Here is a 110266-nt window from a genome sequence, read left to right as displayed (position 1 = left end):
TGATAGGGAACTCCTCTCAACCTGCCATCCAACACTGCAGAAGGAAAGACGTTTAGTCTGGCTTTGGTGAAAAGCCTTCGATAGTTTGGTACTGTCAGGTTTTTGATGTAAGATGTTAACTTAAAGACATACCCATATTGTACTCCTACTGCCAGTGGACTACAGACTGCGTGTGATCGAGATTGCAAGTCACTGTGTGCATCATACCATAATCTTTGCTTTAATATCTTTTGGGCACCTTCATAACTCAGGTAACACAGTTGGGGGGGGGTGACAGACCATTAGAGATGGCTTTTTTAGCCATGGTTTTCTGCCATTTGCTGACAAATTCCTGACAAATTGGTCAGCTGTTGGTACTCCCACAATAAAAAAAACTGGCGGATCTACTCACTGGATTGACCAAAGTTGTTGAGCTTTTTTTTAGGAAAATCATATTTGTTGAGCTTTTTGTTTTTAGGGGGAAATCAAAGTTGTTGAGCTTTTTTGGTCTAGAGAGCCAAGCATTTCTGTTCTGCTAGTGTATGGGCTGAATTTGTGACATCACCACCTTGCAACCCTCAGATTCTGAGAGTTCATGAGAAGGGTGTGTGTGTGTGTGTGTGTGTGTGTAGCAAGCAACATCTGTGGCTGGATAAAGGATGAACATTATAGGACCAATCAATCATAGAGCCCAGCTCTCAGTTTCTCCACCATGATCTGCACTGGCCCCAAATTGGAAGGGGGGGGGGTTAAAATGAGCAAGCCTTGTGAGAAGGAAGGTGCTGTTTTGTCACTGCCTCCCCACAAATCCACCATGTTTTTCAGGCTGATTAGCTCCAATCCACATCAGCCTTTGCAGATAAACAAAGCGTGTCTGGTTCTCACCCCTGAGGCCTGCCTGTCAGCACAAAGGAGAGAGTAACATTGCTGCATATTCAGACAGCAGTTTCACACTGTGAGCCTCTAGCAATTGAGGAGTGGCTAGAGGCTCATTTGCAAGAGCTGTTACCCAAAATGACTTCCCAGAAAGGAATGAACCCACTATTCCCCCCTCCTTCTTCCCCAAATCTAGGAATTGAATTGTAAACCTCAGGGGTAGGCAACCTAAGGCCCAGGGGCAGGATGCAGCCCAATCACCTTCTCAATCCGGCCCGCGGACGGTCTGGGAATCAGTGTGTTTTTACATGAGTAGAATGTGTGCTTTTATTTAAAATGCACCTCTGGGTTATTTGTGGGGCATAGGAATTCGTTCATTTCCCTGATCTACCACAAGCAAAGAGATCCAATGGGGGTTGTGTTGTAGCTTCCTCATAAAAAGGAAGAAGATTCAACGGATGCTTTCGGTTGATTGGATTCACCAACATCTTCATAGGTAATACAGATAGATGTTGGAGGTGTGATTTATTTTTCTTTGTGGTCCAAAATAGTTGTCCACATTTATTTTGTATCAGAGAAATCTTTGGTATTTGCAGATGGCCATGCACTTTTAAATTATATGCTTGTGGGACAGGGAGCAACAGCAGGACGATCAAAGTGGTTTTTGCAAGCTCTTATGGTTTCCAAGAGACTTCTGATTCAAACCTGGAAGGACAAACACCCACCATCCATTTTGCAATGGTTCCAGGACCTCACTGCCCTTTGCTGCTGCTGAACGTACAATATTTTGTTTCAGTTTTGTTCAGATATCTATCAAGACATTTGGATGGCAAATGTTACTTATGTGTTGACTTACATGTTTAGGATGAGATGGATGATTAGATGGTCATTGCATTTCTAATGCGAGCAAATGTTTCCTTTCCCCATTTTTAAAAATATTTTTATTAGTTTTTATATATATTTTCCAAACAAAACATAACATCTCCTCTCCTCTTATACAACATTTTGGCTATAAGCCTAGGACTTATAGCCAAATCATCAATCACATCTAATGATTTTCAACCTTCATCACTTAGCCTTGCATTTCAATATTTTCACTATTACTTTAATAGTCATAACTTAAAGTCCCTTATCATAAATTTTACTGCAATATTTCATATAGTTCTCCTTACAAAACCATTTGTAATCCTATGAGCGTAGTCAATTTGAATACAATTGTTTTTTCAAATAGTTTGTATATTTACTCCAATCTTTCAAGAATTTCTGGTCCTGCCGGTTTTGAATTCTCCCTGTCATCTTATCCAGTTCTGCATAGTCCATTAATTTCGTCTGCCACTCTTTTTTCCTTTTCCCATTTTTTTGCTTCTCCCCTTTCTGTTTTTGTTAAACTAGATAGATAGATGATAGATAGATAGATGATAGATAGCTGGATGCCACCCACCTGAGCAGCACAGCCTTAGTAAGAGCCTGCGTCACACATGTGACCTCCCCATACATTCCTCCTATGCATCTAGGGTCCCCTTTCCCTTCAGTGTAGAGGTGTTAGTGGACACCTGCCACTCTAGCTGGCTTCAAGCAGCTATGCTGGGGTGCACAACATGAGACCACCAGTCTTATGGGAAGCAGGGATTGGCAGACTTCCGCTGCTATCCTTATTCTGCCCATAGCCTTATGTTTGTGGCCCACATCCATGGACCATGCAGGGAAACAGATGTTGGCTAAACGTTAGGAGAGCAAGATCCCAGTGGTGAGAGCTGTTTGACAGTGGAACAGACTGGCTCAGGGGGTGGGTGGGATCTCCATCTCCAGAGGCATTTAAACAGATGCTGCAGAAACATCTGGCAGTGATGCATCCTGTGCTGCTGATACATCCAGAGGTTAGAGCAGATGACCACCATAGCATCTGTGTTTCAATTCTTATGAAAGCACACCTGCTCAAACTACTGCCTACCTTCAAACAGTTATTGGAAGGTCAAAACAGACTCAATAGGTATACAGTGGTACCTCGGGTTAAGTACTTAATTCGTTCCGGAGGTCTGTTCTTAACCTGAAACTGTTCTTAACCTGAGGTACCACTTTAGCTAATGGGGCCTCCCGCTGCCACCGCGCAATTTCTGTTCTCATCCTGAAGCAAAGTTCTTAACCCTAGGTACTATTTCTGGGTTAGCGGAGTCTGTAACCTGAAACGTATGTAACCTAAAGTGTATGTTAACCCGAGGTAGGTAAAGGTAAAGGGACCCCTGACCATTAGGTCCAGTCGTGGCCAACTCTGGGGTTGCGGCGCTCATCTTGCTTTATTGGCCGAGGGAGCCGGCGTACAGCTTCCAGGTCATGTGGCCAGCATGACTAAGCCGCTTCTGGCGAAACCAGAGCAGCGCACGGAAACACCGTTTACGTTCCTGCTGGAGCGGTACCTATTTATCTACTTGCACTTTGATGTGCTTTCGAACTGCTAGGTTGGCAGGAGCAGGGATCGAGCAACGGGAGCTCACCCCGTCGCGGGGATTCGAACCGCCGACCTGATCGGCAAGTCCTAGGCTCTGTGGTTTAACCCACAACGCCACCCACGTCCCTGTAACCCGAGGTACCACTGTACAGATGTATGCTGGTGGGGTCTTAACACACAATGAGATACCCTGCTTTTTGGCTTATAGAGCCAACATGCATATAGGTGTCATGTAAGGCTCTGTTTCCACCTTGTGATAAATGTGTTGCTCTTCCATTTTGAGATAATGGGCTGTATCCAACTCTATTGTGCTCAGAGTAGACCAACTGAAATTAACAGATCTACTTAATTAATTAACCTAAGTTAATCATGTCCATTAACTTCCATGGGTCTACTTTGAGTAAGACTAGTATTGGAGACAACCCTGAGCATATTAAGCAGTATTTAGTTATTTAGTCAGTTATAGACTAAATAAATAAGTCAAATAAATATGAGAAACAATGATAGTGATTGCCAGTGCTTTTTTTCTGAGGGGTACGCATACCCCTAAACATTTTGTGAATCTTTGTACTTTTGTCCATTTACTGTATTTATTTTCCCCAATTTGAACTATAAAATGGTGATTTTCTTGAGTCAAAATGAGAGTACCCCTAAACATTTTTAAAGAAAAAAAGCACTGGTGATGGCTTTGAAAAAGAAGAAGTTGCAGACGTACCACACAGCAGGCATTGTTTTCAGAATGAACTGGAAGCAGCATCAGAAAACAATGGCATGGAAGAAATATACATTTGTTATTCCAGTGCAATTCGAATCCTGCTGGTCCCTCACCAGGGAAATTCAGAAAAATAAAGGAATATTCAAAATACTTAGAAGGGACTAGCACATCTAAGCATTAAATCTGCATTTCTCTGAGGGAGGAAAATAAGGGTTGTTAGATCAGCTCATTAGAGAGATATCCAACTCAGCCCACCTTCTGCTTCTTTTATTTCTGCATTCTCATGTATTGACATTCTGAATCCAGAGGAAGCCATTTTTAAAAATTAGCAGTACACTTAGGATTTGGCTATGATGACTTGATGTGGTATGATCCTCATCCACTTCATCAATAATGAGCCTAAATCTTACACACCCAGACAAGGCAGATTATTTTGAGGATTAAGGGGCAAAGGCCTGACTAGCTTTGATGCAAATGTTCCCAAACTGCGCTGGACCTTTAGCATGTAGGAACATGTTTGAAGTGCTGATGATCTGATGAGAGACATTTGCATGTGAATGCACGCAAGTGCCATTACTCTCACTCTGAAGCAGGGATGTGCTAAGCAAAGGCTACTAACCCAGCTACACACCTGCTTTCAGATGCATTTTTTGGAGCTTTGTGCCCCCTGCCAGGGAAATACATGCCTGCCAAGCTGGACTCCATTGAGCACCAGTTAGCATCTTCCTTTCCCTAGAGGCCTTTTTAGCACTGTTGATTTTTTTCATAAATTGCTGTCACACCTCTTTGAATGCCTTTTGGGCGTGTGAAATGTGGGTCATCAAAATTCTCTGGTGAACAGGAATGCATTGGTAGCATAACATTGCACTGATATGAGGCTGTGTGGTGAATTCAGAAGAAAGCTGATTGACCCAGATTTTCCTTTTTTGGATAACTGAGAAGTAAATGTTCTTCAGATGAGCCTGAGCTTTGCATGATTTCCTAAAATTGTATAGGTTTTTTTCTTTGCCTTAATTATTTAATCAAGGATTTGAGGCTTTCTTTCTTTCTTTCTTTCTTTCTTTCTTTCTTTCTTTCTTTCTTTCTTTTGCTTTTGACTTTAATGTTCCTTATCCCATTAATTGGAGACAGAAGTGCCTGGCGTGCTCTGGTCCATGGGGTCACGAAGAGTCGGACACGACTAAACGACTAAACTAAACTAAAACTATCCCATTAATTATTATATCACCTATGCTTGCTTTCTTGCTTAATCATTTTGAAATTAGCCCTTTATAGGGCTAAGTATTTGTGTTCTTTTTCTATCCTTTGCTTTGCAATAATACTAATACTATCCCCCCCATGTCTGTGTCTCACTACAGGCATTAATTGACACTGCATGAGTTATGAGGATTATGCTACCACCAATTACTCTTATTATCTATGTTCACTGAATTTATTATACATATAAGCTTTGATTGAATACTATCGGTCTCTACTTTTTACATTTATGACAACTTGACCCTGATGATCACAGCTTTTTACTTTTCTATATCCATGTATAAAGGATGCTTCCTCGTGTGGCTAAGATTCAAACACAATAAATTTGTTCGTCTTTAAAGTGAAAAAAGAGTTGTTACTAATATTTCATTCTGTGTAGATCCTAATATTGTTTCTTTCCATTTCTCTCCTATGTGAAAGCCCTTCAAATTTCATGGTCTTCCTGAAGACCAAAATTTTAAGAAGGAATGGGGGAAATATATAATTTACCTTAAAAACCATTGCAAACAATTAAAATTATTAGTAGGACTGGAATAACACTTGTAGCTTAATGTTGAATTTTGGGTATAATGGAGATTTAAAAGATTTGAATCTCTATTAGACAGGATGCAGGAGGAAAAGGTTAATATAAGAACCCACAAAGGGGAGGACGGAAGTCCAGGGGATTCTTCGGAATTCTCTTTCTATGTTGATGGTTTGATAATTGTTTGCAATTTTTTAAAATCTGAAAAACTAAATAAAATTTTAAAAAGAGAAAGCCCTTCAAACTTCAGGTCATATTCTAATCAAATACGGAAACATATTGTGTATGATGTGGCCACAATGTAAATGCACATGCAGACTTTCTCAGTTCAAGAGTGAGTTCTCCTTTAGCGATTTTACTTGAATTTTCCCACAAGCTTACCTATAATATACAGTGGTATCTTGGTTTGCAAAGAGTCTGGTTTGCATACGTTTTGGATTACAAACATGGCAAACCCGGAAGTGCGTGTCCCAGTTTGCGAACTTTTTTTTGGATTACAACCCTTTTTGGGGGGATTACGAACAAATTTTTTTTGGAGGCCCCATTGGCGAAAGCACGCCTTGGGTAACAACCTGTTTTGGTTTACGAACGGACCTTCGGAATGGATTACAGTGGTACCTCTGGATGTGAACAGGATCCGTTTCGAAGCCCCGTTCGCATCCTGAAGCAAACTCAACCCGCGTCTGCGTGTGCGCAGGTCACGATTCGCCACTTCCGCTCATGTGCGTAATGTCATTTTGAGCGTCTGCACATGCGCAAGTGGCAAAACCCGGAAGTAATGTGCTCCGTTACTTCCGGTTCACCGCGGAGCGCAACCCAAAAACGCTCAACCTGAAGCTACTTCAACCCGAGGTATGACTGTATAGTTGTAAACCAAGGTACCACTGTACTAAGGACTGTAAACAATTAAAGTTCCTTCAGACTCGTGAGGTTTTTTTATTTTTGGTTGTTCTTTTTTTCCAGGTACATTCCACAACATGTCATTGAAAGATTAAGAGTGCTTTAGTGATGGATTTATATACAGTACTGGACAATCCATCCATCATTCTGTTCTACATGGTTGGTTGTTCTGCGATGCTCTCTCAATCAGATTGTTGCCATCTTATTGGGGAAGGGGGTGTCACTCTTGCACTATAGTGCAACCAGAGGGGCAATTGCTGCTCCCCAAACATTTGTGATAAATTACTGGATTGCATCAGGAGGCTCTGGGACCACGGTCCACTTGGAAATGAAGCACTGTGTCCACTCCTAAGGTTTTGCAGGTGCTAACAGTAATGGAAGTGTGATCACCGTATAACTGCACTGATATCATAATGAGCACAAATAATCCATGAAAAAGATTTCTGGAGGGGACCAGAGTTTTGATTAATGATTCCTTTCCATATAGACTTGTTCTTCCTTTTTCATTGCCTGCATTCTCAACTTCATTTAATCCCCCCCCCCCCTAGATTCAAAATACTATTTGTGAGAGATGTCATAGCCCTGTTTGTAGCAAGGTGTGTAGTTATGGGTGAGGTTGAAGGAGTGTGTAACCTACCTGTCAAGGCTGCCTCAGGTCTCAGCTCACAAAAGACCAACGCCAATCTCTTCTTATATTCAAAAGTGTTTATTGCAGTTCATTGTTTGCTTCATATCCGAGGCGCGCAGCCTCACGTCTGTACGCTTAGACCGTTGAAGTCCCTTCTGAATCCGTCCCTCCCCTGCACCAGTTTAAGAGCCTTGCGCTGCTCCACCTCTTTCTCTCTTTCCTTTTCCTCAGGGTCTTCCTGCCCGCTGGGGTTTCGCCCCTCCTGGATTCCCCTGACGCGCTATCCCCCGACTGCTCCTCCCCCCTCCTGCGGGCTTTAGGACCTGGCCCTTCCTCCGGGCTCCCTGTACTTCCGCGCGCCTCTACATTTGAACTTGGCGCGCGCGCCCAACCTCTAACTTTCCTTTTGACAGTTACACTACTCCCTTCACTACTCCCCTCCCCTTCCGGGAGGGTGCCTTGCTCCGACCTCCCTCCCTTCTCTGCTGCCGGAGCTGCTTCCCCTGATACACTGGAAACTCCACCCCCTTCGCTGCACTCTGGTGGGGAGGCTGGTCCTGACGCCCAGCTGCCACTTTGGGATCCCCCGCTGGCCCCCTGTTCCTGACACGTCCCCCCTGGGGCTCCCCTGGCCTTGACCACTGGCACCCCCTTCTGGGAATCCTCTGATTCGCTGGAAAGACTCATGGAATCTCTTGAGTCATTGTCATCCTCTTCCTCGCTGTCCTGGGATTCATCCCCATCGCTCTCCATCTCCTCCCTACCCTGTGCCTCTGTCCCTGAACCCCTGACATCCATCCCCCCCTCGAAGCCCCCCTTCCCCCCTCCCGCTGCTCGGGCGCAGGTTCCGGGAGCTCCGTTGTAGCGGGGGTAGATGCTGGATACAGTTCGTCAACGTCGATCTCCTCTGCTTTCAGTTCAGTGTATGAGTGCTCGAAACCGGGGTCCTCCCCCAACACATCCAAACCCTTCCCTCCCCCTGTTACTTCAGGCGATGCTGCTTGCCAAGGCCCCCTTCGCCACCCCACTTCTGGTTGATCGTCCCACCAATAAGAGCGGTCCGTGTCCACCCCCGAGCACGATCCCCTTGGAGGGCTCGATTCCGGCGTGGTCTCCTCTGCGGAGGAGAACCCCCGGAAGGTGCTGCCTGAAAGTGTGGGCGTAAAAAGCCAGTCGTCAAAATACTCCGCTGGCATGGGCCTGTGTGGGAAGAGTGCATGGAACTCGTCTTTAAGAAGAGGTTCCTCCAGAGCATAATCTGGCACCCAACTGTTGGCGCTGGCCGGGGTACCTTCCCTGGCGAGGAGGTATTCCACTCCCTCCTCCCCCCATCTCGAGTCCAGAATTTCCGTGACCTCGTTGAGTGTCGGGGTCCTCGGTGACTTTCCCCCCCCGGTGACTTTCTATGTGGGTCTGGTGCCGTCCCTGGCTCCTGAAATCTGTGTGGGGCCTTGTAGGGTGTAAGCACCGACCTATGAAAGACCGGGTGCATTCTGGAACCTTCTGGGAGGGTCAACCGAAAAGCTACGGGATTGATCCTGCCCTCAACTTGGTATGGCCCTAGCTGTTTGTGTCCTAGCTTCTTCTTAGCTAACGACTTGGCCGGCACCGCCTGGGCTGCTAACCATACCCAGTCCCCCACCTGGATGTCTTCTCCTGCCCTCCTGTGCCTGTCTGCCTGCACTTTGTAGGCGTGTTTAGCTAGTTCCAAGTGCCGTCGTAGCTCCTCGTGGACCTCCTGCAATTCTGCTGCTAAATGCTCAGCTCCCTGCGACTCCCCCTGCGTCGTTGTCTCCAACGCCGGGAAGGTTCTGGGATGTCGCCCATTGTTGGCGAAGAACGGTGTCACCCCCGTTGACGCGTGCTTCGTGTTGTTGTAGGCAAACTCGGCCATCGGTAAGTAGTCCACCCAAGTTGCAGGCTTTTGATTGGCGTAACATCGCAGGTACTGCTGCATGATGGCGTTGACCCTCTCCGCTTGGCCGTTGGTTTGCGGGTGTCTCGCCGACGCTAAGTTGATCTTGACATTCAGGATGCCCAGGAGCTTCTGCCAGAAACTGGAAATGAATTGGCGACCCCGGTCGGACAGGATGGACCGCGGTAAGCCGTGCACCCGGAACACGTGGTCTATGAACAGCTTGGCGGTCTGTTCCGCTGTTGCCACCTTCGCGCAAGGAATGAAGTGCGCCATCTTGGTGAACAGATCTACAACCACAAGCACCGCCGTCTTGCCCCGCGAACTGGGCAGATCAGTAACAAAGTCCAGCGCCACCCTTTCCCACGGCTGTAGTGGCGTCTCCAGCGGTTCCAGCAATCCCGCTGGCTTCTTGTGCACTGGCTTGGACCTCTGACAAGTGTCACACCTGGCGACGTAATCCGCGACCTCTCCCCGCATCTGGGGCCACCAAAAGTCTCTGGCTACTAAGTCCGCCGTCTTTTCTTTGCCGAAGTGACCAGCGCTGGGTGCGTCGTGTAACTGCTGTAGAACCTTCGCGCGGAGATCGTCTCCCGGCACGTAGAGAGCACCTTTGCGGGTCAGCAGGCCGTCGCGTATCTGGAATTCGCCGTCCTTTGCTGTCCCTCTTCGCACCTCCTCCATCTTGGATTGTGTGAACGGATCCGTCTGTAGCGCGCGTCGTACCGCGTCCAGGTCCACGGCGGTGGAAGCGCACGCCCACGCTTGCGGTGCGAAAATGTGCCTGGCTGCAACTGGTGCCGCTTCCTCGAGATACTGCGGTTTCCTGGAGAGCGCATCCGCTATGACGTTGTTGTCTCCCGGGATATACTCTATCCTGAAATCGAAATCCGCAAAGAACTCCGCCCATCTTATGTGCCTCTGGCTCTGGAGCTTCGCCGTGCGCCAGTACTCTAGGTTCTTGTGGTCCGTGCGGACCTGCACGGTGTGCTTGGCTCCGACGAGGAAGTGCCGCCACGCCTTGAAAGCCGCGTGGATGGCCAACAACTCCCTGTCCCAGATGGTGTAGTTCTGTTCCGACTTGCTGAGCTTCCGGGAATAGAAAGCGCAGGGCCTCCAGTTCCCTTGCGGATCTTCCTGCAAGAGGACGGCCCCCACTGCTCTGTCAGATGCGTCAGTCTCAACCCGCAGGGGCCTGCCGGGATTCACGTGTAGCAGCTGTTCTTCGGACGCGAAGAGGCTCTTAAGTCTCCTGAAGGACTGCTCCGCCTGGTCCGTCCAGGTGAACTTTTTCTTCTTGGAACTGAGGGTGTCCGTGATAGCTGCCGTCTCTTTCGCGAAACCCCTGATGAACTTGCGGTAAAAGTTGGCGAAGCCGACGAACCTCTGGACCTCCTTCCGATTGCGCGGGCTATTTCAGTCCAACACCGCGCAGACTTTGGCGCTGTCCATGGCTAGTCCCTTGTCGGACAGCCGGTAGCCCAGGAAATCCACCTCCGTCACGTCGAACTGACACTTCTCCAGTTTGGCGTAGAGTCTGTGCTCCCGTAGCCTCTGCAGGACCTCCTTTACGTCTCTCTCGTGAGTCTCCCGCGATTCTGAGAAGATCAGAATGTCGTCGAGGAAGCATACGCACTTCTTGTAGAGGAGTCCTGCTAGCACGTGGTGCATGAATGCTTGGAAACAGTGGGAGCCATTTTGGAGACCAAACGGCATAACTCTGTATTCATAGGTGCCCAGCGGCGTGAACATGGCCGTCTTCCACTCGTCACCTTCCCTCATGCGTATTAGATTGTATGCTCCGCGTAGATCCAACTTGGTGAAGATCCTCCCCTTCCTCACCGTCGCGAGCAGGTCGTCAATCTTGGGCATGGGGAAGGCCTTGGGCTTTGTCATTGAGTTTATGGCCCTATAGTCCACAATGAGCCGTTTTTGGGGCGTGTCCTTCTTCTTCACGAAAAACACAGGACTGCCCCCCACTGCCTTGGATTCTCGGATGAATCCCCGCTTCAAATTGTGATCTATGAACTCCCTGAGTTCCTGCATCTCATCTTCAGACATGGAATACAGCTTCGCAGTCGGCAGCGTCGCCCCTGGTAGGAGGTCAATTGCACAGTCGTAGGGCCTGTGGGGTGGTAATTGGTCAGCTTCCTTTTCGCAGAAGACCTCCAAAAACCCCTTGTACTTGTGGGGCACCGCCTGCACCATGCCGAGATGCAACTGCTGCCCCTCCTCCTGGCCCTCCTCCTCCTGGCCGGTCTGGATGCAATGTTGTGCGCAGTAGGACGAGCCAAAGGTGAGCTGCCGCTGGTACCACGCTAATGATGGGCTGTGTCTATCCAGCCAACTCATGCCTAACACTATAGGCGTGTCTGACAGGCGGGTGACGTTGAAACTGATGACCTCGCGATGATTCCCGATCTGCAGCACCATGGGTGGCGACTGCTGTACCACTTGCCCGCCCAGCAACTTCCTGCCATCTACGGTGACGACGTTCAGAGGCAGCGTGGCTGGTAGAAGCGCTCTGCGATGCTGCTTGATGAACTGCTTCCCCACGAAGTCTGCGTTGCTCCCTGAGTCAATTGTAATGGGGACTTCCAGGGTGAGTCCATTAGGTAGCTGGAGAGTAGCAGTGAGCTGTACCACTGGCTTGGGTGGTAAGGGATCTGTAGGCTGCAAAAGCGCTGGGGACTGCTTTACTGACTCGCCTGGCTGTGCCCCAGCATTCCTGCTTCCAACCAGGCATTTTCGTTTCCCTGAAACTGCTCTCCCTGTAGCGCTGCGTCTGTTACTGTTGCTAAGGCTGCAGTGTGCTTCTGGAGCCTCTGGGGACACTCTTTAGCCATGTGTTGTGCACTGTCACAGATGTAACACTTCCTGGTCCCTCTAGGAGGCTTCGCCTTGACTGCTCCGGACGCTGAGGCTCCGGCAGCTGTCTGAGCCTTTGCACCACCCAGCTCCATTGGTTCCTCCCCCCCCCCTCAGCATAGGCGAGGGATTTGTACGTCCCAGTTCCCTGGGAAGAAAAGGAGGCGCTCTAGCTGGTGTGCGGACGTGACGCCCCTCCTCACTGTGCCAAGGGCGTTCTTCGTGGCGCACCCCTATCGTGAGTGCCCTCTGCACGACGTCTGCTAGGGTTTGAGGTCTGTCCCCCCTGGCCAGCTCATCTTTTACTGAGCCATGAAGCCCCTCCCAGAACAAGTCTCTCACTGCCAGGGAGTCCTTTTCCCAGCCCAGCACATTCAGCAATGCAAAAAAGCGAGAATGGTACTGACGCACTGTAGCCTTGCCCTGCCGCAATCCATGCATCTCCTGGCGCGCCACATCAACGTCAACGGTAGATTGGAAGCAAGCGTCCATGGCCTTGATAAATTCGGCAGAGTCCCTGCGGGCAAGACCATCTTCGCGCCACAAATTGCGTAACCAGGTTCTAGCTTCCCCATGCAAATGGGACACAATAAAGCCTACTTTCTCCTCCTCATCTTTGAAGTCTTTTCGAAGCAAATGCAGCGCGTATACGACGTCTGCTCTGAAATTGGGATAATGCTTCAGGTTCCCATCGAAGTGGGCTACTAAATTGCCCCCCCTCCGTCCGAGTCCGATTCCCTCTGATCTGGACCCCGGGAACCCCTCTTTGCACGCATGATCCCACCTGGCTTGCAGATCCTGGCATCGCGCTTCTGCTTCGGCAACTGTCTTCTGAGAGACCACTACTGCAGTGGAGAGCTCGGCGACTGCGTTTTGCAGGGACGCTATCTGCTCCTCAGTAGTCATGTCTGCCAAACTTCGTGAGCTTTGCAAAAAAAAAATTTTCGGTTTCTGTAGAGAGGGGACTTACTGTCAAGGCTGCCTCAGGTCTCAGCTCACAAAAGACCAACGCCAATCTCTTCTTATATTCAAAAGTGTTTATTGCAGTTCATTGTTTGCTTCATATCCGAGGCGCGCAGCCTCACGTCTGTACGCTTAGACCGTTGAAGTCCCCTCTGAATCAGTCCCTCCCCTGCACCAGTTTAAGAGCCTTGCGCTGCTCCACCTCTTTCTCTCTTTCCTTTTCCTCAGGGTCTTCCTGCCCGCTGGGGTTTCGCCCCTCCTGGATTCCCCTGACGCGCTATCCCCCGACTGCTCTTCCCCCCTCCTGCGGGCTTTAGGACCTGGCCCTTCCTCCGGGCTCCCTGTACTTCCGCGCGCCTCTACATTTGAACTTGGCGCGCGCGCCCAACCTCTAACTTTCCTTTTGACAGTTACACTACTCCCTTCACTACTCCCCTCCCCTTCCGGGAGGGTGCCTTGCTCCGACCTCCCTCCCTTCTCTGCTGCCGGAGCTGCTTCCCCTGATACACTGGAAACTCCACCCCCTTCGCTGCACTCTGGTGGGGAGGCTGGTCCTGACGCCCAGCTGCCACTTTGGGATCCCCTGCTGGCCCCCTGTTCCTGACACGTCCCCCCTGGGGCTCCCCTGGCCTTGACCACTGGCGCCCCCTTCTGGGAATCCTCTGATTCGCTGGAAAGACTCATGGAATCTCTTGAGTCATTGTCATCCTCTTCCTCGCTGTCCTGGGATTCATCCCCATCGCTCTCCATCTCCTCCCTACCCTGTGCCTCTGTCCCTGAACCCCTGACACTACCCTTACTTCCCGCTAGTCTAAGGAGACTAGCGGCACAAATCCCAATACAGTTATTATATCTAATTATTGGATATAATAATTTCATTGGCTTTTATGTTGCTAGTCACCCTAGTCACCTTTGGTTAATTAAAATGCTCATGCCCAACAGCACAACCCAAACTGTGTCTACTCAGAAGTAGGTTTCATTGAATTCATTGGGGCTTACTCCCAGGTAATTAGAGTAAGGATTGCAGCAGCCTAAAGTTGCAACTGCAGCTCCTTCCAAAGGCCTAGATGTATCAAAATGTCTTCAACTTCTGCTGGAATTGGTTAATTTTCACTGCACTGTTGCACAATGCTAAACTATAGCCTTGCTCATCTCAACATCATTGAGTCGACAGCATTTGGATTTAAGCCCTGTTAAGTCCCGTTGAATCGGAATAATCCAGTTAAGCTAGTTTGTGGTTCGGATTGATAGTAAATCCCCAGTTTATTGACCACTCCATGCTTAAGTCCCAGTGAAATGAATGGAAGGCGCCTATAAGGCATGATTGGGTGGAAAATGCTTCACGGGGGACAAAGGAGTCCCGTCCTAATGCAACACAAGCATTGTTGGTTTGGGGTAAAGCCATTAGCTTGGTGGTAGAGCATCTGCTTTGTACACAGAAGGTCCCATGTTCAATCCCCAGCAGTCCTTGGTAGGGGTAGGGAACACCCCCTGCCTGAAACCCTGGACAGCTGGAGCCAGCCAGTGTTTTTTAAAAAAATAATATTTTATTGATTTTCCAAAAATAACAGAAATAAAAACAAACAAACAAACAGAATAACACAATACAAATACAAAACAAAACAACTTCCCTCTAATCCCTTCCCTGGTTCCATTATTTGTGGTCCTACTGCATGTCCATTGTTAAGTTTGTAACATATTTAAATCACCTATTATCCATTCATTGTAAAATTACAAGTACTTTTAAAACCCTGCTAGTGTATTAACCTGTTGTTATTATTATTATTATTATTATTATTATTATTATTATTATTAATTTATTTATATCCCGCCCTCCCCAGCCAAAGCCTGGCTCAGAGCAGCTAACAACAGTAAAAAATAGCATAATAAAAAATAAAAAATAATTTATTTATATCCCGCCCTCCCCAGCCAAAGCCGGGGAGTAAAAAAAAACAACAGTAAAAATAGTACAGTTTACATAAAATCACAATCAGTTAATTGAAATACATTCTAAAATCAATTCAGAATCAAATTAATGGCAACCATTGGGCTAGAGTTCCAAGAAGATTACAGAAGGAGACAATGCTTCTGTATATATGCAACAAACATCTTCCATTCTTCCTTAAATTCTTTATCATCTCTGCCTCGTCATTGTCAGTTTTGCCATTTCAGCATATTCCATTAATTTAACTTGCCAATCTTCTTTAGGAGCCAGCCAGTGTTGACAATCATGAGCTATAAAAGCCACTGGTTTGCCTTGATCATGTCTTCCTATAATACCTTGACTGGAACCAAACATTCATCAAGAAGACAGCAAGCTTCCCAGCTGATAAAACCTCTTCATCCCGCTGGAAACCAACAAGCAGAAAACCACTTGTGAGAATGAAATGGGGGACAGAGAAGAACCACATACATCTCCCTTGGAGGACAGGGAGGATAGAAGTGGAGCAAATAAAACAAACCTGAGCACATGCTCAGCGCATGAATTGGTATTCCAAAGCTTGCACACTAATCCTTCCAGATGGAAAGTGGTTGAATGAGCTGCTTATAAATGATGCTTAATATAAAGGTAAAGGGACCCCTGACCATTAGGTCCAGTCGTGGCCGACTCTGGGGTTGTGGCACTCATCTCGCTTTATTGGCCGAGGGAGCCGGCGTACAGCTTCTGAGTCATGTGGCCAGCATGACTAAGTCGCTTCTGGCGAACCAGAGCAGCGCACGGAAACACTGTTTTACCTTCCTGCCAGAGTGGTACCTATTTATCTACTTGCACTTTGATGTGCTTTCGAACTGCTAGGTTGGCAGGAGCAGGGACCGAGCAACGGGAGCTCACCCCGCCACGGGGATTTGAACCGCCGACCTTCTGATCAGCAAGCCCAAGAGGCTCAGTGGTTTAACCCACAGCGCCACCCGCGTCCCTCCGATTCTTAATATACTGCTATGCAATTCTGCAGACTAAATGTTTGCTTTGGATGCAGAGGAGAGGAAACCGTCACAGGGGGTGAGTGTGGGGGCAGTTTCCACCGATTCTGTTCAGTTATTATGGCATTTTGAGATAATTGTATTTTGAAAATGACTTTTGTCCATAATTTTTTATGTTTAAGAGAATTTTTGTTTTCCTGTTAATTAAATCCTGCTTTAAATGTGGGTTTCTCATCTGACCATTATCTGGAATCTTTTATTTTGATACAGTGGTACCTCAGGCTACATACGCTTCAGGTTACATACGCTTCAGGTTACAGACTCCCCTAACCCAGAAATAATGCTTCAGGTTAAAAACTTTGCTTCAGGATGAGAACAGAAATCGGGCTCCGGCGGCGCAGCAGCAGCAGCAGGAGGCCCCATTAGCTAAAGTGGTGCTTCAGGTTAAGAACAGTTTCAGGTTAAGTACGGACCTCCGGAATGAATTAAGTACTTAACCTGAGTTACCACTGTATTATGTAATGCTTTATTGGATGCTTTAATTCAGGTCATAAACTGCTTTGAGGTATTTTTCTTCTTCTAAAAAATATAAAGCAGAGTCAAAATTCTATCTATCTATCATCTATCTATCTATCTATCTATCTATCTATCTATCTATCTAGCTATTCCTGTTTCTCACCAATCTTGTTGATTGCAGCAGCTTCATTTAGAAGGGGAGGCAGGCTTTGTTTTTGTTGCCATTGTTAAAACATAGGGAGCTGGAAACCTTTGCAAATCATCCTAGAGTTCTCCCAGTAGATCCCTGATCTGCCTTCTGACCTCCCCTGATTTAGCATACCAACTGGAGCCCTGCATATCTTAGTGTCTCCCTTCCTCATCATCTTAACCCCTTATATTCCTGCCAGGTCACTTTGGGGGAGTCTCTTTGGGTGATCCCCCATGGCTCAGGTGCCCAGGTTGTAACTACTAGAAACTGTGTGTTCAGTGTTGTGGGCCCAAGCCTGTGGAACTTCCTCCCACTTGAACCTAGGCAGGCACACTCCTTGATGAACTTCCTATTGCAGCTTGCATTTTAAGTTAGCATTTGATGCGGTTTTGTGACTAATTTTTATTGCTCTTATTCTCTCTCTCTTTCTCTCTGTGTGTGTTTGTAGTTTTATATACATTGCTTAGAAATGTTAATGGTGCTAAGGTAGTTCTAACAGTGAAGTGAATGGAGCCCTGCCCCACCAAACGCAGTCTGCCCTCAGCCAATGCCCATCTGCCTGTCTTACCAGTCCAAGGAGCGGAGGGTTGCCTTCCTTCTCCTTTGCCTCAGTGTTGCCCTTGTAGACTTCAGCAGGGAGGGGCTCAAAAATAGAAATAGTTGGTTCCACTTGCAGTAGTTCCACTTCTCATTAGCTCTGGCTCCCCCTGCTGTTGGCCTCCCTCCTTTCCGTCCTACCAGAAGCAATGGGCACCAGTCACCACTGATATAACACATTATTTATACTAAGTCAGCGGTCAGCAAACTTTTTCAGCAGCGGGCCAGTCCATTGTCCCTCAGACCATGTGGGGGGCTGGACTATATTTTGGGGGGGGGGGAAATGAACAAATTCCTATGTCCCACAAATAACCCAGAGATGCATTTTAAATAAAAGGACACATTCTACTCATGTAAAAACATGCTGATTCCCGGACCGTCCGTGGGCCGGATTTAGAAGGCGATTGGGCTGAATCCGGCCCCCGAGCCTTAGTTTGCCTACCCATGTACTAAGTGGTCCTCCCATCCCCAAACCCATCTGTAGGGACCACTAACTTGGAACCTTTCCTAAACTGAAAGAAAGAGGAAAGGGGTAAGAGAACACATGCAAAAAGAAAAAAAGGGGGGGGGGATAAATGGAGAAAAGACATAAAGGAAGATTTCAGAGACAGAGGGAAAGAAATGGCAAGATGTTTAAGCTACCAGCCTGTAGTAAATGACTTGGGCATTATAAAATTGCATTTGATGGCTCTTTCAAACAAGAATATTTGAAGTGCAGTGTTGGAGATTTTATGGAAGTTCTTGCAACTTGCAAGCCATTATGTTGCATTCATCTGCCTCAAGAGGTAATTGACTTCCAGGGCTGAAGTCAAACCACTGTGTTAGCGTGGGCAGTGTGTATGGAGGTCCTGGGCTGCCCAGATGACAAGACCCCCTTCTCAGCCTCAGTAATGTGGTCCAGAGGAAAGGAAATACATTTGGCACCAGTCTGACCATTTATAATCATTCATTCTGGCTTAGCTGGCTAAACCAGGTGAGCATAGCCCAGGGTTGCCATATTCTGAAGAGCGAAAAAGAGCACATGTGTAGGTGGGCAGAGGGGGGAGGGAGAAAAATAGTTGTAATAGTGTGCGTGAAGTAAAAGATAAAAGGTGTATTGAAATATTTAATAATGGTAATAAATAATGAAAATGAAAGTAAAAAATAAAAATGGGTGATAATTAAAAGATGTCAGTGAAAGTATAAGAGATGTCAGAAAAGTAGCGTAGAAAGAGAAGGGGAGATATAATTAAAAGAAGGGGATTCCCCCCCCTTTCCCTGGAGAAAAGGGGGGGAAACCCCAGTTTCTTTAATTTTAAGTGATGGTTGTATAGCAGAAATCTAATACACTGGATTGATGCCTGTCTTTATTGAGATTGATGCTAATATTTTATTGTTGCAGCTGCACTGGAGTCTTGGACAAAGGGCAGAATATACGTTAAATAAATAAATAAATATTTTAAATTTAAATTTATTTATACCCCACCCATCTGGCTGGGTTTCCCCAGCCACTCTGGGCGGTTTCCAACAAAATATTAAAATACAGTGGTCTGTTAAACATCAAAAGCTTCCCTAAACTAACAGAACCATCCAGGATTTTGCTGCTAACTTCTTCACACTCATTTACAAATAGCATCTTACTCTATTGTCTTGACAGCTATTCAAGTGTTAACATGTTGGAAGGTTTCAATCTGCCCTTTAGGCAACTGAAATTCAGGACATTTTCACAAGAGAATGCACAAAGGCAGATAGCTCACCTAAAACACACAGACATACACTGCTCTTTTTCTAAAAAAATGTTTAGGGGTACATTTTCCTGCTCATATTGAAATACTGCCCCTCAGTGAGGCCAAACTTAGATTCACAAAATGTTTAGGGGTATGCGTACCCTTGCATCCCCCCAGAAAAAAAGCACTGTACATATATATCTGAAAGTTTTGTCAACTGTTGCTTTTTATGCCATTAGCAGATTAGCCTTTCTAAACTCCTTGAAAACTCTTTATTAGACTCTCTCCATTTTTGCTTTTAACAAAGAAAAAAACAGATCACTAAAATTCCATCTCTCATCAGTTACAGGAAACACAATCTATGGTAGCAGAATCATTTTAAAAAATGGCTTATAGAATTGTGCCATTTATAGTGCAGTGTGTGTGTGTGTGTGTGTGTGTGTGAAACTTCTACATTTTCCAAGGAAAGATTGATATATTCTAATTCAGGGATGGGGAACCACATTGGGCAAAAGCAGTGTTTGAAACTCCCATTGTTCTAGGAGCATTTTGGGACAGGGAATTTCATTAGCATGAGCAGTTTCTGAGCACTGCGGCGAAGATTTCAGATTAAAACTGCAGTGGAAGGAAAGGAGGACCTTTTTCTGTCTCCCCACTTCCAGCTACTCTCTGAAGACTGAAGAAGAGACCCTCTTAAGAATATTTGGGGGGGGGGGTGGGCAGAGGAAGGACTAGACCATGTGAAAAATGAACATAATATTTTAGTTGAGTTCATTCATTTTCTGCTTTGTTTTCCTGTTCTATAAAGAAAAGTGCGCCCAGACATTCTGTTGTTGCGCCCATAACCTGGGTTTAAGGTGCCATTTACTGTAGCTCTTAGCTTTCATATCTCAGTTTCTAACACTGGGGAAAATATTCCTGCATTGCATAGACGACCCTGATGATCCCTTCCAACTTAACAATTCTATGATCTACTATCTATGATCCTGTTACCCTGCAGATGCTGACAGATTACACCTCTCACAATTCCCAAGCACTGGCCTGGGCTGATGGGAACTGTAGTCCACAGCATCTGGAGGGCAGCAATTTAGAAAAGGCTCTTATGTGTTCTTTGACAGTGTATGATTAGCCCAGGCGCCCATTGGATTGGATAGTTTGTGCAACATTACTAATAATGGGAAACCATTTCCTCCAAAGCTCAGAGCAATTGTAAAGTTTTATTTCTTTATTTTTAAAGTACAGTGAATAATGTGTACAGATTTCCATGAATGTGTATGCAGCCCTTTAAAAAGTAAGAAAGATAGCAGGCTACCCACTTTCCCACAGCAATACTTTCTCATTTCAATAGTTTTTGAAAATCCACCTCTCTTTGAAGCGAGTGATCCTGCCCTCTCCAACATATTCAGGATTTTTTTTAAAAGAAGTGTTTCTACCAGAGTGAAATTGACCAGAACCTGCTGATAATGTCTAATTAATTCCAGCATGCCATTAATTTGTATGGTACTAGGAAAAGCTGCTACAGATAAGACAACAGGAAAACCGATTTAACAAGCATGGCTCTCTCTTTTTCCACTCTATTTGTAGAAGTTTATCAAGATACCAGTGCTGGACTGGTGCTTGTGCTGCAAAAAAGCTTAAGGCAGAAAGTTGTTCTGTCAATTTACAAAAACAACTTAATTGTGCACCGCATCCGTTGATCTCATTTCTTGTGAACAGTGATGAGATAACAATTGTAGAGCACGTTGCATAGACAAGTGATGTGATTGGAAGAGTGACCCACCACTGTATTAATCCCCTAGATCCGGCATAATTTTATATCTGTCCTTGCATCCAATGCCTTGCTTGGCAGCACAGACATTCACGAACAAAGGCACTGGAACTCAAGGGCCAGAATTGCACAGAGCTTTCCACCTCTCCATGCCAATGCTCCTCACTGGCCACCTTCCCACCACCAACACAGAGAGGCTCTGCCAAGTGTTTTCAGTCCTTATGTAACAGGAAATCTCCTCTTCCTCCCAGAAAAGTAATAATAATTAATAGACCTTCCATCTTGGAAAGCTTTGCAAAGCGTGGGCTATTCTACAAGCCCCACTTGTTTTGGAAGCATCACCGATTTCACATCTTCACTGGAAAAGTGTGTCTATCTATATGCATAGATATATTTCAGGGGGCAGGTTTTCAGATATCCATGTCAAACTGGGCTTCCTCACCTGCAAAAGAAAAAGAAATTGCTGATGAATTCCAAGTTTTGCATATATTAACTTGATGTTACCTACTGCTTAAGTGTCCAAAGATTTAAGGCACCTAGTTCTGGACACAATGTGTTCCTTGAGACAGCTGGAAAAAGGAATGACTTCAAAGGTTGGCAGCCTTTAATCCATTTAATATTTTCAGCGTGACTATGAACAAACAAATGGCATTGCCACCTTTGATAAGGATGGTCAGGTGGTAGAAAAGGTTTTCAATGTTCTTTGCCTGCAACTGAGAACAATGTGTTCTCTCAAAAGCTGATATTCATTTGGCTTGAGCAATATTGTGCTATGGGAAAGCAACCTTGCAAGGTACCCTTAACCTTTGCATTTCCAGGTAGCTTTACCAGTTCTCATCTCGATGTGCTGGACTACAGATTCCCTTCATCCCTGACTGTTGGTCCTGCTTGCCTGGGATAATGAGAGTTGTAGTGCAACAATTCCTGGAATGTACCGCATTTGCTACCCCTGCTCTCACACATTTTAACACCTCTATCTCATTTTAATGCACAATTTGAGACCCATTTGGCTCACTCAACACAGTCCACTGGCCACATATTTGGGGCCTCCAATGGAGCTCTGATAACTCTGCACTTGCCCTTGGATTCCAGGTGCTCACCCAGGCCTGGGTCTCCCTCATTCTCTTATTTTGCAATCCTAGGCAGGCAACAACACACAGGGTTTATGGCGCTCCTGATGGACCACCATAACCGGCTGCTGGGTAAGATCAGTGCAACCTGTGATTAAAACAATGGCACTTTAGGACACAGAAACAGATCACTCACCTAAGCCTGGTTGCTTCTCCTCCTCAGCGTGGATGAGATTGGTCTCGGTCCCAAGGATTTCGACAGCTGGGCTTGTAACACCTGGAATGTCTGGAAGGTCACAAGGTGGTGTTTTGGCAACTGGAGAATTCCGACACTCCATTAAAAATTTGCGGTCGTATATAATGCGTGTACCTAGGAAAGAGAGACACGCACAAATCACTGCTTTCATCCCGGGGAGGAGGTAAGGAAGGACTTTTTGGTCTGGAAACAAATTCCAGAGGGGTAGGCATGTTAAAGTGTGTTCATCATCCAAGTGCTATAGGCTATACTACACTCTTGCATTTCACGGCATCAGGTTTGCACACTCTCAAGCACCTATTTTGGCCCACCATGTTCAAAACCATTGCTTATACCAAGTATGGGCATTAATAATAATAGTAAAAAAAAAATTATTTATATCCCGCCCTCCCCAGCCGAAGCCAGGCTCAGAGCAGCTAACAACAATAAAAGTAACACAACATTCTAAAATCAATTCATTTTAAAATCAATTCAAAATCAATTACAGGGAACTGTGCTTAATTTAAAACTGGAAGGAGAGGAGGAGAGGGGTGGGGAACCTTTTTCAGAAGGATGGCCACTTTCCCTTCTGGGGGCCTCTGATTCAGAGGTAAAAGTGGGCAGAACAACAAATGTAAAATATACCTTTGTACTTCTACACAAACTCTATTCAAGCTGGCATGGGGCATTATCAGAGTTCTGTCTTCACCCTTTGACAGCTTAGTGGCATTTAACAGAGGGGTCAGTTGCCAATGTGAAGTCATGAGTTGAGTTAAAAAATGAATAAATATATCCAATAAGTTGGCTGATTCATATGGTGCAAATGAGATATTTCCCCCATCTCTGACACAAATGCAATTAAATGTTTATCTTCTGCCATGTGGTAGAGATGGCAGTTGCTTCCAGAGAGAATTAAAAGGAGGCATATCTATAAACAGCAGCCAAATCTCAAAACGTGTACTTAGGATTGGATGGAAGAAAGATGACCCCAAATACAGTTTTAAAGAACAAAACACACTCTCCAAAAGCCACCATCAGTCAATGAAATCTTTTTTCTGGATTGACTGTCAATACCTAACAACAGTTGGTGCAACAATTGTAAGTGTGAGCCTTGAAGAGCCCAATTCAAGTCTCACTTTGGTCCTAGCTACACTCCAAATAAGTGAATAAAGGCGAAGACGACAGGCAGGAGTTGAAGCAATTGGAGCAGGGGAAACTCAGCGTCTTTTCTTCCTTCTCGCTTCTCCATTCAAAAATCACACCCCCCCCACACTGAAGCAGCTTTCCCCTTTACTAAAATAATAAAAAAGATCATCAGGGTTTTATTAAACAAATTTGCATTCAACGTGCCAGAAATGCTCTCAGCCAGAAACCTACTCAGTGGACTTTAGGCAAACTGCTACCTGCTCCTCTTGTGAACTGCAGGCTGTGAGAGCCAAGAATTTTAGACTATTAAGGGGGTGCAACCCTCCAAAAATTGAGGCCTGAGTGTGCTCAGTAGCTATGGAACGCTGACAGTCAGCTGGAGAAGAAAAACAGAGAAGTGGGATAGAGACTGGCTACCCTGAACATCCCATTTGGGGATAAGGATAAGGAAGTAAGGGAAGCCCTGCTGGATCGGACAAAGGCCCATCTAGTTCGACATCCTGTTCTCAGTGGTCAAACAGATGACCCTGGGAAGCAGGACATACAATAGGTGATAGGATATAATGCAATGCTTTGTTGCAAGTTTCACTTGCCAGGAAAATACTGCCGTACTTTGCAGCGCTGTTGCAAGGATTATTGATGTAATGAACATGAAGTGCTCCGAACATTATAAAGCACCATGTGTCTGCTTTAGCCTGCTCAAAGCACAGTGTGTGGGCTAGGTCCTGGGAGAGCTGGGTTCAAAAGCCAATTCAGCCATGAAGATCAGTGGATCTCAGCCTAACCAACCTCAAAGGGCTGTTGTGAGCATGAAATGGGAGGGTGAACCTTGTAGTCCATTTGGAAGAAAGGAGGCCTATAAATGTCACTTCTGCAATTCACTGAGCCGAGTGAAACAGACCTCTTCAAACAAAACAGAGGCTCTATGTGTACGTGTGGTGAGGAAAGGCTTTTCCAAACTCAGCACGGAGGAACTGGTGCTAAATAATCTTCCAACTCAGTAGCAGTATGTCGAAATCTGGCTACTATCCGCAGATCACGGGCAGAGTCACCAGTTGAGACTACGCCCCACATTAAACAGCCGTTAATCAAGGTCCTGGAGCCAAGCCTTGTCAGTTATTACAGCTGCCAACCGATGGAACACTTGCAGAACAACACCAGTTTTCCTAGAAGTGTTGTCAGTGTACCAGTTACCGCAGGGACATTTCATAACGGGTTCACTGGAGGACTCCATCCCTGAGTTTACAGTCAAGTCACATATCTAAAGATCTAGTCTGCTAAAGCAAATACGGGACAGGGAGCACAACAGGCTTGTGCCATATACAAATGGGATTGGCAGAAACCCAGAGGTTGTGTTTTGCCATGTCTGAATGTTTTCATTTTTGAAGTGGTCAATAGCACCCCCTCCCACTTAGCCCATTAAGTTTTCAGCTGTTTTCTAGGGCCAAATTTCACTGGGCATACCTGGTGGGATTTTTGACCTTTCCCCTTTGAACAACTGCTGCCACATTGGAACTGTGCTTGAAACCCACCCCCCGCCCCAGTGCCAAGTGATTGGGATGTAAGCTCATACATATAGCTCAAGTCAGCCTCATCTTTGCCTAAGCTGTAAAAACTGCTTTGCTGGTGGTTTGCATGTGCTTTTACTAAATAATAAATACTCTGCCAGATAGCGTGTCTCAGGGTTACCAGGCAAGGGTCCATCAAATTTACCTGCTAACCCAGCCTTTCTCAAACTTGGGTCCCCATATGTTGTTGGACTACAACTCCCATCACCAATGACCACTGGTCCTGGTCGCTAGGGATGATGGGAGTTGTAGTCCAACATCTGGGGAAACAAGTTTGAAAGAGGCAGTCTAACAAATTATTTTGGCTGGAGATGCCAGAAATCGAACCAGGGATTTTCTTTATGTAAGGCAAATGCTCGGCAGATCAGCCTTCATTTAACAGAGAATTCTCATTTGTGGTGACTGTTTTTCTGCAAAGTGTACACCGCCCTGAAGGTATATAATGATAAGAGGGAACCCTTTTACATGAATATACAGTTGCATGAGCTTGTATGCATATGCTGGTGTGTGCATTGCAGGGAAGGGCTAATATGCTTTTCTCATTGAACAATTTAATTCTGAAACCATGTAATGGAGGTAGTATTTTTTAGTACTTGGAAGTAAGCCCCATTTAACTCAACAGGACTTACTTCTGTGTAATCAAGTACAGGGTTGCCCTTCTAAATCTCCCCCTGCCCCCAATTACTCCCTGGTCATAAAATAACTTAAGAAGAGTTTGGATTTGATATCCCACTTTATCACTACCCGAAGGAGCCTCAAAGCGGCTAACATTCTCCTTTCCCTTCCTCCCCCACAACAAACACTCTGTGAGATGAGTGGGGCGGAGAGACTTCAAAGAAGTGTGACTGGCCCAAGGTCACCCAGCAGCTGCATGTGGAGGAGCAGGGAAGTGAACCCGGTTCATCAGATTACGAGTCTACCGCTCTTAACCACTACACCACACTGGCTCAAGAGCTTAAGAGCTGAATAGCCCAGCATCCTGTTTTCACAGTGGCCAACCAAAAGCAGGAGCCCAGTGTAGCAGCACACTCTCCTCACCTGCCATTCCTAGCAACTGGGATGCAGAGATGGACTGCTTCCAACAACAGAGACAGAACCTAGCCATTGTGGCAGGTAGCAACTGATAGCTTTTATCCTCTGTGAATTTGTCTAATCCACTTTTAGAGGCATCCCACTTTGTGGCCATCACTGTCTCCTGTGGAACTCAACAGTTTAGCTCTGTGATGTGTGAAGAAGGTGCCCTTTCAATCATAAGTGGTAGCAAACTGGATGATCTCAGACTTTTAAACAATGGCATATTATCAAAACACACATACACACACACACATATTGCACCATCAGTTAAAAATAGGGCTGCAAAATCTAGATACTTAAGCAGCAAGCCAATATTTTGACTTTAAAAAACAAAAAGCAACTACATTTAAAATAAACATATTTATAAAAACTGCAGAAAAGCAAACACCATTCTGAGGAATTCGCTCTTGTATGTGAAATACAAGAAGCCTGGTGCATTATATGCACACCTAAAACAAAACTTTTACTTCTTTAAAACTGCTTTCATTTTATGTGCAAATTTATATAGTTTTAATTGCTCAGATAAACCCCACACATATAATTTACTAGGATTTTTTTACAAAACAGTGTCCAAAAGCCATTCAAACAATCTGCTTTGTGACTCTTGTATGTTCCTATGGCATAATGATGCTTGTGTGCCATGATTTAAAGTCAGAAACTCTCACTCTACAACAGGTGTGGGGAACTTGTGGTCCTCTGAATGTTACTGGACTCCAACTCCCATGAGACCCAGCCATCCTCCCTGACCACTGGCCATGGTGGCTGGGTCTCGTGAGAGCTAGAATCCAAGAACGTCTGGAAAATCACAGGCTCCACATCACTGATTGGCAAGAACGGTGCACCATGGGCTTTCCCAACCTGGTGCCCCCCAGATGTCCCAGACAACAACTCACAAAGTGCTGGAGGGCTCAAGACTGGAAAAGCTGATCTACGAGATCTTGACCTGACCCAATGGCCTTCTTCAACACAGCAAGCACTGGGGGCCTATTTCCATTAGCACTGTGTGGTGGCAGTGGGGAAACTGTCCATTTCAATGCCCCTTGGTTACTTCAAGCCAAGAACAGGCAGTTATGCACACCCATCACCATGCCCAGTTTTTAGCCTTTCACTCTGTATGCTGTTTTTCAAGCGTTTGTGACCGATTGCCAAAAGCTGAACCTGCCCTTTCCCAGAGACCGCCATGTGCTGAGATTCTGCTCTAAGGAGGCACGTCATTCAGTTACCACTTGTGCAGGAACACCTTCGATGCTGGCAAGCCTCTCAACAGCAACCCGAGACAGTTAAAAACAAGCCACGAATAGGACCGTCGGCCACTTACTTGTTGCTCAGCAGCAATAAGGTTTATTTTGGACTTTTGATGGGCCAAGGCCTGTTGATGTGCAACACATCTGCAGGGTTCGGGGGTCACAGAGGTAACTAAAGCCATGGAATCTAAAAGCTGTGTTGGCAGGAAATTGCCACAGCATTAGTTTACACCAGGCATGTCCAAAGTCCGTTTCGGGGGCCTAATCCAGCCCGCTGGTCGGTTTAATCTGGCCCCTGTGGCGGTTAATTTCCTGGGGTAAAATCCTAAAAAAACCTCAACAGCTTCAACCCTAAAAAAGGATCAACAACTTTGGTTGGCCCTTCAAAACTGGCCCTCTTTGAAAAAAGTTTGGACACTTTACACAAACCAGAATTAAATGTGCTCCCTTCCCTGACATATCAAGGGAGCCACGTACTTAGGTCAGCTTCTTGTTCTCACTTCCCCATACTGAGCTCTGCCGCAATCGACAAACAACAGTTTTGATCAGGTCAGCTGTTCTGTTTGTCCCTCTCAGTTCCCTCTCTCTCTCTCTCTCTCTCTCTCTCTCTCTCTCTCTCTCTCTCTCTCCCACTCTCTATAAGCCTCGGTTAGAAAGTCAAAGGTCAGAGCTGTTGACACCAGCGTGACTAAACCCCTTTCTCTGTCCAGGTTACAATTTAGAGGAGTGAGAGAAGTGTTGGTCAAGGTGACATTTCTGGACTTGGCTGTAGACTTGCAAGCAACTCAGTAGATGCACTATGGCCAGCCACACTCCACTTCCCAATTTATAGTTGCAGTTCGCCTACACAACAATGGGGTGTGTGTGGAAGAGGGGGCTGTTGCTAGACTCCCATCGTCCCTGACCAGTGACCATGTTAGTTGGGGTTGATCAGGGTTGGAGTGTAACATCTTCCCCACCCTCACAGCAGATGAGAGCTTTCTAAACTTTTCACGTTGGCATGCATCATTTTGCAACATGGTAATTCAGTTCTATTAGCAAACAGGAGGTTAAACTAACCCCTTTCCAGCCCTGGGAGGAGCACGGGGAGTATTCACGTGACACACAGTTTGGAAAGCTCTGCAGTACACCATCACCTCTCCTCTCCTTCCCAGCAAAGCTTTCAGGTAAATTCTGCCTTTTCCACGCTTACTCCCCAACAGCACAGCTAACAAAGGAAACAAGCAGCATTCACATAAGCACACACTTAAAGATTTAACGGTTTCTGGCCATATTCTAGGAAGGATCCAGGTGTTGGTTTGCTGGGTTTAGATGTAATGGCAGACTACCATTTGCCACCAAGTCAAAAGCAAAGCATGCATAGATAATAGAGAGAAAAGTGTGTAATCTATCACAGGGTTTCCCCACCCAATGCCAAGCCATGCCTTGGCATAAGATTTTGAGAACTTCAATTTTAGAACCAGAGCTTGCATGTAGGTTTGATTTTATGCCTAGTTCCTATTCCTTGAGAATAACAACTGCAAACCTTCCTCCAAGAAGCAACTGCAGGCAATTCATTCATTGTATTGTATTATTTTTATTTTACAAGGTTGTTATTGTACTTCACAAGATCTTAACCTACTACACTATTTGTAAGAATGGATTCCGAATATCAATTCAATTTGTCCATGGCAAGTCTGCATTTATATGCACGTCGTTCATACGTTGCGAGTTTGTAAAAGTCTTCAATCCAATCGTAGAAGGGAGATGCATTTTTATTTTTCCAATTCATCAGTATCAGGCTTTTTGCTGTGGTAAGGGCACGTAATGTACTGTATTATTTTAATTTAATACCAGCTCTTTACCCTCAGATCCCAGGACGAGTTACAACAATTTAAAATACAACAATAAACACAGTTTAAAAAACTTATAATTGCAAAAGCTACTAGGGCCAAGCAAGAGACTACTAGGGTAACTCTCATCTACTTTCACAGTACATATTATTCAGCAAAACTCATTTTACCCTGTAGTCAACGCCTCAGATCAGTAGCCAGCTGCCAAACTTCACACAAGATGGCAAAGCTCAGTTTGTACGCAAAACTAAGCGTGAATGAGCAAGTGTTGTGGCTAAACAGAGCAAAACTCGCAGCCGCTCCTCCTCTGGTCCTGCTGCTGCTGTGCTGCCCGGAGCAAAACGATGGCTTGGCTTAGCACTATGTGCAAACTCAGGCTCATGGTGCGTTTTCCACAAATAAACCATGTGCAGTTAGCGAGGAACAATTCTTGGCTGCAGCTCACGGTTGGTTTGGAGAAAGGCAAACTACAAGTCCCGGTTCACATGCAATGTTAAGTCAAACCATGGCTTAGCGCTGCTGTTTGTGGCAAACTAGGATGTGGAATGCTTTTGAAGTACAGTGGTACTGCCGGTTATGAACTTAATTTGTTCCGGAGGTCCGTTCTTAACCTGAGGCGTGCTTTCGCTAATGGGGCCTTGCGCTCCTGGCACGCGACTTCTGCTCACATCCTGGGGCAAAGTTTGCTACCAGGAGCACCTACTTCCGGATTAGCGGAGCTCGTTACCCGAAGCATTCGTAAGGAGGATGGTACATAACCTGGTGTTCCACTGTAGCCAGAAGAGCAGTTTTGACTTTGCTGGATGTGCCACAAACATTTACAGTTGTACCTTGGATCCCAAACACCCTGGAACTCGGATGTTTTGGCTTCCAAACGTACCAAACCCGGAAGTGATTGTTCTGGTTTGTGAACGTTCTTTTGGAACTCAAATGTCAGACCGGGCTTCTGCGACTTCAGTTTTTGAACATTTTGGAAGCTGAACGGACTTTTGGAATGGATCCTGTTCGACTTCCAAGGTACAACTGCATTTCCTTTAGCCTCCAGGCTTCTAAATAACCATAAACCTGGTCACCTGAAGGGAATAAGAGTCACGTCCAGGCAACCAAGATGGATAGCCTTTGTATACAGCAATTTCCAAAGTGCTTTCCATGATGGAATCCACATTGCACGAAGCAACTGAGTTTCTCACAGATAGAAGACAGCATTGTCGCCGTCTGCTGAAATACAGCTGAGCTGCTAATGATGCAAGCCTACGAACAATTGCTACAGAGTGAGTACCATTGAACTTACTGTGCTAGACGAATATGGGAAGGATTACACTACAAGAAAATGTCAGATTTGTGCAGAAAGGCTGCAGAGTTATTAACTTTAAAGACTAGTTAAATTCAAGTCAAATACTTAAATCAAAAATGAAACAATTGTGCATTTAGTTTCAAATAATAATAATCCGCATAGCACTGATTAAATCAAGAACATACTTCATGACCTCAGCACAACCACTGGGCATCTTATCTAACCTGACACTATAAAAGATAGACAAAAATAATTTGGTACTAACATGAAGTATCTGTCACTTAACAGTAGCTATTCTATCAGGCTGAGGGACAGAAAGGAAGCAGAACTATCCCATATGGTCTTCGGAGACACCAGATGCCTTTGGCTCTCCCTCAACTCTTAACTTGCAGCAGGTGTATCAGCAGGTACCTGAATCGTTTATATGCCAACTAATTGTTCTAAGAATGCTGCAACTTTAAAAACTAGTGCCTGAATTTACTTTCTTCTCCCCCCCATTCCTTCTGCCTTTTTGTTGTGCTTTTTAGACTGCAAACACAAGGGCAGAGACTGTCCTGTTTTTTTATTGACCCATAAGCCACTCTGTGAGGATTTTCTGCAGAAAAACGGGGTAAAAAGGCTTTAAATAAAGTAAAATTATAGTGGTGCAGTAAAATATTCTAGGTTCTAGGACTTCTGACTCTGAGAACCCAAGGCTCTCATTTCAGGTTTCTACTAATTATCAGACAGCAATAACTTGTTAAGTATGTTTAATTCCTAGCTTACAAACTCCAGAAGAATAGCCATGCATTTTGTAGCACCTCAAGCAGGCACCCCCAAACTCGGCCCTCCAGATGTTTTGGGACTACAACTCCCATCATCCCTAGCTAACAGGACCAGTCGTCAGAGATCATGGGAATTGTAGTTCCAAAACAATTGGAGGGCCGAGTTCGGGGATGCCTGACCTAAAGAGTAACAGATGCATAAGGTCATTATGGCATAAGATTATGTCCAATACAGCCCACTTAGTCAGTTGCATGAAGCATCACCCTGCTCTGAATTTGAATATTTGAATTTTGCATAGAAATGTCACGAACTGTACCCGTATCTCATATTTTTTGACCCCGTGCTTACTATTTCCCCCCTCTATGCCTAAGAGGTGTAGACAAATACACAGCCTGCCAATCAAGGGGTAATAGTTCATGCCTCTGACAAAGTGGTCTCTACTATGACACAACAATGTGGTTTCTGGTCCACAACAACCTTTCAGTCTAGAGCAACAAGACTGTTTAAACACATTTCCAACAAGTTAAACACTGTAAGCGATGCTAACACCCAGGAAGTTTATGCACAGTCTGGAGCCTTCCATGAACCGTCACAGAAGCTTTTACATTGCTCACTAAGCAAACCACTTCTGTTCTTTGCAAGATACCTGCTCCATTATATTTGTGCGTTGCTACATGCTACAAAACAGTTAATGCTATGAAGCAGTCTGGGTGGCTGCCAAGGAATCATGCTTCACACAAAAACAAACAAAGCCAGGCATGCCTCTTCCACGCCCCATGTCCCTGGTGCGCGGATTCAGCTTGCTGATTCTTGCAAGGCCACGGCACCTGTGCATATCTCACACCAATCCTTGACCTGTGTGCTTAGCAGGTGTGGGACAACCGCAACGGAGGTAGCAGGGAGAAAGACGGCTGATGAGCAAAACTTGGGTGTACCATACTGTATTTTCTCAGGCATTGCTTCCTGCCAAGTTTTGCATAAAAGCGCTAAAGCAGGGATAGGGAACATGTGGCTGTCCATGTTGGCCTACAACTCCCATAATTCCTGTCCATTGGCCTCTCTGGCTGGGACTGATGGGAGCTGGGGTCCAACAACATCTTGAGAGCCACAAGTTCTCTATGAGCTATAGCAGGGTTTCCCAAATTTGGGTCTTCAGCTGTTTTTGGACTCCAGTGCCCGTCATCCCTAGCTAGCAGGAGCAATGGTCAGGGATGATGGGAACTGTAGTCCAAAAAACGGCTGGGGACCCAAGTTTGGGAAACACTGAGCTACAGGGTTGCAGGAAGCTTCACCAGTTGATCACAGTTTCAGGTACACAAGGCTATTCTAGCTACCGGTACTTTACCCTCTGGTCCTCAACTACTCATATCAACAGTATGACTTTCAGACAGAAAAGGACATGCCCAAAGAATTAAATTTTGCCTTTGCATGTCTGCCACACAGTTTAACTCGCTTCAAACAATCTATTAAAAAAGCAACAATTGCTTTTAGTTGACAACAGCGTACAGATTTTAAAGCCTGGCAACATTTCTGCATGAGGAACCAGAGAAGTTTGCACACAGATGGATATTAGTCAAATAAAAGAAATTACTAGCATTCCTCAGCACGGCTCATTCTCTTGGACTGATATAACAATAAAGCTACTGAACAGTTTTTATTCAAAAACAACCCATTAGAATTACTACATCGGTGCTTATAACAGAATGTTCTCCACGCTGGAAGGATCTCTGTATTTTTTACTTCCAGTAATTTATGAATAGTTATGGCTGTGGACATCTGCTCAGCAATGCTAATAAATTGGAAGGGGCAATGGACTGAAGGCTGCTCATTATCTTTTATTCTTATCATTCTGGGGAGGTTTCGGCAGCCTTTGATTAAACCATTGTACACAGATAAACTCTGGAAAAAAGTTATACACATGACAGCTTAGAGGACTATGGCTGTCCTTTATGCAGGCAAACATAATTTGCTGTTCACAATTTTGTATGCTGTTTTATAAACTGGAATTTAAGTCCTCTGCACTGTGCTAGGCGACTTAAGGCTGGCATTCTAACCACGTCTACTCAGAAGTAAGTCCCATTGAATTCCACAGGTATTCCATGGTATTAGGATTGCAGCCTAATCAAACAAATACATTTGAGCCTCCAGGACTGCTCTCCGCTAATGCCAATATAATCATTTAGTATCAACTGTCTCATGCCTAACAGAAAGCAACAGCTTTTTTTCTGACAGACCCGTAGACATAATTCCACAAATCACGCCCTGCTCAGCCATCACCCAGTTCCAGAAAGTCACATTCTTTTCAAGAGATTTACTACTGTCTGACATAACAGTAAACACAGAGAAGACAGAAACAGTCTTTAACTGAACCATAGTGCTGGTTCAGACAAAAGAGTGCTGCCTCAGCTGTTGCAACCTTATTATTTAGAGATGTAGCTCTTCTACTTTCAGTGCATAGTCTTCAGCAAGCCCCCAATATGAAACACAATGCCAAATTAGGTGCCCTGTGTTCAGGCATTTTCACCGGTGCCTTAAGTCACTCCAAGTTAAATTCCTCACCTAAGTGCATTTCCTAGCATCTAAGAAATTCACTACTTTGTTCTCAACATCAGGGGTGGCAAAAAGCCTAATAATCTGCATGGAGTGCTGCAGGACCCCTGTAAATTGAGAGTCGCCTGAACTATGCACTTGATCCCTAGCCCAAATTCTTCCAAAGAACAAATATGTTCCACTCTCGTATTCTCCGGCAATCCCTCCCCACTCCCCAACCTCGGGGTACCCATTCTCTGCCCCTGAACACAAAGCCTCTTTGAAGGCATGCACCAACCAGGCTTAATCTGCACCGTTTGCAATCAGTTGTTTTGGTTTCAGCCATTTGTGCAGTTTCCTGCACTGAAGCCAAGGACAGAAAGCTTTTAAACCAAAGACTTGTTTCACAGCATAAAGACAAAACATTTCTCCACACAATGAAGATCATTTCTGATGTTTTAGGCTTGCTCTCTTGAGTTAGGTAATTAGTTCCACGACCTCAAATTAACAGAATTATACACTATCTTCCCCTGCCCACCTTCCAAACTCAATATTTATTCCTAATTGGTTATTATAATTCTAAAACAGGCAGTATCATGACTCAAGCCTGACCATAACTACTGTCCCCTACCCCAAAATCCCCATAACCAAGGATCCTCCATTTACTGTTGGCACAAATTGGCAGTTCATAGTTTCAGGGAATGCTTGATTTCCAACAGGAAAATGCCACGTGTGTGTGTGTGGGGTAATCTTAGCAAAAGGACACCAGCATATTCAATCATTTCTCCCCACGTAAGGAATAGTTTGGCCTTTAGTGCTGCGGTTAAGGCAGCACTCTGAATTTCACGGCTTTTACATCCTCTGGCTCCCTATACTGACTGGCCAATCTGTTAACGGAGAATCACACTTCATGCATGTGTGACCAAGGAAATCTTGTCTCCCTCTTTCTCCGCCCGCCCCCGACTTGAATATTACTTATGTGTTATTAAGAAGAGGGGAATGACCCAGGTCTGGCTGAAGTTCACCTTCATATTATCCACACCTATTCTCCAGTTCTTTCAAAGGAACAGACCCTGCCCCTCGGAGGATGCCCTGGGGATCCCAGCGCTTATTGCAAAAAGGATGTGGAGTGGCAGGGGAGTCTCTGCCCCCAATCCTTTCCTACCACCCCACTTCCCTCGAGAGCTCACACTGGTAAGGATGCTCAGAGGCGCTCTTGCTCCCCTCTGATCAAGCCGCCTGCTTACCCGCCCGCAGCTGTCACTCTGCACATGCCCAGAGGCACTACTAGAGCTTGGTCTGAAGGGGGACCGCCACACCGAGCCCTCCCTGGGAACGGAACTCTGCACATGCCCAGAGGCACTACTAGAGCTTGGTCTGAAGGGGGACCGCCACACCGAGCCCTCCCTGGGAACGGAACTCTGCACATGCCCAGAGGCACTACTAGAGCTTGGTCTGAAGGGGGACCGCCACACCGAGCCCTCCCTGGGAACGGAACTCTGCACATGCCCAGAGGCACTCCAGAACTGCTTCCCACTGGAAGTGAGGGGGTGGGCGGAGGGGAGTCCCAAGAGCCAACGCCCGCCGGGGGGGGGGCTGCTCAGGGGCGCTCTGCACATGCTCAGGGGCGCTCCCTCCCTCCCTCCCCTCGGCCGCTCACCGCCCGGCGTGGTCCCGAAGAGGGTTCCTCCGGGCGTGGTGCTGTAGTCGCCGGGAGGCAGCGCGGCTCCGTCGGGCAGGACCAGCCGCTTGGCGGGGATATCCCTGCCCAGCGTCGGCCCCTGGGGCGGGTGAGGGCGGCAGCAGCTGGCGGCGGACATGGCGGAGGCGCTGGCGGAGCAGAAGACGCGCGACCAGGCGCTCGCTCTCCCTCTCGGTCCCAGCGCCCCACGGCCACGCCCACTCGGCTTACGGCGCCGCGCAGAGCACGGCGGGAAGCGTAGTCCTCAGGGGCGGAGGGACGCAGGGAGCTGCCGCCGGCCCCCGCCCCTTTGCCCTACGTCACGACGGAAAGCGTAGTCCTCAGGGAGGGAAAGCAACAGGGAGCGGCCTCTGGTCCCGCCCCTTTGTTTACGGCGCCGCGCAAAGCACGGCGGGAAGCGTAGTCCTCCAGGGAGAGCAGTGCGCAGGGAGAGGCTTTGACCACCTAGCACGGGGTCGTTTGCACCAGAATGGTCTCAAACTGGCATAGACTCAGGACTCGCCTTTGGCTTCCAGCGTGCAACTTTTTAAAAATTATTATTATTATTATTCAATTTTTTAAATTAATTTTCCAAAAAATTTAAAACAAACAAACACACATACATCCTGTTTATAATTAAACCAATCTTGGTAACATTGTTAAGTGACTTCCTCAAATCCCCCCGGTTGAATTTCATTATATATCATTTTAACAGTTTTCCAAAATTGATCTTCTCAAAGAAAAATTATCTTGATCGCTTAACATCTTTCATTCCTTCTAATCTGGCTTTAAACATCTTAATTCCTATCCTTACATATTTAAATCCTAAGCCTATCTCGTATTTGCAAGCTTTTCCAATTAGGTTATTTTAACATATTTAGCTAAATAGTCTTTAAATTTGATCCATTCTTCCTGGTACTCCTCCTCCTTCTAGTCGTGGACTCTTCCAGTCAGGTCGGCTGGCTCCGAAAAGTCCATCCTCTTCATCTGCCAATCTTCCACTGTTGGTACTTCTTGTGTTTTCCAATTCTTCGCTAACAAAATTCTTGCTGCAGTTGTGGCATACAAAAATAATTTAACATCTTATTATTATTATTATTAATTGAATTTCTATACCGCCTCTCATCCAAAGGTGCTAATGCAGAAAGAACAATGCGGGAGGCAGCAGTTACGAGTTTCCAGTCTTCAGCTGCTGCGATTCTCCAGCGGCTTGACTTCACCTGCGGAGGCGGACTGCATTGTCTCTGGACAACAACGTCCGAAGACCACAGCATGGTTTACAGTATAAAAACAAGATACATTTAAAAAAATAAAATTTACATTTTGTTGGAGTGATTTAAGTTAAAAGAAATAAAGTGATACAGAAAAAAGAAGGAAAGATGAGGGGGAGAGAAAAAACCAAATATACATTTAAAAGAATGGAAATTGTCTATTGAATATTTACCAACAAACTGTAAACAGATAAGAAAGAACATTGGCAGGATTATTGTAATAACCTGCAGTTTCATAAGAGTATACATTTAAAGTAGATGAATAAATGATTAAGTTAATTTGGAATATGCAGAAAATATAAAAATTAAATTCAAGGAACTGCAGAAAGAGGGGGAAGGAAGTCGGGTTTCAAAATCATTTTAACGATTGTAAAATTATTGAAATGTATGAACTTAAAAATCATAAATAAAAATTATAAAAAATAAAAAGATACATATACAAGATACAGATGATAGATATTTATAAATATAGATATAAGCAAAAATGCAATATATGATATTCCCATACATTCTTATATAAATTAGTATAGTGTTCTTATCCTAATACTTATGTAAATGTTAATAGCCTACATTTTGCATAAAATCCTTCCATATATTATCATATTTATCCAGACAAAGTCTGCGCCTGTGAGCAGTCCCTTTGTAGGTAGCGAGAGATGTCATATTGTCAAAGACAAAATACATAATTAAAATAGCAAACAATAGCGCACCCCCCCACACCCTTACATGCTCACTTTTGATTTGTCCCCATGATGCACATTGTTAATTCTAAAATGCCAATTTGCAGAGAGCAATAGACACAGACTTACCTTAGCGTTATGGCGGACCTTCAACTTATGTGTGATTTACTTACACGGAGACATTGCTCATGACGGAAAACCCCACCTACCTGCAGGGTATAGATTGCACATCTGCTTAGCCTGAAGAAGATCCTGGGTTCAGTCCCTGGGTAGGGCTGTCTGTGCCCCCCATCTGAAACCCTAGAGAGCTGCTCCAAGTCGGTGTAGAAAATGTTTGTTGTTGTTTAGTCGTTTAGTCGTGTCCGACTCTTCGTGACCCCATGGACCAGAGCACGCCAGGCACTCCTGTCTTCCACTGCCTCCCGCAGTTTGATCAGACTCATGCTGGTAGCTTCGAGAACACTGTCCAACCATCTCGTCCTCTGCCGTCCCCTTCTCCTTGTGCCTTCCATCTTTCCCAACATCAGGGTCTTTTCCAGGGAGTCTTCTCTTCTCATGAGGTGGCCAAAGTATTGGAGCCTCAGCTTCAAGCTCTGCCTTCCAGTGAGCACTCAGGACTGATTTCCTTCAGAACGGATAGGTTTGATCTTCTTGCAGTCCATGGGACTCTCAAGAGTCTCCTCCAGCACCAGAATTCAAAAGCATCAATATTGAGCTGGAATAGCGGTCTGACTTGGGATAAGCTTCCTTTATTCCTATTGTGCTAGGATGTCAAGACACATAAAAAATGGGACAGGACTCTTACACTTTTAATAGTTGTATTAGGGTCCTAGTTTACAAAGGGCAGCCTTAAAAGAGTCATCTTCTTGAAGGGCTTTCCAGTCCAAGTTCAACTTAATGAACTCTAAGAAGGAAGAACAAGGAGAGCTCATCAACAATGGACAGCAGACACACAGGTCATCTGGTTATAGGTCATCCCCAATATGATGTTGTTGGCATTGGTCTGCCTCAAGAGACAATGGAGTGCACCTCTAGGGGTTTTATTTAAATTACAGCAATTATTTGTAAATGTGCACCTACACAGGCAGGTTAGTGCATGCAAATTTTATGGTTTTTTGTGCTCTGAAATCAGGCTTTATACTCATATATAATTTTTTATTAACTTTTCTGTTTCACAATTTAAAATACTTATTTTACATCCTTTCGATATCAGTGACTTTCCTCCTCTTTCCATGGTTCATTTTACATATCGTAAATCCCTGCATATTTTACAAAAGCTATACCATTCAGTATTCCATTATTGCATCCATCAAAACTGTTTATACTGTTGAATTTATCTTAATGCTGCCCGCGTTTTCAGCTGTACACAATTATTTCCCATATATTCAATAAACGTTTTCCAGTCTTCTTTAAACATACGTTCTTCATGTTCTCTTATTCTAAATGTTAAGTCTGCAAGTTGTGCATATTCTGTCAACTTACTGTTGCCATTCTTCTTTGGTTGGGACCTCTCTCGTTTTCCACTTTTGGGCTAACAAAACACGGGCCGCAGTAGTAACATACATAAATGACCTTTTTTGACACATGGGAATTTCAGTCTGAATTATCCCCAACAGAAAAGACTCTGGTTGTTGTTTTTTGGAAAGTACTTTTAGAATTTCCCCCCCAATTCATTATAGATTATTTCTCAATAATGCATTTTAATGTTTTATTGTTGTATTTGAATCTTCTTTTAAAGTTGTATTTCAATCAACTTGTTTTTATTATTGGTTGTTAGTCGCCCTGAGCCCGGTCTTGGCTGGGGAGGGTGGGGCATAAATAAAATTTATTATTATTAATAATCTTTTACCTTTTACAAGTCCACCACTTATGAAAAAACATTTCCTCTGCCTCTTTGAATCTCCAGGACTTATCTGATTCGGACTTACACATCTTAGGAAGCCTACTCAGAGTTAAATACTATTTGTGAATCATTTTCAGGTAGTTCTCCTTCAAAGAATAACAAAAATTTTATGCACATCTGAGTCCTCTACTGCTCTCAATTTCTTGGTAATGCATTCCTCCATGTCCCTCATAATTTCCCCTTTCTTTCAAGTTTTTAGACATTTCCATTCTCCTGCCCCTCCCCTGCACCAAAGCCCCCCCCCCCCCCAATTCATCTCATTCGCTTATTGCTGCTTCTTTGTTCCAGGTCTTTGGTCTGTTCCATCCCCTGGTGGCCCAGCTCACTTTCCCTGTGTTCTCCTAAGAAAAGTTTGGGTGGCCTTTGGAACTACTTGCGAACCCCATGCAGTGTCAGATTTTGCAGCTTCCCCTTCTTTTCACCATTCTTTTGCTCCACCTCTTCCCCTCCCCTCCATCTCCCATTCTTTGCTCTCTGTGTGACCTTGCCATTGTGTCAAAATTCACCTGTCGTGGTGACGATCCAGGGTGTGTGGAAGAATCAAATCCTTACTTATGGCCATTCCCCAAGTCTCTCTCACACAAGAAGAGCCAAGAATGGAGGAAACATAGTGTAGGATTGGCTCACTAGTGCAGAGGTGGGGAACCTGGGGCCTTCCAGATACTTTTGGACTTCATCTCCCATCAGCCCCAGCTGGCACAGCCAGTGGTCAGGATGGATGGGAGTTACAGTCCCAAAACATCTGGAGAGTCACATGTTCCCCAATCCTGCACTAGCTTTCACATTCAAACATTAAGAATGTAGAAGCTGTTAGTCGCCACTGTTAGCTTTAGCTTTTACGAATTTGTCAAATCCTCTTTTGAAGCCATCCAAGTTGGTGCCTGTCGCTGCTTCTTACGGGAGGAGCAAATGCCACCATTTAACTATGTGTTATGTCAAGAAGTATGGGGTGTTTGGGTACCTCTCATGTACCTAGAAAGAGAAGACTCCCAAGACCCAAACCAGTTAAGAGGGGTGTGGTGATCCCCTGGGTCTGTTATACTATTTGGAAATACCTCAGGAGTGTAATTGGGTAACTGACAGAAAGTACCACCTTGTTTAAGAACCAAAGTATAGTGGTACCTCGGGTTTAGAACTTAATTTGTTCTGGAGGTCTGTTCTTAACCTGAAACTGTTCTTAACCTGAGGTACCACTTTAGCTAATGGGGCCTCTTGCTGCTGCCACGCCGCTGCTGCGCAATTTCTGTTTTCATCCCGAAGCAAAGTTCTTAACCCAAGGTACTATTTCTGGGTTAGCAGAGTCTGTAACCTGAAGCGTCTGTAACCTGAAGTGCCTGTAACCCGAGGTACCACTGTATTAAGTTGTAAACATCTAACTAACTTAAGGACCTGAAGTAAAATAACTCCAAATAAGCTGAGCATTTTCCATTTAGTGTGGAAACCTGTAACAACTATTTGAAGTGTAATAACTGAATTTAAGCAACTGAAGTTTGAAAGAAGCTATGCAGTTACTACCTTGTTTAGAAGCCTGTAACATCCATTAGTTTTAGTATAATTATTAATAAGTTAACCGTTTCCCGAAAGAACATTACTTCCTGATAACATCCTTTGTTTTATTTACTTTGTTCTGTAAAATAATTTTTTCTTATTTGTTCTGCTTTTGCCTGAGTTTCCAAGTATCTAAGAATTGCCTCACACAAAACCCAAAAGATAACCTGTGGTGGTTAGAAATGTATTTATATGGAGGCGGGGAGTTTGTTGCAGCATCCAAAGGCCTGGAGAGGAGGGCAGTGAATCTCAGCTGGGTTGGTTCCATGAAGAGTCCTTCCAAGTCTCTGGGACCTTCAGCCAGTGCTCAAACTGGCTAACTGCTGGTGCTGGGACTAGTCTTTTGTTTCCCTTTTTAGTACCCTTGGCTCTTAACATCAAGAAAACCAGTGTGCTGTAGTGGCTGGACTGTTGGAAAAGGACCTGGAACACCCTAGTTCAAATTCTCCACTTAGTCTGGAAGCTTACTTCCAGACTAGGCCAGTCACAGTCTCTCAGCTTAACCTCCCTGGCAGGGTTGTTGTGGAGAGGAGAACCATGCTCACCTTGAACTCCTTGGAGGAAAGCTGTGATATGCATGCAATGATAAGTAAAAACAGACAATTGAGGTGCAGAAAATGGGAGTAACAAAGTTTTGTTTACTGGCTGAGGAATGTTTCCTGGCTTAATTTCTAATTTCTGTGTGCCAGGCTATAGTTAAAGGCAGATGAACAGGGATGGTTAAAAAAAGAAAAGAAAAGAAAGTTGGCAACACTGGTAAGAAATGTATGTTCTTAGCTTGGGTGGTATAAAAGAAGATCTTCATTATGGCAGTTGGCAAGCTTAATGCTGCGGCGTCCAAACACATTTAGGAGTGAACGAGTCCCACTGAACACAATGGGACTTACTGTAGCTCCAAGGAAACGTTCACCAGATCGCACTGTAAGTATGCAAAGTAATATGCATGTGGTTGTATCTGCTTCATGAGCATGACACAAACTCTCTTTCCACTGAGATACACATGTGCATGCTCCATTGTTGTGCAAAGGGTATTCAGGGTACCAGCGCAAACTTACAGTTTGGCTGACTCGATGTTTCTGTGAATGACGTTCTCTCTGCTGTTCCTAATAGCTGGGCAACGTTAACCTAAAAAAGAAAGAAAGAGATTTATTGCCTAGGGGATGAATTGAAGTGGGTGGTCAGCAAGACCACCTAAAGGCTCTGAATCCAGTGTGGTCCATGCCTAGCCATCTGTAGGTGTGCCCCACTGTGCCTTTGGCACATCAGTTGGCTGATGAAAGCAAGGCCACATGTTTGCATTCATATCTGAAAGGTAATTGTTATATCTCTGTGACTCCGCTAGCCCCATGCTCTGCTCTGCCTCTTTCTGCCAACTTGGGTGTAAACTTCCACTGGGTAAAATGTCACTAATAGAGAAGGGAAGAGGAAACTGCCTAAGCAGTGTGTCAACTCAAAAGGATCTGTCACTGTCATTCGCTGTTGGGAAATGTCCTGACATTTTCAGTGGCGATGGTTCTTGCGTACTTATTTTATTTTTATTCTTGCAGAAGGTCTGTTTATTATTGGAACAGGAAATATAGTCAAAATAGTTCTTTAGAAGCATTATGATGCTGACGACTGTGAAATAACATCAGCACGAATTGCATATTTTGCTTCATTATCACATATATGGCTGCAGCTATCTATTCAACATGCACATTGGTATATTTCTGCTTTTCTGATTGGTTATCCACTGGGACATGCAGATGTAGCATTAAAGTGTGAAAACTCTCACTCTCTCTCTCTCATTTCTAAATTTATTTTGATATTCAATTTTACAAGGGGAAGCTTTAGATTATGCTAGTACATCAGCAGAAATATGTATCAAAAACAGTACAGTCTTCAACCACACACTGATTAAAAGCTCGGGTATTTAACAACGTACGTTGCACTGCATAGATGGAGGGTGCAATTTGTGTGGATTGCCAGACAAGAAAGTAAAAAAAGGACAGTCTATTTCCATAAAATTGTTGGCGTCTTGAGTTCCATTTAAAGCTTTCATATATTTTGTAGGTTTCGCCCTTAATGCTGCTGTCCATTTTGCCTTTTGTCTCCATGGAGAAAGTTGCATGTTTGACGAGCTTTTCCAGTTTTGTGCCACCAGTTTCTACTAATGGGCTGCCATGCATAGAAATGTAATTAATTCCTTAAAATGCAGCTCCTTTTGTTCCCCATGGAAGACAGTCGGCAAAGCTGTGCTGTGCTGAACTGAACTGAACTGAACTGAACTGTGAACTGTCTGTTTTGTAAAGAGACTTATTTCATTGAATATATTTCTGCTCAGAATGCTTGAACTATATCACCACATATGAAATACTCTCCTGATCTCTGTGCCTCCTCGCCAAGAGAGAGGTGAAGAAAATGGATTAATAAGATTACAGTTTTGTGGTGTGAAGTGCCAGTGCTGAAACAACTTGAAAATATTTTCCTGGCTTTTTGTGGAGGCGAATCACATGTTTTTTTGCAAGTTGCACCAGTTGGCCTTGATGGGCACTTGTAGCAGCAGATTTCCTGCACCAGCCTTTCCTCGATGGAATCACACCCATAGCAAGTAAAACGGCAAAGAATTTCACCCAATTATTAGCTTATAGAAGCAGAAATGAGTGCCTATCCAGTTGCACTGGATCATTACAAGTGGTGCTGTGGTCTAAACAACTGAGCCTCTTGGACTCGCTGATCAGAAGATCGGCGGTTCGAATCCTCACGACGGAGTGAGCTCCCGTTGCTCTGTCCCAGCTCATGGCAACCTAGCAGTTTGAAGGCATGCCAGTGCAAGTAGATAAATAGGTACTGCTGTGGTGGGGTGGTAAACAGCATTTCTGTGCGCTCTGGCACTCGTCACGGTCCTCTGTGCACCAGTAGTGGTTTAGTCATGCTGGCCACATGACCTGGAAAACTTTCTGTGGACAAACACCAGCTCCTTTGGCCAGAAAGCGAGATGAGCACTGCAACTCCATAGTCACCTTTGACTGGACTTAACCATCTAGGGGTCCTTTACCTTTTACCTTTACAGCAATTGATCATTTATATTCCTGCAAAGCCTGTGTAAAAAAAAAAAAAAGAAGTGGAAGAAAAAAGACTGGTAACATTTTCTTCTAAGCTGATCTTCATTTTTCAGAATCCAAAGGTGTTTACATAGCATGCTGGTGCCCTCTGCTGACCTTCCATGTGAATGCTACTTGGACAGTCTTGTGCATTCAAGCTCATGGCCCTATAATAGTGAATAATCAAGAAATTGTGTTATAAGTGAGGACCCTCCCCCGCTTTTGGTGTCTCTTGAAAACAGGTTGTAGGGGCTGAGCTGGACTTATTCCTTCAGGCTTCAGTCCACAAGACAGACTCACCTGGGAGCAAGTCCCATTGAACTCAGTGGGACTTAATTCTGAGTACACATGCATAAGATTGCACTGCACACCCCAGATTGTCCTGACTATGAATACTAACTGTGAATATTCCCATTATTTATGTCTTGATTTATACTAGCTGGTCCTCCTGGTAGTCCTCCTGCTCTTCCTGACTAGCCTTCACCTTGGCTAGAATCCAGATCTCTGTGCAAAAAGGTGTCACATGATAGTCTGTTAACAACAGTGTTATTTGTGCATGCTTTTCATGGGATTTATGGAGACAGAATCATTCCAGAGCAGTCAGAACTTAAAGACTGCCAGGTACATCTAAAATAATTTGGACTGAGCAATTGGGCAAAATACTACCTACATGCTTCCTTGCCTTATAGCTTATTCCTTAAGCCTATAGGAATATAGGAAGCTGCCCAACACTGAGTCTGATGCATGGGATTGAACCTAGACCTACTCCATGAAAAACTGGAGTTCCTCCAATGGGCTAAAGCCCACACTTCAGCTGTAGCGCTGTGGTCTGGCAGTGCCCAACTGGCAACAAGTTCCATAATTGTGGAGGGGATATAGAGAATGTCACCCTTTTAGGACATGCCAGATTAGCTTCCTGAGATGATGGCCTCATTCTACCTCACAGCAGGGATGGCCCTATGGCCTTGGTTAGTACATGCTGTGATCACAGTGCATTGTTCCTGAGTGAAATCAAGAATCATCCCTTGGTGGAAGTTCTGGCACTGGTTCAATGGGACTTGAGGGAGTAGGCTGCATCCAGGTGTCATGATAAACCATGGTTTGATGTTACAAGAATGAGCCACAGCAAACTCTCATGCTCACAAGATTTCAAGAAGTCCTGAAGGTATCACTTCAGCTTGCCATTTCTCCTGAACTTGATCTTAACCATGAAACAAATGCTGGTATTTTTATTTATTTTTTAAAAAACACAATTTACAAATGTTTTTCATTTAATTTACAGTATATGCCACTTTTCCAGGCGAAGTCAGTCCAAAGCTGTTTGAACTACAGGTGTGTGTGTGTGTGTGTGTGTGTGTGTGTGTGTGTGTAATCTTGGTATTACCAAAGCAAAGAATAAAATAGATTCACAATGTTGAAAACAAACTCAGAACTCCAATAATGGTAAATAAAGAATGGGGACAAAAGGTTTTTATCTCCTTGCAGCCACACTGAACAAAAAAAAGGGGGAAAGGGAGCCTGCAGTCCCAAAGGTCTCTGTGGCTCATTTCTATGCTGTTCAGATGTCTATTTCTGTGGCACCTGGACCCAGCCTTTGCCTTTCTCTGCATAGGGTTAAGCATTAAAGGTTAAGACCACCCAGAACTTGCCAGGGGTGCTTCTGTGGGTACCATTATACAGAGAGGAAGGTCTGGCAATTGCATGTGCACAAAATTTTAACTTGGCTCAGGGTACTAAGTGATGGTGTGGTGTGTCAAATGCCTCGCTTATCCACATTCTAAAATGTCACATTCTGTCTTGGGATAAACTTTGATTAAATCTTTTAATAGGAAAAGTGCAAATGGAACCACCAAGGACATTATGAAACCCTGATGCTTTATTAAGATTCTGATCAATGTTGCCTGAGGATAAGCTGCTGGGGAAGATTTTAGATCATTGCTGCACCAGAGCATCATGCTCCAGCCAATGCTATTTTGCAGCAGTAAGAATACCTGGCCAGGTAGAAAATGCCAGGAATGAATTATCAGAAGCAAAGACTGGCGAATGGTCCTCATTTCCAACTGAGATTGTACGGCAGCCTATTTTCTATGGTTCTGCGTGTCAGGGGGCCTTGGAGAGCACCGTCTTGCACTATCTAAATCTGGCTCTGTAAATTAGTTATAATAATATGCTTGGGGAAGCTGAGATTGAATAATATAGACGTATTATTAAGCCTCACCAGAAGACGAAATGTCATTTTGCAGCCTGCCCACTAGGTGAAGGGAGGAATGAATAGAATGGTTCTATTGTGCAGACACCCCAGATATTCTGCTGAATACTGAAACGGTAGCAAAAATCCGAGTTAAGGACAAAAGGCATAATAAATTTACATAAATCTGTTATTATGGATGTAATACTGGAGTATTTGTATTGACAAAAAAATATTATTTTGCAGTAATTATTCTGAATACAAGCGCTCCAATAATCTGTCCTTAATAGGCCAAATCCTAGGCAGCAGCATGCTTCAACACATTTTGACCCAAATGTCTTCATCAGTGGCCTAAGATAACATCAGAGAAGCAAAGCATGACAAATGTGTTTTTTGGAAAAAAATCATTAACAGTTCGGCACATCTGGAATAAAAAACAGCCATACATAGTAACCACCAGAAGTAGCTGCTACACACCAATAATTTTCTATTCACTGTATTGAGGATAATTATTTGGTAAGTTTTAGGATGATTAATGTTGATGTTTGGGTTTTATTGTTTTATTTAAAAACCCAGTTTATTTATATTTTGTTCTATTAAAAAATACCATTAACAATAGCAGCAAAGAGCAATGATGTACCGGTACCTATTTTTGCATACATTGTAAATTAGCTGTACACTACCCTTGATAATCTTAATACTTTTTGTTACACAACAAGTAAATTTAACTAGTATAACATTCTTTACTTATCCCAAAGATCCATGAGTAGCTAGAATTATATTTTGTCCAAGGAACAAATCTGTACCTTTGACTACAAAAGTCATCCACAGTGTTTACTTGTCTTGTTGCTTTTATGTGTGTAGTCAGTTTTTCCAGTAAATCAATTTGCCAAATCACATTTGTTCATTCCTATAGTGAACCTTCCTCATCTGACTTCCAATTTCATGCTGTCACTTCCCTAGTTGCTGCCAAAAGAAATAACAGCAACTCTTTGTCAGGGAGGTCTCTGTTTTGTCCATCAAAGATAGTTAAAAGTTCCATTGAAGTATTATTGCAATGCACTGACTTCTCATTTTGCTATATTCTAATCCCCTCCCCTCAGAATTTTTTAAATAGCCTTACAACTTCACCATGCATGGATGAAATAACCTTTCACTTTACATTATTTTCTCCAAGATAGTTGCTTCCAAATGCATTGGTGTTATGTTGAAACATGCTGCACAGGATTTGGACTATTCATAATAATAATAATAATAATAATAATAATAATTATTATTATTATTTGTACCCCGCCCATCTGGCCGGGTTTCTTCAGCCACTCTGGGTGGCTTTCAACAAAGATTAAAAATACGTTAAAATGTCACACATTAAAAACTTCCCTGAACAGGGCTGCCCTCAGATGTCTTCTAAATGTCAGGTAGTTGTTTATCTCTTTGACATCTGATGGGAGGGCGTTCCACAGGGCGGGTGCCACTACCGAGAAGGCCCTCTGCCTGGTTCCCTGGAGCTTTGCTTCTCGCAGTGAGGGAACCGCCAGAAGGCCTTCGGCGCTGGACCTCAGCGTCCAGGCAGAACGATAGGGGTGGAGATGCTCCTTCAGGTATACTCAGGGTGTATCACTGAGCATTTGTAAATATTATAATTTTGTTGTTGTTTAGTCGTTTAGTCGTGTCTGACTCTTCGTGACCCCATGGGCCAGAGCATGCCAGGCACTCCTGTCTTCCACTGCCTCCCGCAGTTTGGTCAAACTCATGCTGGTAGCTTCGAGAACACTGTCCAACCATCTCGTCCTCTGTCGTCCCCTTCTCCTTGTGCCCTCCATCTTTCCCAACATCAGGATCTTTTCCAGGGAGTCTTCTCTTCTCATGAGGTGGCCAAAGTATTGGAGCCTCAGCTTCACGATCTGTCCTTCCAGTGAGCGCTCAGGGCTGATTTCCAGTACAGAATTGTATTTATTAATGCCTATCCAAACTTTTCACCCAAAGGAGCCGAGGAAAGCAGTTGCATTTTTAAAATACCTTTTCCGTAACCTGCTTTAATGCTCATTTTGGTTGCTAGGATTTCTTTTTTCGTTAAGGACCATTTGTGGCTCAGTCATTTGAATATTGAAACTGCTATGTGAATTACCATCTCTCACATTTTTTTGTGAATTAATTCACTGGAGCTGTGCTGAAACCCCTCCCCATTGCTCATTTTCCCCCTGGGTTCTAAGAAAGGAGAGAAAAATGTTCACACCCATCATGTGCGGGCGACCCTAGCTTTGAAAGGAAATGCAACCCTGTTGCTGAGACAACCAAAGTGATGCTCTCACCTTGGCTGTGCTGTACGGTGGCAATTAAACTGCCATAGCACACAATGGAAAACAGAGACTCTCAGCCCTGCTGCTTTGACAATGGGGATGAATTCCTCTCATTACCCCTTTATTCAGCAGCAACCAAGATGCAGAGACAGAGGCACCAGTTAAGGAGATGGATCAAGTCCAGGGCTCTAGGCTGACTACTGGCTGTCAGACAGGAGCCCTCAGAATAATCCTCTGGACTATGAGGGCCAGAGCTCAGATTCTCACAGGTGCCAAGACTGGAGCTCTGAGCATGAGCCGGGGGAACCAAATGCCTCCCACCACACTTCACTAGCCCAGCAGCACAGAGAGCGCACTAGGAGGGAGGCAGTGGAGTGGAAGAGGAGTGTCTGTCCACTGGTCAGGGGCTTGGCCCTTTAAAGCTCTGCATTTCTACATGAGGTGGTGGAGCTTGTAGTCTTGAGACGGAGGGTTAAGCTGCAGGCTGCTCCCAACCCTTTTTGGAGTAACTTGCTCATATGGAGTTATCCATGGTCCTGCAACTTTTGACCAGCCTCACCTCCTTCTCTGTGGGATCCAGTGTTGGACTGGAACAGTGACAGTTTCCCCTCTTGATTCAGAATGAGAGTAGTATAACTTGTCTTTAGTTTCCCCAAAAGCATTATTCAAAGTGGATTTTCATATAATAATAGAACCAGAAGGGATCTCAATGGCCGTGTAATCCAACCCTGCACCAATGCAGGGAATTCATAAGTGCAGCATCTCATATAGGTGAACTCGGTTTCAGAATGTTTAATGAAGGAGAATCCACCACTTTCCAAGGAAGTCTTTCCCCCTGTCAAGCAGCTCATAACATCAGGAAGCTCTTAAAATTGTTAGTCTCTTGTAATTTGAATCCATTGATTTGGATCTTATCCTCTGGAGCAGCAAAAAACCAAAATTGCCCATCTGATATGTGACAACCCTTCAAATATTTCCAGATAGCTACCATGTTGCATCATAATGGTATCTTCTTGAGGTCAAACGTACTCAGTTCTTCCAATGATTCCTCACAGAACTTGGTTCTCAGGTATCTCATCACCTTTGCCACTCTGTTGTAGACTTATTTCCAGTTTGTCAAGTACTTTCTTAAACAGTGGTTCCCAGGACAAACCTCACTGGTCTCACTGGTCTTGCCTTACATCCACCTTGAGTTATTTTGTCTGGCTGGATGATGTCCTTGAACTCTGGTACTGATTCTTGCTAATCTGAATGGAGGATAGCGAGAGCTGTGTGTAGGAAATAACCAGTTGCCTAGAAGGTAAAATGTATATTCATCCTTCCACCCACTTTTGCCTCTGAACCTTCCCACCTGTACCAGAGCTGCATATGGTCCTTGGATTGTAGCCCAGTAAGGAAGAAGAGACCACCCACACGGTATACAGAAATAAATATCGACATCCATCTAATGTGTTTTCCCTCCTGCATAACAAAGAAAATGAAGCTTAGAGTGAACTGCAGGATGGACAGGAGGGGAGGTGGAAAAGCAGGGTGATTTAATTTCTAAAGCCGTAAACTGTCTTACTCCTAAGAAACATGCCCCTTTGTGTGTGAAGTGTTTAGCGTGGGTGAATCTAACCATCCTGTGAGGACAGCCAAGAATAAACTCCGACAGCCTCTGTGTACCTTCCTAGCTGGAGGCCTGAATTGATTAGCATTCTGGCTTGGAAAACAAACCAGGCTTACAGAGAACTTGACTGGGCTTTGCTGACAATTGCAAGTTGCTGTTTCGGAGCTGCTTTGTTTATGCACGGTGAACACCTGGTGTCTATTTGGTATCAGAACTTCAGTTTGCAGCATTGCTTGTCTTGAGAAGCAGGGATATCTCTGTCTTATAGAGTTAATTCATTATAGAATTTAGTCTTTTCCAGAATTTCTGAAAGTAAACATGTGAAGAAAGATCATGCCAGCTGTCTTTGTCCCTTAAATGATTGGTTTAGTATGCACAGAAGCTATGCCTGTTGTCTCTGTCTTGCTGTGCAACTGTGGGACTCTGCTTTTGGAAGGAATCTCAGCTGCATACAGCCTGCTTATCTGTAGATTCTCTGCACAGAAAGTTAATTAATGGTGGAGATTGCAGAGACTGCAGGCATAATCTCTTTCTGTCTATTCACTACTGTATATGCATTTTTAGAAGGACTGGAAAAGTAGCCCAAATTATATCTTCCAGGTGTTGCTGGACTACAACTCCCATTAGTCAGATAATAGTTTTGAAGAGAGTTGAAAGTTGCATTTGTCTACTCCTGATGAAGCAGTACCTGCAGGTAAATTAGGAGGGTGTAGATCTAGTGAATAGTCTGGGGCAGAGGGCAGGCAGGAGTGAGTCAGGCTCAAGATTCCATAGAATAAGAGTAGTTAGCCTTTCAGGACCCTGGATAGAGCCCAAGAAGCTTGTAAAACATTTAACATTTGTGCTAAGCACTTTCTGCCTCTTTTGCTATTCGACTATGCTTCCACACTGTCAGTATTTTGTGGGAGGGATTCAAGCACATACTGGAACTTTAGATTTTCACAATGAGAGAATAAGAAATACGTATTTTAAAAGGCGAAATTGACCCTTGGCGGTTTGGAAAGTGATGAGGAATTACCTTGAAAAGTGTGGGGTGGGGACAAATGATTAATGGGAAAATGAGTTAAGCACTGTACTGGCAAATCAGGGTGAATGTTCATTGTCATATAACCTCTCCATAATAAAATCAGGATGAAGGCTCAATAAGGACCAGTCATAATTTAACCAAAGTGTAACATCACCTTGCCAACAAAGGTCCATATAGTAAAAGCTATGGTTTCCCCAGTAGTGATGTATGGGAGTGAGAACTGGACCATAAAGAAGGTTCATCGCCGAAGAATTGATGCTTTTGAATTATGGTGCTGGAGGAGACTCTTGAGAGTCCCATGGACTGCAAGAAGATCAAACCTATCCATTCTTAAGGAAATCAACCCTGAGTGCTCACTGGAAGGACAGATCCTGAAGCTGAGGCTCCAATACTTTGGCCACCTCATGAGAAGAGAAGACTCCCTGGAAAAGATCCTGATGTTGGGAAAGATGGAGGGCACAAGGAGAAGGGGACGACAGAGGACGAGTTGGTTGGATAGTGTTCTCGAAGCTACCAGCATGAGTTTGACCAAACTGCGGGAGGCAGTGGAAGACAGGAGTGCCTGGAGTGCTCTGGTCCAGGGGGTCATGAAGAGTCGGACACGACTAAACGACTAAACAACAACAACCTTGGTGCAAGAAAAACAGGAGGAATACTCAATAAACACCTGAAGGAACCCGTAAATGGTTTTACCCCTCCCTCCTCATTTTTCCTTTACAACCAACCTGGTTTAATGTCCTTTATTTATTGGTGCTTTATGTTAATATTACATTTATTTTTGTATCTTAAAGGGCTGGGTGTATATGACAAAGAACAAACTACCATATTTGTTCCTGCAGCCCTGCTTCTTCACAGGGATTGAGTCTCGCTAAAATCAGTACAACTTGGTTGGGACAAACTTAGGGTATGCTTAGGGATGCTAGGCTGCAATGCCAAAATATGAGCATGTGAGCCTTTTTATTGACATTAATGGAATGTGGAACACACTTTCTGTCTGGATTCAGTTTTGCAGGGTAGAATGGCAGCAAGCAGTTTCAGGGAGGCCAGGGGTGGCAACTTGAATAATTTTTTTTGTGGTGGTGGTGGTGGGGGGTGAAGAATCAATCACAAGACATGGTGTGCACACACTCCATCTGAATGGCAGTGCCCTTTAATGGGGGGGGGCTCAAATATTTTATGGGGGGGGGAGGACAAGGGACCTTGGCCCCTAGGAGTTGGCTCCTGTGAGGGAGGCTAAATGGATTTACTGTTTTAACAGAGCAAAATTTTGGTTTCAGCTGTGAAACAAAACCATAAATGGCACACTTTGCACATGCTGCAGATCAGTTCTCAAATCACGGCAATGTCAAAACTGAAGTGGGTGTCCCATCTGCTGATGCTAACAGTGCACCGACCGCAGTCTCATTTCAGTGCCAAGCTAAGACCTGTCTCTTTATGGAGGCATTTGATTCATGCTAACTATCATCTGTATAGGGGTTGCCTAGCAGTTTGGTGATACGTTGCTTGATGTATTGTGATTTTATGCTGTTTTTGTATATTAGGGGTGGGGGCACTTTTTAAGTATGAGGGCTGGATTCTATTAGAGGAGAGCCTTCCAAATTAAAAAAAAGAAGGGAAGGGTTAAGGCTTGCAATATGTTTAAAGAAAGTGGGGGAAGAAGAAAAGTGAGGAATTGGCTGTACCAAATAATGTCAACAACAGCAATGCAACAAATACTATTTTTTGTGAATGGAAAGCAAGGTACAGTGCAGTAGTATCAATGTTTCCCTTTTGCACATATGTGTTATGAAGCTTTTTAGTGACATCACTGTTCTTGCCTTTTATTATAAAGGGACTGTATATTCTCTTGTATTCAGTCGGAGCTGAGGTGGATTAGATAGGCATGGGAGCTGGGAGCACAGCACCTCCTTCCGTCTCCAGACTGTTCTTCTCTTGACTAAAACAGACTAGGCATGATTAGATCCCTGCTGCTGCTGTGTGTTTAAACCTATCTGTTGTTCCAGTGATGGAAGCATAGAATGTTAGAAGCAAAGTTGATTCCTCTCTCTGCCAGCCACAAAGGAAGATCCCTAGATCACTGCAGGATGCAGGTAAGGGGGGAAATGTTGTGGAAATATATTCTAAATTTTACATTTCATGTCAGGAAAATTGGGTCTGTCTTGCAGATGAGTAGTTATTGAAAGTGATGCAAAATTAACAGTTGTCTCTCCAGAAGCAAAGAAGAAGGAAAGGGGACAACAAACCTTGTAATATTTATATACAGGGAGTGTATGGTATATTCCTTGGCTTCATTAACTGTTTTTGCCTACTCTCATACCTTTGGGATATAACAGTCAGTCTTTAGTTTCTATACTTCCCTTCTTCCCCCAGCCTTGGGTAAATCCCATTCCATGGACCATGAAACACATTTTCAGATGAATGTAGGGCTGCTTTAGACCAATTCGTGGGTTGGATAGAGAACACACTCTAATGGCTATTTTCTTTTTTAAAAGAGAGCTCACTCATATTGTTTATTTGTTTATGGCTGAATCCTGGGCTCTGTTACAGCATCAGCACCATCCCTGTTATTGTCGTACTCTAGCCATGTGAATGGTGCTTTACAGAATATAAGAGGATAGGTGGTGATCAAGGAGCTTACAGTCTAAAATGGAACATGGAGGGATCAATGGAGGAAATGAAGGAGTAGCTGGGGTAAAGAGCGGAATGGATCTGCCAAGTAAGCCCCATTTTTAATATCAGATGTATGGGACTATGCTGGAATTACTCAGTAAGAAGGAAAATTAACTCTGCACACTTATTCATAGTGCTTTGCAATCATCGTCTTAACAATCCTTACAACACCCCTATAAGACAAATCAGCATTAGAATCCTTATATTGCAGATGGGCAGAGACTTTCAGACTGTCGCTCTTTCAGGGTGAAATTCAATCACATACCAGCAAATTCAATTAAAGTTGGCTTGGTGCTCTTGTGCAACAAACCACACCCCCGCATGGGAAAATAAACTAGAAAATGTGGAATAACACTTGCCTTATGCAAAATCATATAACTTCAACACAAACAAATCATCTTGAATGCTCAGCAAATATCTGACGGTTGCCTGCCCTCCTTGCAAACTTTGTGCAAACAATTAAGCATAAATCACCCGTCAACACATCATATGGATGTAGCCTTAGTGGCTGATCTATTGCAGCAGTGGCCTATTCTAGGAAATCTGGTACTTGCAGGAGGGCAAATAAATGAGCAGAAAGGAAATTTCTACCCATACTGATGATCACTCAAGAACGCCCATGGAGTGAGGCAGAAGCCTCAGTCAGAACTGCAAGCATGCAGTCTCTGACTGCCTAGCCACTGTGTCAACATCAGCAGCCTGCACCTGGATCCTCTAGCCAGTCAACAACACTGAGCTTCCATGGTACTTACTGGCGAGAATGTCCTCTGCCTGCATCTCTGCATCCTGGGCAGTTGCTGTTAGTTAGTTCATGGCTAGGGGATAGGGGAGATTTCAGTCAAGGGCTCCCCACCCTACCTGACAACTTACCTTTATCCACTACATCAGAGATGAGGCACCTGTGACCCTCCAAATGTTGCTGGGACTCCAACTCCCATTGGCCCCAGCCTGCATTGCCAGTGGTAAGGGACGATGGGAGATCCAAAAGCACATGGAGGACTACTGATCCCTCACCCCTGCACTGCTGCTTTATGCCTGCTCTCAGACTTTTATACCACTTAGTGGTTTGGCAAAAGGAACTTTGCACCCACCCACTGGAACCATTTAAAAAAATTAATATCCCTGATGCTTCAAGCTGGAGAGCTGGCAGCAAATACAAATCCAGGGCCTGGGTCCCCAATAGCTCAGTTTCTGCCTTGTATGACATCTGATTGCTTTTAGCACTTGTTTCCTTTCCCCACTTGAATTAGTGCCTTGGCTGCTTTGGTTTGGTGCTTTATCTGCTATTTTGTTGTTGTTTACAGGGCTTCCAATCCTGCTGTTGCTTTGTTTCACGTTTTTAAAATATTTATCTTTGTTAGCCACCCTGAGGCTTCAGTGATTAGTCGCAATATAAATCTTGACACAAATAAAAATAAATCAATGGAATAAAATGTGCTCCAAATGATGAGTCACTGTTAAGACTCTTGCAGCTGCCTTTTGGGACCAGGCAGGGTTTCTGGAGACTCTTCAAAGGGATGCAGGCTGCAATGCGGGGACCTCATCCGGACACAGCCAAGGCATGTGTGAATGGGGCCAGGTTGGAACTCTGCCATAAAGGGTGAGGATAAGGTACCAACCTCAAGTCAGGAAGCCCACCTCAAGCCATCTGCAAACTTACTTTACCAAAGGTGCCTCCAGACCGTTGCTATTGTTCAGGAAGGATTACAGGACATACCTGAAATTTTCAGGACATACCTGAACCAGAGCATGCCTTGGAAACTCTCACTTTCTTCTCAAGCTTTTCCTTTTTTATGTCCATGGAGTTTTCCTGGCAAAATACTGGAGTGGTTTGCCAGTTCCTTCTCCAGGTGGATCACATTTAGTCTAATAATAATAATAATAATTTTTATTTATACCCCGCCCTCCCCGGCCAGAGCCGTGCTCAGGGCGGCTAACAACAGTAAAAATTACAGTAAAAACATAATGGGGGGGAAAACCCAATTTAAAACACAGGTTAAAATGCAATTTAAAATGCAGCCTCATTTTAAAAGTAGCCCATAGATCAAAACCATAAGGGGAGGGAAACATAAGGGTCAGACTAAGTCCAAACCAAAGGCCAGGCAGAACAGCTCTGTCTTGCAGGCCCTGTGGAAAGATGTCAAGTCCCGTAGGGCCCTAGTCTCTTGTGACAGAGCGTTCCACCACATCGGGGCCAGTGCTGAAAAGGCCCTGGTTCTAGTTGAGACCAATCTAACCACCTTATGACTTTGGACCTCTAAACTCTCTGCTATGACCTGTCCGTCTTGGGTGGCCCTGCACTGCATAGCTCATAGTTTCTTGGAGTTATTCAAGCCCCTTCGCCACAACAAGGCAGTGATTCATGAAGGGACCAGAAATTTAGGTTTGCACAATTGAAGTGGAATGAAGGGCTCTGTTGTCCTAGTGCAGGGGGAGTGAGCATGAGGTCAACAGGCAATGCTGACCTGCCAGTGGTTCCATTTAGGCCCATGAGCCCGTTTTCTTGAAACAACACCCAGCTATTAATCAGCAGACATTACCCAAACCAGACAGAAAGCAGGATTGACACCCCTGGATGCCAATCCTGCCTTGTTTAGGTGCACAAGGTTCCCAGCTGGATTTTGGGTGCTTGGGAATCACTGCACAAGGGATTTTGGCAGGTGGGTGGGATAAGCTGTATCTGAGGTTGTCTTTTTCTGCACCTTCTCCAGTTTGACAATATTCATGTCTATTTGCTGTAACCAGAACCGTGTACCACATTCCATGTGGTGTTGCACTATGGAGTCAGAAAAAAACCCAATTTCATTCCCACTGGAAACATACAAGGATAATAAAACAAACATATCGTATCATGAGGAGCAGGCTGCACGCTCTCACCCCAAAATTCCAGGCATACACTTAGAGTTCCCTGGAATGGAGAGATCAATGATCTGGAGCATCATTCAGAGGTGTGCTAAAGGATCATTGACAATGTTGCAGAAGATCGTGTAGAATAGTTGTATGGGTTTCTGGCTGTCACTCAGTCATGGGTACATGCACCTGAAATGTTGCCATCAGTTTCCTCAGTGCGATTGTGAGGGGCCTGGGGTCTGCCTTTTAGAGTCTGTGATGGAACTGCCTGCATTTACAAAATGTCTAGGTTTGCTGCAACATCTTACTTGCTTACAAGAAATACAGAGATCACACAGAAAAGCACTGACTTTGCTTAAAGAGCAGTCAATGCATTTCAAAAATCTAAGGCAAAACATGGAATTGATTGGGGTTTATTATTATGGGTTGCATCCAACACCAGTCATATTCGGAGTAGACTCACTGAGATGAAATAGAGATGACTAAATTATATCCACCAATTTCAATAGGTTTACTCTGAGTCAATCTTAACTGACTACAACTATGATATTTCTATCTCTAAAGCCTTCCTTCTATTTCATTCTATCCTATCGCACAAAATATTGGAGTAATTAAATGCTTGTTTGGTTGGTTTTAAAGATCCATACTCTGCTATTCAATCAAACTGATGCCTTGATGGTTTATAATAGAGTCAAGAGTACAGTACAAAGCAATTAAGAGACAATTCAAATCAGCTCAACAAGACATCTGCTTAATAAACAGCATGGCTATATTCCATTTAAACAGCCTGAGCAAAACAACATTATGTTAAATAAGCAAATCTATCCATGCTTAATCATTTTCTGATCTCAGAACATGCGCTTCCTTGACATGGAATTCAGGTTTTTAGGTTCAAAATCTGGAGTAGGGGCAGCAGCTGGCATGCAGACAGCCCTATCTGAATAGAATATCTGGTCTTTTCACCTTGCCCTCTAGGTCGCAGAAGTACAGGCTTCTTGGTAAATGCTTATATTGCCAGAAGAGCAAGGCTTTTGATTCTTCTATATGCTCCTGCTTCATCTCAGCCACCTGTGTTCAGACTTGAGGAAAAGGAAAGTGCACTTGGTTGCTGGAGAAAAGCTTTTGTGCACTTTCAAAAATTAGTTTCCCTTGAAATACTAAGAAAGTGACCAACCGCTGAGAAAGAGCACTCCTTTGACAAAGATGTGTTTTTCTAGACCTGGAAAAATGTGATGGGGAGATCTTTCTTTCTTTCTTTCTTTCTTTCTTTCTTTTGACATTTGCTTATTAAACAGGAGAATAATTACAAGGCTGAATGGCACCCACCCCCAGACAATTGTAGACCGGTTGCTTTCATTAGGTACTTAAGCTAATTAGACAAATAGAGCAGCAATGGAATGCCAGTTGTGGTGGGCATTAAGTCTTCACTCCTGGGTGCATTTCCTCTTGTTCTTGTTCTTCTCATTAAAATCTTGCCTGGTGATTAAAAAGCTGTTTACCTCATTTCAATGCATTCCAAATTAAGCTGTCCATATCGTGGCAGGTTTTCTGCAAGTGCCTCAGAGTATGCAGCCTCTGTCTTCAGGAACCATTTAAACATCACAGCAGTAGGAGGTCTCAACCCCCCCTCCCATTTGCACTGCTTCATGGGTCAGTGTCCGGGGTGGGGTCAGCACTTTGGACAGCTGCCAGGGCTCAACTTGCTGAAGCAGGGCCATTTGCTCACATTTGCTCTGGGGGCTGGCTCTCGCTATATGGCCTAATCCTCAGAGTGGCTGGGTGCCATGTTGATTTCCTTTTTTAAAAATTTTTTTTAAAATTATTTTTCCAAAAACACTAAAAGAAAAAAGAAAAAGAAAAGAAAAAGAAAAACAATACAATACAACACATCAAATTAACAAAACAAGACTAAGACAATAAGATAAATCATCCAATTTCATTATCCCTTCTTTCATTCACTTATTTCCACGACCTCCTCACACCTCCCTTTTTGTATTCCACTTGTTAATTATTTCAGCAATTCCTTTCCATCCTCCTCTGTTTTCTATCCTATAATTATCTTAACTCATTCTAACCTTATTTTTTTCCTTTAATATTCTATTAACCTATCTGTACTTTAATTCCTTATAATATTTCTACTAAAGCCATATAACTTCATTTCAACATTTTTCTAACATTCATTAATTTTACAATATTTCTGTAAATAATCTTTAAACTTTTTCCAGTCTTCTTCCACCAACTCCTCTCCCTGGTCTCGGATTCTGCCAGTCATTTCCGCCAGTTCCATATAGTCCATCAACTTCATCTGCCATTCTTCCCGGGTGGGCAAATATTGTGTCTTCCAATACTTCGCGATGAGTATTCTTGCTGCTGTTGTTGCGTACATAAGATTTCCAAGAATGACCCCCATGTAGCATCACTTTGGAGGAATTATGGGAAATTAAAATGGCAGCTCCCAGCCACTCAGTGCTGCTTGGAGTGCTACTGTGCCCATTGCTACTACCCGGTAAGCTTGTGAGGACCCACCAACAGAGTAAGGGGTTCACCAGAGGATGCTTTGCCCACTGCACTGTTAAACCTAGAGCCAGTCCTGGGTGGTGTAAATCTGAAAACCTATTACCAAAAACATTAGGCCTATTTACATTTTTGTTTGCTTTTAATTATTCATTAAAATGTTTAAATATTGACTTCCATCAATAAGTGGGCTGGTTACAATAAGCAATTAAATGAACGCCATAGTTTAATATGTAACAATAAAAAACAGAGGTGCACAGTAGATCCGGAGGGATTCAGGGGGAATTAGGGGCTTGTCAGAGGTGATGCAGGATTGGTATGGAGCAGTATGAGTTGAATGCTTTAATCCAGAAAGCGAATCCCTTTTAGGTCTTCCCAGCCAAACATCAACTTCAAAGGTGCCTAGTGCAAAAGTCCCTGGGCCTATTTGACTGCAATCTGGCAGGTTTCTTACCCAGGGGCACCTCTCTCATGTCTGCAATTTTCAGATGCATCGCTGACAGAATAACAAGGTGGATTTGGGCACAATGTTGCTGTGTTTGTCTGTTTGTTTTTAGCTGCAACAAGGCCATTCTTCTTCAAGACGGCACACAGGCTGCGGAGAAGATGGCGCTTCCCTGCAGCAATCGCAGTAGAAGACCTGCAACTGATCTGCATGCCTGCAAGCACCCTGCAAGCCCTGCTTTGCAGTTACCCCCCCTGAGAAAAAGAAGGAGCCTCATCAGGTGTTGGATGGGATAGGCAAAACAGGAAGTGACATAATGGGTTCCCTGCGTATATGGGGATGTCTCTGGTGCAGCCTTTTCAACGTCAGTTGTGAAAAGCCTAAGGCAACTGATGTTCTGCTCTGCAGAGTGGCAGGGCTCAGCCAAACAAAGGGAGGTTTAGGCTGGAAACAAGGTAAAATGGGACAATGTACAGTTTCGCCCCAGGGCAGGACATTGCCTATGCTCTGGGAAACACAGTTGTTTCAGCAATGAAAAAGCTGAAGCAGAGCCTTTTCATAATAGTAGCAACAGCAGGTGCATCCTAATTTTGTACCTGCAAGGCTCCCCTTATTCAAACTATCCACGTTAACTTGTGATTTCTCTTTTGTGTTTCCCAGGTGAGAGCCAAATTCTTGCCACACTATGGAGACCCCTGAAGGCAGCACTAACCAAACAACCTACTCCTTGGGAAATGCCAAAAGGAACATGACTTATTCCCCATACTACTCGCACTCACCACCTGTTGCCGCCATCTACATTGTCGCTTACGTGTTCATCTTTGCCTTGTGCATGGCTGGGAACAGCCTGGTTTGTTTCATTGTACTGAAAAATAGCCGGATGAGGACAGTCACCAACCTGTTCATCCTCAACCTGGCCATCAGTGATCTGCTGGTGGGCATCTTCTGTATTCCTACCACACTAGTTGACAATTTGATCACAGGTAAGCCAAAAGGTGGGGGGGGGGGCATAGGATGGCTAAGCGCAGCCTCTTGGTTTCTGGGGGGAAATTCACCTTCATGGCCCCTTGCAATCTTCCCAGAAGCACCTGGTTTGCTGTGGGTTACATGGACCTTTGGCTTCTTATGTTCTTATGGGGAAAGAGGGAAATGTTCCCAGATCATGTGTTGGACCCAGGCTAAGTTGGTTGCACTTACCTCCCACTGAATTCAAGGGGGCAAGGTTAGTCAGGCTTTAAATTCAGCCCCATTTATTCCAAATGAAACTAATTTCAATGGGTAACTTGTATCCAATATTAGTCATACTCAGAGAAGACCCACTGAAATTAATACACATGACATAGGTTTAATGGGTCTACTCTACATAGAGCTTAGTTGGCTACAACCCAATTGGCCTTGATCCAACCCCATAACACAATGAAGGGTGGTTTAGAAATGTAATTATTATTAATGATGGTGATGATGATGATGATGGTGTAAGAGGTGATTCATACAACCCTCACTTTCATGCTGAATGTTGACTTGACATCATGATAAAACAGAAAGCAACTTGGAAGGGTGGGACTTTGAGTAGAGAATAATAGTAATTATTATTATTTATTATTATTTATTAAATTTGCATATTGCCCTATACCCACAGGTCTCAAGGCGGTTACAACATAAATCACAATATAAAAACACAAAAGAACATAATCCTCTTTGAAAGCCACCAAAGTTAGTGGCCATTGTGTGAGTGAATTTCCATAGTTTTTGGCTATGCACAGTGTGAAGAAGTCCTTATTTTTGTCTGCCATGAATGCTTCAACATTCAGCTGCATGGAGTCCACCAGGGTTATGAAAGGAAAAAACCTTTTCTCTGTCCTCTTCTTGATGCCATGCATAATTTTTTACACCTCTACCGTGTTGTCTCTTGCCTGCCCTTTTTTCTAAATGGTCAGCAGGGAAAAGATTAAGCATCATTCTCTCCTGTTGCTGTGCAAATCATAACCTCCTCCTCACTTTTTGAAAAGCAGCTGAGCCAAGCTGGAGATGTATTGGTGACAAGATTTTCACAGTGGAGAGAGACCACCTGCATGTTAAATAGATAGCATCAGCTGCTAAAACTAGCCTCTCTCTAATGTCTGCTGAACTCTGTCTCATGGCCCCCAACTGCTTGCTTCCTCCTAGGATGGCCTTTCAGCAACAGCATCTGCAAGATGAGCGGGCTGGTGCAGGGCATGTCTGTTTCGTCATCTGTCTTCACCCTGGTGGCAATCGCTGTGGAAAGGTAAGAAGAAGGTGAGGTCCTAAAGCAGGAATGGGGAGCAGGTAGTCCTCCAGATGTTGGTCTCCAGCTCCCAACAGCCCCAGCCAGCATGGCTAGTAGAAAGGGATGATGGGAGTCGGAGTCTAGCAACATCTGGAGGGCCACCGGTTCCCCACCCTTGCCAGAAAGGGAGAGCACACAGGTTTGCTGTGAGATCAAGCTCAGTTCCCATACATGCTTTGGGGCCGAGGAAGGAGGAAACTGATGCCCATCACCCTTCTTTCAAACAAATGAGCAAAGTTCCATAGATCAGGTGCTTAATGTGTTAATAGGTGTCCGTTCTCAGTTCAGTGGATAGGACTGGGTCAGTTCACCCATATGACCTGTCCATGGGGACTGTCATTTGTCCCATGCAATCACCCCAGCAGCAGTGACCAGACAATCTGTGAGCCGTGGCGAGGGAGGCTTAGGGGGTGGAGACACTGAAGACCTTGATAAAAGGGTATTTGTTTGGCCCCTTCCTGGTCAGAGTCCTATCCTGAGGCCAAATGATGCTAAGTGGAAACAATAAGAGATGGAGCACTTTATTAAAGGAAATACAGGTGTTTGGGATTGTGACAGCAGTCCTCCTGTGTTTTAAATAGTTGCATGACTGACAGCAAAGTAGCAGGTCTTCCCCACTTGCTCCATCCTCATGTTAGGCACAGTGTCAAGGAGCTTATAAAGCTGCAGGACTGAGAAGGAAAGTGCCAGTGACATGCTACGACGTGAGATGGGAACTTGTGGGATGGGAGCTTGTGGTGGCACCCCATCTACGGAATACAACGTATTCACTCATCTGTGCTGAAGGTCAATGCATTCATTTGCCCAGTCATCTGATCAACACTCCATGGTACCTCATTTCATTAACATGGTACCCTCTAGCAGTTGTGAAGTTTCATTAGCCCCCAGCCGGCACAGATCTGGAGGGCATCAGATTGGTGAAGACTGGATTAGAGGATTCATCCACCATTTTAGAATGTTGTATCATTTTACTGTTGTTAGCCACTCTGAGCCCGGCTTCGGCTGGGGAGGGTGGGATATAAATAAAATTTTACTATTATTATATCCTTTGCATGTAGGTTAATACTGTTGAGCATGAGCAGTTGGGGGATAGAGATAATGTTTGAGGTAGCGAATGAGTGTTGTGGCTGCATAGAATGGATGGTGAATGAGACATGTGGGTTGAAATTTTACATTATGCTGCCTTGTAATGCTCTCCGATTTCATTGATATTAATAGTGTGTTTATGTATGAATATTTGTTTTGCAAATTTATTTTTATTTACCTAGTGTAAATCTTCATTTATATTTATTTACCTAATGTAAACCACTTTGATATCTCAGACAGAAAGCTGTCTATAAATGCAAATAATAAACAAATAATTTAAATAATGGTGGTTGAGGCCAGCTTAGCCTCTTTATCTCCTTGCCCCTCAATGGCCCATTTGGGCCAGATAGAAAGCGTATCTTTTTGTTCCTCCCTTCTTGCATAGTAGTCATTCCCCTACTTGTATTCTTCCTCCCCTTTTCCTCTGCAGGTTCCGCTGCATTGTCTACCCATTTAAATCCAAGCTCAGCCTCTTCCAGGCACTCAATACCATTGCCATCATCTGGGTACTGGCTATTACCATCATGTGTCCCTCTGCTATCAAGCTCACAGTGGCTCAGCAGGAGGACAGCTACATAGTATACAATGGCAATCAGAGCATGACCTACCCCTTGTATTCATGCTACGAGGCTTGGCCCAATAGTGAAATGCGCAAAGTCTACACCACTGTGCTTTTTGCCCACATCTATGTTGTCCCGCTGACCCTCATTACATTCATGTATGGCCGAATTGGGCTCAAGCTGTACAGGTCCTCAGGCCCAGTGAGTCAGCACCAGGTAGTTCACGAAGGTCAGTGCAACATGGCGGTTTCTAGAAGGAAGGTGAAAGTCATCAAAATGCTTGTGCTGGTGGCTCTGCTCTTCATGCTCTCCTGGTTACCTCTGTGGACACTGATGCTGCTCACAGACTACGCCAAGTTGGATGAGCAACACATAAATCTCCTTGCAAGTTACGTTTTCCCCTTTGCGCACTGGCTGGCCTTCTCCAACAGTAGTGTCAACCCCATCATCTACGGCTACTTCAATGAGAACTTCAAGAAGGGCTTCCAGGCAGCCTTCAAACTCCCAACCTGCTCTGATGAAATGGTCCATCAAGGGGTCTATGCTGAGCAGACAACCGTCAGCACCAGTGGCTTTGGTACCCGGAATAAAATCTTCACTGATGGGGAGTCCTCCGATTCAATGTGCTTGAAGAACCTGCCCCCTCAAGCTCCCTGTGGCCCACAGGCTGGACATGGCCAGGGACAAGGACCAGGAATACTGCTGCAGGATGTCAACGACATCACACCCCTGAGCAAAGTTTGCAAAGCTTGGGATGCCTGAGGAGGGTTGAATCAGCAGAGATTTTTCTGGGATCATTCCGTTCCTGCATCTGCATTTGCCTCACATGAATGGATGGGGATATTTTGGTGGCCACTCATTCATATGTTCTGTGAACTGAGCATGCTGTGGGAGTTCTTTCTACAATTATTAGAAAAAAACATATGGAGGGAGTTTGTCTTCCCTTGCTTGCCCCCAAATCCTGTATTGGAAGCCCAAACAAATGTGGATTTAAAAAGAGAACAGAATTTTTCATTTATTATTTCCCCTGTTCAGACTGTTGTTTTATTTTTCTTTCTACGTACATACCTTTAAAGCATATTCAAAGCACATTCTTTCTCTCAAAGAATTCCAGGCATTGTAGTTTTTAAGGGTTGCTGGGAATTGTCAATTCTGTGAGGTGTAAAAAACAGTGCCCAGAATTCTTTGAGGGAAAGAAAGTGCTTTAAAGGTACAATATGTACACAGCTTTCTAGCTTCAAGTCTGGCATTCTTTTCCACTCTTCCTGGGTGCATATTGGGTGAAAAAGGAGGATTTGGATACGGAACATCCAAGCTCTTCTCATCTGCCCTGATATGCCCTGATATGTCATTTTTTAACCCCCCTATGGACATGTAAGCACTGCTGGTGGTACATCTGCACTGGTGGACTTTTTTGCCAGTGTGTGATGGGGGCTTCATTCGGAGTTCAAGTGCCACCCTAGTGGTGTGACAGCATGTCTTAAAGATCCCATAACCCATCAGAGGCTGGCTGATGAGCTGCAGGGAGTCAGTGTGGTGTAGTGGTTAAGAGCGGTAGTCTCGTAATCTGGTGAACCGGGTTCGCTTCCCTGTTCCTCCACATGCAGCTGCTGGTTGACCTTGGGCTAGTCACATTTCTCTGAAGTCTCTCAGCCCCACTCACCTCACATTTGTTGTGGGGGAGGAAGGGAAAGGAGAATGTTAGCCGCTTTGAGACTCCTTTGGGTAGTGATAAAGCAGTATATCAAATCCAAACTCTTCTTCAAACTCTTCAGGATAGTAGTCCAAGTGGTTTTGTAAATATTTTTCTGCCCAGTTTTGGACATTCAGAACCCAAGTGTATAACACCAGAGATGTTGCTAGATATTGAAAGGATTTTGAACAGGGGTCAACAGAGCGCAAATTTGCAGGAAAAAAACCAAGTGATCATTTATATGCACAGGTGTAAACCCCTGAGCAACTTTCAGAGAAAAACCAAGAACTTTTAATGGAGAGTATTCAAAAGGATGAAAGCGGCTATTGTTGTGCGAAGAAGCTAAGAGGTTCATGTTGTGGTAACCTTAGTGCCAGTGCTTAGCAATGTCAAGAACAACCTGTGCTTTCATGTTTCCAAGGAAGAATCTCAGTTACTTGTACAGTCTACAACACAGGGAAGTTAAGAGTACTAGGAACTGGAGGCTATGGCTGTATGGAAGGGGCTGGGACCCATGTATCACTGAAAACTGGTTGTCCAGCACCCCGTTCCCAGCTGGCATCGTGGGCTCTGTCTCAGCCTTGACATATGGTCTTTGGAGATAACTCCCTGGTGTTGTCCTTGTAGGCTCATACTGGTGCAATGGGGATACTTGGATAGGTTTTGCATGCAATCTTGCCAGCCCCAAATATGGTACCCACCAAATTATGTTTGTACAAACACACACACACACTTGTGCAAAAGGAGTTGTGAGAATGCAAGCCACCACGTTTTAACTCACACACTAAACTCCTGTCAAAACTACGCAGACTTCATTTTATCCTCCCAGATGGAAAGTCAGGGGGAACTTTCTCAAGACAGATCATAGAATCATAGAATGGTAGAGTTGGATGAGACCCCGAGGGTCATCCAGTCCAACCCCCTGCAATGCAGAAATCACAACTAGATTATACATGGCAGATGGCCATCCAACCTCTGCTTAAAAACCTGCAATGAACATAGTCCACTGTTTTTGTTGTAATGCACATGCTCTGCCAATATTTTTATCTGATGCCATTTTGGGAAATATATTGTTAGCTATTGTAGTGCATCATTTAATACTTTTTCAGTATTCATTTGTACTGTGACTATGGCACAAAGGTGGGATATAAACAACTCATTCGTATAAATAAAAAAGTCATTCCTAGCAAGATGGGCTGATAATTACATGGAAATTGGACATTCTCATCTCATAGAATGGGGGATGGCTCACACTTTGTCAACTGAAGGGTGTATATGTGTCTGTCTACAAGTCATGACATAACTGTAGCTGGTAACTCATTAAAATAAGAGTACAAAATCTCATTGCATATCCTGCGTGTTTTGTCTGTGTTTGGCTAGAATAAGTAACACCTCTCCACCCCCCTATTCCTTGTCTACAGATCCCTTTTAGACTTTCATTGCACTTTGATGAGTTTCACTTGACCTCAGAAGATGATGTTTTTTATGGGCAAAGAGAAAGAAGATGGGATTTAGGGCTATGAAAACTATGGCTGCATACATAAAGGTTAAGGGACCCCTGACCGTTAGGTCCAGTCGTGGACGACTCTGGGTTTGCGGCGCGCATCTCGCTTTACTGGCCACACAGTTAATGCACACTTAAAGCAGACAGTGCACAAGAATCCTGGGAACTGTAGTGTGTTAAGGGTGCTGGGAATTGTAGCTCTGTGAGGGGTAAACTACAGTTCCTAGGATTCTCTCTCTCTCTCCCCCCCCCCAATTTGGCAAATGGAGCTTTAAATGTATGGTGTATATGCATCTACAGAAGCAAACATTTAGCTGTGCCAGTTCAACAGCAACAACAGTTCTGTATGCTCCTTGCCTTCTCTCTCTCTCCCCCCCCCAGTCCCAATGAGCAACAGTCGCCATTGATGGAGTGGAAACCAGAAAGGAGGGAGAGAGAATTGTGAGAGGGATTCAGAGATGCCTGTGAAGTGTGTGTGTGTGTGTGTGTGTGTGTGAGAGAGAGAGAGAGAGAGAGAGAGGGTGTGTGTGTGTGTGTGACAGTGAGAGAGAGCGTTCTGGGATATACATGTTAGAATTCCTGCTCTGTGATTGCAGTCATGGGATTTTTGTCTATCATATGACGGTATATGTTTTGACTCCACAGAGTGGGAAGTGACTGAGACAGGATGTTTGTGTTACTGTGTTCCGTGAAGTGGGACTATTGTCCTTTGTTCTTTTTCTCTTTGCTGTTTGATGCTAGAGAGAGAGGGAGCCATGTTGCAGTGCTCCGTGTGTGTTTATATGTAAATAAAGTAGATTAGCCAAAATGCTGAGTTGCTGAGGTCTGTTACGCAACTGCGCAAACTCTGCAGATCCCTAAGTGTGCTGGTGTCGGTTGGCATCGGTCGCTGTGATGTTCAGGCAGAAGAAAGCTTTTGAAGCTCCCGAACGAAAGACCAGGAGGGAGAGAACATGCCAGTCGGGCATGTGTCTCTGCCAGGGTCCTACTTGAGTGTAGGCTGAACTCCCGACAATACAGAGAAAATGTGGTTAACAGTTAAAAAGAAAACGGCGAGTTTAAATTGTAGCAGGCGTGCTTTTCCGCAGCTAAAATGTGATTTGGCCTCTTGTTTTAAATACGAATGTCAGAGTGGTCCTCAGAGTGATTTGAGAGTTGCATGCCCTTGCAATGCCTTAATCAGCTTGCATTAGTTACTCAAGTGAAAGGAAATTGGCTCCAGCCAGTTCCTAATCATGCCAGTGGTGCTTCAGACACACTGCAAATCAGTTCCTCCTCTGGGCTCCACTCCTTCCTTCTGCTGCCCACAGCTCTTTAGGGATGTGCCTGATTACCTTTTGTGCTGAGTCTTCTTGAAATTCACACCCTTGATCAACGAACTCTGAACAAGGAGAGGGAGGGAGATGGGTGTTGGGATCAGAGCCGTGGACATGTAAGAGACAGGAAGAATGAGGAAAACACTCAAACTCGCTTTTTGGCCATGCAATTGATCCATGTTAAATTCGGCTCAAGGGAAATATGCACTAATGTGTACTATTGGGGGGAGGGAGAGAGAAGTGACCTTAGGCTCAGGGTTCAAATGTGGCAATTCAGGCCTCTCTTTCTGCTATCAGTCAGCGTAGGCAATACTTAGCTAGACCAATAATCTGACTCAGTGCAAGGGAGCTTCCTAAGTTCCTGAATTCTTTTTCATACAACACATAACGAATTGGTAGAATTTGCTGCCTCCAGTGGTGGAGATGCCAACTGGCTGGGATGGCTTGAAAAGAGGTCTTGACTATCAGCTTTGGTTGATGGGCAAAAATGGCATTGAGACGGAAGGGTTGATCTCCTACCCCTCCAGAACCAATCAGGAATGTGCTTTCTCCCTATGGCTGCTGTATGAAGGAGATTTGTTCACACTTTGCTGTGGCTGTCATGTCTAGTTCAGCCTTGAGCAAAGGGTGAGAGAGTGAGCCATACTACTTTCAGGACCTTAGTCATACTGCAGTCAGCAGGATTAAATTGTGTGGGCCTGTGCACACACCATGCATTTAAAGCAGACCCACCCAAGAACCCTGGGAACTGTCTTACCAGAGTGGTACACACACTCTGGTTATCTCCTGCTTGGACTACTGCAATATGCTCTATTGAAGGTGACTTGGAAACTACAATTAATCCAGAATGTGGCTGCTAGACTGGGGACTGGGAGTGGCTGCCGGGACCATATAACACCAGTCATAAAAGATCTGCATTGGCTCCCAGTATGTTTCCAAGCACCATTCAAAGTGTTGGTGCAGACCTTCATAGCCCTAAACAGTTTCGGCCCTGTATACCTGAAGGAGCATCTCCACCCTCATCACTCAGCCCAGACACTGAGGTCCAGCTCCGAGGGCCTCCTGGCAGTCCCCTCATTGCGAAAAGTGAAGATACAGGGAACCAGGCAGAGAGCCTACTAGGTTTTGGTGTCCGCCCTGTGGAACGCCCTCCTATCAGATGACAAAGAGAAAAACAATTATAGGATTTTTTGTAGACATCTGCTTTGGGAAACTTTTAATGTTTGATGTTTCATTGTGTTCATTTATATTTTGTTGGAAGCTGCCCAGAGTGGCTGAGGCAACCCAGTCAAAAGGGTGGGTTACAAGAAAGAAATTATTAGTGTTATTATGATTATTACTATTATTAATACAGCTTACCCATCACAGAGCTGCAATTTCAAGCCCCCTTAACAGATTACCCTTCCCAAGATTCTTGGGTGGGGGGCATTATGCTTTCCAGCATAACTCTGCCATTTTCCATGGATGATCAGTTGGTGGGTATCATATGACTTTCTTCCACCTTCCTGTCTCCATCATCCACAGATTTTTAAAAGGCTTGCTGGCTTGCGCTGTGCTATTGTCAAAAAGTCTATGTCAAAAATGCATGCAATTATGGACCTCATTTGCTGCTTGAAAATTGGCAGTAGGAGACATCGGAAGCCCCAGGCAGTGGGCAATGAGCACAAAAGCTTTGTGGAGCAGAGAGCCAGGAACTGGTTGCATTTAGGATGCTCCTGGAGGGCCACCTTAACCTCAGCATGAGTTGCATAAGAAGAGTCTGTGCCTTTGCTGAAAACCTCCTTTATTTCTTCCTGTTGACAAATTGGCAAGTGAGGATACAGGATTATGCTAGTGCCTAAGGAAAGGGAAGCATTAGCACCAGAAGCAAAGCAGGGGCATAGCGCTGTTTACCAGTGGCCGGGGCGGGAGAGTGTTCTTCCCCTCTGCTCCCTGCTTCTGCCAGGTGGTCGCTCGCGTGCTGGGCAGGGCATGATGGGCATGCGGTGGGGATCTTTGTGGGGGGGTGCCTGGTTCACGCCCTCTCCGACTGTGCAGCTGGCACCCCCCAGGCTACACCACTGAAGCAAAGCACAAGGCAGGTGGTCAGTGGAAGGTGCACTTGTGGCAAGGATGATTGGTTCTACTCTGATTGAGGTTCCGGTTTCTTTCTGAAAGTACACAGGTGTTCTAGTTCACTTTAAATGTTGTTTTTGGCATCGGTCTGTCTCGGGAGACAGGAGATGCAGGAGAGGTGCATTTTGTTGCAGCTGGGGCAGATGAAGGCATCCTGTTTTGCTGCTGCAAATGCACCATGGTGTTTAATTGTACAAACCCAGTGCTTTTTTCCCCTTGGGGGACACAGGGGGACACATACCCCTAAACATTTTGTGATTCTAAGTTTGGCCTCATTGAGTAGGAAAATGAGAGTACCCCTAAACATTTTAAAAGAAAAAAAGCACTGTACTGTACAAACCTAAAATTCCAGGCATGTACACAAATCCCTCCCACAGTATGGAAGCGCTCTAAGTGGACACCCTAATAATATTGCCCATGATGGAATGTGACCTTTGAGCACATAAGGTTCCCTATCCCTGGCCTAGTGATTGTCAGTTATCCTAGTGCCTTGGCACTCATTGGCCAGAACACTGGAAGGCGGAAGCAAGTTTTCTTCCAGTTAAGCCAATGGGTAGAAAGCTTCTAACCATTTTATCCTCATAACATTCCTGTGAGGTAGATTAGGCCCTGAGATCGTAACTGGCCTCAGGTCATACCATTAGCTTCATGGATGAGTGGGGACTTGAACCTGGCTCCTCCTCATAGCCTTAATCATAGCCTCTAACCACTACACCAAACTGCCTCTCCTTTTACAGTGCAAGCTGTAGGCCCCCCCCCCATGCCTACAACTTTGGGTCAATTTTACATTTGCCAGTCTTATACTGATGAGTCACCAGACAAGCAATATTCAGCAGCTGATACTTTCAGATGTAGTGCAAGTTTTGAATATGGATCGGAGCTGGAAATAGCTCTTGCACAGTTAGAAGTTATATGAACAATTGCTCATTCACAAATGCTGCTACCATTTTGGGAAATACATTATTGGGTGTTCTATAGATAGGAGAGCAGACCAGTAATGTGTTTAAACTTCCCTTGGAAGCCAGAAAATTGTGTCAGTTAAAACCAGGCAAAAGTGGGTCAGGTCTCACACCAGCCTCTTCACTTCAGGCTTTTTCCTGTACAAATGAGGTTGGGGCAGGTTCAGAGGTGATGTCTTGCTGGATCCCCTGCAGAACATTTTATGAACTAGCAAAAGTGAGGCAGCGGATTCAGCCTCCAAGGAATTGATTTCCCGCTGCTGCTGCTAAACAGTGCCCGATTTATGTATAAGCTAAACAAGCTATAGCTTAGGGCCCCACTCTCTTGGAGGCCCCCTAAAAATTTAAAGGAAAAGAAAACTGGATGTACAATTCCAAAATATAAGATAAAAAACAAATAAAATAAAACCTACATGCAGCAACAGTGTTTTAATGTACTTCTTCTTAATTGTATTTCAGTTCAACAATTACTTTGATAAAATACATATTTTGTTATGTGCAAATGGCTTTAGATACCTATTAGGTCCATAAATTACCATATAGTATACAGTGGTACCTCAGGTTAAGAACTTAATTCATTCTGGAGGTCTGTTCTTAACCTGAAACTGTTCTTAACCTGAAGCACCACTTTAGCTAATGGGACCTCCTGCTGCTGCTGCGCCACCGCTGCACGATTTCTTTTCTCATCCTGAAGCAAAGTTCTTAACCCAAGGTACTATTTCTGGGTTAGTGGAGTCTGTAACCTGAAGCGTCTGTAACCCGAGGTACCACTGTATATTCAACACAATATCTATCATCTATCTATCTATATCTATATCTATATCTATATCTATATCTATCTATCTATCTATCTATCTATCTATCTATCTATCATCTATCTATCATCTATCTATCTATCATCTATCTACAGTATCTTTGGGTAGAAGATATAGAAGCATGATTAGTCACACCAACAGGGTAAAGATGACAACAGGGCAACTGACTTTCGGGTTGGTGGGTGTGCGTCAGTAAACAAGGGGAATTAAGTCTAAGAGAGCTGAGTGGGGGGTGTTCATGTAATCTCACTGTATACAAGTTGTACAAGTGAGAATAAAGTATTTCAATTTCAAAAACAGAGACAATTTGTTGTTGACAAAGGACAGCTGGACATATAAAGGGCCCCATTACCTTCAGTAGCTTAGGGCCTCATCAAACCTAAACCCAGCCCTGCTGCTAAGACACACTCCTTGGAGGCTGGCTCTGCTGCCACCTCAACAGCCCCAGCCATGAAGCCTTTCCAGTGTAGGAGGTGCTGCTGGTCACCTGCCACCCCTAGGGAGGAAATGCCAGGGGTTGCCCTCTGGAATGTCCTGTGCTCTGCACCTGGCATGATTCAGAGTGCCAACCCAATGGCCTTTGATCTCCTTTTCAACCTTCAGGTAAGATTGATTTGATTGCCCCTTTAATAATAATAATAATAATAATAATAATAATAATAATAATAAATTTTATTTATATCCCGCCCTCCCCAGCCGAAGCTGGGCTCAGGGTGGCTAACAACAATAAAACAGTACAAAAGTACAGCACAAACAACACTCTAAAATCATTCATTATAAAATTAATTAATTCAAGCCACTGGCAACCATTGGGCCAGAGCCCCGCAAAGATTGCCGAGGGAGGGAGTCAGGCTGTGCCCTGGCCAAAGGCCTGGTGGAACAGCTCTGTCTTGCAGGCCCTGCAGAAAGATGTCAAGTCCCGCAGGGCCCTAGTCTCTTGCGACAGAGTGTTCCACCAGATCGGAGCCACGGCCGAAAAAGCCCTGGCTCTAGTTGAGGCCAGCCTAACTTCTCTGTGGCCTGGGACCTTCAAGATGTTTTTATTTGAAGACCGTAAGTTCCTCTGTGGGGCATACCAGGAGAGGCGGTCCCGTAGGTACGAGGGTCCTAGGCCGTATAGGGCTTTAAAGGTTAAAACCAGCACCTTAAACCTGATCCTGTACTCCACCGGGAGCCAGTGCAGCTGGTATAGCACCGGGTGAATGTGATCTCGCAGCGAAGACCCCGTAAGGAGTCTTGCTGCAGCATTCTGCAACCGCTGGAGTTTCTGGGTCAGTCTCAAGGGCAGCCCCACGTAGAGCGAGTTACAATAATCCAGTCTGGAGGTGACCGTCGCGTGGATCACAGTGGCTAGGTCAGGGCGAGAGAGGTAAGGAGCCAACTGCTTAGCTTGGCACAGATGGAAAAATGCCGCCTTTGTTATAGCTGCAATCTGCGCCTCCATGGAAAGGGAGGTGTCGAAGATTACACCCAAACTCTTAACGGACAGTGCTGGCGCTAATTGCGCCCCCGCAAGAGATGGGAGTTGCCCCCCCCCAATCCCATATCGTCCCGTCCCAGCCACAGGACCTCTGTCTTCGAAGGATTTAGCTTCAACCGGCTCCCACGTAACCATCCAGCCACAGCTTCCAAACATCTGGTCAGTGTGTCTGGGGCCGAGTCAGGATGGCCATCCATCAACAGATAGAGTTGGGTGTCATCAGCATACTGATGGCAACCCAGCCCAAAACTCCGGACAAGCTGGGCGAGGGGGCGCATAAAGATGCTGAAAAGCATCGGGGAGAGTATCGCACCCTGAGGTACTCCACACACCAAGGAGCGGGGCGATGACAATTCCCCCCCCCCCCCAAGCGCCACCCTCTGTCCCCTTTGTCCCTGATTCCCCCTTCTTCCCTAGCTGGTGAGGGAAGGCACCATTTTGTGGTTTGCCTCAGGTTCCAAATGTATCAAGTCAGCCCTGTCTAGCAAGATGCATGTTTAGTGCTGTGCAAAAAGAAAACTTCCCTTCAATTCCCTAATTCTTTTTCTTTCCCTGTGATAAAGGCAACCAGTGTTCTGTCTATGTTTTTCTTTCCACTAACTATTTCACCAACACTGCAGCTTCCCTGGGTGTTTGTAACTTCCTGGCAGGAGTTATCTCATGCTGTCTACCCCTGGGTTTTAACTGGGGAGGGTGACTATGGAGATTGGTGCACATAAGAGTTTAATTTTCAAGGGAAGTCCTTCCTTTTACCTATAAAAATAATTCTACACAATTCCTTTCAAAATAAAAAAAGTCTCCTCACAAACAACAGCTGTCAATAGGCAGTAGGCAGGCCCTGTCCGCCCTTCCTTTTGCATTTACAGGAATGCCTAGCCAAGAATTCAGGAGATTTGAGGGTGTGTGGGCACCTGGGAAGGCTGCAGAGTGCATACCAGCAGAGAGATGATTTGCAGGATGAAAGAAAGAAAGTCTGTAACCTGAAGCGTCTGTAACCCGAGGTACCACTGTATTCACAAACATCTCTTGGCCACCTAAAAAATCAGGTGAATGCAACAAAAATCCTGCATGAAAAAATCTCTTGCCTGGCCATTTAAGAATGCAGTTTCTTTTCTTGTTACTTGATGGAAAATGCTCGCGGGGGGGGGGGGGGAGGGCAGGGAAACACAAATATTTTTTCTCACACCAGTAATGCATGTTATGGAAAGGGGCAGGTATTGTGGGGTCCTTGGGAAGTCCCATTTAGTGTCAGGACTGGGCAGCAATCTTAAATGAGTCAAGAGTGGGAACCCGTTAAGTCACAAGACAAGTCAGTAGTTGGTACTGAAGAACAAGTCAGAACCAAAGAGCAATGAAAGGTACAGAGCTCATGTCACTATTTTAGATGAATTCAATTACACACCAGCAAATTTAGGTTTGTGCCATGAATGTGGATGAAAGTGCTTTTGCACTTTTGAACAACATACGCACTTAAAGATAAATAAAGGCTGCCAACATCTGTGGTTCCTGCGAGTCAGCCAAATGTCCAGAAAAACCTGGATGTATGGCAACCCATTGGGGAAGTGTGTATTTTCCTGTAAATAAAAAAATTCTTGGCTCAACAACTTTGGCCAAAAAATAAAAATAAAAAGCAACCCTAGATATAGAAACATAAAAACAGCCTTTTTTGGTAAGGAAAGTGAGAGGGAAATGCAGTAGAAAGTGCAGGATAAAGATTTTTTGACAGAAAGTCATATAAACCTCTGTGCAAAGAAATAAGGATGATATTGCTGCTGCCTCTCTTCATGGCATCTTCTGGGTCAGTGGCCTTTTATTGGCAGCAAATATTATTTATAGGTAATCTATAGGTAATCTTTACTAAAATGAAAGAATGGTGGACAAAAAGAAAGAGAAAAACAATGAAGGTAATTTTTTTTGCAGAAATACAAATGAATGTGTTTGAGATATTTTGCTAATATTCTCCACCCTGAAAATTATAATTGCACTGCAAACTGATAAGGGATCATAATCCCCATTAGGTGTCATAGACCCTTATTAAGTGACACAGCAATTAAAATTTATAATTGCCACAGTATATCTATAGGCCTTTAGTCACATCATTTTAATTATTTTAAGAGATGGAGGCTGTTGATTACACCGAGGTTACAAAAAACTTGTGTCTTTAATTACCTGAGCACTGCCTCTGGCTCTGGAAACTGATGTCCAAAGGAAAACATTAATTTTTGTTTCAGATTTGGAGGAGAGAGGAGAGATCACTTCTTGGATGATTCACACCAAACACTACAAAAGAGAAGAAGGGGAAAGAATTGGAAAGGTCCATCAATAGCTATTAGCCACTACAGCTAAAAACAGAACTTCTATAGATAGAATAAAGGTCTCTTTCGGAGTGTGGGAGGCTGGATGCTGCTACCAACCTGCTGTGCACTGGGTCCCTTGCCTGGAGCATTAGTTATGAATGAATGACAGAAACAGAGAACTGGGATAATGGGTGTCCTTCTGGGGGCTCACTCAGCATGGCAAGTCGTGTTTTTCAAGCTAATGTTACATCCTGTTTTTGTGGCGCAGCACCTGTGCAGAAACACTCCTGTGCTCAGATTCTCACGTCTCCTCAGTTATTTGTAAAGCACTGATTACGTGGCTGGATAGCACAGGAAGAAAAGAAGATGGTACATTTCAGGTCACCTAGCTCAGGGGCCTAGCCAATGCATGTAGCATCACAGAAGAGAATTGTATCATGAGGAGCTAGGATGGCTCTGTCATCAGTTCTCTTTTGAAGGCCTAAAACGCCCAGACCTCGCACTGCTTGCTATTAATATCCCATACTTGAAGGAGTTAATGTGAATCTGTATATTCAAGCATTTATTCAATAGAAAATAGCAGTATGTCCCATGGTTGGTAAAGTATGAGAAACAATACACTAACTGGGAAGATCAAAGTCTGAAACCAGCTGGCCAGTTATCTTTCATAGATAAGGCATCAGTTTGGCTCACGCTGTTGCCTTCGGTTCAAAGCCATGAGAATACTTACAGGAGACAGCCCTTTCCCCCAGAAATGCATAGGGAATGTTACAGTGATGGATAGTCCATGTGGATGCGACAAATGTGCCAGGCAGCCTTGTCAGCATAGTGCAATGCTATATAAGAGGGAATCAGGGAGCTAGAGGGGAAAACACACCTCCAGCCAGCTAGAGGCAAGACCCAGAGCTGAGGGACCATGTCCTTTGCTGTCCAAGAGTCTGAACAATTAAAGCAATATGAGCAGCAGGGCCTTGCTTGACATCCTGTTGCTTGGCTTGTAAGCTAAGCTGGGACAGTGTGCTGTTTTGTGCATTTATAGAAGCCAGGTCTAGTAATTGCGGTTTCCTAACGGCTAGCTTTGCCCCAGCCACACTGGGCAGCTTCCAACATATCTAAAAACAAACAAAAATAAAATAGACAATAAAAACTTCACAAACAGGGCTGCCTTCAGATGTCCTCTAAAGGTTTTTAAGTTATCTCCTTTTCTTGGGGCTTGCATAACTCCATACCCTCCAACATTTCTCCAATGAAAATAGGGATGTCCTAAGGAAAAGTGGGACATTCCAGGATCAAATCAGAAACTGGGATGGCTTCTGTAAATCTGGGATTGTCCCTGGAAAATAGGGGCACTTGGAGGTTTGAGATACAACTTTCATTGACCCTGCATTGCACCCTCCTGGAGAGTTTTTGCCTGGTTGAGCCTGCATTCTTGAATTCTGATAATGCCTTTTGGTTTCCTGAATAGAGGCCAGAGAGTGGTGGGCAGGCATCTGTAGAAGCTAGCCAGCTGTACCAAGGTAAGCTTTACATGCATTGCTCTGTCCCCTTTGGCCTCTGACACCAGCCACTACGGGCAAGCCCAGGAGGGAATGTCGCCCTCAGGCTGAAAAAAGGTTCTCTGTCCCTATCTATATAATCTCTTTTTGTCTGAAAATTCCATAAGTCACTGCAGGAAAAGGTGAAATGAAAACCAATGCGTGCCATTTTCTCTGCTCAGAGATGGCTATGGAATATTTAGGGCTGGGCTAAGTTTTGAATGTGCAGGCCCATTTCCAAGAAGGAGGATGAAGATGAATCTAATGACTGACATAGCTAAGTTAAGATCAGATGCCAGCACAAGGTGTCACCATGACAATAAGAACCATTGCCTTTAGCTTGCCTTAAACATGGGATTGACATGAATCACACCATCATCCACAGTCTTGTATGGCTCCTACCATGTGGCTGCCAAGTGCAGAACTGAGGCAGGATGGGGGGGCGGGGGCGGGAGGAGAATGTCACCCATCCTTAGCTGTTCAGACTTCCACTGAGCATCTCCCTTGTCCTGGGCTCTCCTTTCATCCCAAAGTGAGAAGCTAATAAATGTCACCATGTCCAAGTTTAAGCTGATGAGTTCACTAAGGAAGTAAAATGCCAGGTATTGCTCATGGTACTGTCAATTAGCCCACAATATTGTGGGCTTAAGAAAAAAAGTGCTTAGAACAGATATAGATCTATTTTATCTTCTTTCTTGATTTTGTCAAGGAAGGCCTTGGAGGAAGGGTCCTCCAGAAATTGTAGCTCCAAGGGGGAGGTGGATTTCCAAACTGGTCTGTCCCGTGAGGGTTCATCAGCACATGAGCCTCAGCCACCAACCTCTGATGGCTGGGGCAAAAAACTCTTTAGGAGACCAAGAGAACCCTGATGAGAGATCACCGCAGCTGTAATACACTTGACCACTTCATTAGAAACAGCAAAACAAACCATGGTGCTGGGTTCACATGTGATGCCAAACCACAATTGAAGCAGACCAGCTATTAATGCGGAGTCAAGTCACAGTAATATACAGTAACAGTTGTGGTCTCCAACTGCTGTCACGCAGCAGATCTGCCTGCCACCGTCAGTTCTCCTGAGAAAGGCATTCACCACTCTAAAATGTTTCCAAACATTCTAGAGATTCCAGCATGAATAAGCCATCTTCTAACAACTTGCTACCATATTGGTTATTGTAGCCATTCATGGACAACAACATTTTTATCCAATGTCCAGACTCTAATGAAGGCCAAACAAACCGTGGTGTTGGGCTCAGACATAATGCCAAACCATAGTTGAAACAAATCAAGCTAACAGCAGACCATGGTTTGTTAGGAGTAAACCAAAGAAACTGCTGGGCATGGTTCAAATATAACACTGGCCATGGCATTATGTGCAAACAAGGCGAGTAACAGAGCAGATGGGTTCACAGGTGCAGTACAAAGCATCTCTTGTCTTCATTCTTATAGGACTTTTTAAAGTTGAAACCTGCCTATCTCACATCAACAGACAGTTAGCATTAGACCAAACAGAAAGGAAACAAAGAATGCCAACTATCTGAAAGACATTCTTCTCCCAGAAGCCTTTTCCTTTCACACACAAATCCTGCCTGGGCCTGTGATCTTGACTGGAAATCAGCGATAACTTCCCCTACCTCCCAAGGGAGCTGAAACTAGTATGATAGAGGCATTGTGGAATGTAGTAGGCAAGTGCCCTATTGGACCTGGTGGATTGCAGATTTGTGCAGTACTTCTGAAAGTTTGCAAAGCCTGTCTGATCAAAGAAAACAGTAGGGCAAAAATGTCTGTGTGTACACATCCTGGGCAACAGTAACTCCAATCATATATCATAACATTTTTTTTACTATAACATTTTTAAAGAAGGTATGGGCTAGTCAGCAGTCACTTTGAAGCTTGCTTTGGGGCTGAAACTTCAGTACTGTTTGAATTTCTGGAATTTTATTATCCACATCACCCCCACCCCCCTTTTCTTTACTGTGTGTGTGTTTGTAACTGCCTTTAAGCCAACTCAAATTCCATACTGCATGCTAAAATTGTCCTTTTGGAACTTGAAAAGGATTTCATTCCTTACGCTGCAAGATTCAAACAGCCTGGTCTGGAGGACTGGTATCTGCAAGGCCTGCAAATCTCAGTTCTTTTCTAAACCCTGCTTTGTGAGATGTGCAGCATGCCACCAGAAGGGCCAGTTCAGGGTTGGTGGGGTGGGGGGAATGTATGCTGAGGTAAAAAGAATGCCAGATTTGCATAAAATGTGCCAGATTTGCATAAAATGTGCATAACAGTGGTAACTCTGGATGCGAACGGGATCCGTTCCGGAGCCCCATTCGCATCCTGAAGTGAACGTAACACACGACTGTGCATCTGCGGGTTGCATTTTGCCGCTTCTGCACATGCGCGTGATGTCATTTTGAGCGTCTGGACATGCACGAGTGGCGAAACCAGGAAGTAACGTGTTCCGTTACGTCTGGGTCGCCATGGAGCGCAACCCGAAAACACTCAACCTGAAGCGTATTCATCCCGAGGTTTGACTGTATGTTAATTGATATGTACAGATGCAAATTTAGAACTACAACCTCACTGCAGTGGGGAAGACTATGGCCAGGTGGCCTGTGGCCCTGCTCAGTATGATGTCCAGGTGCTAAATGCTGAGGAGCAACTTCAAGGTCCCTCCTGCTCTTTGTTCTTAGGGGTCTTTATCTTTAAACCAGACTTTGCTCATCAAGCAAAGGCCAGCCTTTGATGAATAGTACACATGAACACACAACTAAAGACCCCTCTCTTCCAGAAAGCTGCTTCCCACAGAGGCCAACGTGAGGCCTCTTGGAGGTCCACAAGTGGGACACAAAGGGAGCAACCTGTCCTACTATTTCCCTCCCTGCAACTGATATTTCATGGCACACTGAGGTGTTGTGTTGCACCCTCGTAAATACCCTGATGGTACTCCTGGTTTTGCACGTGTTAGTTACTGAATGAATTGCTGCTGTATAATACTAGATAAGAATCACCAGCTCCTATGGAGAAGGTACCATTGATGCAGGTGTAAACAAGGAGCAAAGCACACCTTGTGTTCATTAGGGTTTGTTTAAGCGTGGGGTACCTGGAGGGGGGGGATTTGTGCAGTTGGAAAATCTGCTTTTTAAAAACCCAGTGGCTTGCCACTTCTGTACATCAAAATGCCATTTAGCCACCATGTCTAAAAGCCACTGACAGACTCCATGAATTAGTCTAATCTTATTTTAAAGCCATCTGATCAGATCTCCCAGCAGTGAATTTCATAAATTTCATAAATTAATCACACCAGATAACCCCAAGGGTTAGTGTATGTGCATGTGTGTATATCTGCTACATATTTTGGAAAGTGCTTTGTCTGTCCATTTGTCTGTTTGTTGTCTATACATTTGAACACCTCTTCGGATAGGGTCACCAAACTTGGCATGTGGGTTCCCAAGGGGTGGGGGTGGCACTCTTCTTAAAGTTTGAGTTTTGGCTGCCATTTTGAATCAAGATGGTGGATTGAAATGTGACTTTGCCTACTTTTTGGGTATAGGGTCAGCAGCCTCTCCAGATATCATCACCAAACCTGGCATGAGGGTTTCCATTTTGAATCAAGATGGTGGACCAAAACAAGATTTTGGCATGACTTTGCCTGTTTTGGGACACATATATTTGAGGGTGGGGGAGAGCCTTCTAGCCAGCCAGCCATTTTCCCACAACCTGCAACAGGTCTGAGGAGCGTCTGGGCATCCCTATGTTACTGCACTGCAACTATTCCTACCATCCCAGACCGTTGGCAGTGTTGGCTGGGGCTGATGGGAGTTGGAGTCCAACAACGTCCGGAGGAGCACAAGTTCCCCATCTTCCCAGATAGTTCTACAAGGAAGCAATGTTGTGCCTGCTTCATCAGGATTCCATCATGTAGTGTAAATACTATTCTGGTCATGAGAACACACTTCAGAATGTAAGGCAGAGAGGTTGTGTATGTGGCAATTTTGTCTTCTCTGGGCATGAATGTGCATGTGAGGAAGATGTCCCCAAAAGACACAAATCTTCTGTGAAAGGAGAAATGATGTGAAATGTTCCAGTTGGACAATGTGCGGGTCATACGGATCAACTGCAATTTTCATGTGGAATTACTATCTTCCATTAGGGACCATCTTGTCAATTTCACATATTCCCATCGAACAGGGGTGGCCAACTCCAAAGAGACTGCGATCTACTCACAGTTAAAAACTGGCAGTGCTCTACCCCCTTTTTAGGGGTTTAGGTCAAAGTTGTTGAGCTTTTTTGGGGGGAGGAGGGAGGCCTGCTTTTTAAGGTTTTTTTTATATCTTCCGGGGGGGGGGGGGGGGCAGTGATCTACCGCAGATGTCCACTGATCTACCAGTAGATCACAATCTACCTGTTGGGCATGCCTGCCATAGAAGAAAAGCAGTGGGTGGATGTGTGGACTGTTATGAAAAATATGTGTATTGTTAACATTCTTTTTTCCAAGTTTCACTGCTATACTGCTATACTAACTGTTAGGGGTGCTTTACAGATTAAAAAGAGAACAGGTCCTTTCCCTGACGAGCTTACAACCTAACATTAAAAACAGAGAAAGGGAAGGCAAGTGGAGACAAGACCAAGCATGGAAAAAATGTGCTGAGGGTTGCTTGCAGGCCTAGGGTCCCTCCAGACTGTTCTCCCTCCCGGATCTATTCTGCAACATTGATTGATTGATTGATTAAACTTATATCCCTTCCTTTCTGCCAAAGGAGCCCAGAGCAGCGAACAACAAGCAAGAATACAGGTACTCTGTTTAAAAACCACCCATGAAGGAGCATCCACACCTTCTGAGGTATTCCTTTCCACTGCCCAGCAGTCCTTACCATCGGAAAGTTCTTCCAAATGTTTAGCTGAAATCTCCTCTCTTGCATTTTGAATACAGTGGTTTGGGTCTTATGCTCTAGAGCAGGGGAAAAAAAGTTGCTCTCTCTTCCATGTGGCAGCCCTTCAGATATCTGAAGATGGCTCTCGCATTGCCTTCAACAGAGTTCCCTGCTATGTACACATAACAGCATCCTCAAGTTTTCATTTTGGCCAATAGATGGTGGTGGTTTGCTGCTTGTCTCAGAAGGACAGGAGACTCTGAAGGTGCCACTCTCTTTAGAGTTTGGCACTTGGGGTCAGTTTCTTAATGAAGTGGGAATAGTGTTAATGCTTTGACAGTGGCAGAAGAAAGTATGGGGTGGGGTGGAAGAGAGAGGGAGAGAGCGTTTGAAAAAAACATTTGTAAAGAACTATGAAACAGTTCAAACATGCAAAATCACCGGAGATGTTGAAAGGAGGTCTTTGTAAAGATAGAAACAGGGGGACATGGACACTGTTAGATGAGTATTACTGCAATAAATGAGTAAAAGGGGTGGAAAACAGGGTGGAAGGAGTTGCACAATATTTGTCTACACATTTTCTAACTTGCCTAATGCAAAATAATATTGTGATGAGCATGGCACTAGAGTCAGTGCTAAAAACAAATTAAGGCAGGGCACATCCTGTGGGAGTGTTGATACACAGAAATAAGCCAACCCATATGTGCTCGTGTTTTCTTCCTATGTGCATAAAAATGTATGGTTGGCACCACGCTGCCATTCACATGGTTGCCAGAATGCGGCTAACCAACTCCACTGTGATGGAGTTGGCTCAGGTGGCTCAGGCAAGCTGTTTAACAAGGGCAGAGGGAGCACTTCACAGAGCAATTGGCGCAACTGTTCTATGAAGAACCCCCTCCCCATGTAAAAAGCAGTGTGGCTTAACGGAGGCTGGGGGAGCACTTCAGAAAAAGCTTTCTTTCTCCTTTAAAAGGTTGGGAGGGGTGGAGAGCTGTGAGTGGTAGGGCTTTGGGTGAAAGGTGGATGAGATGTAAAAGAAGGGTGATTTGATCAGGTGTAGAGTAAGGAAGGGTTGGCTAGTTGTAGGGGAAGAGGGTTGACAAAGAGATTAGCAGGTAGGCAGGTTTGGTGAGCAGGAGTGGCAGTCCCTAGTTTACACACACACACACAGACACACACACACACACACACACACACACACACACACACGTAGAGACAGTTATCACGCTAATGGTGGAATATATTACAGTGGTGCCCCGCAAGACGAATGCCTCGCAAGACGGAAAACCCGCTAGACGAAAGGGTTTTCCGTTTTCAATGCGCTTCGCAGGACGAATTTCCCTATGGGCTTGCTTTGCAAGACGAAAATGTCTTGCGAGTCTTGAGATTTTTTTTCCGCTTTCCCCCCCTTTTTCTAAGCCGCTAAGCCTTTAATAGCCTTTTAGCAGCTAATCCGCTAAACCGCTAAGCCTTTAATAGCCGCTAAACCGCTAATGGCGCTAATCCGCTAAGCCGCTAATAGGGTTGCTTCGCAAGACGAAAAAACCGCTAGACGAAGATACTCGCGGAACGGATTAATTTCGTCTTGCGAGGCACCACTGTACATGACATCAAATCATGAGAAAGTGGCCCAGTCTATACAGTAAAGGTAAAGGTAAAGGGACCCCTGACAGTTAAGTCCAGCCGCAAATGACTCTGGGGTTGCAGTGCTAATCTCACTTTACAGGCCAAGGGAGCTGGTGTTTGTCCGCTTCCACAGACAGTTTTTCTGGGTCATGTGGCCAGCATGACTAAGCTGCTTCTGCCGAAGCCAGAGCAGCACATGGAAACACTGTTTACCTTCCCGCTGGAGTGGTACCTATTTATCTACTTGCACTGCGTGCTTTTGAACTGCTAGGTTGGCAGAGCTGGGACCAAACAACGGGAGCTCACCCCATTGCCGGGCCTTGAACTGCCAACCTTCCGATCGGCAAGTCCAAGTGGCACAGTGGTTTAAACCACAGCACCACCCACGTCCCTAGTCTATACAGTACTTGCCCCCAAAGAAGTAGACCATACCAGATAGCCATTAGCCTAGGGATAAACAAGATCTATTCAGAACAGTGAAGCATTGAATTGATGGAATGCCGATTCTAATCTGTGTCATTTGTTGTGCGAATAATGTCTTGGAGTTAATCTGGAACAGAAAAGGGATTAAGATATCTTTATACAATGAACAGGAAATAGTCACTGAAAATAAACCTTACCCTTTTCCTATCCTTTAGCCGCCCTGGCTGTGTGAACAAGAGGAATTCTGATCAATGACCTTTAGGTTCAGACATATATGGGACAGGACAAGCTTTGGATGGAAGAGTGTTGTGGGTCTCCCTCCTACCCTTTAGGAAAGGGAAGTGGCTCCATGGTCAAGCTACTGATGTGAATGCAGAAGATCCCAGGTTCAGTCCAGGTAGGAGAACCCTCTATGTCTAAAGTACTAGAGAGCAACTGCAAGTCTCCGTAGACCAGAACTGGGGAAACAGAGGCCCCCCAGATGTTGTTGGACTCCAACTCCCATCAGCCCCAGCAGGCATGGCCAATGGTCAGAGAGGATAGGAGTTGGAGTTCAGTGACACCTGGAGGAACTGTATTTTGTTTAAACTGTTGAGAATTGTAGCTCTGTGAGGGGTGGATGAATGTTCTTTAGGAGAATCCATGGGCTGTAAAGGTATACTCCGGATGTGGCCATGAAAAAATGAGTCCAAAAGTAAGGTGGTAACATTCAAATCTTTCGACTTCCAGTGTAATGATAAAACGGAGGCTGAGAAAAAACAAAAACCCTAACGTAAGAGTCTTGGCTGAGCTACATGTTCCACAGAAATTGTATCTGCAAGCCAAATCTGATCCTGCCTTTGGCATTCAAGAAACTGCCCCTGTTCTTAATAGAGAGCAAGGAGTCCAGTATTCTGGGAAGGGGAGGGTCCAAGGGGAGCCAGCTTGGGGATGCTCCAAAGGAGGCCACCCCTCCAGTTCAGTGAGTATTGTGATGCCAAGAGGGACATTTCTTCAAGGCCCCAGATGGTGATGCAATTATCAGGGAGGGGATGGCACAGGAAACGAACACATCCTTCAAAAAGAGGATGACATCAGCATTGATCCCTCAGCCCTTGAAAGCCACTGAGGCTATGAAACTAGAAAGGCCTGCCACCATTTCCTCCTCTCGGTAAATGGCCAATTAAGAGGTCAAGGAACCCTTTGAAAGGGTGAAGCCGGAAGCCAGTAGGAGCCTTGGCAAACCAGAGGATTTTTAAGTGCTGTGTATTTTCAAGGCTACACAAGGTCATCCTCCTATAGGTTTGTTGTGTTCCACAGCTAAGATAGCAGTTCAATAAAGATATTGAGGTGGTGTGCAATATATATATATATATATTATCAGTAGTGCAAGGACTGGGCTGTGTGGGCAAGAGACTGTGGTCAGGAAGGAGCCATAGGCAAAGCCCATACTGTACCTGGGACTACAGAGTAATTCATAACCAAAGAGCAAACCAGGAGGCAGGTTTGAGTAGCAAACCAGAAATGTTGGATGGAGTATATGCTTCTGGCTACCACTTGCTAGTAGTCCCAAGTGGGGAAAATTGTTCTGCTTGCAGGTTTCTCTGGTTGGCCGGTGTGTGAAGAGCATGCTGAACTAGATGGACAATTTGCTTCATCCAGCAGGCTCTTCTAATGTTCTTAGAAATCGGGCTGAAAGAGTTGAGGATTCAGAAACACACAGGAACTCTGAGGGACTTTGTTGCCCAAGACAGGCTCAACAGGAAGGCCTCTTCTACCTGTAGTCCTTCTTCTCCAGGATGATCCACTGGTCAGTCTAGGTGGGCAAGGTTAGTCCAGACTCTGAGGGTACTTCACTGCAAAATTGCCACCTGCAGTTCACTGGCTCACCATAAGAAAAAGCTCTCCATAGCTCTGACACATATGCCTTTTATTTTGACTATTAAAGACCTCAGTTGTTATTCATTTATTTAAAAATGGCATTCTTTTCATGTCATTTGTTTAGATGTCAGTTATTTTGTCACTTGTGTTAATTATCTTTGCTGCGGCCTGAGATGACAGTAGTTATAGCAGAGCTGTATTCAGCAACTACTCCTTTATTTTGGAATTCTTTTTATTGAAGTCTTCACAATACAATTAAAAGAACAAATTACTCTACAAGAAATAAAGGGGGGGAAGAAATGGAAGAAAGAAGAAACAGAAAAATAAACTACAAAACCCTCTCTCACCATTTTCAGCAACTACTCTTTATGGCTGCCATTTTGTTTACTAAGAATGCCTTAGATATTGCATCATGCTGTGGCTTTTTGGGGTGGGTAGGACTGGCCGCTACCACAAAAAATGGTGGATTGTGCTGGTGGTTGCCATCCCCCACACCAATGTCCTGCTAGGACTTGCTGATCAGAAGGTCGGCAGTTCAAATCCCCGCAACGGGGTGAGCTCCCATTGCTCTGTCCCAGCTCCTACCAACCTAGCAGTTCAAAAGCACGTCAAAGTGCAGCTAGATACCGAGAATAGGTCCCACTCCGGCGGGAAGGTAAATGGCATTTCCGTGTGCTGCTCTGGTTCACCAGAAGTGGCTTAGTCATGCTGGCCACATGACCCGGAAGCTGTACACCAGCTCCCTCGGCCAATAAAGCAAGATGAGTGCCGCAACCCCAGAGTCATTTGCAGCTGGACTTAACTGTCAGGGGTCCCTTTACCTTTTTAAAGTCATATCATTAGATTTTAACCTTTGCTGGATCCAGGAATTAGAAGGGACTGAGGCAAACAGCCTAACACAAAAACTGCTCCCCCCGCCACACCCTGAAAAAACCACCACTCACTACAGAATATTCCTATGTGAGGATTTATGCTGCTATATTCCCCAGATCACAGCTCTTTAACATGTACCACTGTTCTGTACTCCTAAAATTATGTATGTTCAGAGACAGCTGAGAAACTTCTAGAGATGTTACGCCTGCTTCCTTACCCTCTGGCCTCCAGTTTTTACTATTTCCCCCCTCCAGGCAGCTTCGTTAAGACTGCTTTAGCCAAATGGCACCTTGTTCTGCTCTCCCTGTGTGTATATACAAAAGGGAGAATATTTGAAATACCTTTTCCCGTCTCTCTCCCTTACACAATGCCCTGTGCACAGTGATTTATTTCCACCCTCCCATCAGCTCATGCCCCCTGGCATCCTGGGCTTTTGTCTCCTGTGCCGGTGTGGGAAATTAAGGATGGAACCAACCCAAAAGGAAGAGCCATTGTTAAGGATCTTGGGTGTACCATTCCTGTACCAGCCTGGCTCTGCTCTGAGCTAAATTGGATCTGCAGAGATTTGGCATAAACAGGGCCAATCAAGAAAACAGTTACCAGCCTTACGGGCAGAGTTCTCATGGAAGGGGTCAATCTGTGTATGGGCTGCAGCATACAATTTCTGTTTCCTCTCAGATTCTCATTCTTCCATTCTTAAGTTCACTTCTCCATATTTCCAAAACTGCTGGAAAATTCAGAGGAGTGCCCATTTAGAAAGGTGTCTGTATTTTGGTTCACAGATTGTTTCGGAAAGCATGACTTAGGTACGTGAACTGAATCACATGTAACTGCCATCCCTATGTACCACCTCAATGAAGTGGGGAGGAGAGGAGATGACTAGGGCAGAGACTAGGATGCCTGCATCATCCCCTTCTGCCTACAAACGTGTTCAATTATGGTCAGAACCTACTTAAAGTTTTGATGTTCTTTTGAGTCCCTCCTGCAAAATAATGACAGTCCAGTGGCTTGCACCATGACATATCTATATTGCTCAAATAATGTTAAAAAACTGGAATCATTATTGCTAGGGATTGTTGGGAAAGACCTACCAAGGAAATTTAAGAATATCTTTATGAATGTGACAACAGCGGCAAGAGTCTTAATAGCACAAGGATGGAAGAATGAAGAAACCCCGCCTAAAGAACTGTGGCAAGAGAAACTGATGAATTACATGGAACTGGCGAAATTGACACACAAATTGCGGGACAAGGACAACTGTGACTTTAAAGAAGAATGGGAACTTTTTACAAAGTACTTAAAGAAACAACAAAATGAATTGGACTCCTTGGCAGGTTTTGAATAAACAGTCACAAATTTATTATTAATAATATATAGACAGATAAGGATCTTTACAATTTTTCAACATGCAGAGAATTGTAAGTATGTAAAAACCAGAGAGAGGAGCTGAGGGAAGTCCGGGGGGGAGGGGGGTTCTTTTTTGGGAAGGGGGGGAGGGGAAAAATTAGGGGAAATTTTGTTTAGGGCATGGGATTTTGGAGCTTAAGTGAGCTTGGAGAGCCCTTGACACAACATGTTAAACTGAAAGATTAGTTGTTGTCAATTGCCTATTCCTTATATTCCAATCATGCTTCTTTATTTTTGGCAACCAGCAGTGTGTCGCAAAAAGTGTGGTTCACGATCCCCTTTTCTTCTCACATCCCAGCTGTCCCATGTTCTTATCTGCTTTTCCCATGGAAATGTGTTTATCTTCATTGGGACTAAAAAAGAAGGAATGCCAACAGGGAAGATTGACTTCGGGTCATTTTCATCTGCGTATGTGTGTGAGTGCCCCTCAAAATATAAACTTATTTTTTCATTACTAAGAATAGCCTGTTTCATTCTTTTACAAAGGCTGGCACTTCATGAAACAAATTCCATCTGGCATGATAAAGTCCAGCTCAACGTGTTACTGATGAGACAGACAAACAAGCTGAGGGAGACATGCCTTCAGGGGCAACAACCACATATTTTAGTGGTTAATGTCCCAAAAGACAGGTACTTGGGCTCAAATGTACCTGGAAGCCACACACCCTAAACTTCCTGAATCTGCCTCAAAATAAGTAAGATCAATGGGAGGCAGTGGGGTGGGTGGACATACTGTAGCTCAACATGCGTTGTATGCACTGACACCCAGGTTCAATCCTTGACATCTCACTAGGTAAAAGGATCAGGTTGCAGATTATGGGGAAGGTCTCTGCTTTGAACCCTGGAGAGCCACTGCCAAGCAGAGCAGACAATACTGTGAAAGATGGGCAAATATAAAACCAGATATAAAATATTTTCTGATTGGTCATTGGTCATCTAGTCAGTATTATCTGCTCTGACTTTGACACCTCATAGAATCATAGAATCATAGAATCATAGAGTTGGAAGAGACCACAAGGGCCATCGAGTCCAACCCCCTGCCAAGCAGGAAACACCATCAGAGCACTCCTGACATATGGTTGTCAAGCCTCTGCTTAAAGACCTCCAAAGAAGGAGACTCCACCACACTCCTTGGCAGCAAATTCCACTGTCGAACAGCTCTTACTGTCAGGAAGTTCTTCCTAATGTTTAGGTGGAATCTTCTTTCTTGTAGTTTGGATCCATTGCTCCGTGTCCGCTTCTCTGGAGCAGCAGAAAACAACCTTTCTCCCTCCTCTATGTGACATCCTTTGATATATTTGAACATGGCTATCATATCACCCCTTAACCTCCTCTTCTCCAGGCTAAACATGCCCAGCTCCCTTAGCCGTTCCTCATAAGGCATCATTTCCAGGCCTTTGACCATTTTGGTTGCCCTCCTCTGGACACGTTCCAGTTTGTCAGTGTCCTTCTTGAACTGTGGTGCCCAGAACTGGACACAGTACTCCAGGTGAGGTCTGACCAGAGCAGAATACAGTGGCACTATTACTTCCCTTGATCTAGATGCTATACTCCTATTGATGCAGCCCAGAATTGCATTGGCTTTTTTAGCTGCCGCGTCACACTGTTGGCTCATGTCAAGTTTGTGGTCAACCAAGACTCCGAGATCCTTTTCACATGTACTGCTCTCAAGCCAGGTGTCACCCATCTGGTATTTGTGCCTCTCATTTTTTTTGCCCAAGTGCAATACTTTACATTTCTCCCTGTTAAAATTCATCTTGTTTGTTTTGGCCCAGTTCTCTAATCTGTCAAGGTCGTTTTGAAGTGTGATCCTGTCCTCTGGGGTGTTAGCCACCCCTCCCAGTTTGGTGTCATCTGCAAATTTGATCAGGATGCCCTTGAGTCCATCATCCAAGTCGTTGATAAAGATGTTGAATAAGACCGGGCCCAAGACAGAACCCTGTGGCACCCCACTAGTCACTCTTCTCCAGGATGAAGAGGAACCTCACCTTACTTCAGCTCCAGTGAGAACTCACTGCTGGCGTTTGAAGCCATGTACACATGATATTAGCCCCAATCCATATCTACCTGTACATTATTGAGAAATACTGCAGTTTAACCCATCATGAGAGGGTTCTAAGAGGGATTACAAAATGGGTCCATTTTGATGCTGTGTAACAGAGGTTTTCGACCTTTCTGAATCCATGGCTCCCTTAGCCAACTACATTCTTTCTGTGGCACCGCTGTGGGGCTCAGGAGCCCAGTTATGTCACCCCTTGCTTGCAGAGCTGGCAGCTTCTCCCCCTTTTATGAACACCCTCCCTTGTGAAGTGTTCCCTCAGTCTCTTCTCTCTACTTGGGAGTCCTCTGGGCAGCCGCTGCCGCCACTGCTGGTCTCTGAGCTGCCCCCCTGCCCCAAAGAGAGGTGCTGGCAGGGACTGGAGGAATGGTGGAGACCGCCTCCCCATCCTGACCCTTCCAGGGAGGAGGAAGAGGAAGACAGTATAGATTTACAACAGGGGGTTGAGGGAGGTCGCAGCTCAGAGGCAGATGATGGGTAAAGTTGGGAAATCATGCGAGGGCCAGAACAACACCCAGCTGACACATTGTCATTAGAAAGCATTCCAGACCCTCCTTCTCCCAGAACCCGGCGTGCCTTAAAGGTAGGAGAGCAAAGACATAAGGCACATAGCAGCACCTGTAGAAGTGACGAATGAGGAAGTGGGAGAGACCGGGGGGTGGAGATTCACTTGGGACAATGCCATTATTCAAGAGGCTGGATTCTATAGCCTCTCTGTAAAGATTGAAATAAAAAAGGACGGTAAGAAACTTTTCCTTGTCTTTATACTTTCCTGGGTAACCAGCCAGGAGCTGCTGACAGCATCTTGACAGGTGCCTCCTCACACTGCTCCACAGGGGCCTGGGACTTGCCTATCCATTCCCAACAGCAAGGACCGGCAGACTGACTGGCTGGCTGGGCTCCCTCACCTGCCTGCTTGCTTACTTCAAGGCCGCTTCAGCTCTTGGCAGCCAGCATCCCCTGGCCAGCCCCAGAGGCACCATTTGCCTAGGCTGCTGCAACAAACAGCTGTGCAAGAGGAAGGGAAGGAAAGAGGGGTGGTGGCCAGTGTTGCCCGTGGCACCCCCGACCATCATTCAAGGCACCCCAGGGTGCCATGGCACACTGGTTGAAAACGCCTGCTCTATAGGCACCATTTATATGCTTCATAAATAAAAATAGCATTCTGCATAGTGCCCCGCTGACACGTGCCTTGATGTGGCACTGCTACCTCATTGCTACATGACTCTTCCTTTTAAAATCTACCTTTGTGGGATCTGTTTTATTACAATTTCTGCAAAAGTGTACTCAGCCTTCTGTTTATTTTATTTCAACTGCAATAATGGGCTCCGCACGGTCGTCATCTTTTCGTTTCTTTTATTGTTCTGTTTGAATGTCGTTGTTTGTTAAAACTTAATAAGCATACTTCCCCCACCCCCATCCCATTTGAAAGTGTAAGCCATGTTCACTTTGCATTTAAGATGAGGTGTGTACATTTGAGGCAGCCATTGCACATGTGCAGGTGGTGGCTTCATAAAAAGGGCGTTGGCAGAGAGTTTGCAGGAGTGGGACTGCACATCAGGTGTGTACAGCAACATGCAAATGTGACTTGAAACACGGGGGGGGGGCGACCTCCCTACATTTTAAGCCATGAATGTGTACATAACCTTAAGCAGCAGATTTTCCCATTAACTGCTCTGTCATCCTTTTATTCAAGGATGCCAGGGATTGAACATTAGATTTTCTGCATGCAAATCAAGTTCTCTACTGCATCTGGTATCAAATTAGCTGATCAAAGATGCAGCCAAAGAACATCAGATGAGCTTTGCTGAATCAGACCAAAGAGCCAACTAGGGCAGCTATTTACAGAGCTGAATTTTGCAGGTTTCAGGGGAACGGGGGGATAGGAGGAAAATCCTCACGCCATCTGAAGATCGTATTATTACAGAAATAGAGGCTCTTATACAGTCTGCTAGGGCAAGAGGTAATCAGAAATTACATAGTCTCTTCCCTGCTGCTTTTATTTTACCAGATACTTTTATACAACCAGTTGCTGGATGGGTGGATTTGCTTGGAATGCTGTTAGCAGCAACAAACCCACAGACAAATGAACAGGAAGACGGCTGGTTGTCCACTGGTTGTGCGCTGACTTTGTGCCATATGCACTAGAATCTTTGAAAAATCTCCACGGGCATACTGTCATTTAACAAATAATCCATGCCCTTGTATCATTGCATGCTATATACCACTGAATGCCGCAGTGACTGAATGCTGTCAGATATATTGGAATGATTTCCCCGCCCCCTTTCCTTTTCCCTGAAAAGCTGAAATGGTTGTGCAACCATCTTGATCTTAGAAGCTATCAATCACTTGACCCCATCCATCAATCACTGGCTGCACCATTACGTGATTATGGAAATGGATTTGCAGGTTTATAAACCACTTTGCAGCCAAAGGCTACTGAAGTACTGTACAATAAGAGAAAATGCCAAAGATTGCAGGCCCTGTGATTGAGGGGAGCAGGACTTCACGATGTTACCATGCCATGCGCACACACTTCATAGCATGACATGTGCAGCTGCTGCCAAACTTGGGGGGGGGGGCCTGACCCCTGCATTGAAAATTTGGGGAGCATTGGCCCCCCCAACCACCCATACATGGTGCTGGTATTGCAGACTCAGTAAATGAAAAGCACTAAAACAATTTCGGCCATTGTCCAGTTAATATTCCCTCAGTTGACTAGGCTCTATTTCATAAAATGATCAGTGAGACTGAAAAGCATATTTGGTTCCAGCTAAGTAACTTCTGGGATGCTGGTGGCGCTGTGGGTTAAACCACAGAGCCTAGGACTTGCTGATCAGAAGGTCAGCGGTTCTAATCCCCGCGACAGGGTGAGATCCCGTTGCTCGGTCTCTGCTCCTGCCAACCTAGCAGTTCGAATGCACGTCAAAGTGCAAGTAGATAAATAGGTACCGCTCTGGCAGGAAGGTAAACAGTATTTCCATGCACTGCTCTGGTTCGCCAGAAGCGGCTTAGTCATGCTGGTCACATGACCAGGAAGCTGTACGCCGGCTCCCTTGGCCAATAAAGCGAGATGAGCTCCGCAACCCCAGAGTCGGTCACGACTGGACCTAATGTTCAGGGGTCCCTTTACCTTTAAGTAACTTCTACTTGAAGTAGACCTGTTTAAATTAATGAGCCTAAGCTACTCATGTCCATTATTTATTTTCAATGGGTCTACTCTGAGCAGGACAAACATTGGATACAATGCCTAGATTTTCAAAGGCAAGCTAAAAGCATCACTTTAGGAGTCAGTTTTAGAACATCTCCAGGTTTTCTCTTTCAGACTGATTTCCTCTCAGCAGTGGTGACAGATGAGTTGACAGATTTTTGGCAGGTATTTTAAGAGGCATTTTGCCACTGCACAAGTGACAGAAAAGAACTCTGTTATGGAAATACGGCCTCAAGGAAATGCCAGGATGACAGTACTTGGTGACGTCTGAGATAACAGCTTTGGCAGAGATAAACGCAGAAAAAGCCCTTTGTTTGGGATAGGATAGACCCAGTGGGGTTAACCCATAGCTGCACTGTTTTTGTGGGACTTTGCCAAGTGCTTGGGGTCAGGGGAACAAAGCAGCCTAAGGTCAAAATGACCACTCTAAGCTCTGATGGCCACTCCAAACGGTAACACCAATCTCTACGTTTTCAGAGAGACAGGAGATATAGAAGGGTGTGTGTGTGTATGTGACGCCTTAGTTCCATGGTCACCAATGAGATCTTCCCCTGGTGTCCACAGAGCTTCCAAGTCCACTTCGCATACACTCCCTGCCCCTTTGGTCACGAGGGGATGAGTGTGGTTACCCTTCTCTCCATTGAAAAGTACACAGAGCTGAAGGAGGGAGTAGCAAGAGTGACACTCTTTCCCACTGCGTCTTTCAGCTCTGGAAGTGCTTTGGAAGGCTCAGATGAATTCTAACTTGCTCTGACTTTGAATACAGAAGGTGCTGCTGATGGTGCTAGCTCAAAAATCCATAAGTGTCCACGGGCCTATGAAAGTTGTCTACCTGTGTCTTAGCTTATAACTGTAGTATGTCTATAATCCTAGGGCAGGATGACAGGGAGGCAGTGGCCCTCCAGACAGTGGTGTAGAATGGGGGACAGAGGAGCAGTGGCCCCAGGTGCAAAATTCTGAGGGGGGTGCAATCAGGCGCCCCCACGACAGGCTCCCTCACTGAGGCTGCATGGCTGAGCTCCTGCCACCTTCCTGAGTTGCATGGAGGCAAGCTGTGCCCGGGCCTGGCCTTTGGGGCAGTGTCCTCACGGCTGGCAATGCCCACATGTGCCCCACCCTGCCCCTTGGCTGGCCAAGAGGAGAGGTTGGGCCGGCTTGCCCATGTGCACTGTGCAATGTGCGCTGGGCCCACTAGGAGGGGAGGAGCAGGGAGGCTCTGCAGATATGGCAGACGCCACTGGCAGCACTGGAGTGCCCAGCTGCTTGCTCACTGCCTGCCCACCTGCCTCCTCTCCAAGCCAGCTGCTCTCTTCTCTTCCTCGATGTGTGCCATGGTGTTGCAAGCCTTAGCCATGCTCTGTGCCCCACAGCAACAGCAGTGGGAGACCATGGCCAGTGGGCAATGGCAGGGCACGCTGTTGGGATTTTTGATTATGTGCCATTCTGTGCAGCTTCACACAGAGTCAATTAAGAGTTGGCTGAAAGCCAAGGATGACTGAGCAGGGAGGAGTTATTCTGCCTGGAGATATGGGACCTTGGATACAGCTCTACCATTCACACAGGCATGATGACTTATGACCTTATGGACCGGAGCGTTTGTTGGTCAGTGTGGTGTTCTGAGTTCTGAGAGTCGTTTGGAGCTTGTTAGAGAGAGCTAGTTAAGATCTGCTTCTGTTCATGTATATAGTAACTTGTAGGTAAAGGTAAAGGGACCCCTGACCGTTAGGTCCAGTCGTGACCGACTCTGGGGTTGCGGCGCTCATCTCGCTTTATTGGCCGAGGGAGCTGGCGTACAGCTTCCGGGTCATGTGGCTAGCATGACTAAGCCGCTTTCTGGCAAACCAGAGCAGCGCACGGAAAAACCAGTAACTTGTAGAGTCTGCTGTAAATAATAAACACCTCTAAGTAACCAAGTTACTGGTAGCAGCGTTTTGTTCCTGCTTCGTCCATCCTGCCTGCAACTGATTGCTTTCTTGAACTCTGCGTATGCTCTGCTAAGGTCTGGCTAAGGTCCTGCAACAGGTCAAAGTTGCGAAACACCAATACACGCAAGGGAGGCACCGAGTGAGGCATCACCACTTGCATGCCACCTAGCCAGGCCAACAGGGAGGGGAGAAGAGTGCCACTGCCACTACCCATTAAGGAGGGGGGAAGAAGAAGGCAGGAAAGCACTCAAGGGAAGAAGGGGCTGCCACTCTCCAAGTGGTGTTTCAAGTGCTGACCGCACTGCAGTTAGCTCCCAAATCCGGGACATGATGTTCCTGCTGATATAATCATCATCATCATCATCATCATCTATTATTTGTACCCTGCCCATCTGGCTGGGCTTCCCCAGCCACTCTGGGTGGCTTCCAACAAAGATTAAAAATACGTTAAAATGTCACACATTAAAAACTTCCCTGAACAGGGCTGCCTTCAGATGTCTTCTAAATGCCAGGTAGTTGTTTATCTCTTTGACATCTGGTGGGAGGGCATTCCACAGGGCGGGCGCCACTACCAGGAAGGCCCTCTGCCTGGTTCCCTGTAGCTTTGCTTCTTGCAGTGAGGGAACCGCCAGAAGGCCCTAGGCACTGGACCTCAGTGTCTAGGCTGAACGATGGGGATGGAGACACTCCTTCAGGTATACTGGGCCAACAGAACATTAACAACATATTGGCTCATGTTCAAATTCTTATCTGCTAGAAATCATGACTTTTTTCAGAAGTGCTTCTATTCTCACCTGTAATCCTCCTCCCACAATCCAATCTTCCCCTGCTAGCCTCTTTTCTTGGACTTCCCATTGCTTATTCTGGGAATGGCCAATTCAGCTGCTGCCAGGTTAGGGTCTGGGGCCCACCAGATGCAGCTGGACTACACCCTCCATCATCGCTGACCACTAGCCATACTGGTTGGAGCTGATGGGTGTTGGAGTCCAACAACATCTGGAAGGACACAGATTCTTCACCCCTGGTCTTAAGGCACATGAGGTCACCACCGGAGCGGTACCTATTTATCTATTTGCACTTTGACGTGCTTTCGAACTGCTAGGTGGGCAGGAACAGGGACTGAGCAACGGGAGCTCACCCCGTCACAGGGATTCGAACCGCCGACCTTCTGATCGGCAAGCCCTAGGCTCTGTGGTTTAACCCACAGCGCCACCCACTTCCCACCATGTCACACCAGTCACCCATGTGACCTACATAGGGAGGTATTATTAATTTTGGAAATGCTGGGGCTTAGTAGCAGAGCACCTGCCTTGCAAAAGGTCCCAGGCTCAACCCAGGTAGGGATGGGAAAAGAGTCCTACTTGAAACCCATGGGGAAATTCTGCCAGTCAGCATAGACAACACTGAGCTAGATGGACCAATAGTCTACTCAGTATAAGGTCGTCATGGGTCCCAAGGGGTAGGTGTGTCCAGTCACAGCAGATGATCCCAGGGAGGGTCCTAGTGGGATTGGACAGACCTTGCCAGAGCCTTGGTAGGGAGAAGGATCCTGAGGAAGGTGCTAGAATGCCATCCCATCTCCCACGTGCCATTTGTGCCACCTCCATAGTCCCCAGGGTCCACATCTGACTTGGACAACATGCCTCCTCAAAGGCGGCTGTCCACCCCTTCTGCTCCAGAGGAGTTGCTGATGGCTTCTCCATCACCTAAGTCACAAAGATGCCATCACAGGCAGGGACAGGTCAGGGTCAGCCTTCTCAAAGGAGTGCTCATTTGCTTGATCAGTTTAAGGAGCACTCCTGCTTGCCACATTATGTTTTGCCCAGCCCATTCCCATATAACAGGGTCATGGAGTGAGGTTTCACTTGTTGGATCAACATCTTAGCTTGCTTAACCATGCATTGTACCTACTGTGCTGCTGAACTCAGTTTATGTATTGCGCTGCTCTGATAATTAAAGGATTGGGAGAAGTGACAATCAGAATTTGAGTTTTCTCAGTGACAGCAGGACAAAGGCAGCTTCTTGTATCCTCACTTTGATTTTAGGTTGGTGGAAATCCATATAATTCACAATGCTGCAAATCCAAGGGATTCCAATGAAAGAGACAGTATCCAGTATCACATGGCCAGATCTTTCTTCTACGCCAAGCATGAGGAAGAACGAGATGTCCTCACTGTCTCTTCCTGTGTGGTGGTGATTTGGTGGACCTATGCTGAGGGGATGGGCTTCTCTTCTCAGGCCACGCCCCTCACCAGGCCTGTTCCACATTGTTTTCTCTGTCCATTTTTGGCCTTCCTGTCCCAGCTTGCCTGTCAGTGAATGTGGGCCTTAGGCTTAGAATCGCTGAGTGAAATCTTAGGATGAGGAGCTGGAAAAGGGTAAATGTCTATTTTCTACTTGGCATGAGAGTCTCTGCTATTTATTTATTCATTTTATTTATAGAACTTATACAGGGCAAGCCAAAGACATTTTGCTGATTGAGGCAATGGACAAGATGGCGTTGCCTTCTGCATTCCATGCACAGAAGCCAAGCCAGCCTGGTTGTTGAGTCTTCAGCCACATCTGCGGCATACATTAAGGTTACCAGATTTTTTTCAATGAATCTGGGGACACTTTTCAACTTCAAGGGATTTTATATGGGGACTGATTTGTAAATCCAGGGACCGTCCCAGGGAAACAGGGACGTCTGGTAACCTTAACATACATATAAATCTGTATAATACAATTTTAAACAGTAATGGCACCCCCTACCCCCCCCATCAAAGAATCCTGAGAACTATAGCTTGTTAATGTTGCTTAGAGTTGCTAGGAGACACTTATTCTCCCCACAGAGCTGAGTCGTCTAATAACCAGTCCCTCTTCCTAGGGAATTCTTGGAGTTGTGGCCTGAATCCTTCCCCTAACAGAATCTTCTCCCTGATCTACCAGGCACCATCCCTTTGCTTCTGGTGGAGCCTAAGGAGTTCCGGCAGCCCTATCAGTTCTTCACTATCAATTGTTCTTTAGAGTCTTTCAATCAGTTTCCTAATGCCCAACCCATTTCCCTGCCAAGCTACTTCCTGCTATTTGTACTGGTATCCTGATGCTTCCCAGCGGGGCAGATGCCATTGCTCTGTCTTGTAGGGACGGCTTTGCGTGACAAGATGCTCCCCCCACGACCACCACACTTTTCAGGGTGGGGGAGTGTTTATGGCCTCTTGTGAGTGCAAAGGGACTGAGGTTGGACTGCCACGGGCAATGAGGGGGAGTTCCTGCTGGCCAATGCGCTATTATCTCCAGTACTTCCACCAATACTAACTGGTCTGCTAATTAAAAGTGAGTTCACCCGAGACAGGAAGAAAAAATAGTGAGGGGAGCATAAACATCCCCTGTTCCGTAAACAGCCAGCTACAAAGCAAAACAGAGATAGTGACGGCGAGGGAAGTGGGCACAGGAATTATCCTTTCCTTTTGGTGATGCAATTGGAATGTTGCTCCCTTTGTAGCTAAAGAGTCGGCTTCTCTTCTCAGGCACCAAAGGACCTGACCTTTGCTATGCAAGTTTGCCCCACCAACACCACCATCACCAGCTGAGGGCTTCTTAAGGCACAAAGCAAACACCACCCCACAGAAATGTGTACTGAGAGCCACATAGATAGTGTTGATTGCATGGCATTTCCTGTACACACTCACACCTTTTCTGTGTAGGGATTTTATTAAATTTTATACTGTATGTTGAGATGCACATATGCTTCTTTTGCATCTGCTTTGTCTTCCGACTTAAATAACTGCTCAGATAACTGACTCAAATAATTTAGATGCTGGAGTTAATGGACTTGAGGGGCACCCTTTAGCCCAAGATGTTTTGCTGCTTAAGCCATGGTGGCTGGGACTGCTCCACCAATTTCATTTTGCCCTAGCCAGCCAGGGTGTTGTGGCTGCCTCTACCGTGGTCTCAGCTTTGCCCTCGTGAAACTCAGGAGAGAAGAGGATGGGGGCAAAACTAGCATTGATTGACTCTGCCTGTCATTAGCTCTGCTTCCGTCTCCTGTTGGTCTCCTGGTCTTTCACAGTGGCGTAGCGTGGCGTAGTCCCAGGCACATTTTTAAGGGGGCGAAATCAGGCGCTCCCATGATGGGTTCCCTCAGCAAGGGAAGCCACACCTGGGCCCTATCTTCAGGGCTGGGGTGGCAGCAGCAGCAGCTCCTTCTCCTTAGGGCTGCCCGTGGGCCAGCCAAGAGGGATCGGGAGGGCACAGCCTCCAGCCGGCAGATGCTCCACTCCCGAGTCAGGCCATGCACCTCCCAAAAGAACTGCTGCCCGCCATTTAATACACTGCAGATGCTGAAGCTTATCTTGAGTGCTTGATAAGCTAGCAATTGTGTCTGGGACCTTTTGCATGCAAAGCAGGTATGCCCCTGCTCTCACTGAGCTACTGTCTTTTTCGAAGAACAGAGCTGCTGCAACTACCTCTTCTGCAAAGCCCACCTCTGCCCCATCCCAGTCCACTTCGTGCATCCCATTGCCTTCCAAATGCGACATCTCCAGTAATAGCTGATGACGACAGGATGATGCAGCAGGTGATTGTGGAAAAGCCTGGATTTTTAGTTTTATTTGATTATTTAATTTATTTGATTATTTAATTTCTATATCTCTTCATAGATTTTAAAATATCTCTAAGCGGTATGCAAAACCCCCCCTCCCTGAAGCAACAACAGACAACTTAAACGAAAATATTTCAAAAATGCACAGTTACATATAAAAATGTTACATTAATGCAATTTAACTAATACATATCAATCAGTATCCATTTGTTTTCCTTCTGATCCATGCTCCCTCTCAGCCTCTGAATTCTTACTCAGGGCCCAAACAAACTCTCAGCTCACCCACGAAAGTTTCACAATGTTCCCGGAAACAGCAGACATCACCCTAGTCTCTCACTCCAGACTTCCTTTTTCATGGGCAGGCCCAAGGCAGATGGCGCTTCCTTAGGCTGTGCGCTTCTGTGCCCCATTCAGCTGCATGCTCCACACTAAGTTCCAGGTTTGCTGCGTTTCCAAGCAGGTCCAGAGGATGGGAAAAGGGACACACCCACCCACCCGCTCACTGCTCTTTTTTACCCTCTGTCCTCTCCTCCTGCTCCAGCAGCCCAAGGTGTTGGGAGCCCATGTTCCAACACGCCAGGGACTCCTCAGATCACACAGCAAGGCCCCTCAGAATAGCATTCAGTTTCTCTTTATGACGTCAGCCTGATGAGACACTTCTGATCTGTGCCAAACTCACATTCCTCTCTGTTTGCCAGCCACAATAGCATCCAGTTTGCCTGCTTGCCAGCCCGTTTGGCACACAGATAAATGGTACCCCGGTAAACAACCTCATCCTGCTCTCAGGAAGCTCCCACCCACTCGGCCAGCCTCCACCTGCGCTGCCAAGAAACTAAAGGAAGTGAAGCATCCTTACCAGAGATGAGAGTTGCCAGCAGATGTCACTGGGCCTCAGCCTGACAAAGAATTATCTGCTCCAAGGTTGAATTGTAGCAGGAGTTGTAAACCGCTCCCACCAGACAATCTGCTGTGCAACAAGTGGAGAATACAGTGATACCTTGGGTTAAGAACTTAATTCGTTCTGGAGGTCCGTTCTTAACCTGAAACTGTTCTTAACCTGAGGTACCACTTTAGCTAATGGGGCCTCCCGCTGCTGCTGCGCTGCTGCAGTGTGATTTATGTTCTCATCCTGAAGCAAAGTTCTTAACCCAAGGTACTATTTCTGGGTTAGCGGAGTCCGTAACCTGAAGCGTATGTAACCTGAAGCATCTATAACCCGAGGCACCACTGTATCTGGCTGCTGCGTCTCAAGGTAATGGGGGAACAGTATCCATTGAACATGTCGGACTACTTAAATACATTAGCTTAGAAACTCAAAACTCTTTAAGGATACAGATGGAATCATCTCCATCATTTTTAAAAATGGGAGAGGGCTGTTACAGAACATCTGCTTTGCATGCAAATGCTCCCAGGTTCAGTCCTTTACATATCCAGGGAAAGCCTGGGAATGTTCCCTGCCTGAAACCATGGAGAACCAGACAAAACTTGCCTAGACGAGCCAAGGAACCAGCTACACATATTGCAGCTTCCATCCTATAATCCTAGTAGTATCCCACCTTTTCTCCAACAAGTTCAGAGTGGCACACGTGGTTTGACTCCACCGCTGTCATCCTCATAAAAAACTCCTTAAGGGAGTCTCACAGAGCGTCATTGGACCATGATCAACCAACCAACTCAAAGACTGAGTGGGGATTTGAACACAGTACAGTGGTACCTCAGGTTAAGTACTTAATTCATTCTGGAGGTCCGTACTTAACCTGAAACTGTTCTTAACCTGAGGTACCACTTTAGCTAATGGGGCCTCCCGCTGCTGCCGCGCTGCCAGAGCACGATTTCTGTTCTCATCCTGAAGCAAAGTTCTTAACCTGAGGTACTATTTCTGGGTTAGCGGAGTCTGTAACCTGAAGCGTATGTAACCTGAAGCGTATGTAACCCAAGGTACCATTGTACTAATATCTAGCCATTACATGGCTGCTCTGAAGCCACCTAAACATCTCCCTGAATGTTGGTGTTCCTGATAATCTGCAAATATACCAATCTTCCAGATCCTGCTTTCGGAAAATTGCACAGTGTACATATGCTGCTTTTCCCCTTCCAATTTTAACGTGTGTATCTAGCTATGTCTCCAGTTGATAACCTGGAATGCATCAAGAAGCAGGGGTGTAGTTAGGACAGGGGTCAGGAAACTTTTTCAGCAGGGGGCCAGTCCACTGTCCCTCAGACTGTGGCGGGGGGGGCAGCGGACTATATTGGGGGAGAAATGAACAAATTCCTATGCCCCACAAATAACCCAGAGATGCATTTTAAATAAAAGGACACATTCTACTCATGTAAAAACACGCTGATTCCTGGACCGTCCGTGGGCTGGATTGTGAAGGCGATTGGGTCGCATCCGGCCCCCGGGCCTTAGGTTGCCTGCCCCTGAGTTAGGAGATAGCCTAGGTCTTTTGCACTGAGACTTCCTGAATCTCCTGCTCCCCCCCTTCTTTTTAAGTTTAAAAAGAAAAACAACAACACATTTACTTAAAGGGTGTTTTTTTCCTCTGAAAATCACTTCAATGTGCAATTATATATCTATAAATTAGCATATGCAAATTTTATGCACACTTGTGTCCTGCACATGTGACCTGAGTCCTTAATGATCTAGCAGCAAGTCATAGAGTACTGGATAGCGCTTTATGAAGCCCACTGACTGGAGAACTGCCGCAGATTAGTGAGGAAATTGCAAATGGTGTTCAAGTTGACTAACAGCAACACAAATAACAATAACATATATTATAATACTTTTATAAAAGTCCAAATGGAAATAAAATGCAAAGTAATAGAGAAACATAAACAAATGCAAGTTAACCAATTAAAAACCCCCAGTTAAAATCCATTGCATCCTGTTTTCTAAGTCAGCTCACGGATCAGAGGCCTGTCTGAATTTTAAAAAAGGATCATAAGAGCCCTGATAGATCAGGCCAAAACCCATCTGGTCTAAAATCCTGTTCTCACAGTGCCTTGGGGAATCCCACAAGCAAGGCCTAAATGCAACAGCACTCTTCCCCACTTGTGAGTCCCAGCAACTCGTATTCAGCATCATGCAGCCTCCAACAGTGGAAAATGTATTTGTCTGCTGTCAGAAGGTCAACAAAGACAGGACTAGAAGGGCCTTCCTTGAGAAGGAATTCCAGAGCCTAGGAGCAGCCACCAAGAAGGCCCTCTTTGATGTTCCTGCCAAATAATAGAATGGAGCTGGGGAAATCAATTTGTTCCATATGCCACCATTCTACTGCAGACCAGCTGAGGAGAATCCTAAGGCTGGTTGAGATGTTGCCACTCCACTCCAGGCTTTTGAAAAATGTCTGTTTATTCCCCATCCTTTCCTCCATGCAAGAGAACAAGCACAAATTCCCCCCCCCTCTCTCTCTCTCTCTCACACACACACACGCACACACACACATGCACACACACACACACACACACACAGAAGCTCTTAGAGTTAATCTCCATATGTGCAAGAACAACAAAATCATGAGGCATGTGGACAGGTTAAAAATAGACTCCTGGCATGGGAGGGCAATGGCCAATGGACAAGGAGTTTCACGACTGCTGGCCAAGCAGGAAGAGATATCAGAGATGTATTTCCCCCCCATTTCATAAACAAAGCTTTGAGCCCAGGATAAACAGTTGAAGCCCTGTTGTTCTCTCTTTCCTAACTTGGGGGCTTTAATGATGAGAAGAAGCAGAAAACACCCCTCCCCTTCCCATTCTATAGCATGGAAGCATTTATTGCTTTTTTTCTCTGTATCTAGCATCCAGAACATTCTGTGACGGAGGAATGTCACTTGCAGGAACAATTGCTCTGCCACTGTTTGACTTAGTTCCAGCTGGAATGACCAGGCCATTCTGAAAGACAATTGACAGTGTTGAAGGGGTTTCTGCTGAAATTGCAATTTAGGCCTGAGGCACGCTTGGACTGGCCCAATTATTAGGTAGGGTAGGGTGGCTTCATACACATCACCAAAAAGAGGAAATATATCACCAGAAGACAAAAGATGAGAATGACTTATATAACATTTGCATGCACTGATGACTATGAAGATTTGCACATTTGGAAAGAATTAGTATAATTTAAACAGAAATAGACTTCTTAGAAATAATTTAAATAGAAATAGAAATGTGGGACGCGGGTGGCGCTGTGGGTTAAACCACAGAGCCTAGGGCTTGCCGATCAGAAGGTCTGCGGTTCGAATCCCCGTGACGGGGTGAGCTCCTGTTGCTCAGTCCCAGCTCCTGCCCACCTAGCAGTTCGATAGCACGTCAAAGTGCAAGTAGATAAATAGGTACCACTCTGGTGGGAAGGTAAACAGCATTTCCGTGCACTGCTCTGGTTTGCCAGAAGTGGCTTAGTCATGCTGGCCACATGACCCGGAAGCTGTACGCCAGCTCCCTTGGCCAATAAAGCGAGATGAGCCCCGCAACCCCAGAGTTGGTCACGACTGGACCTAATGGTCAGGGGTCCCTTTACCTTTACCTTTACCTTTACCTAAACCGAAATACATATCCTAGTGTGTAAGACCTGTGTGCCTGTTTGAGTCGGCTGTGCATGTCCTCATTGTTGATGGATAACTTCAAGGGCCATGCTGGTTTTCTTTCCAATGGTTCTTTTTCTGGACCAATTGGACTTGGACAAAACAGAGGGATAAGGACTCCTTTCAAAGCAACCAAAACCTGGCTTGGCACTCCAAGCTGCAGCTAAGCCTAGCCACCATTTTAATTTCCCACTGCACTCCCAGCATAATGTAGTTGTGGTAGAGCGTCTGCTTTGCCTGCAGAAAGGCCCAGATCCAATCCCCAGTGTAGGAATGCTTCTCAGTGCTAGAATTTAGAGACCCAGATCTATGGGTTCACCCCTGAGAAAGAAGACACACATGATTTCAGCTTGGGATGCCAGGGCTGTCACACACCTGCCAGGTAAAGATTTTGTTCCCCTACCAGAGAAAGGAAAAACAACCAGCTCAAGGTCATCCAAAATAAATAACTGTTGGCATGCCCTCAGTTCTGATTCCAGCATTTCTGGATATCAGCTTAGTGCTTACACCAAAGACGGCCTCTGCAGTTTGTCTTGTCCCCACCCCCACGCATTCTCTACATAGCATTTTGGATGTACAAAATATATGACAACCTTTATTTGGGGGTTACCACTAGTCTTTCTCACAAGATGGGGATGCCACATTTCCAGATGTGCATATAATGGCAGCGCAGCACATGTGGATGGCTGTGAGAAATATGGTTGCCATATTTCTTATGACTTCTACTTTGAGCCTGGAAGGATAAATACCAGCTGCCCATTATACAGTGATATAAGGTTATCACTGCCCTTGCTACACTTGAATGTGTTTTTTTATATAAACACCAACTTCACATGGATATCTGTACGGACACCTGGTGGGCTTATATTGACTTATATGTCTAATTTAGATGGAAGTACTGATAGCTACTGTATTCTCAATGTGCGTTGACAGTGTACATTGCTGCCTGTTTCTCTGTTCTTTTAAAAATATTCCTTTGTTGTGCTTTCCTCTTTGTTAAATTTGAAAGGTTTCCACCTGGAATTCCGCCGAAGGAGGAGGATTTAAATCCCAGGCATCAGCCAATGAGTGGGGATTAAGTCCCACACAATTTGTCTCTGTGCCCTTGTTCTTTACTGCTAAGAGGTATGCGCAACCAACACAGGATAATCTGCACATCATTAGATAATGTCATGAAGCATATCAGCTGTTAGGCATGGCTTAGGGGGGAATGGCATTGTGGGCCAACTTGGACTCAAGGAAGTTCGCTACCCTGGTCTAGGTATTCATTTTTAGACTGCATAAAAACCAATATGAGTTGCTTATGTGTAATACAGTGAAATAACTTTTTAAGACAATTAAATAAATGTAAACATGCCAGGCTACCTCTGTTTATGTCCGGGCTTGTGCAATGATTCCTGCTCTGTACAATTTTTGGCTTCAGACTATTAGTCTGATCATGATTAATTTACCCCACTTTGGGGACTCTGGTACATACATTTTGCAGCTGTGTCTGGGAATTTCCTCAGCTCAGAAGGGTAATGCAGTGCTATTCGTTTCAGCCATTCCCATAGACGCCTTCGGGATTTCCCAATTCCTTGCATACAAAGCTCTGTGGGAACAGCCTACTAAACAGCAATAACATCAGGGCTCTGACCCTGAGCCAACAGCGCACTGAGCATGTGCCCTGATGCTGGCATCCCTAGTGCAATGCAATGCACCCTCATTATAAAGTCTTCTCATGCAAGTCTGTGGAAAACAGGAAGTGTGTGTGAACTATGGAGGGAATGCCAGAGGCATTTATAGATTGTTATAGAGTGATGGCTGGGACTGAAAGAAGCTTCAAAAGGCTGAGGTGACACCCTGGGTGAAGGCATCTGGAGGGAATTGCATAGCCCCCCCCATCCCCCCGGATGTCCTTTTTATTGCACATTCATGATGATTTGTGCTTATGGTGCTACTGGAAGTTTATACGTGAACCCACTTTCAATACTGTTTGTGCCTGCAAAAGTTTCAGGACAGACCTACTGCTTCATTTGCAGTCAATGTGCGTCTCAAAGCTTCCTGCTAAAATCTTGTATACCACACTGACTATGTTCAACCTCTGTTGCCAGAGGCTTTATGCCGCTGAATACCAGTTGCTAACAATCCCAGGTGGGTTGGAGTGCTGATGCGCTCAAATCCAGTTTGCGGGCTGTCCACAGGCATCCGGTCAGCCATTATGTGACCAGGATGCTGGACCAGTTAGGTCACTGAGCTGATCCAGCAGGCTTAACTTATGTTTTTAAATGTTCCAGGGTTGAGCTTAGGAAAATGCTTCATAGCAACATGGGCTCAGTCATAACCATCGGAATTACAGCAGGGACGGGGAGATTTAACCAGCTGAGGAAAGGTTAAGAAAAGAAAAGCGAAGAAAAGAAAGCTGGGAGAGAAAAAGACTGAAGTGCCTTTTGCTGGCTTCTGTACAGCCAGAGGGACACGGGTGGCACTGTGGGTTAAACCACAGAGCCTAGGGCTTGCCGATCAGATGGTCGGCGGTTCGAATCCCTGCGACGGGGTGAGCTCCCGTTGCTCGGTCCCTGCTCCTACCAACCTAGCAGTTCGAAAGCACGTCAAAGTGCAAGTAGATAAATAGGTACCGCTCCGGTGGGAAGGTAAACGGCGTTTCCATGTGCTGCTCTGGTTCGCCAGAAGCGGCTTAGTCATGCTGGCCACATGACCCGGAAGCTGTACGCCAGCTCCCTCGGCCAATAAAGCGAGATGAGCGCCGCAACCCCAGAGTCAGCCAGGACTGGACCTAATGGTCAGGGGTCCCTTTATCTTTATACAGCCAGAAGCCTGGAGGCAAGAGAAAGAAAAGGCAGGAATAGGGGACTAGTTATCTCCCATTTGCTACTGAACTCCAACTCCCATCATCCCTTACAATTGGCTGTGCTGGTTTGGGCTGATAGGAGCTGGAGTCCAACAACATGGACAGGTTCCCCACCCATGTCAGTGGTGGCTGGTAACATTTTGACCTGGCAAGGCTGCAATTTTAACCTTTCTGTTTTCACTGAAATAGGACTTGTACAGCATTATTTAGGAAAACATGCCATTGTACACACGTCATCATCTCCTCAGTAAACAAACAACAACACCTTAATTATTCTCTGCAAAGGTATAGACAAGGGAAGGACTTTCATGTAAGTACAATTTTCAGACACAATTGACTTCATACATCTTATTTAGAAATTAAGCCATGCTACATGAACAGTGGTGTGGTGTGTGTGTGTGGGGGGGATTGTTGTTTTTTTAATTCATGTATTGTTTACACCTACACATCCATTGCCAAAGAACTAAACAAAATCTGAGGAAAACTTGCTTCAGTTCCATGAAGTCTCCCCAAAATCAATTAAACTCCTCCCATATCTGCTATAGTGTCTGTGCTGATGGAGTAAGAGCCATCCCAGTAGGACTGAATCTCCATCAGTCACGTGTGTTTTTTCTGCTTAGCTATACTTTTGTATTAGGATTGGCTGAGTGGTGCAGATAGCTGATTGGCCAGAGAACAGGAGATTAACAAATACAGTACTTCTGTAAACTGAAGGAAGTATAAAATGTGTGCAGAAAGAGATTTGAGATTATGAGGAGGAAGTGGTTAAAAACTCCTTGACCTTTTCAGTGGGAGGGCCATGCCCCAGTAGCCCCAGTGGACCAGCCTTCACTCATCCATGTCTTAAGATGTTGCCTTCTGTACAGCAACCCTCAGTTGGTGGGTTACAGAAGGGCCAGTTGTTGTGGAGCCTGCAAGGAAAGTTGCATGGACAGGTTGTGGATGTTGGATGATGGAAAGTGCTTCTTCACACCATACATGGTTAAATTGTGGGATTTGCTCCCAAAAGCGGCAGTGATGGCCACCAAGTTGGGTGGCTTAAAAAGTGGAGTAGGCAAATTGATGGAGGACAAAACTATAAATGACTACTAACACTGATGGCTATGTGCTGCCTACATTGTCAGAACTAATATCAGTGTACTGGAAGAAGCAAAGATCACCAGTGTTGAAGCAATGATTCTTCAACATCAACTTCGTTGGACTGGTCATGTTGTGTGGATGCCTGATTATCGTTTTCCAAAGCAACTACTCTATTCCGAACTTAAAAATGGAAAGCGTAATGCTGGTGGTCAACAAAAGAGGTTTAAAGACTGAGACTGTCTCAAGGCAAATCTTAAAAAATGTAGTATAAACACCGACAACTGGGAAACACTGGCCTGTGAGCACTCCAGTTGGAGAACAGCGTTTACCAAAGGTGTCATGGGCTTTGAAGACACTCGAACTCAGGACACAAGGGAGAAACATTCTAGGAGGAAGGCCGTGGTCAACTCCGTGGTCAACTCCGGCCCGGAAACCAATATCCCCACTGTGGAAGGACATTTGGATCCAGAATTGGCCTCCACAGTCACTTATGGACTCATTGTTAAAACCGTGTTTATGGAAGACAATCTTACTCGGCTACGAGTGATCGCCAAAGAAGAAGAAGAAGACATTGTCAGAGGCAGTACATCTCTAAATACCAGTTGCTGGAAACTACAGGAGGGAGAGTGATGTTGCCCCCAGGTCCTGCTTGCAGACTTCCCATGGGCGTCTGGTTGGCCACTGTGAGAACAGGATGCTGGACTATAGGGGCCACTGGTTTGATCCAGCCAGCTCTCTTTATATTTTTATGTTGAGATATATTGGATTTTTTCACTTTAATTGCAGTAATTATTTCTAAATAAACATATAAACTACCACATGCAAACCCTCTTTTATCCCTTTCCTCTGGCAATGTATAAGCAGTTGCCCTACCCACAGAATTGCTCCCATCTACGCAGTTGGGCTGCTGAAACATCCTCCCAGCAATGCAAGACTTCCCTAGGATAAACAGCACCAGTATCACTGGGGAACCAGTATCACATGTGCAGAGCATCTTGTGGAGGTTTACTGGCTACAGCCTTCCTGGGAGAGACAGTACCTAATGGGTTAAAGCTGCACGCAGTGTTTTTTTATGTGATGATGGGGAAAATATGATGACAGATCATTCCAAACAACTTCAAAGCTAAATGCAGTAGGCTAACATGGAAACTATTCCTAAGGGTCCAGCAGACGAAACCAGACTAATTAGCACACACACACACACACACACACACACACACCCCTATTAAAGGAGGAAGCTCAAGCCAATGCCAAAGGTTTTGATTGGCCCAGAGCCCATCCACATCAAACCACATGGCTCAGCTATTCTCTCACCATCCATTTAACGTATCAAGCAGCCAAAGGGGATTTGGGGCTAAGTTTGTAAATTAGCATTTCTCTCCTTTTCTATTCCCCTCCACAAAAAAGGAACACAAATTGCTTTCTCTTCAGAGACCTCAAAGACCTACATCAGGCCTTGAGCTGACGTGAACTTTATAAGCTTCCATGTTGACTTTTGCTTGCCAGAGAAAAGAAGCTACAATGACACAAGTGGTGGCTGGTTCATTTCTCAGGCTGACCTCATGACCAGGCGTATGAGTCAGATGGATTTTTAGATCTGGACCTGAAATCAATGTTTCAGGGCATTCAGAAGGAATCTTCTTGGACTCAGTCTTGCAAAAACAGGGCAATGGCCCAGAATAAGCTGCCAGCCAAACATTCTGACAAGCTCACAAGGAGGGGCTTGCCACTTGTCATTCATATGTCACTCGTATGCCACTCACATGGTGTCAAGTCTACCTTCCGTTCCCACTAGAAATGTTTTCCGTTGCTTGTTCTGGCTCACAAGCAGCTGTGAACAGATTTGCAGGAAAGCTATGAAGGCAGTCCTTTTATAATCTATTACTCACAGCATCAGTGGCACTGGCTTAAAGGTAAAGGTAAAGGGACCCCTGACCATTAGGTCCAGTTGTAGCCGACTCTGG

General features: G+C 45.1%; 2 protein-coding genes across 3 annotated transcripts; one reads left to right on the top strand and one right to left on the bottom strand.

Annotated features, from left to right (window-relative positions):
* Positions 1 to 20201: 20201 nt before the first annotated feature.
* EIF4EBP1 (eukaryotic translation initiation factor 4E binding protein 1) lies at positions 20202 to 35391 on the bottom strand. The gene is made up of 3 exons (XM_080982670.1): positions 35187 to 35391; positions 22036 to 22209; positions 20202 to 21211 (listed from the first exon to the last, which is right to left on the bottom strand). The coding sequence occupies exons 1-3, from the start codon at positions 35344 to 35346 to the stop codon at positions 21180 to 21182; spliced, it is 366 nt and encodes a 121-aa protein (XP_080838796.1). The 5' UTR covers positions 35347 to 35391; the 3' UTR covers positions 20202 to 21179.
* Positions 27710 to 64768, top strand: LOC308463800 (neuropeptide FF receptor 1-like). Of its 2 annotated transcripts, XM_080982530.1 has the most exons (6): positions 27710 to 30639; positions 52820 to 52906; positions 59408 to 59750; positions 59956 to 60278; positions 61462 to 61561; positions 63120 to 64768. In XM_080982530.1, exons 4-6 carry the CDS (start codon positions 59981 to 59983, stop codon positions 64009 to 64011), a joined length of 1290 nt encoding a protein of 429 aa, XP_080838656.1. In that variant the 5' UTR covers positions 27710 to 30639; positions 52820 to 52906; positions 59408 to 59750; positions 59956 to 59980; the 3' UTR covers positions 64012 to 64768. The 2 variants fall into 2 exon arrangements, with proteins under 2 accessions (XP_080838656.1, XP_080838655.1); XM_080982529.1 differs by lacking the exon at positions 27710 to 30639 and having other exon boundaries at positions 52705 to 52906; positions 59408 to 59575.
* The last annotated feature ends 45498 nt before the right edge of the window (positions 64769 to 110266 follow it).

Source organism: Podarcis pityusensis, assembly GCF_964106645.2.
Source record: "Podarcis pityusensis genome assembly, chromosome: 15".
NCBI classification, from domain to species: domain Eukaryota; kingdom Metazoa; phylum Chordata; class Lepidosauria; order Squamata; family Lacertidae; genus Podarcis; species Podarcis pityusensis.
Note: the sequence above shows the minus strand (reverse complement) of the source record. Positions and strands in the feature narration are given on the sequence as shown.

Excerpts from the sequence above, each read along its gene's own strand:
- LOC308463800 (XM_080982530.1), top strand. The coding sequence starts at position 59,981 with ATGGAGACCCCTGAAGGCAGCACTAACCAAACAACCTACTCCTTGGGA. Across the intron at positions 60,279-61,461 it reads AGTTGACAATTTGATCACAG|GATGGCCTTTCAGCAACAGC; the intron begins GTAAGCCAAAAG and ends GCTTCCTCCTAG. Across the intron at positions 61,562-63,119 it reads GTGGCAATCGCTGTGGAAAG|GTTCCGCTGCATTGTCTACC; the intron begins GTAAGAAGAAGG and ends TTTCCTCTGCAG.
- EIF4EBP1 (XM_080982670.1), bottom strand. The coding sequence starts at position 35,346 with ATGTCCGCCGCCAGCTGCTGCCGCCCTCACCCGCCCCAGGGGCCGACG. Across the intron at positions 22,210-35,186 it reads CTTCGGGACCACGCCGGGCG|GTACACGCATTATATACGAC; the intron begins GTGAGCGGCCGA and ends TCTCTTTCCTAG. Across the intron at positions 21,212-22,035 it reads GGAGAAGCAACCAGGCTTAG|GTGAGGAAGCCCAGTTTGAC; the intron begins GTGAGTGATCTG and ends TTTCTTTTGCAG.